Raw genomic sequence first — 142885 nt, forward strand, 5'->3', positions numbered from 1 at the left:
GAATGGTAAGGATCAAGCCATGGTTTGTTTAAATGCAGTTATTGAACAAGCCACCTTTGGCTGAACTCACATCTGTTATGTACAATTTTAGGGTTTCCTAAACTTCAAAAAGAGGTATGGATATCATGCTAAAATGCTAATATCACATTTATTAAAATGCTAATAAAAAAGCCTAAAATCTAGTTCAGCCAAAGGTGGTTTATTAAATATACCACACTTAAACAAACCATGGTTTGATCCTTACCATTCCACCATCGTGGTTTGTTCTAATAATATATCACCCGCCCCCTCCAACAGGCCCTTTTCCCGACATGCTCCTCTTTGAGAAGTTGCAACAACAACAACAATGGCTCCGCCTCCTTTCTCCCCTTATTTTCCTTTCCTTTCTTTGACCCGCCTTCCTTTCCGCCCCTAGCAACAGGCGCACCCGATTTCTATTGGCTGCCCATTCGTGGGCTCCGCCCTTCCATTGGCTGCCCGGGCAAAGAAGGCGGGGCGGCACTGTACGTGTTGCCCCTCCCTTGCTCTTTGGGGCTCAAAGTCGGGAATTGTCGGCCATTTTGTGCGAGAGTTTTGAGGCGGTGGAAATAGAAGGCAGCAGGAGCCGGAGGAGCGGAGCGGTTTCGGCTACAGCTGAAGGTGGGGTGAGCGAGGCTCGGAGCTGTCCTTAGTGCCGCGGAGGGGAACGGCAGAAGGGGCTGGGGGAATAGAACGGGGTTGGGGGGGGGGAAAGGGGTGTGCCGCCATGTTGTGCCCCATTGAAAAGCCCAAGATGGGTGCCCCCCCCCAGGGTTTCGAGGGTGGAGAGAAGAAAAGTGTTCCCCACCGGCACTTTTTATCGCTATTTGTGGAGATACAATTCCCCTTCATTCAGTATTTGTATGTGTGTGTGTGTGTTTGTGGTGGTAGGGGGAGGAAGGATTTATGTCTAGGGTCCCTTCCCCTAACTTGGCGCCCTTCAGAAGTTTCGAGCCGCTCGTATATCGGGCGAAGAGCCATATAGGCCTTTATAGAGGGAGGAGAGGCTGGATTGGGCCTGGTTGGATGGGGGGGGGGGGTCGAGAGAATCGGGGGCCGAACTTGCGATGACTTTGCTGAATAGTTCATTTGGAGCGGGGGGGGGGAGGGTTAAGCCTTAGGGGAAAAAAAAAACCCTCCGAAAATATCTGTGTAGTTTGTCGGGTGCTTTTTGCTTAATTATCCCTCTCCTTGCATTGAAGACTTTTCCGTGAGTACAACAGTCCTCCCCCTAGTTCGGGGGTAGGCATCCTTGGCTCTTTTATGACTCGTGGACTTCAACTCCCAGAATTCCTGAGCCAGCACAGCTGGCTCAGGAATTCTGGGAGTTGAAGTCCACGAGTCATAAAAGAGCCAAGGTTGCCTACCCCTGCCCTAGTTTAATAGATGCCCCTCCCCATTTGGAGATTAAACATCCCGTCTCTTTAACAGCTCGGCAAGTTGCTTATTGGGCGAGAAAGGAATGAAATTCACTTTTTTTGGGGGGGGGGATGGCGGCATGGAGAAGAGGAAGACCAGGGAACTGGTAAGGCTTTGCTTGGTTTCCTTCTCTGGAGGAGGTGGTTTGGGAAATTCCCTCACCCCTCCCACCGCCAGTTGTGCGGTGCTTGGAAATTCCGTGTGTGGGTTGTGTTGTGTTGTGTGGACGTGTCAGGATGAGTGGGCTGTGAGGAAAAGAATCCTGATGGCAGACTTCTTCCTTGTTGGCAATGAATGGTTTACTAATTGGGGTAGATGATTAACAATGCGAACTGATGAAACTGATGTGCAATGTTTACCTTGGATTGTTTGCAGTGCAGAGTTGTGCAAATCGATTCAAGGGGGTGGGTTCCTTTGTGTGAGGGCCCTCTTTCTTGCAATAGTTTCTTGGCTGTTGAGAAGATTTTTTTTTGGAGTAGTGGAATGATAGTGTTAACTAATGTAAATTGCCCTCTCCCAGCTTGTATCTTTCAGATATCTTGTAAAATAATGTTAGTGTTAACTAATGTAAATTGTCCTCTCCCAGCTTGTATCTTTCAAATATCTTGTAAAACAAGACTTAGTTTTGGCTGGTAGTGCTAATGGCAATTGTGGACCAGCTTATCTGGGCACTGAGCTGAAGAAGGCAGGAATGGCGTTACACTGTTTTAAATACTTAAAATGCTTCCTCAAAACTTTCCTTTGTTGTAAGGGGGACTCTCAAGAATTTTTTATAAAGATTTTGGTTAGCTGTTGTCTTTGCACAGGAATTAGTTGATATATACTTATGCAAAAATGCTTCTGGGTTGTACTAGGCAAAATTTACCACTCAGATGGAAACTTATATAGACAATGGAACACTCAATGGAACACTCCTGTGGTTGTGAAAAGATTGCTCTTTGGGTGTTTTAATAGAGATGAATTGGCTAACAGAGAACAGAAACAATGCATTGGGCTTTGCTCACTCCATTCCTCCCTCGTTGTTGTTGTTGCTGATGGAAGAATGCAATTCTGTACACACTTTGGCTTAGTGGTGATAAGAATCCAGATGTAATGCAGTAAGTGTGTTTAAGCAAACATTTTCTGAAGATAAGATCTATACAACAGTGGAAAAGCTTACTCTTGTTGGTTATGGGTTCTCCCATCTCTGAAAGTTTTAAGAGGCTGGACAGCCACTTCTTATTGGTTTCATTGATTGCTTATAGAGGGTTGGATTAGATGATTTTTGTGGTCTTCTCTGGTTGTTCTGAGTCTATGAATAGGCATGTGCAGAATTGGCCTTTTTGCACTTGTATTTTTGATATACCTTGGGTCAAACAGGTAATGCAATATATTATAGAAATATTGGATCAGGGTCTGGAGTCTCCAATTGAATCCTTCAAAATACAGTGGATTTGGGAGCCAAATGTTTCCAGAGTAATGCCGTCTCAGGTTCTGAATGGAATTGCGTTCCTTTGTTTGCTAGATGGTTCATGATCCTGTTTGAGCAACAAGTGGCAGCTCTGACTAGGAGGGGTTTTGTGCAATTACATCTTGTAAACTAGGTCTAGCCACTCCTGGATCAGGAGACTCTGCTTACATTCAGGCCTCAGTCACCTCCCACTTGGATTATGATAATATAGTCTGCACAGTCCTGCCCTTGGAAATCAGCTGCCCCATACTCCAACCAATCCTAGGCAGTGATGAGAATATCTCAGTATTCTTGGGTGACATTGTGTCAGGCCTGATTGCTCATTGGCTTTTGGATATAATTCATGATGCTAGTTGTCACCTTCTAGGCCCTACAGGACTCTGGCCTGCCTTCTGCCTCAGTCATTTTCCTGTCTTCAAGGTCCATCTGCATGAGAATGCCATCAGTCAGGGCATTGGCATTTTTGATCACTGCTCCCATACTTTGGAATTTTGCTCCTCCTTTCTGGGTTTTAGGAAGTGGTTACAACTGGTTATTCTATCAATTATATCCTGTTATTGACAATGTGAATTTGGTGGGTATGTTTTGGACATTTTCTTTTTGTATAATTTCAGTACTGTGTCTATTTGTAGGTTTAATTTCAATACTGTAAATATTTGTACGTTTATTATTTTTGAGGGATTTTTTTTCTTGATTTGGTTATTTTTCCGTTTGCTGTCCAAACCAGACTTTGAACTATGGACAGCATACAATAAATGAAACTAACTCAATATTTGATACAGGTAATAATGAATTTGTATTTGACATATCTAGACAGTTTCTAGATACACATTAAAGCCTTGTTGGTTATGGTACTCTGCTTTTAGAAATATTCTGAGTGCCGTTTCCCCCAGACATATAAATGTGTTGTATTTATATCATTTTCACACAAATTTATTTTAGTCCTTTATCAATTTAATAATCTGGACTGATTTAGTCTGTAAAAATAAATCACTTTTGATACCTTTTAAAATAGGGAGTAGTACACAAATATAACAAATTTTTGTATTCAGATAGTGGTTATATTTTGCCTCTGCCAACTTATTGTAAAATAAAAGTAACAAGATTTTTTTTTTTTAAAAAAATAAAACATTATTTGGAACGGGGAACTGTCTTTGACTTTCTACTTCAAATTTCATTTTAGAGCTGGGACTTCTACCCTTGAAGCCCACGTGCCGAGAATCTGATGTTGGGCTTGGCTTCGTGGCTGAAAACGGCAAATCAGCCCATGAGAACTACCATTCCTAGCCAAAAGAGATCCAATAAAAGTCAGCATCTTTTCTTTCAAGTCTGGCAGCAAGAAAGAGGACAGGAGGTGGACATTGTGGAATCTGAAAACAGAACTGAAAGGTAAATGGGAACCACATAAATTGTGTTTCTGGGAAAGACTGGAGTTCCGTTTATATACTGTTGTTTCTTTGGAAGACTTATTCCTTGTGTAGAAAGTAATGAAGTTAAAGAATCTGCCTTTTCCCTGGCAGCCCGGCCTGTGAAACACTCATGTGCTTTGAAGTTTGGCAGACCCTACTCTTCTAGCCTTCTGAAAAGCACTTAGACCTGGTTTTCCGCTGAGAGTTGAGAATAGGGTGAGGTGGATAAGAGGATTTATTGAGTATGTTAAGAAACTTCGCTTTGGTGCCAGGTTTTTAATGTTTGTGGTTTTAATAGACATATCTATTCTGCCCTTTAATGAGGTTGTTTTAATTACTGAGTAGGAGTTACCCAGAGCTGAATAGCAGATGGGTGGATATGTCAATGTTTTAAATCATAACTTTTGGACCAGTTTATTTTGTACCTTAAAATTCAGTAAGTAGTTAAATCTTTGTCTTTTATCAGCCATTAAAATATCTAATTGGCTGTTTCTTTTGGTTTTATACTGCATGGAAAATTGCCATGCAGTATTAATTTGATGACACTTGAGTTTTAGTTCCACCTTAGGCACAAAAGCCAGCTGGGTGACTTTGGGCAAAGTTCAACTCATCTTACAAGGCTGTTGTAGTGGGGAAAATGGGAGGAAAGAACATTATGTATGTCCACTGCCTTGAGTTACTTCTAAAGTAATAAAGGCGAGATTAAAAAAACCTAACAAATATTTAAAACGGGGCTGGTTTATTATCCAGTGAAGGTGCACCTTTACTGAAATAGGAAGAGGTTGATGGTGTTAAAAAAAAAATCAAACCTGATGGAATGTTGCCTCTAAGATTTTTGTTTCAGAAAAGCTCTTTTAAGTAGTTTATTGTGCTGTTTTCTAATTTGTTATGCTTTATTTAACAAACCATGGTTGGAAAAAAAACATAATTTACTGTGGTATGTGAAACAAGCCAATGTACTACGGAATTGAATTTCGTAGCAATTCTAAACCTCCAGAGGTATTTGTGTTGCATAAATTGTGCTATTACCTGAAATATTGACAAAATCGTTTTAAAGCATATTTTTGCTTATAAGTTAGTTAGATCAATATAGTAATTCAAAACCCAGGTTACATGCCAAATTTTGGAACCAGGATAATTTGAAGACTTAGCTATTTGATTCTAGCCTTTGCAATCTGAATATATTCTGGTATTGCCATTGAAGGTTTTGTTTTTTTTTTAACAAAAGAATATTATGGTTACATCATAATGCCATATTTTCTTAGGTTTCCCCTGACATGTTTTGTCTTTTCTTGTATCTTCCCAATCCCTGGATAGGTGACATTTAACTTGAAGATGGGAGGTGGAGAAAGATTCAGTGTTCCATCTGTCCAGTCCAGAAATGCTACCAAGAGCCATCAACAACTGAATAATAGAAAAAAGAGTAAAGATCAGAATTCCCATATGAAGAAAATTCACAAGAAAGAGAGAGGGCATGGCTGCAACCCATCATCTGTAGCATGGCAGGCCATGCACAATGAAGGAAAAACCACAGTGCATTTCCAAACCAACCAGACTTGGAAGCTTTATCCCACTCACTTTTCATGCCTCAAACCAACCAAAACTATGCTGGAGCAAAATTCAGTGAGCCCCCATCCCCAAGTGTTCTTCCTAAACCACCGAGCCACTGGGTAACTCTTTCATTTAACCCCGCGGATAAAGAAATCATGACTTTTCAACTTAAGACCTTACTGAAAGTACAGGCTTAAGTTCCACAGAAAATGACACTTCGTAGTTTCAGTATGAGTCCATGTTGGAGTCCATAATTCAAAAAAAAAGCACAGCATGCAGAACTAAGTCACCATGTTGGAAAGTAGTTGAATTGTGTAGGATGGTGAAAGGTAGCACTCCTTGGAAATACTCTTAATTAAATACTTCACTTTTGGGTGTTACTCTGTATCCATTTTTATGTGCTGCAGATGCATTGTTAAAATAATTTGATAGCCTCTAGACCAAATCTCAGTCATTGTTCTCTATATAAATCGTATTAGATAATTTTAGTTTTCTTTCTCAGAAAGTGTGCTCGACAGTATGTCTTTTGGGATGCAGTAATACAAGCCAAACAAATTTCTAATCACAATGGCAATGTAATTGCAAAATATGATTATTCCCTATACTGTGAAATTCTGTAAGTATTCAAAATCAGTTTTTGAGCTCTTAACCCAAATTGTTGTAAATTTCCTAATTTCTTCAAGTAATTCATTTTTCTATCATTGAACTGATGGGTTGGGCAAGCAAATACCCAAAACCTTGGGACTTGAAATCCAAAATTGTGGATTTGAAATGCCAATCTATATAAATGCTTGTTTAATTGCATGCCAATTATTTTCATTATTGATCTAGTTCTTGTACAATCCTTATAATGCATTGAAGATTGATACCCCTAAAATGTGCCAACTTGAATGTTCGTAATGACAGGTACTGCCAAAAGCTTCTAGTGTCTTTTTTTTCAGTGAATTTTATTAAGCTGTTTTTGATACGCATTCTGTATGTTTTGCATCATTTCCTGAAACTGAATTGCTAAGGCCAGTGTGTAATAGGGCAATCTATTATGTAAACGTGTTTAAAGAATTTGACAATTGTAAAAACATCTTCTATGGAGGGAAGGAAGAGCCATGTAAATAAATGTAAAACTTGTAGCATATGTAAATTTATTGTAGGCTTTCCTGCCAAAAAGAACTATTTTTAGTACAAAACTGCTGAATGTAAACAAGTCCATGTTAAATACATGGCATTTTTATAAAAAAAAATTGCTAAAAAAAAAACTTTAAAAGCACATATCGATGCCATTGCACTTGAGTATCAGTGAAAGAATGTGCTCAGCCTGCGTCTGTTTAGATGATAATTTGGATTTAACTTGGTAGAAAGTACCATTTTAAAAAGTTAGTTTTTTTGAAGGACGCAGTTCAGTTTGTTTAATGCAGACAAAAAAATCTTGATAATCCAGTAAATGATTATGCACTCTTTAGATTTCAGTCCTAATATACTTTATTGAAAACTGCTTTATTCAAGTGTGTTTGGGACTGGGCTGTAAGGTTGCATTTTCAGTGAAACCTCAACTGCATACTATAACTGTTGCATACAGTTGTAATGTACCCTCTGATGGTTGCTTTCATTTTGGATGTATAAAGTACTTTTAGCAGAAAAACAAAAGTATTAGAAGTTCCAGTGTCCAAAACGCCAAAACCCCATCTTGTATTTGTCAAAATATATAATAAAGTGTTTTTATAAGTGTTTGTTTTTAAACTATGTATTATATTGTAGCCCTTTTCTTAGCTGTTTTATATGCTGTCATTTGTTAAAGTATTTCATTATATACCATTAGAATTATTATTTGTCTTGTGTCTGAACTTTTCTTGGAATCAGCAACTTTAGAATTTGGTAGAATTTCAGATGTATTAGGCACTATGTATCTTGGTAAAAATAGATTATGTAAATAGATTATGTAAACAAACATTATACATAACAAAATGTTTAATGTTGCTAAATTTCCAACAATAGTAATGAAACATTTAGTTGCCATGAAATATATATATATATATATTTTAAAAAAGAGGGGTATTTGGCTGTACGTTGTTGCACATTTTAGCTACATATATATATTCAAAATGTTTTAGCAACCATCAAAACATTTAAAATATTCCCAAATAAAAACAGACTGGACAACTTGCTCAAAATGTAAACCTTACACCCAAAATGTATCCCAGACATTTGAAAATCGTTGTATCCCAGATGTAATTTTGATACTCTAAATTCTATGCTTGTTAGATATGAATTTGAAACAAATTTTAAATAAAAATCCTTAACCTTTTCTCCCCAGCAGTGTGTTGATTAATACTTTATTTATAGTATTTTTATTCTTTACAAACTAAAAAAGCAGATACAGCATTAAGGGACATCTTGTCCATAGATCTAAAGAAAGATACGAGAGGAAGTTGAAGAGAAAAAAGCAACCATGTGCATGAATTCCATTTTAATATGGACAGCTGCAGATAATTGGCAAGTAACCCAACGGTTTTGTTTCTTTCAATAGGAACCTTTAAATGGAAGAATTTTTATTTGTAAAGCAGAAGCTTTAACTTTGAGCTGTGAATCATGATAGATATTAAAAATGGAAAGTACAGATGGGCTAAATTATTTGCAGTTGGGCGTAAGGCGGTTATGATTAGCCCTATCTAACGACCATGAGAGCAAATTCAATTTGTTCTTCATATATTACTGGATTATAGTATGCTGGATATATTGAACCAAATAAGCTTAAGAGAAACTATTTGTGCTGCTTAATGGTACCTGTATTTTAATTTGATTGGATGTGCCAATTTTAATTCTGCTTTAAACTTATTACAGTATGAAATATATCTGATGCATAAGAATGATGCATATAAAAAAAAGGGTAAGCCACCATTTTTTTTCAAGTTAGAAAAATAGGCACTAGTTGGCTATACTGTCCTACCTAACTGAACAAGATGGTTTAAAAAATATTAACATTCATAAACAATTTTAGTTGTTTTGCAGCTCAGGTATCTTATACAATATGTCATAGCAATGTTTAGTTCAACGTTCAAAGCTGTATGGGCTTGTTCTGGGTGTCAAAAATTTGACATGGCTGTTAAGAAGAACATGATACATTTTCAACAGTTTCCTGTTTGAGGGAAACTTCCATTGGCCTATTATTTCACTTACGGATGAAATTTAATCTTTTTGTGAAAAAGCCAAATTTAGTAAAACAAACAGTGCACAATTTGTTCAAGTTCCCACTTTTTTATTATATTATTCTGGATCCGAGGTTTTATTTGTTTCTTAAGTTCATCACTCAGAATCACAACTGGCAAGATGAGCAGTTACACAAAATGTTTGTATCAATGCTTCAGATCTGAGGCAGAATTTGTTCTGGCACAACATAAAATATTTTAAACTTGTCTTTCTCATTAGCTAATGAAACTGAAATAATTACTGCTCCTGTACTGAACAAACAGCATTGGTATTCTCCTTTAAGTATGAACACATCCATCCTCAAACAATACTAGTTAAAACTACAGTAGAGAATTTACGTGTTTCTACTTTTTATTAGTTTGTATGCTAGATTTACAGCAAGCAAAATATAAATGGGTCCTCCTAATCAAAACAGTGATGTCTTAAAGTAGTACCTGGTATTTTAAAAAAACATATAAAAATACCTTTTTTGGAAGCCTCTATAAGAAAGGAAATATAAAGTTTATTTCCACAAGTTTCTTCTGGCCAGAGCTGCACAGTAACACTACAATTTTACACTTTGCTTTAAACTACATTAAGGAGAACTCTTAAAAAAAGCAATAAATGATTGCATAGCAGGACATTAACTTTTAGTACTAAACAAAAATTAGGCTATCAAATATACAAAGATTCTAGAATCACTCCTTCAGCTTACTGAAAAGCCAACATTTTAAAAGGCATCCTTACTCCTGAGCAGTTTACTGTATATGATGAATATACAGTATTAAATTTGAAATTAATTCTCTACAGAAACAGAGGTCCATTGATACTAAAATTTCCTGCTAAACAGAAGTAAAGGGCCTTTGAAGTTTGATGCTGACTTTCATTCTTCCAACAGAAAAGCTATGTTCTTGGTACAATATTATGGTCTTCCAGAGAATACTTTTATACCATGGCAACTTTCCACAGTCTAATTACCAAAAGCAAAAACAACATACCAAATAACCCTCATAATCTGAAGAGAAAGTTAATGTATAAACTCAAAATTGTCACTTCTATTTAGAAATACTGCTAATGAAACCCTGGGTACTAAACAGGTAAAGCCAACGACTGTACTTATAAAAACATTCATGTTGAGATTTAGTTTATACACGGTGCATTCTGAGATGTTTATTTTAATTTAATGCAGCAAAAAGCCTTGCGGAATTTGCTCACTAAACCTCAAAGCCCACTACATTGCATACAAATATTTACCTAATGATTTAACTGAGTATTTTATTTTTGGAGGTTAACATATTAGAAAAAAGCACCTGGATTTTGCCAATCCACAGCAAATCATTGTGAGCCATTTCTGCCTTTTCTAACTTATTCTCAGGACCATCGCTTCAGAGGTTATCAGTATTTCAATGTCTTTCAGATGCCCAAGGAACCAACCATTTTGGCACAAGTGTCCACAACAAGCCAACCTTTAACAACCTTTTGAGTGTTGACATTTTTTTTAGCTCATAGCAATCACTACAGCAAAACAACTGCTCAATCTGCTGGCTATGCAGCAGAAATTAAGCAACAGTGTAACCGTGATGATCAAGGTAACATTGATATTTGAAGCATAAGACCATACTTTTTTTTTTCTTTACAAAAATATACATAAAAACACAAGAATCTTAGTAGCTGCCCAAGACATTTAACAAAGTGGACTCTGTTGTGTAAGATTATCTGTATTGTATTTTTAATAGTAATAATTGCCTGCTCCAGGGATAACTAACAGAATTATTTTAAAGCAATGTTGCAACATCATAACTCAATTGTTTTATCGAGATGATACATGCCTAAAAACAAAATACACTGTTTAGTGGCCACTGGACTTGGGACTAGCCCATGATCTGGATCTGGATTTTGATCTAGATCTAGACTGCGATCTTGACTGAGATTTGGATCTAGCTGATTCTTTTTTCTTTGATTCTTTTTCATATCTTGAGCTGGACTTATAATGTGCCTTAGAATCCATTTTAGAGTTGTCTCTAGATTTAGTGCAAGATGTAGACCTAGACCGTGATTTAGCCTTCATTTCTTTTTTGGCTGGTGACTTAGATCCTGATCTTGAATTGGACTTTGACCTTGAAAAAGATGTGTTACGGTGTTTGAACCTATCAGAAAGAGGAAGATAATACATTTCAATATGGTCAATCTCATTAGGTGTTGTATTATCTCACATTAAAATGGCTTATTGTTGCAGGCACAGGCTTTTCTGATTTTGAATGTGTTATATAAAAGAATGTTTACCTATCATTATCTGAACGACTTCTGCTACGGCGATGTCTTCCAGCAGGTCTACTGCTAAAAAGGTACACGAGAAAAAGTAAACAGTGGCATATACCTTTAGAATTACTCACACACCCCCAACTAAAGATTCTTCAGTTGTACTATTTCTGTTTTCTTCAAGGATGCACTATTTCTGATCGTTCATGCAAGGTACAACAATTTCCATGCATGTTACTGCTAAGGTGACTTGGAATCTAGGTGTCAGACAGTCAATGAGTTTCCTCTTCATTACAGGCCAGCATAGGTCAAGGTAGTACAACACTTACTTTCTGGGACTATAAGATCTGCGATAGTTGTAATCAAAAGAACGGCTTCTTGACCTCCTTTCATAACTGCGACTTCTTGAACGCCGGTATCTGTCATAGTCATCATAACGAGATGAGCTGTACACATTCCTTCCTTCCTTCGCTTTCATTTGGTTTGGTGCTGTTGGGGAAAAATATTTTTTAATTAAATGTTAATATCTAATGCAGGGGTTCTCAACCTTGACAAATTTAAGACTTGTGGACTTCAATTCCCAGAATTCTGGGAGTTGAAGTCCACAAGTCTTAAAGTTGTCAAGGTTGAGAACCCCTGATCTAATGCAACAACTTCTATAAAGGTTGGATACTGAAAGTCCAACTGGGATTGGCTTTGAATACATTTAAATGTGTGTGATATTTAGGAAAAGCTCAGTAGTTTTTAACAGAGAAATCAATGGAGAGCTTGAATCATTTATACTAGCCCCTTTTCTTATTGATTTGTAAGCTAACTTGTGCTTAATGTTTAAGCTTAGTATTTCATATTAGAGCCCAATAACTGCACAGAGGGCAGAAGTGCTCATCTGTAACTTATTCTGCTCTTCTATTCTTTTGAAATGTCTTTTAAAAACTGCAAATCTATTCTTTTTGCATCTATCTCTCCCTTATCTTTGTCACAAAGTATCTATGAAATTTCTTACAAGCAGCAAGCACTGAGTTTTAACTATGAATTTCTCAAATCTTCTTGTATAGGCGATCAAACTGATGGGCATCATAGATTTGTCTTGCAAATTCTTATCTACGTGTATTACAATACAATTCAATCTTGCTGGATGAATCTGAATTTCAGACTGAGAATCTGTTCTGAATTTATCAATGTATTAATTCTGTTCCTTGTGCAGAAGTTTTCTGAGGAACTTCTCCTTTCTTCCTTGGATGAACCTTTTAACAATCATTCTTATATATTCTTAACTGCAGCAGGCCTCTGTAATCTGGTATTGATCACACAGCTGAAAAATTGGGAATGAAGCACCTAAATGTGAAAGTTATGTAGGCGGGGAAGAATGTTTCTTCTTTGTGTTGAAAAGTAGTTGCCAATAGAAAGCAGACAAATTCCAGTTAATTTTTTTTAAATAATATCCACTAATTGCTACTACTTGCAGCTAGGAAGGTTTTTATGACTTCCTTGTCTAGCCAAAACCCTGGTGTTTCCTTGTGGTCTCCAATGCAAGTAATAACCCAATTAGACATTGTTTTACTTTTTGAGAAGTAGCAAAGGTTGCTTAAGTGCTGCCACTATATCTTGTATTCTGGATTCAGACAGCTTGTGATCAAAGAGATGTTTACTGTAGGGAAATTTGTTGTACATACTTGCTTCATATCTTCCATGGTAGTTGAGTGACATGTCTACAATCACACTAAATGGATATAAAATGACTAATAATGCCAGGGGAGGACACTTTTTCTACTCTTATCTAACTAGTAGACTTTATATGATTTTTAAATATTGATTTGGAAAAGTCCATGTAGTCTTGTTGACTGCTTATAAGCATTTCCATTAATTATTTGTGCCCACGTAACCTCTCATTTTTAATATATATTCTTCTAAAATTACAGATATCGTACATTCTAATCAGAATATTGCACTATATTTTTTTCCAGAACCTTATAACAGTAAATAGCAAATATGACATTTCAATAATTTGTGTATGTATGTATTGTGGCTGTGGCAGAATAATTCAAACAGCTTTATGTGCTATGTTTCAGTATTAATTTTCTGACAAACCTCACTTAAATGTAAAGGCAGTACATACTTTTCCGATCTCCTTGAGCAAACTGGATTTCTATCTGACGGCCACAAATCCATTTCCGGTCCAAATTATGAAGGGCATCTTCAGCGTCCCGGACATCTTCAAATGTGCTAGATGTTAAGGTACTTGGAGGTTTTAAGTATTTGCAATTATATAATAAATTTTTACTTTCCCATATTGCCACTATAGCCTTGCAACTGTGTCCTCATTTTTGTATGTTCTACAGCATAACGAAGATTAGCTGATATCAGTAATGTCAATTTGCATTTGCCTCAAATTAAATTTTAATTTAAAAAAATTGGATTAATGTCTTGTTTCATCTACCGGTGTTTAAAAAAATCTCACCCTGAAGTATTATTTTTCTTAAGAGAGCTTTAATATAGTAACAGTGTAGCATTTTCCAGATGAAGCTAATACAGGCAATCCCAGGTCTAAGCACCTGCTCTGTTTCCTAAATGTCTTTAACCCAAAATTGTTTTCAGGTTGGGACAGACTATTGTACTTGTGCTTCTGCCTATTAGGGATGGGCATCAAGAACAAAGTTGCTTACAAAGTTTAAAATTATGACTTCAAAATTGAGTTATGGCGAAGACAGATTTCTAGCAAGGAGAACCCAATTTAAGGAGAATCCTCTGGAATTCAATCTCTCACTGTCCTGAAGGCCAAGTGATCCAACTCAAAATGGCAGGCAGTGTTGTCCTTCTACTAAAGTGGCACAAGGCATTCATGAACTGCTAAAAAAGGTATATATTGTATTAAAAATACACATACTACTTTGTGATGCTCATGAAATCTTTTTGTAGCTTCAGCGATTTGTCAACTCAAAGAACAACATCCGCCATTTTGAATGAGATCACATTGCCAGTCAGCCAATCTGCCGTTTTAAACACTGTAAAAAGTGATTTTGCAATACCTTTGCCATTTTTTAATAATCCTGTTCCTCTCTAGAGGTTGTCTTTAAGTTGGATGATCTTAGCCCAGGGACTGCCTGTATTAAAATTAATAGTTTTTGTTTTCAATGATTGATTTAAAAATCACTGCAAAACTATATAAGACTTTATGACAAAAACATGCTGGAAAGTTAAGCTCAAGTTGCACATTGCAAGCCCCTAAGTGAGCTTACTTGATTAACTGTCTCTTTGTGTCAAATTACAAATATCCTATGCAGCAAATTTCATCTTACTGCAGATATCCTCATTTCAAATCAGTAATGATTAGTTGAAATTGTACTTTTCTATAAAATGCACAGACATCATGGTTATTTAGCAAATTATTACAGGGCCATAGCTAAACTAAATTAAAACAAAAAGTATTCGTTAACCACTTACACAACCAGCAAGCTCTTATTCTGTAGGATACATCAGGTAAGGCTCCTTTTATCTTGGCCACCAGTCAACTTCATCTTGACCTTTAAGTCTTTAAGTGCTTTTCAGAAGGACTTGAGGTGCTTGGTCAAAAGTGACAGATGGCTTTATCTTTATACTTTGATAAACAACCTTTTCCCCCATTTGTAGATAAAGCGAAGCTTTTTCTCCCATTATGGCTTGTCCTTCTTCCAGCTTTTCTTTATATTTTCTTTTCCCAAACTTTCCCTTCTCTTCAAGCCTGATCCTTAAGAGGTCTTTGGCTTGTCTACTTGCCTTAATTCTTGAATTCTACTCTAAAGGTTCTTTCATGCTTTCTCTTTGGGGTCGCCATTACTGTACAGCTTTACACTCTGAGGCAACAACAGAGGACAGTAAATTAGGGGACAATAATCAGAGCAAGAATTTTCACCTCATTTTATACAAGTCTCTTCTTGATCAAATAAACAATAAAATATCAATCACATTTTGCTAAGCATTAAGAATAAATTTACTAGAAATGCCCAATATGCTGAACTGCAGTAATAAACTTTGGAGGCAGCAGCAAATGCCATTTCCAAACCAAAAGCACAAGTCTAAATATGAAGCCTGTGCTACAATAATGCAATATATTGTTTACTATAGTTAAAGTTTTCTAAGTATGAAAATTCATTAATGCATTAATTTTCTGGAGAATGGAACACACACAACAAATTACAAATAACACAAGAAAACAGCCTTGTCATTTAGGTTTGTTACCTCATACACAAACGTGAATTTCAAACTTCAACACCCTCTCACCAATCAGTCATCTGAAGAAAGGATATTGAACATAAGCAAATCCTCTTGGACGGCGGGTGTAGAAATCCAAGGGTACGTATACATCAACTATTGGACCATATCGACCAAATTCCCGACGTAAGTCTTCAGACCTGCAAATAAGACTTAATGTTTGTTTGTGTTCACAAATTAGAAAGTGGAGTAGAAATTAAAATACCTATGTGTATAAATACTTATCGACCTGGGAGTACAATCCTATGACTTTGGTAAGTACATCCCACTTATTTGTTACAGAGTATGAACTCCACTCTAAACTTTCCCTTGCCAGCTTGAAGTAAGAACCCAAATTTTAATAGAATATAATGTAGCAATACCTAACACAATGTATCATTCGTGCTAAATATTTATTAAGAATGTAACCTTTGGAGAGAATAAATTCAAACATGTAAATGACTACCAGCCAGAGATATACAAAAGTTCTTGCATCAGAACATCTGATTTCAGGTGGTTTGTTATCAAATTGAAACTTGCATGACTGGTCTGGAAATATTTGATTGGACTTCCAAACCCCATTTTGTGCACGGGGCATATTTTTTTTGTGTGCACGCTCCTACAAACCATAAGAAAGACTGTATGATTTCACGCACCAACTCTAATAACCAGAAATTTGACCGTTTACTAGATGCAAATAAACATCTCTGGAGAAAAACAGATTTGCTATAGATTTCAAATAAGTTCCCTAGTAGGGTTCGGAGAGAAGAATCTGGGAAAAATGTAACTTAATGTAAATCTCCAAATATAATCCAAGATTGAAGAAAAAAAAATGTAGGTTTAGAATGTGCTAAAACTGGAATTATACGTATTATCGAGGAGCTATTTTAATGAGGCTAAATTCGAATAAAGGAAGTAGTGGATATAGCAAACATGCAGCAGTGCCTTGCAGAAATGAAAAAAAAAAATAGCAAAAACTATTAAAAAACCAAAGGGAAGCCGGCAGAACTGCAGATAGGGGGAAAGAAAAAAAAAGGGGGTGAAAAAAATTAAATGCTTTCCCCACCCCACAATCTCTCAAACACAGAGGGGTCTCATCATTTTACTACTGTTAAGTGAGGCGATATTCCTGATTTCACGCGCTGCTCTTCGTAAGTCTCCTTTGGCGCCAAAAACGAGAAGTTGGCACACAAATGAAGCGAGCACCAAGTGGCTCCTTTCACGCGTCTCGCTTCGCAGGGCTCCTGGAGGGCTCACGAACCGTTCGCCCGCCCCGCATTTTCAACAACGAAGACCCCAGAAGTCCTGACAGTGAGAACAATTAACCAGTGGAACCACCTGCCTCCAGAAGCGGTAAATGCTCCAACACTGGAAGTTTTTAAGAGACTGGACGGCCATTTGTCCGAAATGGTGTAGGGTTTCCTGCCTGAGCAGGGGGTTGGACTAGATGACTTCCAAGGTCCCTTCCAACTTTATCATTATTATTATTAACGGGTGAGGAGGCCACAGAGCAGGAAAACGACCGAGAAGGCCTCCAGCAGGCCTGGCCGCAGCAAAGGAGCGCCTGGAGACATCCCTCCCCCGAAGCAAGACCGGGACGCGGGAAATACCGAGGCAACGCTGAGGCGATCGCGCCTCAGGCCTACCGCGCCCTTCCTTCCCCGCCTCCCTCGCTTAACACACACACACACACCTGGTATCGTCGGCCACGTTTCGCACAAATAGCGAGGTGTTCGGCGGCCGCAGGTAGCGAGACATGATTCTTCCGGGGGAAGGGAAGCGGCCCGCCGGCTAGAGGCGAAGGGCGAAGCCAAGAGAGTCGAAAGGGACCCAGGCGCTGAGGAGAAAGAGGCACAACAGAGAACGACTCGGGGCAACCGCCTTGTGGCGAACTCTCGCGAGAGTCGGGCCGCGCGCGCTAACGCGCGCGCGCACACACCCCAACGGCGGGCGGGAGGGCGTCTCGCGCTTTCTCTCTTTCTGCCGTCGAGCGAATGGCAACGCGCCTGCGCCTTAGCCCGCAACCGTCGTGCGGAGGCAGGTCTCGCGTTGTTTGACGAGCACTTTCCGGTCGTGGGCGCGCCTGCGCGGTCGGGTCCGACCGTGCTTTGCCGCCTTTGGGGCGCGGGCCAGGGTCGGGCCTGGTTGTGGAGAGAGATTTTTTTTTGGGGGGGAGGAAGGAAATGCAGAAAGAAGAGAATGTGAAAACGCGTCTTTGGGGAACGTTCTTGGCCGTTTGGTTTGTTGGGCTGCGTTTTGTAAAAAAAAAAAAAAAATAACATTCGCTTTCAGACGTGGTGATGTTGCCTGGGGTTTTAAGGCGTCGTCGTTAGCATTTTAAAAGGGGATATTGGCACTTTTAAGTATAGGTCTCTTTTAAAAAAAAAAAAAACTTAAGGAAAACACGTTTTTTGCTCTGGGCCGAGATTGCATTGCAGCCCCAGAGGATGCTGGAAGAAATGGATCACGGGTAGGCAACCTTGGTTCTTTTATGACTCATGGACTTCAACTCCCAGAATTCCTGAGCCAGCATAGCTGGCTCAGGAATTCTGGGAGTTGAAGTCCATGAGTCATAAAAGAGCCGAGGTTACCTATCCCTGAAATGGATAATGTGGATCCCTTTCGGTTGGGATTCTGGTTTGGATATAGGATGGAGATAGTGGGATTTGGGAAAAGGGCTTCTGTGTGATGGCTCCCTCTTTTTGGACCACCATTCCGGCAGAGAGAAGACTGGCTCCCATCTTGTTGTTTTTCCAGAAGGACTTGAAATCTCCCTCCCTTTCTCCCCCTCTCCTTCCCTCTCTCCCTATCTCTATCATCTACTTTATAAGGCACCCTCCTACTGCAAGGTAATAATAATAATGAAGTTGGAAGGGATCTTGGAGGTCATCTAGTCCAACCCCCTGCTCAGGCAGGAAACCCTACACCATTTCAGACAAATGGCTGTCCAGTCTCTTCTTAAAAACTTCCAGTGTTGGAGCATTCGCTGCTTCTGGAGGCAGGTTGTTCCACTGGTTAATTGTTCTAACTGTCAGGAAGTTTCTCCTTAATTGCTTCTCTCGTTGGTTAGTTTCCATCCATTATCACAAATCCCACAGTCACATGGCCACATTTTATAATGGTTTTGTTAGCAGGCTTGAGGAACCCATTCAGAGCCTATCAATTTGCTTGTTTGACTCTGTTGCCCCCACTATGAGATGGGGGTTAAATTGTGGATTTTTAACTGAAAATCCTTGTTTGGAGTCATTGTGTCTACTTAATAAACAGAGAAGTCAAATAAGTAACATCTTTAATCTAGTTAATCTGCAAAAAGTCTACACAAAGCTCAGGGATTTTAAGAATAATTAATATATATAATATTTGGCGTTCCACATCTCAACTCTTAATTGCAACAAAACCCCTTTCAAAAGCCTGAGAAGGTCCCAATATCCAAGTGTAAATAAAATAAAAGAAAACCCAAGTTTAATATGACCAAGAGATGCCATTTTTCCTTTACAAAAAGCAAGCTCCAATACATTTCAAATGCCAACGATTTTTTTTAAAAGCCACCCCTAACTATATAGTTTATAACAGAGAGTGTCAAATGCTTCTTTATTTAAGTGCTAGGAGCTTTATGTATGTATAATCATCCAATTGAAAGAAGAGACTTGTGAAATTTTATTCAGATTTGATCAGCAAATAAGCTTCTTAGTTCACAGATGTGTATTTAAGGTCTGCTCTTCTAAATGACGTCGTGAACTCCTTTGCAGATATTTCTTACACCAGAAGCCCCACCACTGCACCAGCGGCAGTTATCGCCGCTTTGGTAGCGACACCAAGGCCTGCCATCCCTAGGGTGAAAAACAAAAACAGGTAACAGAATTAGGAAGATGAAAAACAACTTATCAAATGTCCTACAAGTATCTGAAAACAATAATGTTATATCATGGAGACTTAAGTAAGATCTTATGCAAATTGAGTTAGGGAAAATAAGCCACACATACAGTATAGAAGTACTGTAAATGCAAATAGTATAATTACACATTGATCTTTTTATTATCTGCTTAAGTACATAGGTAAGTGCACCCTGTACATTTTTAGTTCTTACTGATTTTGAGTTTCTCTGTGTATATGCTCGTTAAGTCTTTATTTTCAAGGCACTCAAACTTCACATTCAGCAGGATAAAAACAGCTAAACTCAACATTGCTTAATTATTGTTACATTTTTTTTCAAAAGTTTGGCACTGATACCTTGGTTTTGGATAGCTCTTCGACTATCATTCAGTCTTAGTCTGTGTAAAGTTCATTCTCTTGTACTCTTGTTCAGAACACATTTTAAAATGCAAAATACTCTGTTCACCTGTTAAAATAGTCATATGGACATATCGTCTATTCATCCTTGAACACTGTTGATGCTTTATATATTTAACTTCAAAAGCTACTTTGCACTTGGTGATTTGACCTGTATATTCTGTGTTCTTCAAGAATGTATGTCCTATAATTACTTATTGGTTTTGCATACTATTAGTACTGTATACTGCATTGGAGGATTAAATGGGTAGCTGGGCAAAGAGAAATGTTTCATGTTTAAAAGGTGGGGCCTCTATTCTGAGTAGTTTTTTCTTGTCCTCTCACCTTCCTCCAAATGTTCATTTGGTCAAGTAGAAACTGCCATTTGTTTTGCTTCCAGGAAAAACAGAAAACGTAAATGCAGGCAGGTCTTTAAATATTGGAATGGAGAGAAACAATCCAATTAGGTTTAGAAGAAGAGAGAGGTGTATTTGAAAATATATTTTTTTAAAAAATAACCCTCTTGTCGAATCAATGTAATATTTTTTGCAAGGATGTTCATCTGGCCTCAAGAAACTAATTGTGTATCTGCAAAACCAGATACACAAAAAACCGTGCAGAGCTTCATTTGTACCATCGTAGCCACCATCTTGATCTTTTGGACTACACCCTTCAAAAACCCCTGGAAGTAATTGATTTTTGAAAGGGAAGTGTCTTGTGAGAAATCCGAAACACAACACCAACCTCCCTTTCATTGTGTCCTTTCAGTAAGAACGTATGTATGTTCTTCCAAAGAAAACGGGAATCCTGGTGCTAATGCTACAGTGATCAAAGGCGATCAAACCGGTCAGTCCTAGAGGAGATCAACCCTGACTGCTCTTTAGAAGGCCAGATCCTGAAGTTGAAACTCAAGTACTTTGGCCACCTAATGAGAAGGAAGGACTCACTGGAGAAGAGCCTGATGCTGGGAAAGATGGAGGGCAATAGAAGAAGGGGACGACAGAGAATGAGGTGGCTGGATGGAGTCACTGAAGCAGGAGGCGTGAGCTTAAAGGGACTCCAGAAGATGGTAGAGGACAGGAAGGCCTGGAGGAACGTTGTCCATGGGGTCGTGATGGGTCAGACATGACTTCGCAACTAACAACAACAACAACTGCTACAGTATAGGTAGTCCTCAACAACAATTCACTTAGTGACTGTTCAGAGTTACAATGCATCGAAAAAGTGATTTACGACCATTTTTCACACGGCCATTGCAGCATCCCCAGAGTCACCTTTTGCGACATTCTGACAAGTACAAGAATAGGGAAATCCGGTTCACTTAACAACTATGTTGCTACCTTAACAACGGCAGCGATTCAGTTAACTACTGTGGCAAGAAAGGTAAAATAGGACAAAACTCACTTAACAAATGTCTCATTTAGCAACAGAAATTTCGGGCTCAGATTTGGACAACCACCACTAGATGGCAGCAAAGGGTTAACAAGCAAAACTCAGAAGAAAAAGACTTAGCTGACAAAAACTAAAAATAAAATAATAAAAATGATATAAAAATAGTAAATAATAAATTCATTATTGCACTTTGAGTTTTTTCTTTTTAATTAATGAATTTATTATTTACTATTTTTATGTCATTTTTATTATTTTATTTTTAATTTTTGTCAGATGATATGTGTTTGTCCCAAGCCTTTTTTAAAACTCAGTTAATTGTCTTTTATATCTGGGTACTGCCATCTAGGATTCTGAATCTCAGTTTTTTTCCTTGGCCAAAACGCTCCAAACTATTTCTAGTGGTAATGTGGAACATCTTTATTTCTGCCCAATTATGGCTGGCATGGAGCAGCTTGACAGACCTTGCACAGTTCAGTCTTTGGATCTGAGTTCCAACAAAACATTTTCTCTATTTTGCACATCCCTTATTTGAAAGCTACATACTGTGGAAGGGTGAATCTACCAAGGTGGCTGGCTAGGAACCTGAGCGTCCTTGTACTTGAGCCGTTTAAAGAGCCAGTGGGGTATAATGGTTAAGAGACCAAGACAGAAATTGGGGGCCCTGAGTTCTAATCCTGATTTAGATCTTTGGGCCAGTCCCTCTATTAACCCTAAAAAGAAGGCAGCCTTTTCCAAAAAATTTATTTTATTTCTCACATTTTTAAAGTGGCCATTTCCCTCACAGAAGAATTCTGGGCAGTGTACAATAAAATATTAAAATATAAGAACAATATATAAAAATTAAAAATATAAAAGAGGCAATTTAAAACACTTAAAAATAAAAGTTGAAGGGAGGGCTGTCAAGGTGCCAACCAGCCCCATAGTTGTATACTCCTCTGGGCTACTGCGAGTCCCCTGGACTGCAAGGCAATCAAACCGGTCAGTCCTAGAGGAGATCAACCCCCATTGCTCTTTAGAAGGCCAGATCCTGAAGTTGAAACTCAAATACTTTGACCACCTAATGAGAAGGAAGGACTCACTGGAGAAGAGCCTGATGCTGGGAAAGATGGAGGGCAAGAGAAGAATGGGATGACAGAGAATGAGGTGGCTGGATGTGGTCACTGAAGCAGCAGGCGTGAGCTGAAATGGACTCCAGAAGATGGTAGAGGACAGGAAGGCCTGGAGGAACATTGTCCATGGGGTCGCGATGGGTTGGACACGACTTCGCAACTAACAACAACAACTGGGCTACTTGTGCAAGACTTCAGAATTGGACACCTGTCTCACTTCTGGTGGGAAAGTATTCCATAGGGCAGGGGCAATGACAGAGAAGGCTCTCTTCCTAAACGCTGTCAGTTGGAATTCTTTAACTGACAGGGTCTGCAACATAGGTTCCCTGCTTGATTGACAGGCAGACGTAATGGGACAAAGAGGGTTTTGTAGATAGCTTGGCCCCAGGCCATGGAGGGCTTTAAAGACCATAGCTGACATCTTGAATTGGACCTGGAGGGAAACTGGCATTCATTGCACCCACTGGCACCGTGGAGCAAAAGTGTTACGTGTCATCCCACGTGGTTGCATTCTGCACCAGCTGAAGCTTGCAGGTACTTTCAAAGGTAGCCCCTATAGAGCGCATTGCAATAGTCCAAACAGGAGATGACCAGGCAAGAGTGGAGAGCCTCCCTGTCCATTTTTGGTTCCTGTTGATAAATGTTGCCTAGAAAACTGCAGGGACTTGCCCAGGTAGTAACCAGGAGTCAGGACTGATTTGAAGGCACAGATCAACCCATCAATTGCCATTTTAGGACTTACATTAGGGTTTCCCACCATGGAGCAATAAGAAACTGTCGTCCACTGATACCAATTATGCAAAGTCAGCTGAGTCCCCACAAAGAGTATTGTGGGTCACACATGGTCCTGGGAAAGCAGGTTGCCCATCCATGAGAGAGAAAGGCATGTTGTAGCATACCAGGCTGACATTTCCTCTTATTAAAACGATATAAAGCAGACATGTCAAACATGAGGCCCGGGGGCCGGATGCGGCCCGCGAAGTGGTTTCATGTGGCCCGCGAAGCCATCCTGGAAACAGTGAGGGAACGGCCCCCACTGCCTTGGCCCTGGCCCAGGCCAGCTGGGAGCCAATATACAATTTTGTGGTGGCCATCTATGCTGAAACACATTCAGTCTTAGCTCCACAAGGCCGTCTGGAAACAGCGAGGAACCAGCCCCTGCCGCGTTGGCCCAGCCCCCTGGGTGCATGCTGGGGAGGTGTCACCCTTTGTGAGGAATGAAGAAATGGACCATTGCCTGGAAGTGGCCAGCAAATGGCCCTCGCCTACTTCACATATCCGGCTTGATGGGCTCCAGGGAAGGAATTTCAGCAAGCAGTGAGGCTCCTCCAGTGGATCATGCCTTGGCACTTGCCCCGGTCCCACCCCTTTCTGCCGGAGACCCTCAGATCTGTCCCACTCCTGCCCAGGCCCCCACGGGCACCCTTGATGCGAACGATGTAGAGCTGGCCACGCCCACCCAATAGGCTGCACCCACCCCATCCACCCCCCCAAGGGCAACCACAATGCTGATGCGGCCCTCAATGAAATTGAGTTTGACATCCCTGATCTAAAGCAATAACATTCAGCTTCTGTGTTCCCGTTGGCACCTTCCCACAAGCATATAGGCATCATTTTTTCAAAATCACAACAGGCTGGTAAAAGGCTATGGCATAATAAATGGCTGAGCCACTACAGGTTTTGCGGCAACAGGGCAAAAAACTGAAAAGTGATACTGACCAGCGGATTGCCCCAGGGCAACGAGGCTTCCAGCGGCCACACCACCCCCGCTGGCGATGGCTGCGGCTGACATCATCTTCGCTGCCAGTGATCCAGCAGCAATGCCGACAGCTGTGAACCCCACGGCACTCAGCATGAGCGGGGCACCGATAGCTGCAGCCCCTGAAAAGCATGCTGTTAGTTACTGCTGCACAGACATAACCCAGACCTGAGATAAATTCATATCACTGGTTTATTTACTGCATTTTCTGCCAATTTTTCTTTCCACACCTTATTTCTCACCAGCCATTCAATCAGTTGCATGGTCAAAGGGAATGCATGTCTCCTTAAAGCAGCGGTTCTCAACCTGTGGGTGGGACCCCATTTGGGGTCGAATGACCATTTTACGGGGGTCGCCGAACAACGCAGTCTGCCATTTTTTCCCCCTTTTCCTTAGCTGTGCTATTCCCTTTTATTCTATTGGCTTTTGAAAGCCAATAGAATAGACTCTCTTGAATAGAGTCTAATTCTATTAGCTTTCAAAAGCCAATAGGAATTGTCCAGGCTGTCTCTGCCTGCTGAGCCCGCCAAAAGTCCCATTCTGCAAACGGTGCTGCAAGTTGTCTGCAGCGAAGGCGAGCTGTCTGGAAGTTTCCACCCCTCCCTGCTGAGCAACTACTAAAAATGTAAGTAAAAGAGGGCCAGGGGTGGGAGGTGGGAGGCTGGTGGGCGCAGGGAGGGTTGCTGGCGCACGTGGGGCCCGGTGGGTGCCTTACCTCCCTTGGGCTGGGCCAGCTGGTGGCCCAGCCGGTAGTCAGCCTGCGCTGTCTCTGCCGCTTGCCAGCTACGCCTTGGCTGGCACAGGGGGCGGCACCGCGCATGCGCGGCGCTCCCAGGCAGGGAAAGTCCTCGACTTATGACCGGTTGGGTAGTCCTCGACTTACGACCAGTTGGGTAGTCCTCGACTTACGACCAGTTGGGGGTCGCGGCATTAAAAAGGTTGAGAACCACTGCCTTAAAGCAATCCGATGTTTTAATCACTTCATTGGCTTTCTAAATTACTTCACTTGCCTATATGTCCCTTAAGGTCTAACCCAGCTCTTTTATGACTCGTGGACTTCAACTCCCAGAATTCCTGAGCCAGCCATGCTGAGGGGAAAGGGAGAGGTTTCCAAGCTGAGCCATGCTGGCTTAGGAATTCTGGGAGTTGAAGTCCACAAGTCATGAAGGGGCCATGGTTGCCTACCCCTGGTCTAAACAGAAACAGGTACAACCTAGCCCAGTAGTGGTTTTACTCACAGAAGGTAGCTAACTAATCCTTCAACAAAAAACAAAGCTGTTTCTCAGTGTTGTGCTCTGTGAACATTAATGACACACTGACGATATGGCACTGTATAGAATATAGGAATCCATGTGGGAAAAAAGGAGCATATGCAGGCAGGCCTCCACTTACTACCACTTGTTAAAATGGCAATGAAAAAAGCGACATGACCGTTTTTCACACAAACTGTTGCAACCATTGCCCATCTCTGGTACAGATTGAAGACTGCCCTTATTGCTGAAGCTTCCAACCTCCCTATGGATCTTCAAATCATTTTTGTTAATAGTAACAATTACTTGGGTATTACAGGTTCTTGATGCGTGTGCTTCTTAAAAGCTAGAAAAAAAAAGGATGATCCTGCTCAAGTTCCATCAGCACTAGGAAGCGCCACCAAATCTAGAGTTCTCTTTTCCCAAATTAAACATCTTGTTTGTACTAAGAACTGCTCCGCTAATGCAAAATTCTCCCACCAATATGATGACAATCCATTAAGCGATATAGAGAAACAACTTACCAAGTCCAAGGGCAGCCCCTGTTAGCAAACCTAAGGGAATAGATATGTGCCGGTCAGATTTTTGACATATATACTAAGCTTCAAGTAAAAGATTTGCATTGCCAAGGAAAGTCAAATTTAACACTTCTCAATGTTGCAAAAGAAAGACCGGATTTTTTGGAAACCGCTTCTGGACTTTGTGCTTGAAGTAGAAAAAACGAATAAGTTTGTTGTTATAGAAATGGCAATTTTATTTTATTATGTAAAAGTAAAAAGTTGAGGTTTGATGTTATGCTATTGCATCAAAGGGAGTCAGAAGTCAACACCTTTTCTTTCTCTTTTCCCCTCTGCCCCACATTTTTCCTTTCCCTTTTCCCTCCCCTATTTTCCTACTATTTTCTTTTGTGTGTTTGCATTATATATTATAGAGCAATAAATAAATAGACTGTTGTAAAAGAAAGATTGAATTTTTCCATAACATCATGCGGGTAAAAAGAAGTTGGGCTCTGCTGACATGCACACACACACACACACACACTTCCCACACTCAGACACCCCCTACCAAGGTTGCCTCTGATGTGAAGTGTTAATTTTCCCTTTTACATGGCCAAGTGAACACAGCCATTGTAACTATATCATGCAAGGTTGACAACATCTTTATGACTAGAAAATCAATTGGACTTATTTCTTACCCATCCTCTTGTCGATGCCCCTGCAAGTAAAAAGCAGAAACTCTGGTAAGAAAATATATTCTATAGCTAACAACCTCTGACTGCTGACCCAATGCCTTGAAGTCCATTCAACCATTATCTCCAGAACTGAAGTTTCCAGCCATTACTATGTTCTAGGCAGCCTAGTCACCGAATCTGAACATATTTTCCCTAAGCCAGCCGAGAACTACTGATTTCCCACTCTATGCTCAAAACAGTCTGTAACCCAAAAGGAAACCCAAACTGCCTGGTACCTTGTAAATGAATAGTAGAGGAAAAAGAAGCAGGTTATTCTTACTAAAGCCAGCTGATACTCCTCTTATCAAAACCTACCCTGTACACTGGCTTAAAAACATTTCCACAGTGGGCATGGCTAATGACAGATATCCAATAGCATTGCAGATAATTCTGGTTTCGTTTCCATGATAGACCATCCAGCCATTAAATACTGACCCAGCCCTTATATCTTAGTTTTAGGTTTTGATTTCCCAAGTAGCATTTTAATTTCGATTTCCCAGTAGAGGAAAAGGATCAAGGACTTCTCTGTAAGTTCATGGCAACCGATGAGGAAGTGACAGCATCCTGACTGTTGTGTTTCCCATTCGTAGGCAATTGAAGAAGACACATGGTGAAACAACAAGCTCTTTATTACTCTTCTCCTACAACCAAGCAAACAGCAAAAGGCTCGCAGGCCTTTTATAGGGCCTGAGACCCAGACAGTGTGAACCAATAGGAACTGACCATTTTCCCGCCTTGCGCATGCGCACAATGCTGGCGTCACCCTGTCTGGTCCCGGGCAGCTTTTGGTTTGCCTGGGACCATTTGCAATAATTCTGAGCCTGCTTTCTCCTCTAGCAGGCTCAGGACACAACACTGACCACTTGCTAATGGATGGTAATCTTCATCTGGAAGTTTTTAAGAAGAAACTGGACAGCCATTTGTCCGAAATGGTGTAGGGTTACCTGCCTGAGCAGGGAGTTGGACTTGATGACCTCCAAGGTCCCTCCCAACTTTATTATTATTATTATTATTATTGATCATCGCACAGTCAGCCAGATGTTCAGACTGGATTTGGCATTTTGTCTACCTATCAAGTCCTTACCCAGGACCTGGGATAGGCAGATGTGGAGGTTTGATGGTATTACAGATATCGTCGCAGGATGGAAGCAGTTCCTAATAAGGCTGCCTTTTGCAATTGACTAATAGCGAATTTGTCAATGCCAATGGTGTTCAAGTGGTGCTCCAGTTGTTTTGGGATTGCACCCAAGGCGCCTATGACTATTGGTACTACCCTTGCTTGCTTTGGCCACAGTCTTTCTATTTCTATTTGTAGGTCTTTGTATTTTGTTATCTTCTCCAGTTCTTTCTCTTCTATTCTGCTCTCTCCAGGCACTGCCACATCCACTATCCAGACTTTTTTGTCTTTCTTATCGACAATTGTTAAGTCTGGGGTGTTATGTTGCAGGTGCTTGTCTGTTTGAATTCTTAAGTCCCAGAGCAGTTTAATTTTATAATTTTCTATGACTTTCTCTATTTTATGATCCCACCAGTTTTTGCTTACAGGCAAATGATATTTTTTGCAGATCTTCCAATGCACCATTGTTGCTACTTTGTTGTTGTTGTTGTTATTATTATTATTATATCTGTCACAGGGCTGTTGGATTTATATAATGCTGAACTGCAAAGTTCAGATAATAAACAGAAACCTTATGTAAAATGCCAATCACATGGGCACTATTCAGAAGGATATACACAGTGGTGTATGGATAATTGTTTAACAACTATCAGTGCCACACAACTGTTGACCTGGAATTAGGAGATAGCATAGGAAGTATCAATTGTGAATATGTGCAGATGGCCCTGCTGTCTTTTGGGCACTTGCAGAATCATGGATGCAGGATCATAAAAGGACAGCAAGGAAAACAGCCAATGTCCTAACCCACCCGGGAACGTATGATAGAAACATTCCAAAGGAAACATGTTTATTTACTTCTGCTTTCTCCCTTCTTATCTACAGCATGCCAGACATACTGGGTAAAATCTTTACCTTATATGTATCAGCTTTGCTGGGTGGATTGCTTATGTAATTGGAAAGAGTAAATATAAAGATTTCTTCTCATTCGTCTTTGTTCAGCTGAATAAAAACATAAAGCTTAAAGGGAAACTTCTGGTTTTCTGTATTTTTTTATCAAGCAAAACCTCAGAACTTGAACAGCATCACTAGCTGCAAAACGACCACAACTGACCCCAAAATTTATGCTGCTAAGTGAAACATTTGTTAAGTGAGTTTTGCCTCATTTTACAACATTTCTTGCCCCAGTTGTTAAGTGAATCTGGCTTCCCCATTGACTTTACTTATCAGAAGTTCACAAAAGCTGACCCCGGAACAATACAACCATCATTGCATTGCCAAATGTCCCCATTTTGATCACATGACCGTGGGGATGCTGCAATGGTTGTAAATGTGAAAAATGGTCATCAGCCACTTTTTTCAATGCTGCTCTGCAACTGAAGCAGGCAGTATAACAGACGTTTTTTAAAAAAGAGTGGGGCTTTGATTACACTGTTTTGCTGCCCAGGTAAATGAGTCTACCTAAGGAATGGGTCGAATAGAGGACCTCCTTTGGCCCATTCCCCAAAGGGGAACACATCTTCTGCTTCTGGACCCAGGCAGGTCTCAGTAGTACATTAAATCACAGATGGAGGCGGCCTTATGCAAGCCAATCTGGCATTTAGTAGCCCCGGTTGAATGCCAGGGCTTGTAAAAGTCTACTGACTAGACACATGGGTTGAGATCAGGGTGATGGAATGCAAAAGCAGAAAGACACCGGACAGATGTTCCTTCTGCAAGAACTTTCAGGGGTTTTCCACCTGCTTAGAAAGATTTGTAAAGGTCCAGGTGTGAATTTCCTAACACAACTGCCCCATTTGAAATTCCTTGTGTTAAATTAAGTTTGTCTTTAAGTATGCGCAGGCAGGGTCTTTCACATGGGAACAACATTCCCGTGTCCTTGTGGGTCTAACCAAGACCAAGATGCTGGAGACCTTTAATAAAATTCAGGAGACTCTTAACCTGTGTCCTAAATGAATAGAAGAATGGACCTGAACCTCATCACTCAGGTGGTAGAAAAATGGTGTGTGTGTGTGTGTGTGTGTGTGTGAGTTTCCGACAGGCCCCACCTGGAAATGAAGTCACCAGGACATGTTTATTCTACAAAAGGCTGAATGGAGATATCTTTGTTCCAGAAGGACCCTCAAAGTTTGGCCAAGAAGGTGAAGCTGCAATGATGCCATCAAAACTCCATCTTCTTACCTTTTTTAACAATAACCTTCCAGGTATACCTGGCTAGTTTTGTGTGAAATAATTTCTGGACCTTCTGCAGTGCAAAGGGAAAGGAGCAGATGGACACCCATGTGTGCTGCGATTTATGTATTAACATGTGATGCTGCAATGCAGGTACTTAATAGTGGTATTTGTATGATGATCTCACAGCATGTGGATTGTCCTTTTGGTGCCATTGTGGTTTGCTACAGATGTGTGGCTACCTCTCAACTGCACTCCCAGTTCTGAGATGGGGATGGCCGTATCAATTATTTAAATCAGGGCTTTTCAACCAGTGGTACGGGTACCACCTGTGGTACATTGGCACCTTGCAGGTGGTATGCGACCATCCTAGAAAAGTGGTAGTGGGGGAGGGGAATGAGCTGAACCGGCGGCAGCACCGCACAAGCCTGAGCGAGAGATGGCTGGAGCTGCAAGGCTGTCAGGGCTCAGCGGAAGCGCTAGGATCAGTGCCAAGCTCCATCTGGAGCTCGGCACTGATCCTGGTGCTTCTGGTGAGCCCAGAAGAAGCGCCGATCAGCTGGAATGTTGCAGCATCTCCAGGATCTTATGATTTACATTCAAATGCTTGGCAACTGATTCATATCTATGACGGTCACAGTGTCCCAGGGTCTTGTGAAGTGATCAAAACCTGCTGCAACCACCCAGCGGACGGGGGGAATAAAAACCAAACACCCCCCCCACCCCCGCCCACTGCCAATCCTCAACAGAAATGCTCACAACAATGAAAACCTCGGACAGGAGGAAGAGCGCCGCCGGGCAGGCAGGCAGGTGTCTTGCTCGGCTGTGGTTTGGGGGGCACTTTTTTCAGTGCTATTGTAACTTCGAACAGTCACCAAGCGAACTGTTGTAAGTCGAGGACTACCTGTACTTTATCATTTTTTTCCTTTTTTTTTGGTCATCGAGTTTTTGACACCTTGCTAGGCGACTGGTGGTACTCGGATGTTGCCATATCATAAAAGTGGTACAATGGGTGAAAAGGTTGAAAAGCCCTGATTTAAATATGTAAACAAATAAATTATTTAGTAAGATGATAAACGCATCAATAAATACACCTTTACTACTTTTTCTTCCATATTGTATCTAAACGAATAAGATAAAATAAAAATAATAAATACGTTTGCCCCAGCCTTTTACTACATTTTCTTCAATACTGCATCAAAATGAATGAATGGGCAAGCCCAGTCATCCTAAAATCTGTTGTTTTTGAATAAAAGGAAACACAAACTGATACGGACAGTGAATTTTTTTTTTTTATTTCTCATGTACAAAAGCACCTACAAAAAGATAATAAAGTCCTCTTCTTCTTCTTTTTTAAATCTTCTTGCTCCTTCGTGTGAATGTGGCGGAGCCGCAGGAGATAGTCTGTGGGAGAGAAATGAAAATAGAGGTCTTTGGAATTAAATTAGCCAATGGAAAGCTTCTGTAGGGATGTGAAAATATATTTCATCTCAAGCATAGCTCTTTCAAATTGGAGAACTGGGAGGAAAACGAATATTCCTTTGAATCAATGGCATTTGAAAAGGTACAGTAACCGCATTGCTGGATAAAACACAGGAATTGTATTTATTTAAGAATTCTACTCTTATTTCTGTTTCTTAATTTCAGTAACAAAATTTCTCCAGGGTCCTTCCTTTTACATCAAACAAACATAGATGCTAAAAATCTTTACTTTTGTTTTTTTCTCTTTTTAACAGAATAACAAGAGTTGGAAGGAACGTTGGAGGTCTTCTACCGTAGTCCAAACCCCTGTTTAAACGGGAGACCCTATCCCCGTGGTGGCGAACCTATGGTATGCGTGCCACAGGTGGCACGCGGCGCCGTCTCTGGTGGCACGTGAGCCATTGCTGGGCCGACCTGCTCCCTCCTCCTCTCTGTGCATGCACAGCTTTCTGTAGAGCTGCACATACGCAGTCTGGGAATAGGTGAGAGTCTATAAAGGGAGCAACTTTCGGCGGAAGCAGGCACAGAGGCAGCAGCCCTATGTGCGTCCCCATGCGCGAGCATGTCCCTGCCCTGCCAGGCAAGTGGAGCTGCGGCATTTTCAGCAGAAGAGTGCAGGCCGGAAGCGGAAGGCACGAGGAGCCCCAATCCCAGCACAGCCCCTCCTCCCCCCCTCGGAAGAACTGCGGGGCTCAGGAGCCTCCCCTCCATGTCCCCCCACTGCTGAGCAAGATGCCCTCCTGCCCACTGCCCCACCCGCCAGAGGAACATAGAGTTGGCCACGCCCACCCTGGCCACGCCCACCCAGCCTGCCATTTCCACCATAGCCACGCCTACCCAGCACCCGGCGAGATATAAGTGGGATTTGGGTTGCAGTTTGGGCACTCGGTCTCTAAAAGGTTCGCCACCACTGCCCTATCCCATTTCAGACAAATGCTGTCCAATCGCTTCTTAAAAGCCTCCAATGATGGTGCACCCACAACTTCTGAAGACAAGCTGTTCCACTGATTAATTGTCAGGAAATTTCTCCTTATTTCTAGGTTGGTTCTCTCCACGATTAGTTTCCACTATTTTTTTTTGTGCCCCACCCCTTTTACTTTTGAACACTATTTTTACCTATCTTAGAGGTCGTCTTGGATTAATTAAAAGAAAAAAAGAGAGAGGGTCACCTGTATAGGGGGAGGTTACAATTTACAAGTAATGGTGGTTGGTTGTTTTATAGCTAGTAAATCCCTTTAAGTTGACCTCAGCTCCTGATGCCTGTGTGAATACACCATGCAGTTTTCTTGCATGCTTAAGCGTAAAAAATAAGGAAGTTGACTTGGCTGGAAATCTGCAAGAATGCTTACCCAAACTATTCTAAAACCAGAATAACAGGATTATGTCTGCAAGTGACTGTGCAGATACTTCCCTGTTTCATTAAAATGAAAGAAGGCAGAGATAGAATGGACTTGCAAGATTCTGTTATTATAGCCAATGTCAATGCAGGTAATTTTAGCCTTCCTGATCTGGTCTGTTTGGGGACAGAGAGTATTTAGCCATTTTTTAAATTGCCTTTGCTTTTTCCAATTCACAACCACCAACAATTCTTTGACTTGTATTCTCTTCCTGGGCTCCAACATCAACACAGATGGGAACTGCAGCCAAGAAATTAAAAGATGCTTGCTCCCGGGGAGGAAAGCTATGGCAAATCTAGACAGCATGCTAAAAAGCAGAGACATCACCCTGCCAACAAAAGTGTGCATAGTCAAGGCCATGGTTTCCCCAGTTGCAATGTATGGTTTGAAAGTTGGAAGAAAGGCTGAGCACCAAAGAATTGAGGCCTTTGAACTCTGGTGCTGGAGAAGACTCCTGCGAGTCCCCTGGACTGCAAGGCGATCCAACCGGTCAGTCCTAGAGGAGATCAACCCTGACTGCTGTTTAGAAGGCCAGATCCTGGAGTTGAAACTCAAGTCCTTTGGCCACCTAATGAGAAGGAAGGACTCACTGGAGAAGAGCCTGATGCTGGGAAAGATGGAGGGCAAGAAGGGGATGAGAGAGAAGGAAGTGGCTGGATGGAGTCACTGAAGCAGTAGGCGTGAGCTTCAAATGGACTCCAGAAGATGGTAGAGGACAGGAAGGCCTGGAGGAACATTGTCCATGGGGTCGTGATGGGTCAGACACGACTTTGCAACTAACAACAACAACAACAAATCTGTAACATCTAAGCCAGAGTTTTCCAACCATGGCAAACTTTAAGAGCTGTGTACTTCAACTCCCGTAATTCTGGCAGTTGAAGTACATAGGTCTTAAAGTTGGCATGGTTGAGAAACGGTGATCTAAGTTTAAACTTTACAATTTGTGCTTCCAGTGAACTGTCTGGATTGGCTTCATTCTTCCTGCAGGCGCAAGAGAGTGTTACCATTGTTCTCCAGCACATTTCAGCCTAGTGTGTGGTAAAATCTCAGCTTGTATATCATGCAGACTGAGAGAACTGCGTTAATTGAAGAAACTGTGGTTCCCTATTCTCTATGGCTGTGCCAGCGAAACACAGGCATTTGAATCAACTGAACCTTACCTTCCTGGAGGAAATGAATTTTTTTGTTCTTCCTGTCTATTAAACTATAAACTATGAACATTGACTTACCTCCACCATTTCATTGCCTACAATTTGTTGCTCGTGGATGAATTTGTCTGACTTGGCTATTAATTTTCCATCAGTGAGATTTACTGTGCACTGTAAAACAATGAAACCATTACCGAACATGGATCAAACAGCAAGAAACAGAAAGAGAGTTTAAAAAAAGAGGGCAGCAAAACAACTAGGTCCAAGCCACCAAAAGCTGGAAAGATAATGTTATAAAAAAAAAAAAAATCAAGGGGAAAAAAAAAGAGAATTGTGCTGCAGTTACAATCTTGTTAATAAAATGCAGAGATATTTTGCCATGGATTTCAGCAGAAAAGACTTCCTGCAGTTGTTCCCAGAGTGCTTTTTCCAAAAAGCAACTGAACTTTCTTGATTTTGTTCCCTTTGAAAACATTTTGCTTCCCATCCAAGAAGTTTTTTCAGTTCTAACTTGGAAAAGAAGCAAAATATTTTCAAAGGAAAAAAGCAAGGAAGTCCAGGTGTGTTTTGGAAAAAGTACCTTTGACCATGACCTGGATGATTGAGAATCTCCATAGACATTTAATAATAATAATAATAATAATAATAATAATAATAATAATATTAATAGTAATAATAATAATAATAATAATAATAAGAGGTTGGAAGGGACCTTGGAGGTCATCTAGTCCAACCCCCTGCTCAGGCAGGAAACCCTATACCATTTCGGACAAATGGCTGTCTAGTCTCTTCTTGAAAACTCCCAGTGTTGGAGTATTCACCGCTTCTGGAGGCAGGTTGTTCCACTGATTAATTGTTCTAACTGTCAGGAAGTTTCTCCTTAATTCTAGGTTGCTTCTCGCCTTGATTAGTTTCCATCTGTTGTTTCTTGTCCTTTCCTCAGGGGCTTTGGAGAAGAGCTTGACTCCCTCTTCTTTGTGGCAATCCCTGAGATATTGAAACACTGCTATCATGTCCCCCCTCATCCTTCTCTTCATTAAACTAGACATACCCAATTCCAGCAACTGTTCCTTATATGTTTTAGCCTCCAGTCCCCTAATCATCTTTGTTGCTCTTCTCTGTACTCTTTCTAGACTAGAGTCTCAACATCTTTTTTACATCGTGGTGACCAAAACTGGATGCAATATTCCAAGTGTGACCTTACCAAGGCATTGTAAAGTGGTATTAATACTTCATGTGATTTCCTACAGTCTGTCCAAAAAATCATAAAAAAAAATCTAAGATGGCTGGTTTCAGGTTTGGAGTCTTCATAGTTAGCCTTAAGATTTTCAAGGCAAGGAGACATTTGTTCATCCATCCATCCATCCATCCATCCATCCATCCATCCATCCATCCATCCAACTTTCATATTTTTTAACTGACCATCTCTCTCAGAGAGAGACTCTGGGCAGTATACAACAAAAGGTCAAAGAGTTGAGTCTGGGCTCACCTTGACTTTTTTCCCATCCATGGTAGTCATGTCTGCTTCTTTTCCCAGCGTGAACGTGTTTGTAACAGACTTGTTGGGGGTTTTCGAGGTGATCACAAAAGTATTCCCGGTCTGACGGATTTCAGTAATGGGCTTGATGTCTTTGGCAGTTTTAATGATATCATCTGACAGGGCTGAGGAAGGTGGGAAAGAGGATGTAATTTCTGAAGCCAAAGGCACTGAAATTAATGATCATAGATGCAGAGGATTTAAAAAAAAAAGCTGTGTTGGATAAGACCAAGGGCTGAGAGATATGGAAAAGGCATGGAGGACAACAGGGTCAAATGACACATTTCAAGGTGAGTTCATGCCAAATAACTAGGCAGATAAAGATTTTTCATTCAATGAAGGGAAAATCATCGGTGAATACATAATTTCAAGAGCTTTTTCAGTATTTGGGGTTTCTTCCTACACCCTTTTGATATGGATTTCAGGTGTGGAGGAAAACCATCACATGGACACAGCATGCAGAGAGAGAAAATGTGTGGGTCTGTGCAGGAGATCATTGAGCCTTTGAGCATCTTAGAGCTTAAAAATAGATGCTGTAAATCAATATTTCTCAACCAGGGCAAAATGTCTGGAATTCAGCCCTGAGAATTCCCATTTTCCTTAATCAGTACGTCAAACGGGCCCTCAGCATTCTTCCGATACTTGAATAGGAGACCACCAGAAAATTCAACAACTGTAGACCAGACCGGTATGAAATGTCTGGATGGTAGTGGGAATCTCAGAGGAGAACAGTGCAACACTTCCATTTTATTGTCAATAATGTTGCAGGGATATCTTTAGAAGTCACCAGCTGACTGAAAGGAGACCGCTGTTGGCCAGAGAATACTTGAAGCTGGTCCACAAATTTGAAGATTGCCAAGGTTGAGAAACATTGCTCTAAATGACTCCTTCAAACTCCTGCTTTCCTTTGGTAGTTGTTCAAACCTTTAAAGACAAGTTACGGAGCTTATAGTCTTCTTCTGCTCATCTGGTAATGCCAATTAACCAGTGCTCTCCCTAGCACCTCCCTTAAGGACAGCTTCCATACCTGAATTGTGTGTCAGATGAAGAATCACGCTATCTTTGTTAAAAATAAAGATTCTGAGGTTTGCAGGAAAAGAGCAGTTGAAATGGTTGGAGAATTAAGTCCACAAGTCTTAAAGTTGCTAAGATTGGACACCTCTGCCCTATACAGCATAGCCAGGACAAATAGAGGCCATACATTGAAGCTTAGTTATTCTGTTAGAGTGTATGAGATGTTTACAAAGGAAAAAGGTAGAACAGTGTATGTGTGTACAGCCCTTTGACTCGTTTTGGGCAACATTTTGAAAGTAGTTAGCTGTTGCCATCTTTCTAGGGCTGAAAGAAGAAGACTGCCCCAAAGTCACTTAGTTGGTATCTATGACTCAGCTTAACTAGAACTTCAGTTTCCTGTTCCACATCCAGCCTCTTTACTGCTAAACGAAACTGACTGCCAGGGGGATGTTTACTGTACAAAATCCAAATACTCAGTGGTATTCTCAAGATGGAATTAAAAACACCTCCTATGATCACAAAGGAATGTAAGGGTTTTATTTGTGCAAAGCAGCTAAAACGTGGGCAAGGCTTTGATTGCATTGTCTTGATGCCATTTTACATGTCTGGACATTCTGTGAACACCACTGTAAATAACTGAAATTGTAGCCATGACTTCTTAGACTTTTCATCCCAGATTTAACAAAATTACACCCGTATTCATATCCTTCAGCCCAATGTTTCCCAATTTTGACCATTTTTAGACATGGTCTTCAACTCCCAGAATTTCCCAGCCAGTCAGGTCCACACATGTTAAAATTGCCAAGGATGAGAAACACTATCTAGCTACAGGTAAGGACCAGTCCTTCCTCCTTGAGTTTGAGTAACTGTACTGTAGGACTACCCTAAACCAGGGCTTTTCAACCAGTGGTACAGGTACCACCTGTGGTACATTGGCACCTGGCAGGTGGTACGTGACATTCTAGAAAAGTGGTAACGGTGGAGGGGAATGAACTGAACCAGTGGCAGCACCGCACAAGCCTGAGCGAGAGATGGCTGGAGCTGCAGGGCTGTCAGGGCTCAGCAGAAGCGCCAGGATCAGTGCCAGGCTCCAGCTGGAGCCTGGCGCTGATCCTGGCGCTTCTGCTGAGCCCAGAAGAAGTGCTGATCAGCTGAAATGTTGCAACATCTCCAGGGTCTTGTGATTTACATTCAGATGCTTGGCAACTGATTCATATTTATGATGGTCACAGTGTCCCAGGGTCATGTGAAGGGACCAAAACCTGCTGCAACCACCCAGCAGACAGGGGGGAATACAAACCAAACACCCCACCCCACCCCCCCTGCCAATCCTCAACAGAAATGCTCACAACAATGAAAACCTCGGACAGGAGGAAGAGCACCGCCGGGCAGGCAGGCAGGTGTCTTGCTCGGCTGTGGCTTGGGGGGCACTTTTTTCAGTGCCATTGTATCTTCGAACAGTCACTAAGTGAACTGTTGTAAGTTGAGGACTACCTGTACTTTATCACTTTTTTCCTTTCTTTTTTTTTAGTCATCGAGTTTTGGACACCTTGCTAGGCGACTGGTGGTACTCGGATGTTGTCATATCCTAAAAGTGGTACAATGGGTGAAAAGGTTGAAAAGCCCTGCCCTAAACAACTGTTTTGCTCCTCATTGTAGGTTGCTTAGCTTTTCAGTTTTCCTCTTACCCAGAGGACAAAATTAAATCAGGTCTCCACTAAAAACCTCAGATTCTGCTTCAGAGATCCTGTTCGTTTTGGAAAAAAAAAAAGGCTGTAGCTTACCAATTGCTTTCAGGAAGTCTTCGTACTTTTCTTGGGTGTAGACTTGCCAGGTACCATCAAATGCCATGTTGGCAATGCCGCTGGATGCTTCTGATTGGGAAAGGCCAATGGGGCATCTCCTGGTGCTGGTTGCCTTTATACAGAAGGGAAATTCTTTGCTCTGCCCAAATCTGAGCTGTGCACTCTTGAGCCATCAATCATTAATCTTCCATTTGTACTTTGTGAGAGTAACCTCTCGTTCATCATGCCAGAAAAAGCTTTGGCAGACTCCATAGAAGAATATTATTTGCTGAATTCCATGGTCAAGTTCAAGTTATCATCTGTAAGGAAAAAAACCCCTCTTATTTCTACTTCTAAATTTTATATCTGAAAACCACATCAGTCTATTTCTATTTCGAATTGAGGCTTCCCCATATTTCTGACCCTGAAAAAGCAGCTCTTTGGCTTGTTTATCTTGTGAATTAATTAATTAATGGTTGGTCACATTGGCTAAATCCCATAGAATCACATTTATCAAGAGTTGAACTAATTCAGAATATAAAGCATGTCAACAGGTGAAACCTGAATAAAATGTCAGTATCAGGTTAAATTAAACGGGCCATCAGGGCTGTGAAGAAAAATAGGGACTAAGTATCTGACTGGGTTTATTCATAATGCTGAATTTTTCAATAAGCCAAACTTATGCATTCATAATGCTTAAGTATGGCTTATTGGATAAACCCCAATTGACAGAGTAAAAAAAAAACATTCAGTTGAACCCAAGAACAAATTAAACAATAATGTGGTTAGATGGGTTCTGATTAATCATGCATGAACGCAGCCATGGCAGTTTGTAAAGTATATCACAACATTTGAACATAGCAATTGTGATTATGAAAGAAACCATGGCCATATCAACATAGTGTAGATGATGTGTGAACTTAGCTACTAGAGGGGAAAAAAAGGTTACTACCAAACAATATTTCCTGGATGGGATTATTTCACTCACACTTTTCTTAAAGTAGCTGTCAGTTTTCCTGTAGCCACACCACATACTCACACTGAACCCTTACTGGGCTGGCTGAGGAATTCTGGGAGTTGAAGTCCATAAGTCTTAAAGTTGCCAAGTTTGAAGACCCCTGTTCTAGTACTTGAAGAGTATTTGAAGAGACCACTAGAAAATCCAAGGACTGTAGTGTAGTGATGTAAAATGGGGAAAATAAATTATAGAGACGAGCAGTGCAACAGTTTCAATTTTTTTTTGCCACGAATGCAGTGTGGACATCTTTGAAGCTGGGTTCAATTCACAGGAGGTGGCAATACAACTGTCAAGTCTGCAATTATTGGTAGATTTGTGCAAGAAGAGAAGAGAGAAAGGCACAAAAGACCTGGCAGCTGATGCTTAAGCATTCTGGCTGAGAGACAAATCATAGTGATGACTCATCAGCTAGACACCAATGTTGGGTAACTTCAGCAGGATGAATATGCGGCAACCTTATTTGACAGGGCATTACTCAATTTGTACCTGGTCATAGCTGAGCCACTTCAGCCAACTTTCTAGATATCCATCCATGAAACTACTGTAAAATCAGCCAACATTCTTCTGACTTTCCATTTCTTTCCTGTGAGAATATTTAGAAAACAATGAGCAATTAACACCTTCTCTTATTCTGTATAGAAATAAAGAGTTTTGTCTTTCTTGAGTGCGGACATTGGGTTCTTAACACCGGGTATTCTTACCTAGCCAACAATTCCCTTAGCATAATGAATGAGACCATCATGCTGAGCTCCGAATCAGTTTATTTGGGCAAAGCCTCTGTCCTATTATATCTACCCGGCCCACCAGGATGGGAAGGCAGGGCATGTTACGGAGCCCATCGATTATAGATTATCATCTTCTGGGACCATGAAAAAGGGCCTTTACGGTGAAGGACCATTCTTTGTGGAACATCATTCCTCCTGAGATACAGTTGTTCCCATCCTCCTGTTGCTTCTCCTGGGCTTTTAGTGGGTCCAGGGACCATGAACAGAGATGGAGGCAATCGAGTGGCTGATTTGATTGTGTTGTTGCTGCCGTGGGAGGGAGGGAGGATATTTTTAAAAATGTTATAAGCTGCCTGGAGCCAGCTATGTAAGAGTTGGGCGGCTATATAAATTTGTGAGAGAAAGAAAGAAAGAAAGAAAGAAAGAAAGAAAGAAAGAAAGGAAAGAAATCCTGTTGCGCAAAAACAGTTGTAGTCTATTAATCCATATTTATAATAATAATAATAAAGTTGGAAGGGACCTTGAAGGTCATCGAGTCCAACCCCCTGCTCAGGCAGGACACCCTATACCATTTCAGACACATGGCTGCCCAGTCTCTTCTTAAAAACTTCCAGTGTTGGAGCATTCACTGCTTCTGGAGGCAGGTTGTTCCACTGGTTAATTGTTCTAACTGTCAGGAAGTTTCTCCTTAGTTCCAGGTTGCTTCTCTCCTTGATTAGTTTCCATCCGTTGCTTCTTGTCCTGCCTTCAGGCGCTTTGGAGAATAGCTTGACTCCCTCTTCTTTGGGGCAGCCCCTGAGATATTGGAACACTGCTATCATGCCCCCCCTCGTCCTTCTCTTCGTTAAACTAGACATACCCAATTTGCAACTCGATGTTTCTCCCCTGCTAGCAAATACTCTGACCTGCAATGGGGGCGCATTGAGCTAAAATGCCAAAGAGTTCAGTGACTTTCAGCACCTTTACTCAACACCATTGTTTCTTCCTGTCCTGACCTTGTGAAGCTAAAATTTAAGCTAATCTCTTCAAAGATCTGCTGGATGCACAGAATGGGGAGAGAGGGGGCATCAATGTGCACACTTTTTCTTGCAGGAAATCAGGGTCTTGGGAACCTCCATTCATCCAGCGGTCACACTTTGGAGTGTCTCACTGAAAAATGCAAGTGCCACTGCAAAATGCCATCATTATTTATTTCTGTTTTTTTTTTTGTAAGCTGCCCCAGTGCTGGAGCTGGGCAGCCATATATGTTTCTTAAATAAATACGATCGCAATCATACTGTCCAAATCCAACTATTTATTTAGCAAACGGTAGAGCAAGTCAGCAAAGATATAGTAGTGCCAGGAAATCATTGAATCTGAGTCTGAAAAAATATCTGTGAATATTTGCAGTCTCAAGCTAGGCCTGAGTGATTCCATTCACACATCATCCTAAGATACTGTATGGTTTATTTCCATTGTATTCTCAGAAATGAAAGCAAGTCTACGTCTCTCAGGATAATGTTGCAGGATCCAATCTGGATTGGTCACCGGGACCAAAGGTTTAGTCTTCTGAGCTTATGCTGGAGCCCATAATATTTAGTCCAAAGCCCACATTCCAGTAGAGAGAAGTTTCTTGAGGAAATGCATGCTAATGAGTTCAAAAGACTAAACCTCTGATCCCAGTGACCAACCCAGATTGGATCCTGCAAGATTATCCTGGGAGACGTATATTTGCCTTCATTCATAAGATTGGATCCAATAGAAGTAAAGGAAAGGTCTTCAAAATTTAATATTGAAAGAGAAATTTAAAATTGAATTTGCTGCAGTGGAAACTTACTGAGTGGAGAAACAAGCTTATAATAGACGGGAAACAGGAAAATGTAGCATCAACAGAGGAAATAAAGCAAACATGTAGGCAAAAAATTAGCTGAGTCTTAGAGAAAGGGAAGAGGACAAACTATATAAAAAAATAGCTGTAAGAGGAAATGGCTAGCCAGGAAAGGGATAGTGAATTGAAAAACAGGAAAACAAGCTGAATAAGATAAGAGCAGTAGTGGGATTCAGCTACTTCGCACCAGTTCAGCAGAACCGGTAGCTAATTTTTTGTTGCCCAGGCCCAGAATGGACTTCCAGAAGCGGCATCCACACAGAGAACCGGTTGTTCACATAATTGAATCCCACCACTCCTTCCTTCCTTCCTTCCTTCCTTCCTTCCTTCCTTCCTTCCTTCCTTCCTTCCTTCCTTCCTTCCTTCCTCCCTTCCTCCCTTCCCTTCCTTTCCTTCTTTCCTTCCTCCCTGTGGTGGGATTCAGTCACTTCGCACCAGTTCAGCAGAACCAGTAGCTAATTTTTTATTTCCCAGGCCCAGAAAGGACTTCCAGGAGCAGCATCCACACAGAGAACTGGTTGTTCACATATTCAAATCCCACCACTCCTTCCTTCCTTCCTTCCTTCCTTCCTTCCTTCCTTCCTTCCTTCCTTCCTTCCTTCCTTCCTTCCTTCCTTCCTTCCTTCCTTCCTTCCTTCCTTCCTTCGGTGGGATTCAACCAGTTCGCACCACTTCGGCAGAACCGATAGCTAATTTTTTTCTTGCCCAGGTCCAGAATGGACTTCTGGAAGTGGCATCCACCCAGAGAACCAGTTGTTCACATATTTGAATTCCACCACTGGATAAGAGGAAAGGCATACTGAACTGAAAAACAGAGAAGAACCTATTTTTCTAAGAAGTCATAAAAAGGGGGGCCATAAATAGCCACAGAATTCAAAATAACCATTTAAATCAGTCTGATTTTTCTTATTATTATTGTACATGTGAATATGATTTAATATGTTAGCAGGAAATGTGTAAGAAGCAGACAGAAAGAGTGTAACCTCATAGTACCTCAGCCAATGGGGAAAGAGGAGGGATGCGTCGGCCAGGACAGGGTTGTATAAAAAAGGGAATATTTTGGGTTGGAACAATGGAGAGAACCAAGCTTTGAAAGCTTCTCTCCCTGCTTATCGCAATAAACAAAACAAAAGGCCTTCACTGTGTCTTGGCTGGTTATTGGTCAGGCGAGCTTGCCTTGGGCCACGAAGGAAAGTAGCCAAGAGCACATAACAGATCCATTGTATTCTGTTTAATAATAATAATAATATAAATAAAAAATAAAAATAAATAAAAAAATAAAAAATAAAAATAATAATAAAGCTGGAAGGGACCTTGGAGGTTATCAAGTCCAATCCTCTGCTAAGGCAGGTAACCCTATATCATTTCGAACAAATGGCTGTCCAGTTTCTTCTTAAAAACTTCCAGTGTTGGAGCATTCACCGCTTCTGGAGGCAGGTTGTTCCACTGGTTAATTGTTCTAACTGTCAGGAAGTTTCTCCTTAGTTCTAGGTTGCTTCTCTCTTTGGTAAGCTACAATAGTTAGGTTTGCTCATAGTGCTAAGCCATAAACTATGGTTTACAAATCACAGTGTCTGATTTTATGATTTGAGCCCGTGGGCCACAGGCACCCCTTGGAAATCTTGGGGCGAATGACTTTCAGCGCTCTCCCACAGTAATTACCAGTTTGTATTTGTTTCTGCACGTGAAAGGAAATAGATTGAACATTACCTGGAAACTAATCATTTTGATTACAGTAAATTGAACTTTAATTCAATATTGTTCGATGTGAAATAGAGCCCAGCTTAACCATCACCTGATCCCACCCACTGGATTTAAGAATGTGAATCACACTCCAAAATATACACTTCATCCTGTTTAATAGCGTCACACTATACAGCATGTGAAGTCCTTCTGCTGTGGCTTGAATTGCAACCACAACCGGGATCAGAATTTTCATTGCTAAGCAAGGTGGTTGTGACGCGAGCCATGCCCAATTTTGTGAACTTTTTGCCACAGTTGTTAAGCAAATCACGCAGCTGTTAAGCGCATGGTGCGGTGGTTAAATGAATCCAGCTGCCCCCACTGACTTTTCTTCTCGGAAGCCAACTGGGAAGGTCACAAGTGAGGACCATATGATCCTGGGATGCTCTCAGGTGTGCCAACTTGGCGCCTTGCTGGCATCGTGCCATCAAAGGCCAGGAGGGAGGGGGGGCGTATGGGGGAGGGAAAAACGGGCAATACATGTGTATGAGTAAGTGATGGGAAATGATAGTTTGACCAAGACCAGAGAACCAATTTGTGCCAGCACTCGAGGCCGTGGACCCTGGGAAACATCTCCCTGTCCTAAGGTGACCAACCGTCCTCCTTTAGGGAGGACAATGCTCCTTTTGTAAGTTCTGTCCTCCCTCAAAAAGTGTCCTCCTTCATGTCCTCCTTTTCGATATTTGAAGACTAATCTGCAGGGCTTTTTTTTCCCCTCATAGAACGCTCAGAATGGCGTTCCAGCACCTCTTTTTTTTTTGATGGGTTTTGTTTTCAACTTTTGCATGAGCTGTGCTACTCCCGCTATTGGCTTTCAAAAGCCAATAGGAATTGCTGCTGAGTGCGCCAAAACACCCGGCCGACAAACTTGGCACATGCAAGTTGTCTGTATTATTGTTGCAATGAATAAAATGTTTCTTTTATTTATGATATTTTTTTCCCTTCAATTTATTTGTGTCCTCCTTTTCATTGTAAAAAAGTTGGTCACCTTACTAAGGGGCCTACCTGGGGCAGGTCAGACAGATGCTGTAACTGTTATAAATATATCTCAGTTGTCAAGGGCCTGAATTTCGATCACATGACTGTGGGGATGCTGCAATGGCCGTAAAGGTGAGTCTCTTTTTTCCAGTGGCCATTGTAACTCCAAAAACTTGCTGTAGGTTGAGCACTACATGTATTCAATAAAAGGGTGAAAACCCACCTGGCTTACGGAAATGTATGAACTCATCATACCGGGGTTTGTTGTTGTTTTTTTTTGAGCTAAAACCAGTAACAGCCATATCTTCACCGGCTCTTGATTTCCTTTCTGGATATATATGTTTTTGTTTTTTGGTTTTTTTTAAATAATTTTTTATTTTTCCAAACTCTCTCCCATACATATACCGTGATATTTATCAGATGTTAACATACATTCTTTTAACATTCATATATAAGATACTTTTAATAAAGTGAAATAAATACATACCCATGACTTTTGGTGTTGCTCGCCCATTTCCCCTTTCACTGTATCCACACGCCTTCTTCTCTACCTTCTTTCTCCCTTTCTTCTCTTCCCTACTTCCCTCTTCTTCCTCTCCTCTCCTCTTTCCTTCACCACTCCCCTTTCTCCCCACTTCTCCTCTTCTCCTCCAACCTTCCTACTTCCTTCTCCCCTCCTTTACTCTTTTCTCTCTCCTCTCCTTTCTTCCCTCTCACTGGATATACCGTATATTCCAGCATATAGGGCGACCCGACATATAAGACGACCCCCGAGTTCGACGCCAGGTTGCAAGACGATTGACATTGAGTTGCATGCCTAGAAAGTCATCTTATATGCCGGAAACTACCGGTATTTCCAGCGTATAAGACGATCGACGCCGAGTCGCATGCCTAGAAAGTCGTTTTATATGCCAGAAACTACATTATTTCTGGTGTATAAGATGACTCGGTGTATAAGACGACCCCCGAGTTCAGAGGCTGTTTCAACGCTCTCAAAAGTCGTCTTATACGCCGGAATACACGATATATGTTTGAAAGCATTGAAAAACACTGAGAGGCAGGCAAGAGACCTGATGCCAATCCTCTTATGGGGCTGGAGGCTGACTTTTATAAAATATCTATAAATATCATAAGCCTATGATCCTGCTCAGAGAGTGGCAATGGTAGGGTAGGAGATGGGGCGATGGGTCTTTCTTTGCAATGAAGAAGGACCACCCTCTTCTATTGGGTGATGCCCTCTGGACCTGGCCAAGCCCTTAGAACGGAACCTGGGCGGTTCAGACAGAAGGTGGCTCATCTTTCAGCTCCTGAGGCTCTTCCCCCTGCTTGTAGACGCTGACTGTCACCTTCCCAGTTTCAGAGCCCCACTTGTTCTTGACGAGGATGCTGAACCTCCCAGTGTCCTCGCTGTTGACATTCTCAATGGTTATTGTGATCACGGTACCCTTCACTTCCATCTTGTACCGATCTTTGAAGGCAATGACCTTCTCATTCCTGTACCAGGTGATTTCTGGGTAAGGATCTCCAGAGATGATGCAAGTCAAGCACAAAGTCTGTTTTAGAAATAAAGAAAGGGTTCATTGTAGGACTTCAGATTGGAGAGTGAAAGGCAAGGCAGATAGGCAAGGCAGTTATACCCAGGGGACAGGTAAGACTGTGTCCATCAGTACCAATGTATGGGGCAGACAGCCCCCTTTATGCCCTCTAGGATCCCTGTCCCTCTTGCCCCCATGTTAGGGTATTCTTATGAACCCCCAAAGGGAGCTACGATTCCCAGAAATTAAATTGAAAATAGATATTTCTTTCTAGAAAGTTTGCAATGCTACGAGATTGCTATGTCAGCATTCTTGCATGAGTTTTCATGGGTCTCACACCAGATCTTGTGGGAACCAGGAAGTGATGGTTGGAAACACTGAGGACCTTATATTTTGGGGAAGAAGAGGAGAGACAGTTGGAGTTGTGCAATGAATCTGGTGCCTGGAAGGATTGCACAAAGGCACACACGAAGAGAGATCGAATGTTGCAAGGCCTGCCTTATCAGTTGCCAATATTGTATAAATGGTAATGCAAGAGTCCCTTATATAATTCAGGGTTCCCACAGCAGTTAGTCCCCATTTGCACAGCTGGAGGCCATCCAAGACAATTCATTACCTTACTTTCCATGATGGTTGCAACATCTGGAAGGCCACGAACCACTTTGGCACGGTCTGTAGAGGGAGAATAGACATCATGATTGGCTATTCAGTTTTTGATCCCACTTTTTGGGGTCTCTCTCTCTCTCTCTCTCTCTCTCTCTCTCTCTCTGTCTCTGTCTGTCTCCTTACCTACCTACCTAGCTAGCTATTTAGCTATCTAGCTATCATCTATCTATCATCTTTATTATTTTTACAACTCAGGGCAGCGAACATATCCAACACACCTTCCTCCTATTTTCCTCACAACAGCCCTGTGAGGTGAGTTGGACTGAGAGACAGTGACTGTCCCAAGATCACTCAACTGACTTTGGACCTACGGTGGGATTAGAACTCATGGTCTCCCACTTTCTAGCCAGAGGATGTCTAAATACTTTAGAGCAGCGGTTCTCAACCTTTGTGTGTGTGGTGCCGCCCCCTGAGGGGGAAAAATTGGCGGATTGCGTTGTTTGGCGACCCCTGTAAAATGGTCGTTCGACCCCAAATGGGGTCGCGACCCATAGGTTGAGAACCGCTGCTTTAGAGGTTAATCATGTTACTGGTCCAGGCTGCCTTACATTGCTAAGATCAAGGTATGGAGCAGATTACCTTGGAAGCAAGTGAGTGTTATTAGAAGCTTTTAAGCAGAACCAGTGTACAATTCAATAACAGCAGATTTTTTTTTCAGAGGCCAAAGATTGGATCTATTAAATTCTATGACTCTTTCATGCAACGGCAAAACAAGAATCTGATAATAATCATAGGGCTGAAAGGGACCTTGGTGATCGTCTATCCCAGGGGTAGGCAACCTTGGCTCTTTTATGACTCGTGGACTTCAACTCCCAGAATTCCTGAGCCAGCATGGCTCAGCTTGGAAACCTCTCCTTTTCCCCTCAACATGGCTGGCTCAGGAATTCTGGGAGTTGAAGTCCACGCGCCATAAAAGAGCCAAGGTTGCCTACCCCTGCCTTATACTTATCCAGCACAAATGGTTGTCTAATCTTTTCTAGAAAAGTTCTTGCTTGTTTTTTTTTTTTTATGTACAAGGTACTTCAGTTACAAACTGAGTAACTGCATTCACACAACGCCTTGAGCTGGGTTGATGTTCATCTCAGTCTGCTTCTTTGCAACTTGGGATGTTGCATTAACCCAAGCCATCAGATTATTTTGCAATTTGCTGTTTTGTGTGAACCTAGGATGTTGGGTAATTCACTGACTGGCTGAAGGAATGTTGTGTATGGTAAATATATTTGTTCAGTTGAGGATCAGGTTAGATAGATGGGAAGGAATGGCTTGAAGTGTGAAATTCAAACCAGGAGTTTTTTCAGGTAACCCAAGCACCTCTGGAGGTGCATCTTTGTTGGAGAAGATCCCTTGCTGTTGAAGGAATATTTATTTCCTTTCGATTTGTGCTGCTTCCAACTTTGTAAAAGCAGCAGATTTGAAAAGACACCCTGGATTCAAAGTAAGCTGAGTCATACTGGTTGCCCTTTTATTTGTGTACTGTCTCCAGGGTATCCAGGGTGGACTTCTTGTTTTTTTTTTTTACTATTTTTATTTTTTTCTATTTTGTGTTTTTACTGTTTGTAAGCCACCTAGAGACGGCGAGTAGGTGGCTAGATAAAACAAACCCATCTCCCATGACTGCAACAGACAAAAAACAAAAAAACAAAAAACCAAACCAGCAAAAGTTGCATCTTTTTATACTCACATTCCTCCACAACAGCTGCTTGCCTACAAGGAAAACAAAACAAAAGGCATTTTTATGTCACACACAGTACCTAAATTTCACCAAAGAAACCACAGGATTAAATGCAAGACCCGTCTCCCAGCCCTGGAGTTACTACATTTTGGCTACACAACAATCCCAAGTACTGGATGTGTCAGGTTTCTTAGCTAAAGCATCCATCCACCAGATCTTACAGCAGGAGGTATCCAATCCCCATGCCATAGCTTCGGCACTAACATAGTTGAAGCCAAAAACTGGATTCCCCTCCCATAAGCACATAGTATCAAAGCACAATTCCCTCCTCCAATTAACAGTCATAAATCACATTCTCCAATTAATTTGAAATGCAGGCTTTCCCTCCTTTACTCCAACCCACCATTTCTTATCATCTCTTATTTCAAAAGCCCTGAGTTCACACACTATTACAATATTCTTATGTCTAACTAACTCCCATCACATTCATCTTCCCTCCCCCAGTATCATCTAATTCTAAGAGTAAAGCATAAGAAAGAAAAAGGCTGCATCTTCATATGTTGTCAAAGCAAGAACACCCAATGTTAGCAGCACTGACATCCCAGGCCATAGTTTGGTTCTGGCCTGTGGCCTGTTTGGAACTGCTTGTGCAAGTGGATCTGTGTGCATGAGCGTGCGTGCCCACTCTTGTGCAGAACCATCCCCTCTTCCCCCCCCCAAGCCACAACCTCACTCTACTTACTTCAGCCTTTGATGTTCGGCGAGGGCATCATCGAAAGCTATAGAAAGCAAGCAAGCAAGAAAAGGGTTGGCTTGAAGAAATGGCAACTATATGCACTGTGGAAAAAGAGCTAATAAAATGTTTCCATTTCAATATCTATTTTTATATATTAAGGCAGTTATAGGAATTGCCATTAGAACCCAGAATTATCATAGATAAATACAGTTTTTTTAATTATACTCTCAAACAGAAGCACTCAAGTCCTCACACAAGCTGTCAGGGGAATTTGCATTGAAAAGAAAAGAAAAGATATCATTAGAAATTAAAATCAAAATTAATTCAGGTATTCCTTGACTTGTTGGAATTAAGATTGCTGGGAGAAATATCAACAACCTAAGATATGCAGATGATACCACTCTAATGGCAGAAAGTGAAGAGGAACTAAAAAGCCTCTTGATGCGGGTGAAGAAGGAGAGTGCAAAAGTTGGCTTGAAAGTCAACATTAAGAAAACCAAGATCATGGCATTCGGCCCTCTCAATTCCTGGCAAACAGATGGGGAAGAAATGGAGATAGTGACAGATTTTATCTTCCTGGGCTCCAAGATCACCGCAGATGGGAACTGCAGCCAAGAAATTAAAAGATGCTTGCTCCTGGGGAGGAAAGCTATGGCAAATCTAGACAGTATACTAAAAAGCAGAGACATTACCCTGCCAACAAAAGTGTGTATGGTCAAGGCCATGGTTTTCCCAGTTGCAATATATGGCTGTGAAAGTTGGACCATAAGAAAGGCTGAGCGCCAAAGAACTGAGGCCTTTGAACTCTGGTACTGGAGAAGACTCCTGCGAGTCCCTTGGACTGCAAGGCGATCCAACAGGTCAGTCCTAGAGGAGATCAACCCCGACTGCTCTTTAGAAGGCCAGATCCTGAAGTTGAAACTCAAATACTTTGGCCACCTAATGAGAAGGAAGGACTCACTGGAGAAGAGCTTAATGCTGGGAAAGATGGAGGGCAATAGAAGAATGGGATGACAGAGAAGGAGATGGCTGGATGAAGTCACTGAAGCAGGAGGCGTGAGCTTCAATGGACTCCAGAAGATGGTAGAGGACAGGAAGGCCTGGAGGAACATTGTCCATGGGGTCACGATGGGTCGGACACGACTTCGCAACTAACAACAACAACAATTCCTTGAATTACAAGCACAATTGAGCTGAAAACTGCTGTTGCTAAGTGAGACATTTGATAACTGAATTTTGCCCCATTTTACCATCTTTCTTGCCACAGTTAAATGAATCACTACAGTTCTTAAGTTAGTAATACGGTTGTAAAGTGAGTCTGGCCTTCCCCATTGAGATTTCTTGTCAGAAAGTTGCAAAAGTGGGTCACCTGACCCTGGGATGCTGCAACCGTCTTAAATATGAGTCAGTTGTCAAGCGTTTGAATTTTGATCACGTGACCATAGGGATGCTGCAATGGTCCTAAGTGTAAAAAACAGTCCTAAGTCACTTCTTTCAGTGCTGTTGCAACTTCAAACGGTCACTAAATGAACCGTTGTAAGTCATCAACTTCCCATAAAAAAGAATGAAAGGGAAACATAGAAGGGTTCAGCTATAGCATAGGTAAAGGGCAATCTTCTAATAATCTGTAAAAATAAATTGCCATGCTGTGTAAGGAAAAGCTGGCTTTTGAAAGAGTATTGATGCTTTTGAAGCTTGCAAAAGATGCCTGAGAATATCACAGACAGCAAAGAAAACAAACAAATGAAACCTAGAACAAATCAATCCTAAACAGCACCAATATTTTAGATGGATTATGCAAAGACCTTGCTCTCACGAGAAGTCTATAATATGTGGTCCTTGTGCTCTCTCAGCTTTGTGATTTTCTTGAAGATGATTCATTACCCCACCGGGTAACACCATCAGTGCTAGAAGGTGATGGGATTTTTACCTTTCCCAGATAGGTCAGTTGTCAATCTGCGCATTTCTTTCCCATCCGTGAGGTCCAGGGTATATTTGCCTCGGTCGGACTCTTTGGGATCAAGGATGTGAAGCCAAACCTGGTCCATGGTTGTTCCTACTTTCAAATGATCTCCTCCTTCCAGACGCTTGTCACTGAAGGAACAGCAGGAGATTAGGTTGTCAATTAATATACAGCCTCTAAATCCTAATTGTATAACCTTGGCAACTTTAAGACCCGTGGACTTCGACTGGCTGTGGAATTTTGTGAGTTGAAGTCCACAAGTCTTAAACTTGCCAAGATTGGATATCCTTGCTCTAAACAATATCTCTTTTTCATTTGGGGTTTATTGCTATGCTATAAACATCTTAATGATGGTAGCCTTACAAAGCTGCCTACCAAGGTGCTTCTGGGTTGAAAGAATTAGCTGGTGTCATCAACCGTTGGCCAGGGGATGCTCGAGAGGGTTCCACTTCATTGAAGTGGTACCTATTTATCTACTTGCATTTGCATGCTTTCAAACTGCAAGGTGGGCAGGAGCTGGGGCAAATTGATGGGAGCTCGTTCCGTCACATCACTTGCACTCAGATTTTGAACTGCCAAGCTGTCAACCTCCAATGGTCTTTTGACTCAGCGTCCTAACCATCTGAGCTGCCGCTATCCCAAGGCAGGCCACCATGAGCTACAGGTAGACTGTGGTTATTTCACCTGTGCTCTAAACTTGTCAAGCTTCAAAAACCAAGAAAAACACACAGGGTTACTTCTAAGCAATTTCTTTTATTGTTCCTCACCTATAGGCAGAAACCTTGCCAAACTAAAGCAATCACTTGTGTCATTTAAGATGCTGAGAATTACTAGGAAGGAGCAATCTTGACTCTTTCCCTACCAACCGAGCTATCTAAACTTTTCTGTCTCTTGCTCCTCTGGAATGCAGCCCCTCCCTCCTGGGAATCCAGACTACATTCCACCACAAAATCATCTGTAGTTACTCTTAGCTCTGGAGCAAAGTAGTATTAAGAACCTGAATCAGATGAATCTTCATTGTCCTGCTCAGTTGGAGCAAATAACCTTGGCAAGGCTGAAGGTTTCCTGATGATTTACAGCAGTGGTTCTTAACCTTTTTGAACAAATCGCCCCCTTGAGCCAATGAGGAAGTTGTCATCGCCCCCCCTCCCCCAACATAACCTCTCAATCACAACATAGGAAATAATTCTTCAATTTATGCAAACACTTTTTTGTTTTCTTTAAAACTGTCATCAGGACATATCGATGCAAATAATTTATTTCCAATCTTTTTCCCATATCTCCCATATTCTGGCCAATGGCGCATCACTGTACGGGTAGAGGCTGCTGCACAATGCGCATGAAAATAAGCGATGCGTATTCACATATGTACGGCGTTCTGTACTGAAGCTAGCTGGAGGAACATTTGAAAACACAATTCAATCCACTAAGAGCGAGCGATCTGATGTTTTTGTACGACAGATATACAGCGATTCACTGTACGAAAAAGTCTCAAAAGTGTCCCCAAAACTTCTCGCTCCATCGCCCCCATATTGCCCCCTTTTCGTTCCATCGCCCCCCCGAAAAACAAAATCGCCCCCTGGGGGGCAATATCGCCCAGGTTAAGAACCACTGATCTACAGGATGTTGAGCAGGGAGGAGAAAAGAGATCCCACAAAAAGGAAGGGTCCTGGCTAAGTCTGGGTGGGCATCTGTCTCCTTAAGCTTAGCTTATATCTTTGCATCTTCTGTCTGTCCCATAGGAACACCTTACCCTACACATTTACAGTCACAAAATAAAAGCACATACTTGTGGTGCCAGGTGGTCTTCATGGCATCTGTGTAGTACTTTACTTCACTGTAGATCTTGATACCTTCTACAGTCGGCTGCACTTTCAAAGGAGATGCAGAAAGAACTAACCAAAAAAAAAAAAAAGAGAGAGAGAGAGAGAGAGAGAGAGAGAGAGAAATAGATAGTTAGAGAGAGAGAAAGAGAGAGAGAGAGAAATAGCGAGAGAGAGAGAGAGAGAGAAAGAGAGACAGAGAAATAGAGAGACAGATAGAGAGAGAAATAGATAGACAGAGAGAGAGAGAGAGATAGATAGTGAGAGTGAGAGAGAGAGAGAGAGAGACAGAGAAATAGAGAGAGAGACAGACAGAGAGAAATAGATAGATAGATAGAGATAGATAGATAGATAGATAGATAGTGAGAGTGAGAGAGAGAGAGAAAGAGAGACAGAGAGACAGAGAAATAGAGAGAGAGACAGACAGACAGAGAGAAATAGATAGATAGATAGAGAGAGATATAGATAGATAGTGAGAGTGAGAGAGAGAGAGAGAAAAAGAGAGACAGAGAGACAGAGAAATAGAGAGACAGATAGAGAGAGAAATAGATAGATAGAGAGAGAGATATAGATAGATAGATAGATAGATAGATAGATAGATAGAGAGAGAGAGAGAGAGAGAGAGAGATTTCAGAAAGAGAATGAGGCCTCCCCTGATAAATAAAACTAATTCTATTTTTTTACAGCAAGGACAGGAATCCAAGGGCCCTCCACATGCTTTGAATCTATTTCCCACAATCCTTGGCTGCCTGGGATTGATGAAACTGGAGGTCCAAATCCAAAGGGAAGTCCAAAGAAGGCCACTTTTTGGAAGGGGAATCCTATCTCTTGTGCCTTGGGTACAATAAATGCCACCAGAACAGGGTCTGAAGATCAGCAACTTACTACTGATTCTGGCCAGCTCCTTGAGGATATCGTCAAATGCTGTAAAACAGAATGCATCACATAATAGTAAAAAATAGCACCACATATCAAGCAAGCCATTGTAGATAATGTTTAGTTGTGCCCTGGCTAAAGTTGGATTTCCTTAGAAATTTATTACTGACTATTGAACGACAAGGAAAGATTTCATTTAGAGCAGGACCAACCTGAGGAATATTTGCGGTTCCTGACCCCAGAGGTCATCCCAATCAAAACTTCCAAAAATCAACATCATGGTTTTCTACTGTTTAGAGGCAGAAAATCCAGACAAGTGCAGATGAGACTTTAAATAAATGAATATAAAAAAAATATTTTCTTTCTACTCCACTATGGCAAACCTTTCTCAAATCCAGATTTAAAAAAGCCAGTTCTCCCATATTTTACATCATCACATTGTTAAGAGTGGGTGGTTCACATAGTAGGGATGCTGGGTTGGAAGTTAGCAAGCCCACGTTTGATACCCGAGTGCAGCTGTGTGGTGGGGTGAGCTCCTGTCATCAGCTCCAGCTCCCTCATGCGCATCCCCTAGGGCAGGGGTAGGCAACCTTGGTTCTTTTATGACTCGTGGACTTCAACTCCCAGAATTCCTGAGCCAGCATGGCTCAGCTTGGAAACCTCTCTTTTTCCCCTCAGCTTGGCTGGCTCAGGAATTCTGGGAGTTGAAGCCCACGAGTCATAAAAGAGCCAAGGTTGCCTACCCCTGCCCTGGGGAATAGTGATGTCACCAGCTAATCCTTTTAACCCGGAAGCGCCTTATGCAGTGCCTCCGACATGAACTGGACGGGGATCACATTGTCTGGACATTCACAACAATCAAATGACAATCTTTGAAGCAAGGTTAAGCCAAGAGATCATCATCCTTCATGGCTAAAGATTGTGTAGGTGCTAATATAAGATCCCAATTACAACACCCCACTGACTCTCAGAATCTCGCCAACAGACCAGCTTCTTTGAAAGACTGCTTACCCCCAGCATGGTTTAATGAAAATGTTACATCAGTAAAAGCTTGGATATGCCTCTGAATTCACATGGTGTCATTCTCAATCCTGGTTAGCTGACTGGTGGTGAACCGGAAAGATCTTAAATATTTTCCCCAGCCCTCTATGACAGATAGAGGTCCTCAGTGTGCAAAGCAAAGGAGCATTTGAAAATGTTTCGTCTGTCTTCACTTTCTCCTTTCTGATTGTCATGCTGAATTTAAATTCCCCTGCTTTCTTTTGGCCAAATTGGGTGGGACTCGCACAAAACATCATCAAAGCACCAGATTTGGGAAGTCTACTTTGAATGAACAATTAATAGTTCGACCAGTGAGGAAAAAAGGATCGTACCTTCTTTTGTAAGATCAAGTTGGGTTATGTCTTGCCCACGGTCATCAGAAACCACAGCTTTGTAGACTCCTTTGTCTGCTTTGGTAATCTAGCAAAATATAGAGATGATGTCTGGGTTCACACAACACATTAAAGGCTAAATCCAGGTTAGAAAAACTCAGTTGCAGCTGTGTACCCGTACATCTCAATGATCAAATGAATGAACTACGTAATGTTTTAATGGGGTGGTCTGGCTCACACTATGAGTCCCTACATTACACACACAAAGCACAAAGAGGCCCACCTATTTTTAATTAGTGTAGGACAGTGTTTCTCAACCTTGACAATTTTAAGGCATGTGGACTTCAACTCCCAGAATTCCATAGTGGTGTAGGATGTTGTGTGAATGCAAGTACAGGTTAGAAAATGAAGTATCTTGAAATTACACAGAAAATATCAATTGATGGATGACTGTATCAATTAATTTTTGTAAAAAATAAAGATTTTTCAATATCTATGGGTACAGATAGGTCAAGTGAGTGTCAGAGTCTCGTTTTGCCATTCCCTGTAACCGTATGACGAACAATTGTGAGAACTAGGTACATCTACTTTAACAAAGAGAAGGACTAGTGGGGATGATATTTGAGGAACTATCACAGAGGGGTTGGGGTTAATCTATTCTCTAAATCACCCAAGGGCTAGACAACAAGTAGCAGTTGGAACTTACCAAGAACAGATCCAACCCAGAACTAAGGAGAAATTTCCTGACAGTGAGAACACTTAATGAGTGGAACAACTTGCCTCCAGAAGTTGTGGGCACTCCAGTACTGGAGGTTTTTAAGAAGAGATTGGACAGCCATTTATTTGAAACGGTATAGGGTTTCCTGCCTGAGCAGGGAGTTGGACTAGATGACCTCCAAGGTCCCTTCCAACTTGATGATGATGATGATGATGTTAGGCTTAACAAGGTGCAAGCTGTGGACAAGTCTCATAGAACAAGGTCTTTTCATTCTTTCCAATGTTGTTAAGTTGTGAATAGCACCTTTCATGGACAACATGATTTTTGAAGTTATAGAAAGAATACAAAATCTGAAGGGAGCCAGGTATAAGTCTGTTATTCATTTAAAAAAAAAAAGAAACAGCCCTAATTTTGGGGTGTTCTTTGCTTCTTACTCATTTTTTATTTCTCTAACATTTCTCTTGATGAAGAATTCTGCAGAATTCAAAAGTCTCCACACTTTTACTGCTATTTTGTTTGGTCCTAACAAACATATTGTCCAGTTATGGATTGTTTACCTGGTAGGTTCTATGCAGGGGTAGTCAACCTTGGCTCTTTTATAAGTCGTGGACTTCAACTCCCAGAATTCCTGAGCCAGCACAGCTGGCTCAGGAATTTTGGGAGTTGAAGTCCACGACTCATAAAAGAACCAAGGTTGACTACCCCTGTTCTACAGTATGTTTTAAAACACCCATGATGGGGGAAGAAGCCATGCTTTCTCCCATTTGTGGGTAACAGTAATGGGGAAATAGTGTTGTCTGTGGAATATGAATGTCTAAAGTGGCATGAAACTGGAAAAAGCTATAGCGACAAACTCCAGCTCTGTTCTTTCATTTATGACATTCCATTTCTTTCCTGTTTTGGTATGTAATTTTATTAATTTAATCATTAACAGTTACTCAGGATAAACTTACCCTTTTAATCTGTAGGAGTCCAGCTCCTGTGTTTGAATTATATTGACCATCTGAGCGGGCTTTGTTATCAAAGAACCATTGAAAAGAAGTATCCTTCTTCATATTTGATGCCTAATGAAAGGGATGGAGGAAGGAAGGAAGGAAGGAAGGAAGGAAGAATAGTCCTCAACTTACGACTGGTTACTTAGCAACCATTCAAAGTTACGATGGACCTGGTATTTACCAGCTGGATTTGAAGTTCCAATGCTCAATACCCCCCCCCCCGCAGTCATGTGACCATACTTAGAGTGCTTGGTATTGTCACATGACTGCATTTTATGACAATTTTGCCAAAATCCAGCAATTACTTCCAGTTTTTGGCAAAACTGCACCCTTAGCAAACCATTGGTTGGTTTAATGACCCGGGTGATTCATTTAACGACTGCTGAAATTTGTCTCGGTCACATGCTTAAGACTGTTACAAGTTATGACCATGATGGACAGGCTCTATTAAGGAAGTAACGTGAGGACTACTGTAATATCAGTCATGTAATTAAACTCCTATCCATCATGGCTTTGATCAAATGCAGAAGACATCTAAAATTGTAAAACCTAGTTTTGTTTCGTGAAGTGCAACTATGGGAAAAGAAGTTCTTACTTTGCAAGTCAGCAGGACTTCACAGTCTTCAGTGACCTTCCATGCCAGTTGTTCAATAAAATGAGGACCTGTGAAAGGAGGAGGGAACAAAGTACAACGCTAAACATCTTTTGATGTCACCTAGGGATTAATCTGATCCAAGCACCTTTGGGATGGACTTGTAGTGGCCTGTTGCCCAGAAGACCTCAGACTTTTCACAACTTGACATCTACAATATGGTGGGTCTCCACACTTAGCTAGTACATCCTCTAACTCAGTGGTTCTCAACCTGTGGGTCGGGACCCCATTTGGGGTCGAACGACCATTTCACGGGGGTCGCCAAACAAGGCTGTCCGCCATTTTCCCCCCTTTTCTTTGGCCACACCCCTGGCACCCAGTGATGTATAAGTGGTTGGGGGTCACCATAACATGGGGAACTGTATTAGAAAAGTTGAGAACCACTGCTCTAACTCTTAATTTAGGGAAAGGTGTCTCATTCATATCAAAACAAGGTGGAAACTGGACTGAAACCATTTCTGCAGTTAGCTTTTATAGCATCTTCTAGAGCAGCGGTTCTCAACCTATGGGTCGCGACCCCATTTGGGGTCGATCGACCATTTTTCGGGGGTCGCCAAAGGCGGCGATCTGCCATTTTCTCCCCTCCAGGGGCGACGCCGCGCCTCCGGGGGTCGCACATGTGCGCCGCGCATGGGGGCACGCATGTGCGCCGTGCACGGGGGCGCCGCCGCGCATGTGCGCCGTGCACGGGGCGCCGCCGCGCATGTGCGCCGCACACGGGGCGCTTCCGCGCATGTGTGCCGCGCACAGGGGCGCCGCGCATGTGCGCCGCGCACGGGGCACCGCACATGCGCGGCATGCACAGGGGCGCCGCCGCGCATGGGGGCCGCCACCGCGCATAACGTTTGTGTGATGGGGGTCGCCGTCACATAAATGTTGAGAACCGCTGTTCTAGAGTCAATCAACTACGGTATAATTGTGCCAAAAAAACACCCAGTAATGTGGACAAGATTTGTATCTCTTCAACAATGCCTGGGTGTTGCAGTGACGAATATGGAAAGGGCTAAATTTTCTTGAATTACAGGTAGCCCTTGACTTACGACTGCAACTGAGCCCAAACTTTCTATTACTAAGCAAGACAATTGTTAAGTGAATTTTTGCCCCATTTTAGGACCTTTTGTTGCAAGTTGTTAAGTGAATTACTGCAGTTGTTAAGTTAGGGACACACTTATTAAGTGAATCTGGCTTCCCTAGTTTGATTTTGCTTGTCACCTTGCAAAAGGTGATCACACAACTCCAGGGCACTGCAACTGTCATAAATACATACCAGTTGCTAAGTGCCTGAATTTTGATCACCAAAGGTCGTGAGTGTGAAAAAGGGCCATAAGTCGCTGAATAAATGGTTGTAAGTCAAAGACTACCTGCACCTTTGAAACTAGCTTTCCCAACGCCATGTTTATATGATATATCAGCCTGCTACCCGGTAAAGATATAGACGTTTTTGCTAAGTATTTCATCAGTTCAGCAGGTAAAAGCCAGTCTTTCTTGTTATTGCAAAACTACTTTGCTTCCTGATTGAGCTTGTCTAAGAAATGAATGGAAAATTCCCCTATTTCCTCATAAGCAAAAGAGGGGAAATCCCCACATTGCTGTGTATCATTTAATGATTTCCTAATTGTTAGAAATATCTTGCTGGAATAAAAAGGTCACCCTGTTCCCCTGCTTTTAGGCTATGTCTGTGGTTCTGCATGTGGACTTTCCACACCCATAATCAAATATCACGATTAACCCCAAAATCCTGAGTATTTTGATTGGACTGCACTGGGCAAGTAAGAAGGATTTATTTATTTATTAAATTTATACACCACCCGTGTCATTCTAAAAAGGGATTCTGGGTGACTTGGAGTTTGAAAATCCTCTAATCTTGATCTGTAATAAATTGGCCAGATAATTCTCTTTTGTTCTTCTATTGCAAACAGCTAACATGGCTAATGAAACTCAAATACTTTGGCCACCTAATGAGAAGGAAGGACTCACTGGAGAAGGGCCTGATGCTGGGAAAGATGGAGGGCAATAGAAGGGGATGACAGAGAATGAGGTGGCTGGATGGAGTCACTGAAGCAGTAGGCGGGAGCTTAAAGGGACTCCAGAAGATGGTGGAGGACAGGAAGGCCTGGAGAAACGTTGTCCATGGGGTCGCGATGGGTCGGACACGACTTCGCAATTAACAACAACAATAAAACAACAACAACAACATGGCTAAACTTCTTGGGATCAGATTAGGAAAAAAACCTGGTTTAGACAAATTTAAAATGGAATGCTGCATTTTTCTTTGGTAACTTTTGACTCAGTTTAGGGAGGGGCTAAGCTTTCCCTAAAAACTGCTAAAGAGATCCGGCTGAATTAGTGACTGACTTGGTTAAATAGGATGTGCAAACACGGGCAACAAATGTAAAATTCTTTGAAATGGTTTTGTCTCATTTTTGAGACCCTTGTCACACTTCCTAAAAGAGCTGCCATTCCCTTCCACCATCTCAATTTTGGGGAGGTTTCACTGGTTCTTTCGCCTTTCGGTCTAATGTAGACGTGTGCTATTTTATATCCTTTGGGGAAAGATGTGGCTTTTTTTTAGGCTGACAGCATTTCTTACCATGTTTTCTTTTCCAGTCTTTCTTTTTGGCATCAGCCTCTGCTTTAAGTTTATCAAAATCTGGAAGGAGGAGGAAGAAGAGGGGGGGGGGGAAGGGTAAGGGTAAGGGAAGGAGGACACGGAGAAGAAATGGAAGGAGAAGGAAAAGGAGAAAGAAAAGAAGGGGAAGGGAAGGGGGAGAAGAAGCAGAAGGGGAAGGGAAAGGAGAAGGAGAAGAAAAAGAGAGAGAGAGAAAAAACATTGGATCAGCCATTACTGTGCATGGTTGAGTGGGGAGACAGTTGAAGAACATTTTACCTTCTAGCTAGAGATACAGCTTATTCAAAGGAGGGAATGGATTTCCTGGAAGTGACAGCCTCTTAGCTTCCTTTGAAGGGGCTGGAAAGACCCAGGAAATAGCTGCTTCCTGGTCTGCAATTATACAGTGACATTGGAATGTCCATTGCTCCAGGGGAGCAGATGACTCCGCCTGAACTGTCTGAGCATGCTTCCCTTAAAGCTTGCTTTACAGTTTCAGAACTGAAGATAGAATCAACCCCAAATATTTCATTGCCTAAGGCAGTGATGGCGAACCTTTTAGAGACAAGTCTGAGTGCCCAAACTGCAACCCAAAACCCACTTATGCATCGTTGGATGCCAGGTGGGTGTGGCCCATTGGGTGGGTGTGGCCCACTGGGTGGGTGTGGCCCATTGGGTGGGTGTGGCCCATTGGGTGGGCGTGGCTGTGGTGGTAACAGCAGACTGGGTTGGACTAAAAAGTTCAATCAATCAATTCCAACCTTGCAAGATCTTTTTTTTCCCACGAGAAGTTGAAATTGACTGATTGATTGAACCTTTTTTTTTGTACACGGCGGCGGAGGCCTAAAGCGAAAAGGTTTTATAAAACCCAACTGAAGGCCTAGGACTGGGGCGACGGCGTGTGTGCCCACAGAGAGGGCTCTGAGTGCCGCCTCTGGCACCCGTGCCATTGGTTCGCCACCACTGGCCTAAGGCAGAACAGAAAATACTTTCACGTAAGCCAGGGTTCACAACACCCAATTATTATACCAACTAAGGTAGAAAATGCTTGCAAGATCATATTATGGGCTTTCCTAGTAACAATATCAGGAAACTAAAAAAAACAACTATTTGCTCTTTTTGGTGATAGGCGATATTGGTGATATTGGTGATAATATTTTTGCAATAGTAGCAGCTTTGCCTAATGGTAGGGCTGGCCTTAAGAAGATTTTTGCATCTCAAAACAAAAACAACAACAAAAAAACCTAATCCAATTTTCCTTCTTCTCTGCATCTCCATCCAGATGATCATCATTACCATTTTAAATTTTTCATTATTCTGCTTTGCATGAAGAGTAATGCTAAATCAGATTATAATAAAAATGAATCAATAAAATTAATACAAGATAATGGAAGTTTAAAACCTCTCAGAATGATCAGACTGATGCAGGAATACAATAGAAAAATGCACTGAAGGGTTTCCACAGTAAAAGATTAGAAATCATGGCAAACAGGAAGATAGTAATAGCAAGAGCATTAAACTTATATTTACTGCTTCACAGTGCTTTACAGCCCCCCCCCCCTAAGCAGTTTAAAGAGTCAGTGTGTCGCCCCCAACAATCTGGGTCCTTGTTTTACTAACTTCAGAAGGATGGAAGGCTGAGTCAACCTTGAGCCGATGGGAATCGAACTAATAGCAGTCGGCAGAAGTAGTCTGCAATACTGCATTCTAACCACTCCACTACCATGGCTCTTTAGATCTTTAGTTAATTCTGAAAAATAACCTTAACTGGACACAGAAGAGATTCCTTAGCCAAGGTGTTGAGAATAGCCTTCACATACTGAATGTCTGGCATTTTCAAGAAGATGTCAAGATGTCCTCATCTAGTTAATTAGCTATAATTGTTAAGGAAGAATATTATAGGTAAGATGACAACGAGTATATAAACCATAAAAAGTCACACTGCTAAGGAACTAATGAAGATGTAGCTTTTGCCCTCCACATACCAGCTCCAACGAGAGCCAAAGTAAACTGATTTTCCGCTTTGCCATCTTTCAGATGGGCGGTGTAGGTCCCCTTGTCATCCTCGCAGAAGTCCTGGATGATCAGTTCCACAAGGCCTTTCGCTCTGTCAAAGCTGATCTTGTGTGTCTGGTGTAAAAAGCCAAATAGGAGTTAGTTATGAGTAAAGAAAAACAAGGCTGGGTCCACCAAGGCAGCATCTCTTCCCTCCGGCTTCCAAGGTCATTCTCACATTCCATTACAGTTTGTGAGTAGAAGGAGGGAGAATCTACGGAGAAGATGCCAGCTAATTTTCATCACACAGTCCTGATGTTTGCATTAAACCAAGTGAGGGGAACTCACCGGAGTGCTTGAGAGCTCTTTCTCGTTGAAGAACAAATGAAGCACAGCCTCTGGAGAGAGTTTCTCCACTTCTAGCCAAAGTCGCACCTCCCCTTTCTCCAGAACATCAATGTTCCATCCAGATATCAGCTCAATCACTGAAAAGAATGGAAAATGGACATTATGGAGATGCTAAATTGAGCAGCGAAGTTCAACTAAAGTTTCCCAAGGACTAAAGACATCTGATAAATTACAGGTAGTCCTTGACTTACTACCATTTGTTTAGTAGTCCTTGTGTCAGAACCCATATATTATTAAAGGAGACTCTTTTCTATTTCTATGTCTTCCATTACTCTGGGTTCTGCCATACTCCTGAAGGGGAGAGGGAAAGACGTTGTGGGCTGTCTCTTTGTTTCTCCCGATCACTATAATTTTTCCTTTCCGCTGTTCTGCATATTCACTCTTTCAACTGTCTCTCCCTTGATGTTACCTTGGGATGAGAAAGGAATGTACCTCCGGCCATCTGGCTTATCTCCCGTTTCGGAAAACTTGCGTAGTCCTTGATTTACTACCCTTTGTTCAAAGTTACAACGGCACTGAATAAAGTGACTTATGACCAGTCCTTATGCCTACAACTGTTGCAGAATTCCCACGGTCACATGATAAAAATTTGGGCACTTGGCAACTAGCACATATTTACGACAGTTGAAGTGTCTCAGGGATGCATGATCGCCATGTGGAACTTTCTAAGCCAGCTTCTGACAAGCAAAGCCAGATTTGCTTAACAACCACGTGATTCACTTAATAACTGCAATGGTTTATTTAGCCATGGCAAAAAAAGATCACAAAATTAGCCACAACTCACTTAATCACCTTGCTTAGCAATGGAAATTCTGGTCCCAGCTGTGGTAGTTAAGTCAAGGACTACCTGTATAGAAGATTGAATATGTCTTCTTATGTAGCTGTCCACCTGGGGAGGAGCCAAAACTCTGTGGCTAAGCATGTGCTTTGGGTGTAGGTCCCAGCTTTTATTAGAAGAATAAGGAAGCAAAGCCAGATAAGACCTCTGATGTAAATATGGAGAGCAAATTCAACTTGGGCAATTTACAGCCCCAGGACACAGTCTCAGTGGTGGGATTCAGCCAGTTCACACCAGTTTGGCAGAACTGGTAGCTAATTTTTTGTTGCCCAGGCCCAGAATGGACTTCCAGAAGTGGCATCCACACAGAGAACTGGTTGTTCACTTATTTGAATCCCACCACTGCCCAGTCTGATTCAACCACCTACCCAAGAGATCAGTTCAAATAGCAGAAACTGTTGTGTCCTGGGCCTGCTGAGGAAACTCAGCAGGCCCAGAAATGTTGCAAATGGTCCTGGGCAACCTAAAAGCTGCCTGGGACCAGACTGATTGGCGCCGGTTTTGTGCACAGGCGCAAGGCGCGAATAAAGGGGATTTATGATTGGATGTTGGGAAAACTATAAAAGGCCTGCGAGCCTGTTGGCTCATTGAGTGGTAACGTGGAACAAATAAAGAAGAATTTGGTTAACAACTTGTCTGTTGCTTCAATGCCACGAACCCCAATACATAAAAGGAACTATTTGTCTCATCCCTGCAAATTGTGGAAGAGAGAGAGAAAAAAATTCAAGTAGTGAAAAAAGGAAGATGTTCGTTAGATTAGGAAAAAGAAGGACTCTCCACTTATTTACGGGTCTTATTCCATTCCCAACCTGCTTCAGGTCTCACCCAACATGTAGACTTCTGCATGTATTCCAGAGGGAAGGCACCCCTCCCCTGAAAAAAGGTGGTTTGGGCTCGATGTAAGCAATGATAGTCTAATGTAAATGAACCAGTGGTCTACCTCTGCAGAAGGTGTTTTGATATCTTAAAAGATCTGGAGGACATTCCAGGTTACAAAAAGCTGGTTTGTAGCAACGACAGTACCTGTGCATTATGTCACTATTGTAATAATAATAATAATTTATTATTATCCATTGGCAACTTACAGGGGTTTCGAATCTCATGGCTGATCATTCGCAGTCGGTCCAGTTCTAAGAAATGAGAAGAGCAAGAACACAATTGAGAGACAGAATCAAAATTGTGTTTTACCATTCATGATGCCCCCCAAAAGTTCTTTCTTTCTGTTTCATAGCCTGTGTTTCTCTGTCTTGGCAACTTTAAGATATGTGGACTTCAACTCCCAGAATTGAACCCCATGGGAGTTAATATCTTAAAGTTGCCAAGGTGGAGAAACACTGCCATTAGCTACATAAATACTAGATTGAGGAAAAGGTTGACGGTTGTTATAACTATCATGATCTCACAGTAGGCTACAAAATAAGGTAGACTTTAAATTTTGCTTCCGAACAGAGGAGAGAAAAGGATTCCCCCGCAAAGTCCAATCCTGGTTCCAATAATTTCAGCAGAATTTCTCTCTGGTTCTTCAAATATGTGTAATAACTTGAAATGAATGCAGTTTTTTGTTTGTAATTTACCTTCCTGAGTTAAAACATGGCTGGCAGAAATGTCTTCATCAGTATCAGTTACTTCTACGGAATATGTTCCCAGGTCCCGTTCAGTAGCATATTTCAGAATAACTTTAGACCTGAAAGAAAGGAATATGCAAATATGCAATCTATGCATCAAATATGTTTGTATCCCGTAATTGTGCAAGGCACCCAGATTAATAGTCAGGTGGAGCATTGCAGTAATCTTGCTCCTTGAATGAATAACAGAATAAATTGTGCCAAAGTACAACAAAAATACAACAAAATACAGTAAACTCGGGAGAATAAATCTGGCAGAGTCTGCAAATATATCTGATCTCTGCGCATGAGATACGATTTGAACGGGACCTCTGTGCGTGAAATGCAAAGATAATAGGCTCAAAGTTGCATCAGGGATCTCAAAATTGGTCACACAAATGGGGCTATAGGTCAATATTGAAATGAGATGTTAAAACAGATGCATCTGAGTGCCAGAAACCATAATCCTGCCAGTCCTAGAAAGTCTGGGATGAATCAAAAGGCAAGTATTAAATGATCCATGCTGAAGGCAACCTTTTATTTGTTCTTTTGCTTTTAAGATTGCTTGCTATGAATTTGGCAGTGTGCTATTGGAAATCAAGAAAGCATCCCTGTAGGGGACGATAACAAACACTTTCATATTGCTGTTAAGAAAGTGACATGAATGCAGGAGATCACCAGGAGATAAAATTCAACCTGATGGTCATTGGTGTGGAAAAAAAATTCTCTTAAATTTCTACAAGTTCAGCTACTCCTAAGGGCACAGTTAAGGTCATCCCTAGTTTGCCTCCAAGTTCTCATGAGAATTTACTTGTTATCTTTGTCTACAATTTCAACTCTGTCAGGATTTGGAGGTCCTTCATAGTCTTTGGACCAAATAAATTCTGAAGTGTCAACCATGTCAGGAGCTTCATATGCCAAGTAGATGAACCCTTCCTCGTCTACCCCAACTTCAATTTCTTTGGTGTCTGCAAAAGAGAGAAAGAGAGAGAAAAATACTCAAAGCAGGAAATAAATTAAGAACATCATTATTTATCTCCTGCTAAGGCCATAGCAGTGTCAATACCCAAAAGATGGAGGCGTTTGTTGAGAAAGATGAGCAGAGAAAGAGGGGAAGACAAAAACCAGAAAAACAGAAAGAAGAGCAATGTTGAGAAGAAAAATAGATGATGATAGATAGGTAGGTAGATAGATAGATAGATAGATAGATAGATAGATAGATAGATAGATAGATAGAGACACAGACAAATAGAGATAGATAGATAGATAGATAGATAGATAGATAGATAGATAGATAGATAGATAGATAGATAAGATAGATCAGGGGTGTCAAACTGCCAGCTCACGGGCCAGATGAATCATGCCAAAACTGTGCCCATCCCAGCTCCAGCAATGGGGAAAAAATGGTGATACATTGCAACACGTTACGTGACATTGCGAGTTTGACATCCCTGAAATAGATAGATGATAGATAGATAGATAGATAGATAGATAGACAGACAGATAGATAGATTAGGTAGGTAGGTACAGAGAGACAGACAGACAAATAGAGATAGCTGATAGATAGATAGATAGATAGATAGATAGATAGATAGATAGATACAGAGAGACAGAGAGACAGACACAGACAAATAGAGATAGCTGATAGATAGATAGATAGATACAGAGAGACAGACACAGACAAATAGAGATAGCTGATAGATAGATAGATAGATAGATAGATAGATACAGAGAGACACAGAGAGACAGACACAGACAAATAGAGATAGCTGATAGATAGATAGATAGATACAGAGAGACAGACACAGACAAATAGAGATAGCTGATAGATAGATAGATAGATAGATAGATAGATAGATAGATAGATAGATAGATAGATAGATAGATAGAGATAGATAGAAGAAGAGTTAGTGTTATACCTGGTTTAGTTTTCACTATCACAGGATCTGATGGCAGTGATGGTGGGCCAACACCGGCCTTGTTCTCAGCTCGCACTCGGAAAGTATAACATTTCCCAGTTTCCAGGTCATTCAGCTGATGGGGAACATAATACAGAGAAGGAGAAGCTTCAAGAAGAGCTTCTTGTATGCTGCCTAGAGTCACTTTCAGTGAGTCTGGTGGCCATATATAAATTTAAATAGATAGATAGATAAATAGATAATGTTAAAATATACGAATGCCTATAGGGAAGGAGAGGCCCAGAAGTGATAGCAATAAATAATTTATAATAATTAATAATAATTAATAAATTAATTTGTCCAGTCTTCCCTGATTTAATACTCTCTGAATACTGATCAATATTATTTGATTTATAATTTTGTATACTGTTTTTATACTTTTAATATTTAATTTGAACACCAGCCAGAGTCCCTCTGTGAGGGAAATGGGCAGTTCCTAAATATGATAAATAAATAAATAAAAAATAGGAGTAATATTTATTATTGATCTAATTCTCCCAGTAACTTGCATTCTTTGAGTAGACTATAAAGATAATTTCTCTCTCCAATTCCAGCCACATATTCTGGCTGACCAAGGGTTTAAACACTGTTGCCATAAAATTTTATTAATATTACAAATAGAGCATGAATGTCAAATGCAGCCCAAACCTTCATGTGTGTGTTTGATATCGGCTGTTTATTCAGTTGTTCCCAGATGTTTGATCCTTCCTCGCAGGCCTCCACGTAATAACCACGGATTGGCCCTGCTCCAGTATACAAAGGTGGCTCCCAACGGAGCATCAGAGAGGTGTCTCTTACTTCTGTACATCTGACATCATAGGGAGGTCCTGTTTTGGAAGGAAGAGTGGATTTCAAAGTACCGTATATGCCGGCGTATTAGGCGACCCGGCGTATAAGACGACCCCCATCTTTATAGCCGGGCCGCATTCCTAGAACGTCGTCTTATATGCTGGAAACTACCAGTATTTCCGGTGTATAAGACGACTTGGCGTATAAGACGACCCCCGTCTTTGGCGCCGATTTCAGCGCTCGCAGAAGTCGTCTTATACGCCGGCATTTACGGTATGTATTCTTGGATGCCGCAACGATCCTTTAAACCAGCATTTCCCAACCTTAACCATTTTTAGAAGTGTGGACTTCAACTCTCAGAATACTCCAGTCAGCATTGGGAGTTGAAGTCCGCATATCTTAACATTGTTAAGGTTGGGAGATATTGCTTTAGACCAGTGGTTCTCAACCTTTTTAATGCCGCGACCCCCAACCGGTCGTAAGTCGAGGACTACTCAACCGGTCGTAAGTCGAGGACTACTCAACTGGTGCAGCACCGTTTGCAGAATGGGACTTTTGGCGGGCTCAGCAGGACAGAGACAGCCTGGACCATTCTTATTGGCTTTTGAAAGCCAATAGAATTAGACTCTATTCAAGAGAGTCTATTCTATTGGCTTTCAAAAGTCAATAGAATAAAAGGGAGTAGCACAGCTAAGGAAAAGTGGAAAAAAAATGGCGGACTGCGTTGTTTGGCGACCCCCGTGAAATGGTCGTTCAACCCTAAATGGGGTCCTGACCCACAGGCTGAGAACCACCGCTTTAGACCAATTCAGGAAACTGATTACATAGGAAATACTGGATCTCCGTTATGATAAGATATAATAAAATCTTGAAAGCTTGACACTATGCTTTCTTCCTTCCGTTTATACCAAATAGAGTCAAGGTGGAAATCATCTACATTCTGTTCTCTTCCTCAGCTTAAATCATGTTTTACTCTGGGAGATGCATTTCTTCCCCAAGGTCATCTCTGCGGTCCTCTACATCTTTATCCACAGTCAGAAGAAGTTTGGTGGACCACAAAAAGGATTAAAGAATCATAGATTCATAATGCTGGAAGTTCGTCATAGACTACTGAGTTCAACTCTTTCGATTTTGAAGGCTACACAGGACCAAAGCTATATTGGTTTATATGCTCAACATCCCATCTTAGTAGTACATATGGTTTGGATCTGGCCAAGGCCAAGATCCATTCTTTACCTGGTTCTGGCATTGTCCACTCCTCGCACTTGAAAATGTCGCTGGGCTCCGACACCTTCCCGACACCAACTATGTTCATTGCATAACCACGGAACTGATAAAAGTGTCCTTCATCCAGGTTGGTGACCTATAGAATCACCAGAGACGTTGAGCATTTCCCAAAGCCTTGCTTCGAAAGAAGGCATCGCATTAACAGAGACCTGTCTTGCTTTGCAAATTATTCCCACTAAGAACTGAAACCAGCTTTCCCAACTAAATGCCCACCCCTGCAGTAGATATATGAAATTCAACTCCCAAAATTCCCAGTCAACACGGCTAAAGAATTCTTGGAATGAAAGAGGGAACTCTGGAAGCTGAAGTATGAATTTCCTGAAATGCATTAGGATGTGGAAAGCTAGCTTAGTAAATAAGGTAAAAGTTCTACTGTTTTTTTCAGAACGCTTTTCAAATTGCTCCAGTTTTGTTGCCTGCAATGTCACCCTGACAATCAAGAACCCATTTTAACTTTGTTTTTGCTTTTTTGGCAAAAGAAAAAGATTCAGCCATATGGTTGAGAGGGACAGAGGTTGAAATCCCTGTCCAAGTTCAGACATGGCACTGACACCATACCGTATAAACCCGTTCAGCAATGGGCTTAATGTTGGTCTCATGCCAGTCAGTCTGGGAAGTATCATGCTGATCCAAGAAATAGCCCAGAATCTTTGAACCTCCTTTGCGTTTCGGAGGCTTCCAGCCTATGGTCATGGTGTCCTTCCCACAGTTCAGCAGGGCAAAACCTCGTGGAGCGGATGGAAGAGCTGAGAGGGAGGAAAAAGATGAAATTATCATGAAAGCTGAGCATCTGATCAGCATGGTGCTTCTCTACTTAAAATTTTGAGGCCAATGTAACCTCGGTATTTTGCTTTTGAAGTTTTCAAAATCCACCTTTGCCCACAATTGTTGAAAAATGGTAATGATTTTCTGCTGCTGTTAGGCTGGAAATGTCAAAACAAAGATTTCCCCCATCATTTCCAAAGCTGAAGAAAAACAGACAATCTTGGTTACATCCCAAAAGTTTGTCTCTCTCTCTCTCTCTCCCCTCCCTCCCTCCCTCCCTCCCTCCCTCCCTCCCTCTCTCTCTCTTTCCCTCTCTCTCTCTCTCTCCCTCTCTCCTCTCCTCTCCTCTCCTCTCCTCTCCTCTCTAACACAACTGGTACTTACAGATTGCTTGTCTCACAAGAATGGGATCAGATTCTGGGGAGCTTTCTCCTACACCAGCTTCATTGACACATTTGACACAGAAGACATATTGCTTGCCAGTTTTGAGCCCTGGAACAGTAAATCTAAGAAACAAAACAGAAAGCCACCCATCCATTCTTCAGTGTTACCTCTTAGCACTGGTTTGTCACACAGGAGCAGTGTTTCCCAATCTTGACAACTTTAAGGCCTGTGAACTTCAACTCCCAGAATTGGGAGTCAGGGAAGTCCACACTTAAAGTTGCCAAGTTTGAGAAACACACACTAGAGTCTCCAACTATAAAACAGTGGAAGCTTTCAGTCATCTTGGAACATATTGGCTATCTTCACACAAGACAGTGAACCTGGTTACTGAATTAGTTTATTTTATGGGTATATATCATACAGAACCAATATAGCTTGTATATTCTGTCAACAGCAGAATATTTTCAGCAATGACGGTGGTTTTGCAAATTGTCCTTCCAAAGGAGATTTTTCAGACTATGGCTGATATTTTTAGCTGCTTGGATGAACCATCTTAAACTAATTCATTTTAAAATTCTGTAATGTCCGTGCTGTTTCCTCCAAAATTAACACACTTTAGTTAATTTCATTTCATTCGTTTGGAACACCATTTTTTTATGTCTCAATTTACATTTGATTAGATGAGCTCCTTGCAAAGAGAGAATATTTGGACCACGTCTGAGCAAGTTCAGCATCCACATGATAACAACATCCGTCCTTTCCTTGTTTTGAAATCACAAACTGGTTACCATTTTCCCAACCCTCTCTCCAAGCAAATGTGGAAAATGCTAAAAGCTACAAAAATGGAAAGGATCATCAAATGAACTCACTCATGACAAGTGACGGGTTTATTGTTGACCGTTTGCCATTCATCTGTCCCAACCTCCTTGCAATAGATGTAATAACCCAGTGGTTCTTTTCTTGGCTTGTTCCACTGTACGAACACAGATGTCTTGGTATCTCTGAAAGCCAGGACCTGAGATGGGGGTGGAAGCGGAGCTAAAAAAAAAAAAAAGATGGGAAAAAATAGAAACTTAAAGCAGCAACTTTAAGAAAACCAAGATCATGGCATCCGTCCCTTTCAATTCCTGGCAAATAGATGGGGAAGAAATGGAGGTAGTGACAGATTTTATCTTCCTGGGCTCCAAGATCACCTCAGATGGGGACTGCAGCCAAGAAATTAAAAGACGCTTGCTTCTGGGGAGGAAAGCTATTGGCAAATCTAGACAGCATACTAAAAAGCAGAGACATCACCCTGCCAACAAAAGTGCATATAGTCAAGGCCATGGTTTTCCCAGTTGCAATGTATGGCTGTGAAAGTTGGACCATAAGAAAGGCTGAGCGCCAAAGAATGGAGGCCTTTGAACTCTGGTGCTGGAGAAGACTCCTGCGAGTCCCCTAGACTGCAAGGTGATCAAACGGGTCAGTCCTGGAGATCAACCCCGACTGCTCTTTAGAAGGCCAGATCCTGAAGTTGAAACTCAAATACTTTGGCCACCTAATGAGAAGGAAGGACTCACTGGAGAAGAGCCTGATGCTGGGAAAGATTGAGGGCAATAGAAGAAGGGGACGACAGAGAATGAGGTGGCTGGATGGAGTCACTGAAGCAATAGGCGTGAGCTTAAAGGGACTCCAGAAGATGGTAGAGGGCAGGAAAGCCTGGAGGAACGTTGTCCATGGTGTTGCGATGGGTCGCACATGACTTTGCAACTAACAACAACAACAACAAAGCAGCAACTTCTTGAAGACCATTATACTTTCTTTCAACTCTTCTCCAGTCCCTATCAGCTAAACCAGCAACTTTAAGATGCGTGGACTTCAACTCCCCAAATTCCCCAGCAAACAGCAGGATTTACAAGATTTTATCTAGTGACAACTTAGTCACTAAAAGAAAAAGAATTACCAATCTTTTCTCCCAGAGAGATGGGTTCACTGGGCAAAGAAGGATTGCTCACTCCGTACTTGTTCACTGACCGTACTCGGAAACAGTAGGACTTTGCCTTCTCCAGACCAAAGACAGGAAAAGTAGTGGAACTGACGGGAATATCCAGATTAACCATCTGCCACTTGCCACTGCCTGTGATGGACTGAAAAGACAGAAAGAAGACCACCATTATTTGTCATAAAATGGCTTTGTATCAGCCTGGGGCGTTCTCCCAGGGGAAAAGAATGACCAGCCCTGCATTTTCATGACCAGTGACCCAATGTGGAAATCTGGAAATCCATGGGAATTGACTTGGTAAGGCTCAAATTAGAGGTCTTGTTAGAAATTATGGAAAGTTGCATAACTTGTGATGTAGAAATTAGAATGTTGCCTACTGACTATGGTTCTCCTCCATTGGATGGTCTACTGTGAAATGTAAAACTAGCACTGAATATGTTATTATTTTTCCATCTTGCATCAATCTCCTGTATCCTCTTTTTTCTGCCATGTCCCCATGATGTTGTCTTCATCTCAACTCCAATGGAGGGCACCAGGATTCATGGACAATTATTTTTAAGTCCTCAAATTGGTTTGAGAAAGAACAATGTGTTTCACTTTGAGAGCGGGCAACTAAATTTCATTTTTGATGTGTGCCGTTGTGCCCACGGTAAAAAAATGACAATAAAGGTTATCTCATCTTATCTTATCTCATCTCATCTCATCTCATCTCATCTCATCTCATCTCATCTCATCTCATCTCATCTCACCTTACCTTACCTTACCTTATCTTATCTAGAAAGAACTTGGTTCAGAAAAACCTAAATGAAGTTTGGTCTGATCTGAAGGTGGCTTGGGGGGATTGATCTACTGTATCTGCTGTTTTCTTACCTTTTCTACATAGTAGCTCAGTGGCTCTTTACCTCTGGGATCTGGCTCATCCCAGGAGAGGATCACATAATCTTCTCTAGTCTCACTGGCATGAACATTAGTGGGAGGCAACGGGATCTTAATCTCAGCTATAGGAAGAGAGAGTTAAAATAGCCATCACACACTGGAGCTCTCATACAAGACCAGATTTACAATAAGAAAAGAATGGCTAGGCCTGTGGCATGGTATCTTCTAGTAAAGTTGGACTTCTCTTTCCATAGTTCCTCAGTCAAGTCCAAACTGTCTGGAGGGCACCAGATGGGGGATGACTGAAACAGTGGGATCAAGGGATGGGCCTATAAGGGAATAATAGAGCTGAACATCAAAATTTTGCCTCAGAAGCTCTTTACTTAATTCTTAACATCTCCAAGAGAATGTACTTCATAGACCCTGGAGAATCATTGGCAACTGGGTAGAAGATACTCAGCCAGAAGGATTAGGGCAGTGGTTCTCAACCTTTCTAATGCCGCGACCCCATAATACAGTTCCCCATGTTGTGGTGACCCCCAACCACTTATACATCACCGGGTGCCAGGGGCGTGGCCAAAGAAAAGGGGGAAAAATGGTGGACAGCCTTGTTTGGTGACCCCTGTGAAATGGTCATTCGACCCCAAATGGGGTCCCGACCCACAGGTTGAGAACCACTGGATTAGGGTCTGGTCCAACTTAAGGCAGCTTCCTGGATAATTCTTTGGTTATCAGAACTTCCACTTGTAGTGAAAGGGACAAATTGTAGAATTGCCACCCCTCAAAATGTATAAGTAGCAGTTCACTGTAACATGAAAACATCTTTGGGATAGAGTATTTATCAGAGGAATAATTAAGGAATGAGGTTCCTATGAACTTACGTTCCAGTTCGTCTTTTGAAATTATAATTGTCCTCATCCCATCGTCATAAGGAATATCTAATCAAAGAAAAAGAAAATTAATACTTTGGAAGCCATACATTATAATTTATAGGTATATAAATTATAGTTCAGTTGAATTATCAAACTGAATAGACCCAGTGGATTACTTTGGTTTGTTTAATTCAACCAAAGGGAATATTTGAAAGTCCTAGGACAAAAGTAACCACTTGATCAATCTAGCAAAATCTTTTGAAGGCAGTCTTCAAGACAATGTGGGCTACCAATAACTTCAAGTAAAAAAGTGATACAAAGAATGATTATCCTATGCTAGGGGTAGACACCTTGGCTCTTTTATGACTCATGGACTTCAACTCCCAGAATTCCTGAGCCAGACATGCTGGGAGTTGAAGTCCATGAGTCATAAAAGAGCCAAGGTTGCCTATCCCTGTCCTATGCCAACACTTGGATGTGTTGGCACAGAATAATTATTCTTCATACCACAATTCTTTTACTTGAGGCTATTGGTGGCCCACATTGTCTTGAAGATTGCCTCCAATTTTTGTGAACCTTCACGTGGTCTAAACCAAGAATGACGTACTTAGCAACCTCTTTGCTTCATTAGGATCAATCATTGTCACAGGACTGCTGGCCTTTGAAGGGTTACTGATTCCTGCACAATTGACAGCCTTCACTCGGAACTGGTAAGTCTTTCCTTCTGTGAGACCCAAAACTGGTGACCTGCAAGTTTTCACCAATTGCTCATTGTAAGGAACCCATTCATCTGTGTCCATTTCACACCTGGAAGGCAAAAATGACACTTTTGTACAATTGATTATGATCTTGAAAAAATAAAAAAAATGGAGGGAAGGAGAGAGGAAGATTGGAGTACTATAGAGTGTAGACCTTTCAATGTAATAACCAATGATGGGGCTTCCACCATTATCACTGGGAGGTACCCATGAAAGTATGAGGGTATTTTTGTTCACAGCATGACATTGTACAAGGAGAGGAGATCCAGGAGCACCAGCTGTTGCAGCTGCAGCATCTGGGAAGGACAGGAAGCTAGGGTGAGATTATTGAGTCAAGACAAAAGACATCTCACTTTTATCTACCACATCCTGAAATCATTGTTGGTGATGGGAAGTGTTCACTATCATAAGTACAGCATTTATGCTGTTGGCTACACAACAGAGACAAGTTTCATTTGAGTAACTTTGGGACAGTCACTTTCACAGCCTTGAGAAAGGACCATCTACTCCCAGTGTTTCTCAACCTTGACAATTTTAAGGCATGTGGACTTCAACTCCCAGAATTCCACAGCCAGCAATGCTGGCTGTGGAATTCTGGGAGTTGAAGTCCACATGCCTTAAAATTGTCAAGGTTGAGAAACACTGATTACTGTATATATGGTGTTTTGAGTTTATTAAGAAAATTAGAGATACAAAGCTAACTCCTAATCTGTTTTTCTCTCTCTCTCTGACTTTCTCTTGAACTTCAACCAGCCAGCCTTCTCCAACTGGACGTCTAGATTCTCTAGAAGTCTTGGTCTACAACCCTATCAATCTTAGCTAGTACCAATCATGATTGGGAGGACTTTATTCCCCATACAAATAATCCTCAACTTACAATAACAATTGGGATTGTAAGTCAAGAACTATAATGCACCAATACTGCAGTCTCCACATACTGCATCAGCTACATCTACATATCACCAGGCTGAAGGAAAGCCTAGGGCAGTGGCTCTCAACCTTTCTAATGCCGTGACCCCATAATACAGTTCCCCATGTTGTGGTGACCCCCAACCACTTATACATCACTGGGTGCCAGGGGCGTGGCCAAAGAAAAGGGGGGGGGGGAAATGGCGGACAGCCTTGTTTGGCGACCCCCCTGAAATGGTCGTTCGACCCCAAATGGGGTCCCGACCCACAGGTTGAGAACCACTGGCCTAGGGTTTCTCAAATGGTGCTCCATAGAACCTGGGGGCTGCATGAGAACTTGTGAGAGACTAAGGGCATCTTTCATAGCCAAGCTGAGTGCAAGTTGTAAGAATGACAGCCTGGCTCAACCGGAATCTATTAGTTGGAAAAAGCTCACAGAAATGTCTTAACATTAAACTGTCACATCAATAATGGTGAACATACCCCTAACAAACACGTAAGCTTTTTGTTCACTGTAGCCGTCTTGTGTCGGGATACGGATGCTGTAAAAGCCTTCATCCTCCTTGTAAGCACAGGATACTATCAAGGATGCCTCCCGATCCTCACATTTGATTTGCCGGTGGTCAGAATCTTTCAGCAACTCACCTGCCATACAGGACATAAGCATCGCCTTGTTTTATCCAGTCAATGCATTCATACTAGAGATGATACTTGGCACATCTTCAGAATCTGGAATCCTGAACATTTTCAGATTTCACTCGTGAAATGTGCTGCCTTTGACAAACAGTAGGATATTAGTTGAAATCATAAAAAAAGGCAACTCCTCATTCTCCTTTTCCACTGCCGGCAAAAGCAGTTTTGAGGGACAAGTTGAAAAAAAAAAGTCCTATTGGTGGATATATTTTAAGGCAAGTCTTCAACAATTGGCAGCAATTAGTAGACCCCAGTTGATCTCAGAAGCTAACAAGATCACCCTATAGTTGGGCAACAACAACAACAACAACAATAATAATAGTTGGAAGGGACCTTGGAGGTCATCTAGTCCAACCCCCTGCTCAGGCAGGAAACCCTATACCATTTTGGACAAATGGCTGTCCAGTCTCTTCTTAAAAACTTCCAGTGTTGGAGCATTCACCACTCCTGGAGGCAGGTTGTTCCACTGGTTAATTGTTCTCACTGTCAGGAAGTTTCTCCTTAGTTCTAGGTTGCTTCTCTCCTTGGTTAGTTTCCACCCGTTGCTTCTTGTCCTGCCTTCAGGCGCTTTGGAGAATAGCTTGACTCCCTCGTATTTGAGATATTGGAAGACTGCTATCATCTCCCCCCTCGTCCTTCTCTTCGTTAAACTAGACATACCCAATTCCAGCAACCGTTCCTTATATGCTTTAGCCTCCACTCCCCTAATCATCTTTGCTGCTCTCCTCTGTACTCTTTCTAGAGTCTCAACATATTTTTTACATCGCAGTGATCAAAACTGGATGCAGTATTCCAATTGTGGCCTTACCAAGGCATTGTAAAGTGGTATTAACAAATCATCTGGATATATCAGTAATGTTGGTTAGATTGGAAAAACAAAATTCATTCTAGCAGAAATTAGCGGCGAACTAGTTCCAAAATGCTACCAAGAATATTGGATGGATGCAGTCACTAGGAGTACAAATAAGCTTGACCTGAGCTAAGGGCACTTTTATCCATAATAAGGAGCAATTTGATTTTTCTTCCCACTGAAAATGTCTAATTCACGTGATAAATTGTATGGCTCACAGGGGCTCATTCGTTGCATTATGCAAACTACTGAAATGAGTTACTTCCCAGCCAAGTAAAGGGTGTTTTGTTTTGTGTAAAAGCACCATCACATAATTGGCATCCAAAGATGGGGAACAAAAAGCTGCTAAACCTGATGCAGCATATTTTGATGCTTTCTCAGGCAGCATTGTGGCTATAAATACAAACCGTCACGGAACCAGGAAATGTTTCGTTGGTATTCTTGAAGGTCTGAAGTGAAAGTGCAGGAGAGGATGAAGGCTTCCTTCTCTGTAGCAAAGATGGGCCTCAATGTGCTGGCGAAGTCAGCTTCTATGTCTCTGAGTCTCTCTAAGGAGCAAGCAGATGTTGAGTTAGAAAGAAGGTTGAACACTGATGGCCAAAATAGAATGAACGTCCTCTTCTGACTTGAGGAATTTCTACCCTATTCTTCTCACAATGTGCCCAGAGCTGTCTGAAGCTGGTCTTCAGCTGTACCAGTCTCACTTCACAGATCACCATGAATGAGAAAGAGAGACAACAGGAGAAAAGAGGTCCATGTTACCACTTTCCAAAATGTATCTGTTCTTGTGTCTACATATAATATACTTTGAGCCGAGGTGGCCCAGCAGTTAGAGTGCAGTACTGCAGGCCACTTTAGCTGACTGTGTTCAGCAGGTCAGCGGTTCAAATCTCACCGGCTCAAGGTTGACTCAGCCTTCCATCCTTCCGGGGTAGGTAAAATGAGGACCCAGATTGTTGGGGGCAATGTAAAAAAATATATATATATATACATACATTGCTTACTGGTGTACACCGCTTAGAGAGTGCTTGCACTTAAAGCGGTATATAAGTCTCATAAATAAATAAATAAATAAATGTGCATTATAGCTGTTAATTCCCCATCATCACTATTTGGGTGCCCCCAATTACTTCTTGGTCTTTCTTCCCACCTTTTACTAACCAAGAGAAGAAACCAGGATAAAGGACGAGCAACTTCTACTTACTTTTATAGATTTCTGAATCAAATCCAGATTCCATCCCATAATATTCTACAAGAGGGTAGAGGGGAGTTGGTGGGGGAGTGGGAAAGGAAGGGAGAAGGAGAAATACCGGCATAGGTGAAGGTGCATTTCACTGTTTCATTTGCAAATAATAATGTACACAAGTAGTTTTAAGTTGCAATGCAGAAAAACCCATATCGAAATCAGAAGAGGTGAGTCTCCGAAGAGCTGCAAGAACACCAAACTGGATGGAAATCCAGTTCTAGCCTCCATCAAGCTTTTTTGTTTGTTTGTTTGTTTCTTTTAGACTAGTGGTTCTCAACCTTTTTAATGCCGTGACCCCACAACCGGTCGTAAGTTGAGGACTTCTCAACCGGTCGTAAGTCGAGGACTACTCAACTGGTGCAGCACCGTTTGCAGAATGGGACTTTTGGCGGGCTCAGCAGGGCAGAGACAGCCTGGACAATTCCTATTGGCTTTTGAAAGCCAATAGAATTAGACTCTATTCAAGAGAGTCTATTCTATTGCCTTTCAAAAGCCAATAGAATAAAAGGGAGTAGCACAGCTAAGGAAAAGGGGGGGAAAAAATGGCGGACTGCGTTGTTTGGCGACCCCCGTGAAATGGTTGTTCGACCCCAAATGGGGTCCCGACCCACAGGTTGAGAACCACTGTTTTAGACAAAAACCAGATTGAGCACTCTTAGCCCGGAGAAACACCCTTTGCATAAAACTGTTGTAAAACAGCAAAGGATGATTAAATTGGCAACTGCCCTCAACCAGGTGTTTTCCAGTTGTTGGAATACCCTCCCTCCTATCACATCTAGCTAAGGGAGTGCTGGGAATCTTTTTCCAACATGCCTGGAAGAGGAAAAAAATGGCAATGTTTGGATTAATGGATGAGTAATGGAAATTGCTCAGAAAACAATTGGGAAAACGCCTCAGGTGCTGAAACCCACATCGCTTGTATTGCAACAGCGCATCTGGGGAAGGAATATGTTTCATGCAGAGAACATCTGGCTTCGCAGAATGTTTCTGCGCTTGTCCAAGTCAAGTCGAGACTTACTCCTGACAAATACGGTTGCAAATGAGTTGGCCTCGCCATACGAGTTCTTCACTTCCACACTGTATTCAGCAGAATCATCCAAAGAGCATCTGAAAATAACAGCAAATGACACTGTGGGATGCTCCAGTTGTTTCGTATTTAACCAAAAGCAAAGGGTTTCCCCAGCCAGTGTGTACTAGCTGGGGAATTCTGGGAGCTGAAGTCCACTCGTCTTAAACTTGATGAAGTTGGGAAAGCTAATGGTATGGTGACTTTCTATTTCAACTTCATTACATGATCTGTGAATTTTGGTTTCTCTTCACTTGTTTTCACATAACAGTCTCTTAATTTCTGCTCATATAATTCATTTTTTTTCCAGATTACATGGGGAAGACACAGGGAAACATCAATTGATTCAGATGATTTATGCAAAAAAGGAGTCAGGTTTTGAATTAACCAAGGTCAAAAGTAGCCAAGCTTACCAATTTGCAAACGTGCAGTTGTCTATTGGTTAGTGATCTGTGTTAATGTGGGATGGAATCACAACCCTTGTTTTTCATTGCTTTCTTAACTTTGTGACATCCCTTTGCTTCTGAGTTCTTACAACCAACCTAAAAATTAATCCTCTTTAGATTAATCAGTTACCTCCTGATATCCAAGGTAAGCATTCCAAATTCATTCTTCATTTTGTATTTCCCTGCTGGAGCAACACGAGGATCAATTCGAACTCCATTTTTAAACCTGGTCAGGTGCAAGAGAAGGAAAATGAAGATTGTTAAGGGAGGCTTCTGGAAATGTTGAAATCACATAGGGTTATGCATTTTGAATCATAAGCCAGGCAGAGTCATTGACTAAGGTGGACGGCTATAGAAATTGATTGATTGAATGAATGAATACAATGAAAACTATTTGAAAGAAGAGTTTCTGATTTCATTAAAGCAACCAAACTTTTCTCAGCCTTTGCAGGATGGTGCTGTTCTCACAAGAGATTCAAAGCATTTCTTTCAAATAATTTCCCCAATCTAGTGTCCTTCATATGTGAAGAGTTTCCAAGCACAACGGTGTTTGTAATGCAACACATTTGGAAGGCACCAGCTGGAAGAAGCATGTATATCAATCATAGTGAGCTGAAAAGATTATCAAAAATCAGTACAGAGCCCTTATTCATCTATGTACAACAACAACAACAACAACAATAATAATAATAAAGTTGGAAGGGACCTTGGAGGCCTTCGTGTTCAGGCATGAAACCCTATACCAGCGGTTCTCAACCTATGGGTTGCGACCCCATTTGGGGTCGATCGACCTCTTTTGTGGGGTCGCCAAAGGCGGCGATCCGCCATTTTGTCCCCTCCGGGGGCGCGCCGCGCCTCCGGGGGGCGGTGCCACGCACGCGCGCCGCGCGTGGGGGCGGCAGCACGCCTCCGGGGGCGCCGCCGCGCATGCGCACCGCACATGGGGGCGGTGCCACGCATGTGCGCCATGCGTGGGGGGCGCCGCCGCGCATGCGTGCCGCGCGTGGGGCCCCGCCCCCATGCGCGCCGCACCACGCATGCGCATAACGTTTGTGTGACGGGGGTCGCCGTCACATAAACGTTGAGAACCGCTGCCCTATACCATTTTGGACAAATGGCTGTCCAATCTCTTCTTAACAACTTCCAGTGTTGGAGCATTCACTGCTTCTGGAGGCAGATTATTCCACTGGTTAATTGTTCTAACTGTCAGGAAGTTTCTCCCTAGTTCTAGGTTGCTTCTCTCCTTGATTAGTTTCCATCTGTTGCTTCTTGTCCTGCCTTCAGGCGCCTTGGGAAATAGCTTAACTCCCTCTTCTTTGTGGCAGCCCCTGAGATATTGGAAGACTGCTATGATGTCCCCCCTTGTCCTTCTCTTCATTAAACTAGACATACCCAATTCCAGCAACCGCTCCTTATATGTTTTAGTCTCCAGTCCCCTGATCCTCTTTGTTGCTCTTCTCTGTACTCCTTCTAGAGTCTCAACATCTCTTTTACATCGTGGTGACCAAAACTGGATGAAGTATTCCAAGTGTGGCCTGTATGAGACCCTAGATGCTCTCTGTTTTTCTTGCAGGCATTTCATTACCAAACTAGGTATCATCATCAATCATCACCATCATCAATTTATTTATATTTTTTGCATTTGTGAAAGATCTTCCCCTATGATTAAAAAAAACAACAGCTGAAGGGGAATGCAATGATGTGAGGAAGCCCCATAGAAAGCGAGTGAACAAAGTTACAAAAAGGGAAGTGCTTCTAAGAGCAACCACAGATTTCCAGAGAAAATAAGTTTGGAGCTAAATCAAAACTTAATCAAAAGCTCCCCAGATGGGATGGTTTCTGAACAGATGCATTCTTTAAAACATCCTTCTGGAATTTGGGAAATGCATTTAACGTTTTCCAACTGTAAACTCTTTCACCTGCGGAGAAGGAAGCTATGTTAATTTCATTCTCATCATCGCTTTAAAAAGAAAAACATCCAAGCAAGTAAACAAAGCGAGGATTAGCTGGAATCAAATCAGTTCTTCCCATATCCTCAACAAGGCATAACATGTCCTACAATTATAGGGAATAAGCAATAGCCCTTGCACATTTAAATGCTCCATTGGGAAAAATAAATCCTCACCTGCATTTAAAGTTCTCCTTCTTGCTATTTATCTGTGAACAGGATCAAATATCCAACCACGTCCACCTTTCTAAGCTCAAAGGGTACAATCCTGAAAAGTCTGCAATCTGCTGATGAGATCAAGCGACTTTTTCAGAATATGAGAATAAAAGAGTTGGAAAGGACTGCTCAAGCAGGAGACACCATATCCTTTGAGACAAGTGGCTATTCAATAAAGGAGAATATTGGTAGCTCAATTGAAACTATGGTTAAATCTGTCTATATATTTTCACAACATACAGACAGATTTCAGTTGGGACCATTTCAGTTGGGAAAATGTAATCATTCTAGATCAGTGGTTCTCAACCTGTTGGGTCAGGACCCCATTTGGGGTCGAACGACCATTTCACAGGGGTCGCCAAACAACGCAGTCCGCCATTTCCCCCCCCCCCCTTTCCCTTAGCTGTGCTACTCCCTTTTATTCTATTGGCTTTTGAAAGCCAATAGAATAGACTCTCTTGAATAGAGTCTAATTCTATTGGCTTTCAAAAGCCAATAGGAATTGTCCAGGCTGTCTCTGCCCTGCTGAGCCCGCCAAAAGTCCCATTCTGCAAACGGTGCTGCACCAGTTGAGTAGTCCTCGACTTACGACCGGTTGGGGGTCGCGGCATTAAAAAGGTTGAGAACCACTGTCCTAGATCAAACCAAGTCCAAAAATGCCAGGGAATTTTTAGAAGCCTGGCAGTCTGACAAATTAGTCATCAATAGACATGTAGACATGAAAACATCTATAGACTATACAAAAGAGACAATCAACCAGCCAAAAGGGGAACAAAAAAGCCCAAACACCTCCCCACCAGCAATCAGCACCCAGACCAGCATATATGAACTTCAAGGTTAACATCAGACCAACAATCAAGTAAACAACACCCCAACCAAGAAACTTCCAAAGAACCCAACAGTAAATAGCCCAGCCAAAGAATCTCAACACTGACAGGCAAACTACGATAATATAAACTGACAGCCACCAGCACTTCTTACCAGCACTGAAGATGTTACCTAGTGTGAGTAATAAAACAGATGCAAGAAGCAAGCAAGTTCAGAGAGCACCAAGGACCCCTGTCAAATAGCTATTCAATTTCTTCTTTAAAACCTCCAGCAATGGAGGACCCATCTTTCAGAGGGACAATGAGTTCTTCTTTCATAGTTTCAGAGAGGCAACGCCAACGTTTTCTTCCTGGCCCACTTACCAGGTGACCTTCGGCTGAGGGTTAGCCAGAACAGTGCACTCCAGCGTGACACTCATCCTCTCCCAGACTGTGTGAGCTCTCAGGGGGATCCAAAACATGGGTGCCCGGCAGGACAACAGCTCCATCACCTCCTTTTCCAGTAGCGCCTTCGCTTCAGCCTTGGACGAGAATGCAGAAGGTTTTATAGCTTTTTATCTTACTGTTCTATAAATACATCCGCAGATATGGGACAGGGAACTATTAGCACCCTCTGGGTGTTAATGTTAAAACAACACTTCCCTTTAGAAGAGCTAAATTCCTGGTCATCACTTGGACAGTTGCATTTATTTTTCAGGTAACAATGCTTTACCATTGCCATCTTTGCAGGCCATAAATCTGAGATTTCTTGGGTGTTTCCCATCTAAATAACAACAGCGTCCCACTGCTTAGTTTTTCCCAGATCAGCCAGGTTAGTCTAGGTACTACAGTAACAATTGCCTAAAAGTTTCTCCACGGCTTTTGGATTGCCTACTCTTTACAGTGGCACAAAGGCTGCCATCGAAACAAGTAAACTGTTGCTTTGTTTCCCTCATGCAACTTTTGCAAAGAAAGAAAAATGAAGAAAGGGATGCTATTGAATGTCACACATCATGATAGCCGTATTCCAATACTTGAAAAGTTGCCACAAGGAAGAGGAGGCCAATTTATTTACCAAAGCACCTGAAGGCAGGAGAAGAAACAACGGATGGAAGCTAACCAAAGAGAGAAGCAACCTAGAACTAAGGAGAAATTTCCTAACAGTGAGAACAATTAACCAGTGGAACAACCTGCCTCCAGAAGCTGTGAATGCTCCAACACTGGAGGTTTTTAAGAAGAGACCGGACAGCCATTTATCAGAAATAGTACAGGTCTCCTGCAAGAGCAGGAGATTGGACTAGATGACCTCCAAGGTCCCTTCCAATTCGGTTCCAATGCTGGTTACATTAAAAAAAAGAGCTTATATGCTGGGTGTTTACACTTGCAAAGCTTCCTCTGGAGAAATGTATGTATAAAGGAAGAACATCATGGTAAATGCCCCAAAGATGCTGTTTCCCCAAAAGGCAACTGGATTTTCTTGGTTTTTTTTTTTCTTTGAAAATGTTTTGCTTCTCATCCAAGAATGTCCAGAACTGAAAAGCTTGTCAGTAAATGAACAGTCATTAGGTTGAGGACTATTTGTACTCAAACAGTTTCATAGTTGGGGTCCTTGGTGCTCTCTGAGCTTGGCTGTTTTCTTGTAGACATTTCACTATGTCAGTGATGGCGAACCTTTTAGAGACCGAATGCACAAACTGCAACCCAAAACCCACTTATGCATCGTCGGGTGCCGGGTGGGTGGGGCCCATTGGCTGGGCGTGGCCCATTGGGTAGGCGTGGCTGCAGTGGTAACGGCAGACTGGGTGGGACTAAAACGTTCAATCAATCAATTCCAACTTTACAAGATTATTTTTTCCCGCGAGAAGTTGAAATTGATTGATTGATTAAACTTTTTATTTTTGCACATGGCGGTGGAGGCCTAAAGCAAAACGATTTTATAAAATCCAGCTGAAGGCCTAGGACTGGGGCGATGGTGCGCGTGCCCACAGAGAGGGCTCTGAGTGCCGCCTCTGGTACCCGTGCCATAGGTTAGCCACCACTGAATTAGATAACAACATCAGTGCTCTAATGATGATACCTAGTTGGGTAATGAAACATCTGCAAGGAAAGCCACCAAGTTAGGAGTGCATCAACTCACCCCACAAGTCAACCCTGAGCTACAAATATTCTCTTCTATTAGTTACGTAGTTCCTTGGACCCCAAAGCTAAATTATACTCTGCGGATCATATTTCAAGCCATCTCCTCCCAAGTGCCTTCAAAAACCCCATTGCTTACCTTCCTCCGAAGGGCCATCCTGTCAGCCTTCACCCGCAAGAACCGGCAGTTTCTGATGACATCCTTCTCTAGTTTTTCCATGTCATTCCCAAAACGAATTCTCTTCTTTCCCCTCTCCTCCAGGTTTAGTATAGTGGCCTTCCGTCTCATCCTGGTTTCCCTGAGGAAGATGAAAATGTGTTGGAAAGTCCAGTTTTTCAAATTCAGAAATAGGCCTCATGCTAACGCTAAATCTTCGCTTTTTGATTCCTTTTTATTCTAGCTCCAGAGAAAGGTGAATAATCAAGTCTCACCCATGCATTACTGGGCATTTCTCTACTAGTAATTTATAGTTATTCAGTTACTATAATTTCACCGTATGACATATGACAGTGATGGCAAACCTTTTAGAGACTGAGTGCCCAAACCACAACCCAAAACCCACTTATTTATTGCAAAGTGCCAGGGCCGCATCAGCATTGTGGTGGCCTCGGGGGGGGGGGGGGAGAGGCGCCTCTGAGTGCCGTCTCTGGCACGCAAAAACAGGGACATAAAAATGGGCCACCCTGCTGCAAGGGGCAAAATCGGCTGCCGCCGTGCCACAGGGTGCAGATACAAGGTGCTGCACCATAAGAACAGGGCAGGGCTAGTGAGTATCATGCAGGCACTAGCCCCACCCCATTTGTAGTGTGTGCATGCTCATGGCCCCGTGCGCACATGCACACATGTAAAATGCTTCCCTCTCCCTTTTCTTCCAGACCACCAATCGACAGTGGTTGGTGACCTCTGCTCTACCACCCCTACTAGAGTTTGCTAGTTGGCCGCTTCGCCTCCTTTGTGCTGGGTGGGGCTCCAGCGCCGGGTGGCAGTGGCAGCCTGATGGACCTGCTGCTGGTGGTGGTGGTGCGCGTGCCAACAGAGAGGGCTCCGAGTGCCACCTCTGGCACGCGTGCCATAGGTTCACCACCACTGACATATGAAGTTAAATGGAAATTGCTAATATGGAAATATACGTGCTAGTTTCACCTATGTCAGGGAGTATTTGTACAAAAAATGCTAAGGCAATTGGATTGTTAGATGTCTATTTATTACTGTTTTAAAAAATAAGAATGTTTATATTGTGGATATAGGTATCCTCGATTTACGACCACAACTTGAGCTAAGCAAAGCAGTAAGTGAATTTTGCCCCATTTTACGACCTTTCTTGCCACCGTTGTTACGCGAACCATTGCAGTTAGTAACTCAGTTGATGTGAATCTGGCTTCCCCATTGACTTGGTTTGTCAGAAGGCCAGAAAAGTTGATCACGTGACTCTGTCATAAATACATGCCAGTTGCCAAGCAACCAAACTTTGATCACGTGACCCTGGGGATGCTGCAATGGTCGTAAGTATGAAGAGTGGTCATAGGTCGCTTTTTTAAATTAAATTTTATTAGATTTTATAAGGGTAAAGAAGGGATAGGGTCGGTATGGGTATTGAATAGGGTTGAGGAATAGGGTTAGGATAGGTACAGTAATGGGGTTGCCCCCAACAATCATTCCAACGCTTTAGCAAGCGGACTATCATCCGGGTACAGATATTAAATAACAATAATTAATATAATATTAAATAATTATAATCACTAAAGATAGCAATAATCATGAGAGTGATAGTTAATCAGTAAATATCATTCAGCCTATTAAATTTCACATTCCTTTCTCGCTAGATCGTATTGTTAACCACTGATAAAAATTTTTCCCATGTTTTAAAATAAACGGAGTCTTCTTTCTCTTTAATCTCTAATGTTAGTCTATCCATTTCTGCACATTCTAAAATTTTCGTAATTGTAATCTGGTCAGATGGTAAATTTTCATTTTTCCAAAATTGGGCAAATGCTATTCTCGCGGCTGTCAGTACACGTAACATTAAGTATTTGTTCTCCTTTCCATAATTATAGGTCACTTTTTTTCATGCCGTTGTAACTTTGAACGGTCACTAAATGAATAGTTGTAAGTTGAGGGCTGTCTATTTAAAGTTTTCCTCTGGATGTGGCCTTCAGAGAAATCCGGAGGCGGTCATCAAAATATTTAAGGTGACAGAAGGTGAAAAGAAGTCCATCACTGCAGAATGTAATGTTAACTATATTTATCAAGTGGGCCTGGCGCAGAAAAAAATGTCCTTCCAGTAAATCATTGGACATACCAAGATTCTTCAGTTGTCAGCGCAAGAGCAGATGCAATGGTCCTATCCAGAGATGTGAAACTTTCTTCTTCTTCGCTGTTCCAAGAAAGTTGAGATGGCAGACAAAAAAAAAAAATAATAAGTGAATATTTGGAGACATAAATATTTGGATGAAAGAACGGGCAATGATAAAAATGTTTCGTAAATAAAGTATTCTGTCTGGAGAGCTTGTGCATAAATAGTGGAGACTATTATTATGCTTGTCTGTGCAATAAACCGAGAAAAATACAGTGTAATAAAATCAAACTCATTTTGAGCCTGAATTGTTTCCATGACATGCTTACCATTCCAATTAAATGTAAAACAATTGATTGCATTTAAAAGGTTGGTTTAAAACAGAGGTCCCCAACCCCCAGGCTGAGGGCCAGTACTGGTCCTTAATCAGTGGTGGGATTCAAATATGTGAACAACCGGTTCTCTGTTTGGATGCCGCTTCCAGAAGTCCATTCTGGGCCTGGGCAACAAAAAATTAGCTACTGGTTCTGCCAAACTGGTGTGAACCGGTTGAATCCCACCACTGTTCTTAATGCAAAGACTGACTGTATTAAGTATTGAGGGTGCCAAAGAAAGAGTGAATGGACATTAATTTTCCAAGCAGCACTGTTGAATTTTCTTTTATATTATTATTTTAATGGCTTTAACTATTATTTGGAGCTCTGCTTAATGGAGTTCTTTCAGAACTGAAGACAAGATTAAAAGACCCTGAAATGAATGAATAATGCAGCTACCAAATATGTATTCGTAGAATTGCAATGTAAGTGAGCCATCAGGCTGTGGCGTTCTTCTCTGTTATTCAGCGTTCTAATCCCATTGAAAGCAGACTATGGAGCTGAGACTGAAATAGCAGTGGTGTTACCTTCCAATTCTCTTCATAGCTTTCTGTACTTAGTGTCCTACAAATGTATTAGGCTGAGACCTATAGTTCCCAGCCAATGTTGCTAGCGAACATGTGGCTAGAAATAAAGTCTAGATCTAAACATCTGGAGAACATCAAATTGAGAAAGGTGCTTGACACATTTACTTGGGACTTAGTGAGGGGAGTTCAGTGGCTGTATTCACACAAGACATATAGCCAGGTTAAAGATTATTAAACATTATTAAGATATGCTAGATACATTTGCATAATATGTTGAGTTGGATTATGGTTAGGTTTTGATAGCTTCCTGTGCTATGGAAACTCAACCCAGTGAATATATTCATTTTCAAGGTATTGTACATTAAAGCCTGTCCAAATTAGCTGAGTTTACACAACAGGCAAGCTTTCACAGAAACTAACCAAAGAAGTTGAGCAGGTTATGAGAATACAACCACTAGCTTTTAAATGGATCATACGAGATATATCTCAGATCCCTTCTCTCAACCCGGACTCTGTTATTTTCTTAATTCCTAAACTCACCTGGTCCTGAACTTGGACTTTCTTGTCTGTGAAGTCATTTGCAAATCGCGGTGTCTCTCTGCCTTCTGCTCCTCTTCTCTGTGGTGGTAAAAGGTGTGGGTTGTCATGATGGAGATCAGAGGATTCCTGTCTGCCAAAAAACATCAAGAGTCCAGAGTCACAGAGATGGGCGGGGAGATGGGTGGCATAGATATTAAAAACAAACAAACAAGCAAATCATTCAATAAAAGTGAAAAAGAAGACGAGAGGAGGAAGAAGAGAAGGAACTGAATTCTTTCCCCTCCTTCTTTTTACAACCCTGTAAAGCCTTTTCTAAAAAGCAGAGACATCACCCTGCCAACCAAAGTGCGTATAGTCAGGGCCATGGTTTTCCCAGTTGCAATATATTTTTCCTGGGCTCCAAGATCACCGCAGATGGGGACTGCAGCCAAGAAATTAAAAGATGCTTGCTCCTGGGGTGGAAAGCTATGGCAAATCTAGACAGCATACTAAAAAGCAGAGACATCACCCTGCCAACAAAAGTACGTACAGTCAAGGCCATGGTTTCCCCAGTTGCAATGTATGGCTGTGAAAGTTGGACCATAAGAAAGGCTGAGCTCCAAAGAATTGAGGCCCTTCAACTATGGTGCTGGAGAAGACTCCTGCGAGTCCCCTGGACTGCAAGGCGATCCAACCGGTCAGTCCTGGAGGAGATCAACCCCGACTGCTCTTTAGAAGGCCAGATCCTGAAGTTGAAACTCAAGTCCTTTGGCCACCTAATGAGAAGGAAGGACTCACTGGAGAAGAGCCTGATGCTGGGAAAGATGGAGGGCAAGAGAAGAAGGGGACGATAGAGAATGAAGGGGCTGGATGGAGTCACTGAAGCAGTAGGCGTGAGCTTAAATGGACTCCAGAAGATGGTAGAGGACAGGAAGGCCTGGAGGAACGTTGTCCATGGGGTCGCGATGGGTCGGACACGACTTCGCAGCTAACAACAACAACAAAGTCTTTTATCAGGGCAGAGTCGGAGTGACTGAATGCTCACATTTACTGGTGGGATGCCCTTCCAGATGCCTATGTGGAGTTTGCAGCAGTTATTTTCTCTTTCTGCCCTGACAGAGAAACATCTGTCATCACCTAGAATTGAACAACAGATGTTTCTCTCTCAGGGGGCAAAGAGAAAATATCTGCTGTGAACTCCACGTAGGCATCAGGAAGGGCATCCCACCAGTAAATGCCCAGCTCCGTCATTCATCTAGAGAAGAGACGGAATCAAATAAAGTGTATTAAACCGTTCATAGGTTAACATATAGAGTACATTTCTTTCCATCCTTCAAAAAAAAAAAAAAAATGAAGCCCAGCTGAAAATTCCCCTAAGCATGAAGGCTCAACCTCTGCATTCCTTTGAAGCCTAAGAAAATAATTTTCAAAAAGTGCAAAAAGCTGGTCATTTCCTTGGTATTGTCACACATCTGGGCAGGGGAAAAGTCTGTTTTTATTCACAAGAATATTTTTTTTTAGTTTTCTTCATCTCTGAACACAAGGTCCAAATCAGTAGAACATCATCATCATCATCATCAACAACAACAATAATAGGAAAGAAATGGTTAACAACTGCAACAAGTGCTTATTTGTGGTCCTGTCGATATTTGAAAACTCTCAGAAGCCTAACTGGGAGGTGAACGAAAATGGGATTAGGTCAGTTGCTTTCTTAAAGATAGAAAGAGGGAGAGAAACAATGCAGCTCCTCTTGGCTGATGTCCATTTCATGCTGTTGGTTGCCAAAGACAAGCTACAATATCTCCCCCCCCCCCGGCCGGGATCAGGCTCCATTTAGACACAGCTGAAATGCTTGTGGGATTCAATGCATGCAGCCTTCCAAAGACACATTCATCCACCCTGCCAAACAATTTTAGGAACCAGCTCACTATGGCTGGGAACAAATGCAGGATTCAAACATAGGGCAGAGCAAGGTGACCATCTCAGGTGGCAAATGCCAGGACAGGGGAAGAGAAGGGCAGTGCCCTGACAGTTCTTCAAGAACATCCTGGCCGTTGGGAGACAGCTGGAGAGGTCACACCATCTGCCCTGGTCTCCATTCAGCCTGGTGTTTGAGAACTGGACAGGAGGCCCTTCACACCTCCCTTGGACCCCACCCCACACTCTCTCTCTAGAACAGTGGTTCTCAACCTGTGGGTCGGGACCCCATTTGGGGTCGAACGACCATTTCATGGGGTCGCCAAACAACGCAGTCCGCCATTTTCCCCCCCTTTTCCTTAGCTGTGCTACTCCCTTTTATTCTATTGGCTTTCGAAAGCCAATAGGAATTGTCCAGGCTGTCTCTGCCCTGCTGAGCCCGCCAAAAGTCCCATTCTGCAAACGGTGCTGCACCAGTTGACTTACGACCGGTTGAGTAGTCCTCGACTTACAACCGGTTGGGGATCGCGGCATTAAAAAGTTGAGAACCACTGCTCTGGAACTAAGGAGAAATTTCCTGATAGTTAGAACAATTAATCAGTGGAATGACTTGCCTTCAGAAGTTGTGGCCGCTCCATCACTGGAGGATTTTAAGAAGAATTTGGACAGCCATTTGTCTGAAATGGTATGGGGCTCTCCTGCCTGAGCAGGGGGTTGGACTAGATGACCTCCAAGGTCCCTTCCGATTCTGTTATTCTCTGCACCTCTCCAAAGGAGGTCACGGCCCTATATGTTTTATTAAAAACTGTAACCGACAGCGCAGGGTTTCCTAAATTGCGAGGTGTACAGCAATGTTTAAATCCACCTTTTCCAAAGTTTCGTTCCACTGTTTTCATAGTTCATTTACTGTATGTTCATTGCAATGATTGTTTTTTTTATGGAGATGCCTGTATATTAAGATTACACTAAAGGAAGGTGTGAGGGCAAAAATTTTAGGAATCTCTGATTTGGGGGAAGTCACTCCTCTCAGCTGTTGGCCGTTTTGGAATTTACAATCTGGCAACAACAGATTTGGAGGAGACAAAAAAAAATCCAGCTGTTCAACAGACATCAGAAGTTATTTTTCTGAACTCTGCCATTCCTTTGCTTGAAAGAGCATGTGTTGGTACAGTTGTATACTTTGTTCGCGTGCGAATGATGAAGACACATGGCGATGCTGAACAAACACTTTATTTTCCTTCTACAACAATCAAACAAAAGCAAAAGACACGCAGGCCTTTTTATATGGCCAGAAGCCCAGACAGTGTCAACCAATAGGAACAGAGCATTTTTGCGCCTTGCGCATGCGCACAAGGCCAGCGCCGCTCTGTCTGGTCCCGGGCAGCTTTTGGAATGCCCACGACCAATGCAAAGTCTTGAGCCTGCTTTTGCGGGCTCAGGACACAACAAGCTTGATTTTCTTTTGAAAACTCTGGCAGGCTTTGAAGATGGATATCAGCCTTTCAATGTAGGCCAGGTAAAGAAACAGGCATGATAGAGGCTGCACAAATGCTACTTGATTGTTGTAGCATCTAGCAACAAAATCTTGAAAACCAGTGGCAAAGTGATGTGGAGAGCAAGCCAACTTGGCTGTTTGGGATAGCTTGCACACTCAATGAGTGTGACTGAGGCATTAATGAAGCCATCTTTTGTAGCTTCCAATGATCAGGATTGACTCTGGCATCTGACAAGGTGAAGCAACCACTTCGGGAAGCTGGAAGGAAGAGTACCAAATTGTGAAACATCTGGATGGGAACAGGAGGTGCAGGAACAGGGATGCTGACAGAGCCAGATGCTGACAGAGTAAGGCGGTAGGAATAGGCACTGAGGCTGGAGATCTTCTGGACCACCCAGGGCAGTCAGCATCCCTGTATCCCAGAAACAGCACAATCTTGGCTTTTGCCTGAAAAGTAGCAAAATATTTTGGACCATCCCATAGGTAGCCAGATCTTCAGAAAGCCAGGAATAGAAATAGAACAACATCTTGAGAACAGATGACTGGTTTAGTAGACGGAAAGAATCTGGTCAAATGTGTAACCTTTTTTTTTTTTAATTTGAAAGCTCTCTTTTAATGTCATGTTTTATACATACGTGAACTTTTGATGTATCCAACAGTCTGATTTTTTTTCTCTGTCTACAATATTTGGTAAAAGATATGAATCAAAACTTAGGAACTTCAAAATGTTTTCTGAATCTTACCGATCTGATTTGGGTTCATATATAAAAAACATTTTGGCTTCATAGGCACGAGGGATTTTGCCTCGCTACCTATCAAGAAACCTTGGTTGGATTCACACATTATGCAAAGCCATCACACACTTTTTTGGCTCCACTTTGGCATGTTGTGTGAATCCAGCTAATGCAGTATATAAATCAGCAGAACATGTAAACCTATCTAAGGACTTCCTTAAGAAAATCATGGTGGAATTATTTTCTCTTTCTCTCTTTAACTGATTAGCTAGCAAAGCAAGAATGATAATGAAAGAGGTGATATGAAAACTTAGGATAATTATGACAGACAGTACAGTCTGGTCCCTGAACAAGATTTTGAAAAGAAGCAGGAGAAGAGAGAACATGATAACACTGATAATTTCAAAAATCTATTAAAAAACCTTCCCTATATTTTATATATTCCTTTTATTGAAGGAGATTTGATTTTACGGTATGCCTCATATTGGACCTGAAGACATTTTGTAAATTTTCATAGGAACATATCAGGCTAAGACTTTTAATAAACTGTTTACGCCTGAACACAACTGACAGATTTTAAAATAGCCCATGTGTTACAGTGAAGAAACAAAAAAATACTCAGCACACATGTCTCTATCACTCTTACATTGGTGAAGCTCAGGACAAGAAGACCAGCTTCAGGAATCCAACAGAGAGATGAACAACTGTTTTCTTAAATTCAAAATTCAGAGCGTTGTTGACAGGTTGAGGAAGAGCTAAGAAAAGAGAACTATTGCAAAGTGAAGTGAGGGTCAGGCTGGATGAAGCAATAAACATCTGTGTCAAGAATTTCTGAGGAACCTTGTCCAGACTAGGAGCGTCAGGGACAGGCAGAGACATGGACATCTCAGGAACCTTTGGGTTAGGTTAGGTGAATGCAGTGCCCTCTACTTGGAGAAAATGGTTTGCCAACTTCAGTTAACATGGACTGGAACAACCATGATGTAATGTGCACAACAGGAGCCACACCATACTTATTCTCAGGTCAGTTGTGCAGGTTGCCCAATGACTTATAAGACTATCTCAAGGTATAGATGTGTTGACATCAGGATCATAATGGCTTGGATGGTCAGATTTTATTGGTAGACCCTGGCATATCCACTGAATCCACAAAGATGATCTAATTTGTGGTGCAACCAATGAATGATGGCTGAGTTACAAATAATAATAATAATAGTAATAATAATCAGCAGAATAGATGAGAAAGAACTGGAGAAGATAACAAAATACAAAGACCTACAAATAGAAATAGAAAGACTGTGGCAAAGGCAAGCAAGGGTAGTACCAATAGTAATAGGCTCCTTGGGTGCAATCCCAAAACAACTGGAGCACCACTTGAGCACCATCGGCATTGACAAATTTGCCATTAGTCAATTGCAAAAGGCAGCCTTACAGGCTTCCATCCTATGACAATATATGTAATACCATCAAACATCCACATCTGCCTATCCCAGGTCCTTGGGAAGGACTCGATAGGTAGACAAAAATGCCAAATCCAGTCTGAACATCTAGCTGACTGTGCGATGATCCATAATAATGATAATAATGATAATAATGATAATGATGTTGATGATGATGATGATGATAATAATAATAATAATAATAATAATAATAATAATAATAATAATAATAATATAAAGTTGGAAGGGACCTTGGAGGTCATCGAGTCCAACCCCCTGCTCAGGCAGGAAACCCTACACCATTTCGGACAGATGGCTGTCCAGTCTCTTCTTAAAAACTTCCAGTGTTGGAGCATTCACAGCTTCTGGAGGCAGGCAGTTCCACTGATTAATTGTTCTAACTGTCAGGAAGTTTCTCCTTAGTTCTAGGTTGCTTCTTTCCTTGATCAGTTTCCATCCATTGCTTCTTGTCCTGCCTTCAGGTGCTTTGGAGAATAGTTTGACTCCCTCTTCTTTGTGGCAGCCCCTGAGATATTGGAAGACTGCTATCATGTTGCCCCAGGTCCTTCTCTTCATTACTCAAGCAAGTTGTTCTTTATGTGGCCGGCCTCGTTGGTGAGCTTTTTGCCATTAGACCTATATCAGAATACATTTTTCTCCTGAGTTTAATGTGTTTGCTTCTGGGTGAAGAAGAGAATTTGATCCTATTATTTTAATGCTTTGTTGGTTGCATGGTGATTGCATTGTGGCAAACTCTTTTACGAAAATTAAATGAAGAGCAGTATGCAAATGAATATTATTAAGATGTTCTGGTTCTTGTGAGCTGCAAGAGAAAGGCCATAATGGATCAGAGGGCATCTGAGAAGAGTTTTTTCCTTTGCAAAATGCCATGAACAAGATGTTCTTGAACTCCTAATCCTTACACTTCTTCCACAACAATCTTGTCTGTGTAAGGTAGCTTGGCTGTATTTCACCTAGGATTTTTTTTGCTGCAAAAGTGACGTAATTCTTTTCATGGGGCAAAACAGAAAAAGGAAAAGCAATGGGTTTGGCCTTGAAGGAAGCCCTGCTTATCTCTCTGCCTGCCTGAACTGATACTTGCCAAAGCTGAGAAAAGATTCTGCACGGGATGCTCAGCAGGTACAAACACATCCTTTGAACAGGTGGCTGATCTGAGTGGGTGGAAGACAGATGCTCCAGGATTTTGCAAACACCAGTTGAAACAGAAAGGATGAAAAGAATTATTTTCATTGCTCCCAAACGGGCATTGAAGGGGTGCCCAGAATGGTTGTGCTGGGGTTTTGAGAGAGGGGAATCAGAAAAGTTTAAGATGGCAGCTATGTCTCATCCTATTTTATGAGTACGGTTCCTCTGAGGCCAATTTACAAAAGGATCGCCCATCCCAATCGCAAAACATCTCAAAATTGCAAAAAGAGTTTGCAATGCAAAAACAAGTTCCCTTCTTGATAATCTGCACACCTCTATTTCCCAGGAAATTTTTGTGTTTGTAAATCATACTTTATATACAGTAATAAATAAGCATATATTTGGCAGATTCTTATCAGGATTATGGTAGTAATTTTAAATCAAAGATTTCTGTTGATCAGTTGCTGCAGAAATACTCTTTTCTCTCTCATACAAGATTAGTTCAATAAAGCTAAGCTATGGGGAAATTTAGGACAGCTAAGAGGAATTTGACCTGTGGAATTCATCACCACAAGATGTTATGGTGGCCACCAGCTTGGATGGCTTTACAGCAAAGACAATGAAACACATTTATAGAGGAGAGGATTGTCAATAGCTACTTTACACAGTTTTGCCTCCTAAGAAGTATAAAAACAAAATAGGAAGAGGCCATATCCTGCTTATTGTCTTTTTTTCAGATTTGGGGAAGTAGGAAATATAATACCTATTTATACAGGTAGTCTTTGACTTACAACCACAATTGGAACTAAATTCCCGATCTTAAGTCATTATAGTCAAGGCATCTGTATGATCGAACCTAATTTTACAACATTTGTGCAGCGGTTGTTAAATGAATCTTCATGGTCATTAAGAAAATGCTGCAGTCGTAAGTTCAAATCCATTCTTTTGAATGGATGTGTTTTGCCAGAAACCGGCAAAAATTGCCAGAAAATGGCAAAAACCATCACAGAATGGGAAGCTACCAGTTCTAAATTCAGTCTGGGTGCCAGGCATCCAAAATGCAGTCACATGCATTTTGCATAAGTGTGTGTGTGTGTATGTGTCTATGTTTGTGTGTGTGTGTGTGTAATGACATTTTACGATGGCCAGAAGTGGCTTGTGGGCTGTAAAGCAGCTGTTCTGGTGTGTCAAAATTTCAAAGGGTTGTTAAGCGATAATTGTAAGTTGAGGAATACAGTTGCCTTTATCTTACCTTTATGGATTAAAATGAGAGGGAAAAACTGCCCCTTAAATTGTATTCCGGAGATCATATGATACCATTATGGAGACCAGGATATTAGACTGGTATGTAGACAACCTGCGGTGTTAGAAAAATGAGTACTTGGCCCATTTATATTCATCATGCTTGCATGTGGGAATTAGAATACCCAGTCCCTGTTTATGGGAAACCACAGTTTGCTGTTGCATCAGAACCTATAAGCTATACTTTGCATTTACCTAAAACAGGAAGGTTTAGTCATGAATTCAGCTAGATGTGGCCATGATTTGATATGATGTAATGCAAATATCTCACTGTCACCCAGGCTACCTTTATTGATAAATAAAGGAATGCAACATATTTTAGAAATAATAAACAGAAGTAAATTTAAAACGGATAAGCTCTTTGGGGCCTAATGTAAAAGAATGGATCTTTTATTTTTAATAGTATTCCTCTTCATAATAACTTGAGGCAGAGGAAAAAAACAGAACAAAATGTTTTTGTAAAATAAGCTGGTGGGATAGTTATCAAACTATTATTTCACACAAAGTAAAACTGAAGGATCCCAAACAACCTTTCAAAGCAAGTTACATATTTGAGAAGGGAGAAGATCACATACCTTGATTTAACAATCTGAGGATGAAAAATATTTCCCCAGTGCTTAGGATCCCAGTGTATTAGAGGAAAATCTGAGCAGGGTTGATGAAGTTCTGAGTTCTGAAGAAGAACAGAACTCACTGGAGCGATGTCCGTCCCTTTCTTGAGGGCATTAAGCATGACTATCTCCACAAGAATGTGTCTAAGGATAAACTGCCCACCCCTTCCGCCTTAAATATAGAATTATCTCATGTCACTTCAATGACAATGGAGCAAACCATCCAGGATTTATGATCGCTCTGCATTGAGACAGCCAGATTATTTTTCTGGCATCGGGAGTAGCCATATCCATTGTCAGACCAGAGCTAGCAAGAATAGCTGGCGTGTGGACTCGCGCATAATGCTGCTTTGAACAGATGTCCATTGGGTGCATGACAAACTTGTTGCCTCTTTTGAAGACCATTCATGTGGAGCTGTCCTGGGAAACTGCCCCCTCTGCCATTCTCTCTGAGAATTGGTAAGGTCTTTCTCCTGGAGACAAGTTCTATTTATTTGTCAGCTTTGTTTTATTTTTCTGAGATGGGGTTAAGGGGAAAAATTCTACAGTTAGCCAAGAAAAACCAAATGTACAGGTATAGTATAGGGGGTACCTTGCTCAATAGTAGTAACTGTGAGAGGGATCTCGGAGTCCTAGTGGACAATCCCTTAGATATGAGCCAGCAGTGTGCTGCAGCTGCCAAAAAAGCCAACACAGTTCTAGGTTGCATTAACATAGGGATAGAATCAAGATCACGTGAAGTATTAATACCACTTTACAATGCCTTGGTAAGGCCACACTTGGAATACTGCATCCAGTTTTGGTCACCACGATGTAAAAAAGATGTTGAGATTCTAGAAAGAGTACAGAGAAGAGCAACAAAGATGATTAGGGGACTGGAGGCTAAAACATACAAGGAACTGTTGCTGGAATTGGGTATGTCTAGTTTAATGAAGAGAAGGACGAGGGGGGACATCATAGCAGTCTTCCAATATCTCAGGGGCTGCCACAAAGAAAAGGGAGTCAAGCTATTCTCCAAAGCACCTGAAGGCAGGACAAGAAGCAACGGATGAAAACTAATCAAGGAGAGAAGCAACCTAGAACTAAGGAGAAACTTCCTGACAGTTAGAACAATTAACCAGTGGAACAACCTGCCTCCAGAAGCAGTGAATGCTCCAACACTGGAAGTTTTTAAGAAGAGACTGGACAGCCATTTGTCCAGAATGGTATAGGGTTTCCTGCCTGAGCAGGGGGTTGGACTAGTTGACCTCCAAGGTCTCTTTCAACATCATCATCATCATCATTATTATTATTGTTATTATTATTATTATTATTATTATTATTATTATTATTATTATTATTATTATTTACATTGAACAATCAAGGAACTTCATTTGCCTGTTTTGCTTCTGTAGCAGCCCAGCTTTGAAACAAGTTCAGCCAAACGCAGAAAACCTAACTGTCCCAAGGACCAATCACAGAGACCCTCAAGGAAGAAATACAGGGAGTCCTCGACTTGAGACAAAAATTGGAACCAGAATTTTTGTTGCTAAGAAAGTGAATCCAGCTTCCCCCATTGACTTTGCTTGCCGGAGGCCAGCTGGGAAGGACACAAATGGAGGCCACGTGACTCCAGGAGGCTGCAACTGTCATAAATAGAGGCTGGTTGCCAAGCGCTTGAATTTTGATCATGTGACCATGGGAATGCTGCAATGGTCATAAGTGTGAGGATCAGTTTTAAGTCATTTTTTTTTCCCTAGTGATGTTGTAACTAAGTTATTTATGATGGCTGCAGTGTCCCGTGTTCACCTTCCCACTCAGCTTCCGACAAAAAAAGCTAATGGGAGAATCCGGATTCACACAACAACTGTGTGATTCACTTAGCAGTTGCCGTGAGGCACTTAATAACCATAGAGAGAAAGATTGTAAAACTGGGCACAACCCACGTAACAACCCCTTGCTTAACAACAAAAATCCTGGCCTCCGTTGTGGTTGTAAGTAAAGGAGCACCTGCATATAACTGAATCTTTGTATGGACGGTATACGAGATTACAAATAACTGCTCAATTAAAAATCACCGTTTCTTGGTGATTATTCCGATTGCTGAGATCTTCTGAGACTGCCCGAAATTTGATTTAATAAATGTGAGTTCACGAATTTCTTGTGGAGAAAGAGTGGCTTTAAATACCTGGTTTTTTCCCCCCTCAAATGAGTGCTTTGAGGTAAGTCAGTGTCTATACCAGGGGTCTTCAAACTTAGCCCTTCTATGACTTGTGGACATCAACTCCCAGAAGTCCACAAGTCATAAAAGGGCCAAGTTTGAAGACCCCTCAACCCTTCCTGTCTCCTGTCCCGATTTAAATCTGAAATAATCAAACCACTCTTGATTTTAAAAGTGAGCTACAGTTCCCAAAAGCTTATGCCTTTTAATAACATTTGTTCGTTGGAAAGGGATTGCCTGGCTCCTTCTGGTTTTTGATCAAAATAATGAAAGTACGATTGAAAACAAAGAAAATGTCCATGGGCTGGATTCATTAGCTTAAGGTTGTATAAAACACACCCACCCACACACACACAAATGCCCCAAAGCATACAAGAACATTATAACTGGAGGGCAGAAGGCACACTTAATAATAGTAATAATAATGATAAAGTTGGAAGGGACCTTGGAGGTCATCTAGTCCAATCCCCTGCTCAGACAGGAAACCCTACACCATTTCGGACAAATGTCTCTTCTTAAAAACTTCCAGTGTTAGAGCATTCACTGCTTCTGGAGGCAGGTTGTTCCACTGGTTAATTGTTCTAACTGTCAGGAAGTTTCTCCTTAGTTCTAGGTTGCTTCTCTCTTTGGTGAGTTTCCAACTTAGGCTAAACCCAGTGGCTGACTTCTGACAACAGAATGAATGACAGTCCTGTTTTAGCCTAGTATGTTATACAATCCTAGCCTCTCTGTGTTGCTGTGTTTAGTGTACTTATGAAATGTAATTATGCAATTACCTCAATTTGCTACGGCGATTAGTGACATTCAAGTAGGATAAAATCTAAGCAGTCCTTGTGCGCATCAGAAACAAGCAATCTCTGACCCACCACATGCTTTTCAGCAAGTGACAAACCGGAGTTATTGGTGAGGGATTTCACTCTTTTTGATCTGTCGTGATCCCTGTTTGAAATTTCCTTTGGAATAAACAATGGGCCCACAACAGTTTCTGCAAGTGCCCCCCCCCCAATATACTGTATTGCTAACATGGAATCCCTGGGCATTTGCTCCGGAAAGCCTGCCCTGTGAATCTCTTGGCAGATGAAGAGGCACACAGTCAATCAATCAGAATAGAGCTGGAAGGCACCTTGGAAGGTCATTTAGTCCAACCCCCTGCTCAGGCAGGAAACCCTCTACCATTTCAGACAAATGACTGTCCAGTCTCTTCTTGAAAACCTCCAGTGTTGGAGCATTCACAGCTTCTGGAGGCAGGTTGTTCCACTGATTAATTGTTCTAACTAGCAGGAAGTTTCTCCTTAGTTCCAGGTTGCTTCTCTCCTTGATTAATTTCCATCCGTTGCTTCTTGTCCTGCCTTCAGGCGCTTTGGAGAATAGCTTGACTCCCTCTTCTTTGGGGCAGCCCCTGAGATACTGGAACACTGCTATCCTGTCCCCCCTCGTCCTTCTCTTCATTAAACTAGACATCCCCAATTCCAACAACCGTTCCTTGTATGTTTTAGCCTCCAGTCCCCTAATCATCTTTGTTGCTCTTCTCTGTATTCTTTCTAGAATCTCAACATCTTTTTTACATTGTGGTGACCAAAACTGTTCCTCTGTGTAATTGTCCTCACTGTTAGGAAGTTTCTCCTTAATTCCAGGTTGTTTCTCTCCTTGATTAGTTTCCACCCATTGTTTCTTGTCTTGCCTTCTGGTACTTTGGAAAATAAGTTGACCCCCCCCTCCGCCCCTTGTTGCAAGCCCCCCAAAAAGGGGGGGGGAGGAAGGCAGATAGGCAGGCTACTGGTAATTTTCTGCAATTGCTGAATCGAAAGGGGGAAATGCTTGGCACTTTATTACTATTCAGAGAACACTGCAGTCCAATTCACTCTGCCACTCATTTCTCCCCCCCCTAAATTATTTTGTTGCATGCACAGGTCAGAACCTAGACTATGTCAGAATCCAATTATATTTCATCTCTAGTTATCGACTATGGAAAACCCCATTTCTGCCCTCTCTGGATGCTGTCATACGATGAAGGGGAAGGGGGGTGAACAAAGGGGTTTTATGGCCCTCACTTCCTTTGGTACAACTTCAAAGGGATTGAATGTGGATACCACCAAAAGGATTAAATCATAACAATGGGGCATCAGCTTTCATCTACTCCTCTCTGAAGTCTCCCTTCCACCGGCAGCAAGGAAAAAGGGGGTGGAAATGTAACGCCTGGGATTGTGGCTGGAAGGATGGTGGGGTGGGGTGGGGCTGCTGGGGACCCCTTAAAACCTTGAACCGTAGGGCTTGGGCCCCAGGTCCTGTCTAGAACGCCTGCAACCATTTTCTCTTAATAAAGGATGCCTGTTGGAAGAAATATTCCAAGAGTTCTGTCTTCTTAAGATGCAAAGTGGGGTGGGTCCTTATCCTGTCTCTCTCTCTCTCCTAATCTCAAAGGATAAATCACATGTGAATTATTTAGCCCATTTTTGTGGCCTATTGCTACTAGGAAGTGGTGCTGTGGGGATAAATGTCAGAGAAAGAAAAGAAAAGAAAGGCTGTGTTTACATTCTAGGCTTAACTAGGTCAGGTGTAAACCTAGTTGCTGCTTTTAAACATGCTATTTACCTGTTAGACTTGGTTATTTCTAACCCTGGTTAGATTTTTTTGGGTGGGGGCGAATTTCACTGTGTTGCATGCATCCTACTTGGTTTTCCCTTTTTATTTTTCAACCTTGCCAACTTTTTAAGATTGGTTGGGAAATTCTCAGAGTTGAAGTCCACCCCTCTTCAAATTGTCAAGATTGAAAAAAAATACCTCGTTGAAGTTTTTAATGCAAAGCACAACCCCAGGAAAAAGGGACAATTCTGTGCAATGACATGTGAAAAATGAATTTGAAGGGGAAGGGGAAGAGATGCTGCTTAGGAAACAATTGGATAAGAGAGGGAGGAGCCCCCAGTGACTTAACGGTCAAAGGAAGAAACTTAGGATAGATTTGCCTTAGAGTTGCCCTAACAAACCAAGCAGTTAAAGGCGATGATGGGAAGTTTCTATTCTGTCCATGTAGCCTTATAAAAAAGTAGAAGAGAGAGAGAGAGAGAGATTGTTATTTCCTTCACTCAAAGAGCCATACCGATTTCCGGGTCAATTCTCCATCAGATCACAATTTTGCCAAAGTTGGTAAACAAGAAGGAAAAGAATGCCAAAGAATGCCAAGTTGCTTCTCCAGTTGTTCTAGATCTGTTGGATCCTCCTTAGATTTTTTGAAGCTGGAGAGAGACATCCAATCCTTTGATATGTATATATTTTTTAAAAGCAAGTTTTTAAAAAGTGGGGAGGAATCCAGAAACTTGAATAAGAAAAGGGAAAAAAACAAAATTGGAATAGGTTGTCCTACTACAGCTGGTAAGAAGCTAGGGGGAGCTATTATTTTAATAGAAAGCAGCAACACTGAGCAAAGATTAATCTAGTTGCATGTTTGCTGTCCTTAGCCCTGAATTTGGAGCAAAGTGCATTTGATTTCACAAACCGGCTGTAAGTTCAGTGATAAACATATACCTCCCCCCCGGGTGAGATTCCATGATTTACAGAAGCGATACCTCAAGGCAGGCGGAAGATTGTGAAGGTAAAGCACAGACTTGTCAGATTCAGCCCTTCACGTCATTTGAATAAGCAGGGCCTGTTTTAGGACATCGCTTAATTTCCTAATCTCCAAATTTATCTTATCATTAAAATATACATTCCAGGAAGGGTGGTCCCACTGTTTTCTGCAACTACTTTTTCCATGCTTGCTTTTTCTTGGAAAAGAAGAAAACGTAAAAGAAATCTAGATATCTTTTGACACGAGTTTAGTTTTTGTCAAACCGATAGCTCGCTTCCCATGACTAAACAGTAGTCAAGTTAGCTAACAGTAATATGATATGAAATAACATAAAAACAGAGCAGGAAATAAAACCAAATCAACCTAATAACGAAAGATGACCTTTGGCTGAAATAAAAGCAACAGTTGGTTTTGGGAGATAGGAGGAAGAGCTGCAGATTTGGCAATGATCAGATAAGAGATGGCTGAGCCCCTAGAACAGGGATGTCAAACTCAATTTCATTGAGGGCCGCATCAGCATTGCGGTTGCCCTCGGGGTGTGTGTGGCCAGGGTGGGTGCGGCCTACTGGGTGGGTGTGGATGGAGTGGGTGTGACCTACTGGATGGGCATGGCCAGCTCTGCATCATTCACATCAAGGGTGCCTGTGGGGGCCTGGGCAGGAGTGGGACAGATCTGAGGGTCTCTGGCAGAAAAGGGTGGGACCAGGGCAGAGCCCATATGTGAAGTAGGCGAGTGCCATTTACTGGCCACTTCCAGGTGATGGTGCATTTCTTCATTCCTCACAAAGGGTGATACCTCTCCAGCAAGTTCTTCCACTGGTTAATTGTTCTCACTGTCAGGAAGTTTCTCCTTAGTTCTAGGTTGCTTCTCTCCTTGATTAGTTTCCATCTGTTGCTTCTTGTCCTGCCTTCAGGTGCTTTGAAGAATAGCTTGACTCCCTCTTCTTTGTGGCAGCCCCTGAGATACTGGAACACTGCTATCATGTCCCCCCTTGTCCTTCTCTTCATTAAATTAGATATATCCAATTCCATCAACCTTTCCTTATATGTTTTAGCCTCCAGTCCCCTGATCATCTTTGTTGCTCTTCTCTGCTCTCTGCACATCTAGTCAAAAGGGTTTGAATTCAGAAGGGTTGGAAGTTTGAAAAGCAGACCATCTGGATGAGCCCAAGGCATCCAGCATCGTCTATATTTGAGCATCATTGTCACTGGTACTGTGTATCTCAGTACCTCATTAGCTACCCACCCACACCACTTCTTTTGCGGCCGTGGAGCTCCCAAGATTTAGCATTGCTAAAATCAGATGCTGTAATTTCTTAAAAGATGGAGTAATAAAAACAAAATAAAGCTAAACCAAAACTTATAGACAGTCCTCTCCAGCAACGCCAACTTATTGCTGACATATTTCCTGCAGTGTTTAGAGCAGGGGTCCCCAACCCCTGGTCCAGTGGTGGCGAACCTATGGCACGGGTGCCAGAGGCGGCACTCAGAGCCCTCTCTGTGGCCACGTGCGCCGTCGCCCCAGTCCTAGGCCTTCAGCTGGGTTTTATAAAACCTTTTCGCTTTAGGCCTCCGTCGCCGTGTGCAAAAAAAAAAAGGTTCAATCAATCAGTCAATTTCAACTTCTCGCAGGAAAGAAAAAGATCTTGCAAAGTTGGAATTGATTGATTGAACTTTTTAGTCCCACCCAGTCTGCTATTACCACCGCAGCCACGCCCACCCGATGGGCCACACCCACCCGATGGGCCACAACCACCCAGCACCCGACGATGCATAAGTGGGTTTTGGGTTGCAGTTTGGGCACTCGGTCTCTAAAAGGTTCGCCATCACTGCTCTGGTCTGTGGACTGTGCACTGGTCTGCAGCATGCCAGCAACTGGTCCATGCAAACAATCGAAGCCCCATCTGTGGGATGCAGGAAGCAAATGAAACCAGGCCCCCCTCTGGCCGGCAGAAAAATGTCTCTCCACGGAACTGATCCCTGGTGCCCAAAAGGTTGGGGGGCGCTGCTTTAGACGATTTATATATATATTTTCCCTCAAAAGTGTATTCCACAGCTGTAAAAGGATGCTATCTGATTACACGTCAAACACCGAATAATATTTATTTCATTCTATTTTCACATTTCCACCTAGCCAGTATAAATATAAATGTGGAATGCAGTTTTCAAAAATGTTCCTCTTTTTAAAGACAGAGACGTGCACCCACGGAGAGCAGTCAGGGTGCATTTGAAAAAAAAAGTATCAGCTTCCCACTTCGTTTCGTAGAAAGAGATTCCCAAAACTTTTGCACGTCTTAAGAAGTTGCCGCCTCTTCCTCTGGGCTGCCATCCCACTGGAGCTTCAGCTCCAAGCCACTGAACAAACTGGGGAAAGGTCCATTGAGTTGATGAGTGTCCAGGATATTTGGGGGAATATCTGAAGTCTGAGGCTCATTTTTTAATCCCCAGCTTTCTTGAGCTAGGCAGTCTGTAATTTGGAATCCCAGTGAATTGGAATGCAAAAAATTATCAATCCAGGCTGAGAGACCGAAGGCTGGCGGTTGCCCTGCGCTGTGATCTTGAGGGAGGTTGTTGCATGAAGAGTGTGCAAATAAGGGTGGTGGGGAGACGGTTAACAGTAGAGAATCAGCTCCCTCCAAGATAGCATTTTGGCCAACTTCTGAGCTGGAAGGTAGGGCCTCTGCCTGCTTTCTGTAGCTTCCTCCGCTTCTGTCCACAGTGATAGGTTTCCATTCTCCCAGAAGTCTCGGAGATTCTTGTGGTGGACCTTTTGAGTCTTCCTGAAGTGGGAGATGTTGAATCTGGGGGCTGGTTTCTACTCCCAACCCTTCCTCCTGTGGAATTGTGGTCTCCGGCAACTCTTTGTTAGTCCTTTCTGGTTTCTGGGCTTTATAGCGTCCATTGCTTATTAAACAATGGTTTGTCTTGTGGCTGGCCCCTTCAACGCATAATCCATACGTTAATGTGGAAGGATTGTCCCCTAGGATACGCAACCGGCTGTTCTTGATCACTTGTGGGGCATATCCAACTGGAAGACCATTCAAGGGTTGGGCAAGAGGCTGGAATGGTGGCGTTTTGGATTGTTGCTGGTAAGCTGTCACTGTTGGTCTGAATAATTTTTGGTTCTCTGGCATACCCTGGATGTAATGGCTAATCTCACTGGAACACACCCCTGGTTGGATAATCTTGGATAAATCATAAGGGCTCAGGGCATGGTCCACATTTAATATGAGAGGCTGGAAACGGGAAATGCTTTTGAAATCCTATCAAGGAAGAAAATTCAGTATTAGTTGCTAGTTCAGAGCCTTATTAAAAATATGCAATTTAAAATTTAGATTATTGATTAAAAGTTAACTTATCCCTCTTCAATTTGATTGTTATATATTGATAAATTCAAAACTAAGTTCCAGTTACATACACTTTCTCCAGGGACACTAATAATATTAGAGCAGTGTTTTTCAATCTTGGCAGCTTGATAATATGTGGACTTCAAGTCCACAGGTTTACAAGCTGCCAAGGCTGAGAAACACTGCATTAGAAGGTGCCAGAATCACAGATCACTAATTAACTAGATCACCAGATTACTTTAATTTGAATATAATTAATAATTCACTGAATCTGGTGGTAATCCATTCAATACAATACAATTCTGGTTTAACCATTTTTAACAGACAATGGACAATTTTTATCATTCAGACTTTAGCTACATTTAACAGACTTATGTCCATTAAATCAAGAGCTTGTCCATTAAATCTTACTTTAAATTTCTCTACACTTTTTACATCAATTATCTCGCTATACAAATGATGTAAATTAATGCAAATGATATAAGTGTGGATTTAGTGGACATTTGGATTTAACAGACATCCCCTCTCCCCAAGTATCTGATATTAAATTCAGACTTTATCATACAACAACTGCTAATTACAGAACAGCATTCATACTGGCAAGCCATGTTTAAGGCAGCGGTATTCAGAATCAAAGAAAAATTCCATATTGTAAAGGACTGTGTCACTGTGACTCTATCAAAGTTGAGGTAAGGGAATGTCCTCTTAAGGTCTGCATTCACTAAGGATACACAATGCTCTGTCATTGCCCTCATTTTACACTCCTCTCAGACTTCTCCCAGACCAATTACATAGGAACATAGAACGCCAAGAACTTTGGCGTTTTATTACAGTGACTGCTGTATATGAAATGTGACTTGAATATGTTGAACCTGTTCTTCTGAACCAAATGAAGCTTATCTGTCTCCAAATGGAGACACTTATGCTCAAGATAGAGGATTTGTTTCATTGTAATGGAGCAGAGAAGAAATAGAATTCCTGTTTTGATCTTTTCCAAAGCATATTGATAAATGAGATATATATTGAGATCATAAATCATAATTTATGAGCCAGCTTGGTCTAATGTTTAAGGCACCAAGTTAGAAACCAGAAGCCTGTTCTAGTCCTGCCTTAGGCATGAAAATCACTTGGGTGACTTTGGGTCATGACTCTCTCTCTCTCTCTCTCTCTCTCTCTCTCTCTCTTTCTCTCTCTCTTTCTCTCTCTCTGTCTCTCTGTCTCTCTCTCTCTCTGTCTCTCTCTCTCTCATACACACACCACCTTGAATTATTTATAAAGATAATGTAGATGAAAAAAGGCAGATGAAAAAATAATGAAGACTTTTATGGTAATTGAAAATTACATACCAGAGATGTGGGTTGCTGAATGGTGTATTGTTTAACATACTTATACATCAAGTAAAATACAGTTCCAAAGGTAAATATGATTATAAATATAAACATTCCAAATAAATATGGCAGCCAGGTGTTATCTATGGACAGAAGACAACAAATTAATTAATTAATTTGGAGACATGCAGAAGTTAAAAAAAAAATCCTGAATTGTCCAAAACGTCTAGGGCAGGACTGATAATAACCATCTTTCTATGTGTATTTAAAAGAACCAATAATTTCATTCTTTGAATTATCAAAACATGCTTAATTGTATGGGAAAGAGAACAAAAATAAAAATCAACCAAAGATTGGCAAAAAAAAAAAGGCTACTTGCAGGTATAACCTCTAATCTAGATTTATATAAATAAGAGTCGCTCTTACAGGGAAATCAAATAATTCTAGTTTGTTCACCTCATTCCTATTTGTTTCATTTTTTATCCTGTAATACCTCCTAAAAATGGATGGGGACAAACAAAAACAACAACAAAAAAGAATTGCTAGAAATAAACCATGATTTTTATTCAGATATAATGACAGATCATGATTAGAAAATAGGATTATAACTATATTGCTGCAAATGGTCGCTTGTTGAAAAAAATGAGCCATGGTTTCATTTTGAGGGTGGGTCTAGCATGGCAAGCAAAAACAAACCAGGTTAGGGCTGTGTATACACAACAGAAAAAATCTGTTTGCTAATCCAGATTTAAATATTAGCATGTTACATGAACAGCCACATTTCAGTCCTCGAAAAACATCTTGATAGCTGGTGCCGCTGATTTTTTCAAAAGTGTTAGTTTGTAGTCCTGGTTAAATGTTCTGCAATTCTGTCTGATGAAATTAAATTAAAACGACCCAGCTTAAAACTATGACATCTATAAAGGGCTTAATTTGTATTGTATTCAATACAATACTGCACTCAAGATGGACAGTGATTAATATTTATATGTTACTTATATGTAAGGGTGTAGGTCTATGCACATATTGTATATAGTATGTTTAAATGTGTGTTATGTATGTTTACACTTTAAGAGCAAGCAACTAAATTTCATTTTTAATGTGTGCCATTGTGCCCACAGTAAAAAATGACAATAAAGGTTGTGTGTCTGTCTATCTGTCTGTCTGTCTGTCTGTCTGTCTGTCTGTCTGTCTATCTATCTATCTATCTATCTATCTATCTATCTATCTATCTATCTATCTATCCATAAGTCAAGATATGGAAACCAAACAAAGGAGTCAATAAAAAGGCAGAAAGTAAAACTTTAAAGTTTTCTCCTAGTTGCAAAGAGGATAGAGATAAGAAGAGAAAACAGGTAACCCTTATGAATTTTAAAAGTTTGTTGTTTGGGTTTTTATTTTTATATATTTATTAGGTTTTTAGATCACTGCAATCTTATGATTCTCAACGGTTTACATGAATAAATTGTCCACAATAATATACCAAAAATATAATAAAACCCCAAAGCATCATAATCATGAATTTAGTATCCCAACAATAGAGCAATAATTACCTATAATGTTCTCAGAATTAAGTTAAAAAGCCCCCTGAGCAGTAGTGGGGTTCAAATATGTGAAGAACTGGTTCTCTGTGTGGATGCCACTTCCGGAAGTCCATTCTGGGCCTGGGCAACAAAAAATTAGCTACCAGTTCTGCTGAAATGGTGCAAACTGGCTGAATCCCACCACTGCCCCAGAGAGCCCCATTTATCCTTTTTTGTTATGCTAAAGATAAAGGCAGAACTATATGAGGACATCACCTGCTTGAACTGTTTTATTTATTTATTTCATACGGCGTAATAGAATACAGGATTAATGCACAAAACCTCACAAAAACAGCAAATAAAATGTGTATCAGAATAGAAAACATCAAAGCAGTGAACCATTTTAAAAACATGCCACATACGTGATGAGTAATATTATGAATAAAATTCTATTATGTGTGCATAGTTACTGGGATGGGTAAACCTATCGCCGGATATCTAGATCATTTAGCCACTGGGCAGCACTGCCCTTGAGACGACGTATTTCATGCAGAGAGCCAGGGAATTTTTCTGAGAGGGCATTTCTTTGCAGTAGGATGCAGAGTGCTTGAACTTTTAAAGAAATATTTCTAGTTCACAAAAAGAAAACAACTGTGTGAAGAATCAGATTGGGCATCACAACCACACCTGATAATGTCCGTACTCGAAACGTGCAGGACTTGCTGATTTTGTCAGAATATCGGATGTGTATCGTTCCATTATATTCTGTGTCAGGATCCAAGTCATTGATGTTAAATTCTTCATTATTTACATTTTTTTCCCACTAAATCGAGAGGCGAGAGAGAGATAGAGAGAAAGAGAGAGAGAAAATCAGTTTCCAAAGTCAGCTGAAAGTCCACACAACAGAGAATTTATGGAGAGTGTGTATGTGGTAGTGGATTACTTTGGATAATTTGGGGGGCCCTTATTCTAGTGCAGTATTTCCCAAACTTGACAATTTTAAGGCATGAGGACTTCAACTCCCAGAATTCCACAGCATGCCTTAAAATTGTCAAGTTTGGGAAACACTGTTCTAGTGGTAGAGCTCCCTGATCCAGCCTATAACCTCAAATCCCATCTTCTTTGATCTCTCCCCTTCCTCTGATCTTGTTTTTTCTAAGCCAAGCTGCCAATTTTCCCCTGCATAGATTCCATACATCTGGTATATGCATTGTAAAAAAGGGTGGGGCTTCAATGATAATATTATTTTTATAATTTTAAAATTTTCATCTTGAACTAGCCTGATTTTAATGTTAATTTTATTGATTATACTGTTCACCACCCAGAGGCTCTCCCTGAGGGAGATGGGTGGTTAAGAAACACGACAAACAAACAAACAAACAATAAGGGGGATCAGGGGGCTGGAGGCTGAAACATATAAGGAACAGTTGCTGGAATTGGGTACGTCTAGTTTAATGAAGAGAAGGACAAGGGGGGACAGGATAGCAGTCTTCCAATATCTCAGGGGCTACCCCAAAGAAGAGGGAGTCAAGCTATTCTCCGAAGCGCCTGAAGGCAGGACAAGAAGCAATGGATGGAAACTCATCAAGGAGAGAAGCAACCTAGAACTAAGGAGAAACTTCCTGACAGAACAATTAACCAGTGGAACCACCTGCCTCCAGAAGCGGTGAATGCTCCAACTCTGGAAGTTTTTAAGCAGAGACTGGACAGACATTTGTCCGAAATGGTATAGGGTTTCCTGCCTGAGCAGGGGGTTGGGCTAGATGACCTCCAAGGTCCCTTCCAACTTTATTATTACTATTATTATTATTATTATTATTATTATTATTACTATTATGGTTCATCGCACAGTCAGCCAGATGTTCAGACTGGATTTGGCATTTTGTCTACCTATCGAGTCCTTACCCAGGACCTGGGATAGGCAGATGTGGATGTCTGATGGTATTACAGGTATCATCGCAGGATGGAAGCAGTTCCTAGTAAGGCCGCCTTTTGCAATTGAATTATTATTATTATTATTATTATTATTATAGCTGTGGTCCCCATCTTGACATTTTTACCCTCTGAGGACATCCATACAGGATCCAATTCCTTTTTAGGCTCATTGTACATGCTAGTCTTTGACTGTAATAATTTACGCTTATTGTATCGATTGCATGTGCCATTAAGGTAAGCCCATGATCATTCATGGGTCCCCTTTCTTACTTACCTTCAGCTGGGTCTTTGCGCAGAACATTGTTATTTCGTAGTGGAACTCAATATCAAGTTGGTTGAAAATGTCCGCTACAGTCAGAAGGGAGTCATTATCATCCTTGAAAGGTGTGTAAGGAGGACGAATAACAAACTTGATGGACTGAACGCTGGGTGTACATTTTACATCAATATTCTCAATATTAGCTAAAAAAAGAAAGAAAAAAAAGAAAGAAGAAAAAAGAAGAAAGAAGAAGGAAAGAAAGAAAGAAAGAAAGAGAGAGAGAAAGAAAGAAAGAGAGAAAGAAAGAAAGAAAGAAAGAAAGAAAAAAGAAAAAGAAAGAAAGAAAGAAAGAAAGAAAGAAAGAAAGAAAGAAAGAAAAAGAGAGGAGAGGAGAGAGAGGAGAGGAGAGAGAGGGAGAGAGAGAGAGAGGGAGGGAGGGAGAGAGAGGAGAGAGGAGAGGAGAGGAGAGGAGAGGAGAGAGGGGGAGAGAGGAGAGGAGAGAGAGAGAGGGAGAGAGAGGGAGGAGGAGAGAGGAAAGGAGAGAGGAGAGGAGAGGAGAGAGAGGGAGAGAGAGAGGGAGGGAGGGAGAGAGCGAGAGGAGAGAGGAGAGGAGACAGGGAGAGAGAGAGGGAGAGAGGAGAGAGAGAGAGGGAGAGAGAGGGAGGAAGAGAGAGGAGAGAGGAGAGGAGAGGGAGAGAGAGAGAGAGGGAGAGAGAGAGGGGGGGGGATTAGTTTCAGACTAATGATAAATAGTCAAGTGTTTTAGTTGTTTTCTTGCAGACGTTTTATGGCCCATCTAGGTAACCTCTTCAGTGCTAGAAGGAAGTAGGGTTAACAGAGAGCAAACCCCACTCCTTTCTAGCACTGAAGAGGTAACTTAGTTGGGTCATGAAACATCTGCAAGAAAAAAACAACATCAAAGAACAGTAAATAGCCCACAATTCAACTGTGAGCTACAAATGTTGTTTACAGAGTATCCTTCACAAGATTAGTTCTACTGGTAATCAGTAGCATCCACGGGGAGCGATAAAAAGAAGTCAAGGAGTGGTTGCAACACAAAAGTGAAGCCTTGCCCCTTTGTATGTGTGTGTGAAGTCAGCACATACACAAAAAGAGGAGATTTCATTGCGTGATCACCATCTTGACTTTTTTGGTAACCCCCTCCTGTACATCACTGGAGGTAACATTCATGTACTGTATTCTAAACTTAATTTAAATGTCAAACATCCAGTGAACCACATCTACCTGTCTATCTGTCTGCCTGCTTGTCTGCCTGCTCATCCTTCTGTCTGTCTATCAATCTTTTCCATTTTTGAGATTGGAAGCCATCTCTTCTGTGTTTTCACAATGGTTCCATCTACTCAAAACAATGCTGATCCCCCCCCCCCGTCACTTCAGCCTTTACATTTAGGGTTCATCGTGGTTATTTTATCTCCATAGTTTAGTAGGTTGTGCAAACCCAGCCCATTTGCCAAGTGAGTGGTTCATTGGGCAAACCCAGAAGATGGCTCCATTCACACAACCCACTAAACCAGCCATCACACTCAATGTATTGAAGTATAACTGAGTTAAATGACCTGAGTTCACTCAGCAGGATAGGCTAAGCAAAAACTCGACTTAGCCTGTTGTGAGAATGCAGCTGCTGGGTTTATAACTGATTATGTTAAGTGTTACTGCAATGTGTTTCTCTTTTATCCATTGAGGCCAAAGAAGGTCTACTTTATGGCAGACAGTAAAGAAAATTAGTGAAGGATTAGCACAGCTTCAAAACATTTCAGAAGTCCTCAGCAAGTCTCTGGGAGCCTAATTTCCTGTAATTCCTATCTGGATTTTTTTTTTGAAATTATTTTTCCTCAATAAAGACAAAATGCAAGAGGATCACAACATGTAATGAAACAAATCCCCTTTTCATACCCATGAATTACTTCAGTTAAATACCAAGAGCCAATGGACAGTCCTGCCCTTGTTTACACGAACTTCCATTTCTGCTTCTTGTATTGTTCATTACATTTATTGATACCTTCGCTTATCCAACTGGTGCCCCGCCTTTCGGAGGAAATTCAAATCAGCTGGCAATTTCCAGCATTAAAATCCACCCTAGCTGGCCAATAAAACAAAGGTATCACGAGGGGTAATAAAAAAAAAGTTAAAACGAAAGCAATAAACAACTACTTGACAGATGGAAACTGACTCAGAAAAAATGCCGATGTCATGAACAAACAGGCTGGAGATCCAGCATTCACCCTGTTTACAACACAGTTCACGAGAAGCACTTACTGTCTTCACGAGGACAGAATCTCGAGGATACGACCCAGTCGGAGATGCAACAATTGGGAACCACAGCTCTCACTTGAGCATGATAGCGTTCGGTCAAATTCTCCGTCTCGTGAGTGAGATTGCAGATGTTCTGGGTGGTATTTTGGCACTCGGGTTTACTCTGCCAGGTCAGGTCGCCATACCTGTGACCACACCAGACAGATGATTACTCACAACAGGCTTCGCATCTGACATACAGGTGTAGACCAGGAACCAAGAGAGATGGCATCCAAGAGGATTAAAAGACAAAGTAAATATGGGTCAATCTGCATTTACCAAAACTGAACCGTGGGCCAGAAGGTGCAACCCCTTGGTGGCTTGACCCATAAATGTCACCATCACCTCACCACATCTTGTGGAAGGTATAACTATTTTTAGGTTTGTACGGATATAACCAATTTAATAGGTTACAAGATTTATTTTCTGGATGAAAATACACGTACGTTCATAATAACTAATTTCTTGGTTAGTTTTGTGCGTGCATGTGTCTGTCTCTCTTTCTGTAGCTAGCCATTTTGGATGAACGGGTAAATATGCTTCTTCTCCCATCCTTTGGGTATAATGAATTAACATTTTTGTTAATTTTGGCCGTGGCAGTGTTTCACAACCTTGGCAACTTTGAGATATGTGGACTTCAACTCTCCGAATTCCACAGCCAGCATTCTGGGAATTGAAGTCCACATATCTTAAAATTGCCAAGTTTGGAGAACATTGGACTATGGTTTTATTGCAGGATGAGGGAGGCTTATAATCTGGGAATGTCCCAGTGAGTCATAGATTTCTGACCTATACTGTTTCTCTGTGCAAGACAAGTTGTAGCCTTTCCTAAAAGGCAAGATAGAAATCTTCCAATGCTATCATGCTTTCTGGTTCAGAATTCCAAAAGTTTAAATGTTACAATAATGTTGATGACACTGAACCTGTCCAGTGATAGCACCCAGATAAGCAGGGATTAACACCGGACAAACAAACAAACAGAAAACAATTCCCTAGTCAAGGAACCACCAAGGGTAAAACCACACACCCCCATTAACAGGCAGGGCAAGCTACTGTATATAAGCAAGGTATAAATCCACACTCACACTGATATCACCTAATCGAGTATTAAAACAGCTGCAAACAAAGAAACAAGCTCAGACAGCACCAAGGGCTCCACATATATACCTCCCTTTCCCTCAGATAATGTATCCTCATCCTCATCAATTAAAAATTATAGTAACCATGCAACTCTAAAGGACTTTGGGCAGTGTTTAATTGGCGAACTGCACTGTGCCATTTAGAGAGTAGTAATTTTTGAATAACTGAGGTTCAAATTATTCCCCCCCCTTTTGGGGGGTTAATAATGTGGGGTGATGATGTTAGCACATATAATGTTACCCAGTTTGAGTAATGAAACACCTGCAAGAAAACAACCAAGCTCAGAGAACGCCCCCTCAGTTCAACCCAGATCTACAAATATTCTCCTTTATGGCGGTTAATAAAGAATGTATATCTAGAGGAGAGTTCCAACAGGGCAAACAAAATCTGAACTTTTTATCATAATGCAGAACTAACTGTTCTTACCCAAAAGGTCAGTGGTTGCTATGAAAGGAATCAGTTACAATATTTGCTTTGGAATTCAAATAAAGTATATACACTTAGAGTATTAGGTATACTCATGAATAAGGGAAGCCCATGGATGGCAGAGGTTACTTTTACACCACACTGTTGTCCCCTTATAGTAGCAGTTCCCAATCTTTTTGGCAACAGGGATAGGTTTCATGGAAGACAATTTTTCCACGGATTGTGGGTGGGGTGGGGAAGGAGAAGCGTGCAACCTAGATCCCTCGCATGCAGTTTTGTTCACCTGTTGCTCACCTCCAGCTGGGCAGCTCGGTTCCTAACAGGCCACGGACCGGTATTGGTCCATGGCCCAGGTGTTGGGGACCTCTGCCATATAGATTCTCGAGAATACAAGCCAGAGTTCAAATCACAGAATTCGAAGCCAAAGAAAAGTATAACTTCAGCTGCTTTCAGCAGAAGTAGAAGTTATTTATGATCTGTACTTCTAAGCAAGAGGCCTGGGACTAGGGCAATGGTGCGCATGCCCACAGAGAGGGCTCTGCATGCCACCTGTGGCACGCGTGCCATAGGTTCGCCACCACGGGTTTGGGATTTAGTGAATTGTTAAGTCAGAGCAGGACACAATAGGGGTAATTGGCATAATTCAAGAACCGAATGTGTTGCAAGGGCACAGTGCCTAAGAAAAGAGGAAAGTTAATCATTAGAAAGATTTTAAGGTCATTGTCTACTGATTTTTAGCAATGGATTGTTTGGGGAAATTTTGATCTTTCATTTTCAACAATGAGATAATGAAAGGGGTTTTGTAATATGTTTAAATTTCCTGAGTGTCCTATCAGATTATATATGTTAATACATTTTATTTCTTTTAAAAATCCACTTAACAATGCAATATTGTATGTTTATCGGTAACTATTAACATGTGAGTTTACATTTCATAATACTGTGTGATGCATTGATACTTAGGGGTAAGGATTGAGTTTCATTTTAAAAAGTTCCTCTTGGAGTTGCACATAACCTAATGTTTCTTCATCTGGTGACACAACAGATACCACTGTTTACAATACCCTATTTGAAATATCCATGGATTCAGCTCATACAATACAGGACACCAATTTTTATGAAAAAGCAGAGCATCCTTACGTCTTATACTGAACATCGTATAGGGTGCCTGGGGGTGTCTCCCCTTTAATCTTCCACGTGAAGATATTTTCAAAGTTTGTGGACCAAAATGTTGCTTCTTGAATGACTGGTGGTCTTTTCCCCAGTAAATTTCCTGCAAGGAAGCATGAACAAGAATTCAAGATTAGCTTTGGTGGAAAATTCTGTTACAATTCTTTGCTTCCGTGAAAGCCACCGCTTTCTCTTATCTGAACTCTACCACCATGGGTCTCAGAGTTTGTAACAAGAAACACAGAAGAAAAGAGGCATATCTTAGAATATCCCACAAGAATTATAACTGACTTGTAAATCTTCATGCTGGTGTTTTCGGCTTTGTGCTCCTAGAAGCACGAAGCCGAAAACACCAGCCTGAAGATGATGAATGAGACTTCGTTGAAACGTCGCCAAGACAATTCCAATTTGATGCGGAAGAAAACCCGAATAACCAAAGACCTACATACAAACACCTGCGAAAACCTCAGAAAACAAATAAATATATATACCGTATATGCTGGTGTATAAGATGACTTCTGGAAGCGCTAAACTCGATGCCAAAGACAGGGGTCGTCTTATATGCCGAGTCGTCTTATACGCCGGAAATACTGGTAGTTTCCGGCGTATAAGACGACGTTCTAGGAATGCGGCTCGGCGATAAAGATGGGGGTCGTCTTATACGCCGGGTCGCCTAATACGCCGGCATATACGGTATTTCCTTATGAAGGAAGGATTTCAGGCTATATCCAGGATTTCCAACTATATTTGCAAAAACGCTCAGGAAAAGATGAAGCTAGTGGCTCCAATATGTGACGTTTGTGTCATTTTAACTACGTTTAGAAGTTTGTGGGCTATGTTGGACCCATTTGGCAAGGTTAAAGTTCAACGTGTAGCACAAATACCTCCAAAAGGTCCAAGCCATTAGCCCCGTTAAGCAGGCTGCGTGAAGGGAGACTCTGTGTTAGAAGATGCCTTTTCTAATGTTAGGGAACTCCAAGAAAGGAAAATTGCTCAGTCCCCCAGGTCTAATCCTTAACCATAGCAGATGAGAAGCAAACCAATCATTTTTCTAGTTGTGCCATGGGGCTTTAGCTGGAAGGAGAGATGGCCTAATCTGAGATTGGGTGTCTGAGCCTGTCGTAATTGGGCATCTGCTAAGACTCGCTCCAGGAGGGGTTTCAGATCCCCTAAAATCTCCTCCTTCTCATCTAGTCTCCATAGTCATGGTTCTCCAAAGGTGCTTTTCAAAAGGCAATTGGACTGGGGGTGGTGGTTATTTCACCTTTGAAAATGTTTCACTTCTCATCCAAGAAGCTTCTTCAGAACTGTTTTCATGGAGGGGGGGAACCCAAGAAAGTTGAGTACCTTTTGAAAAGCACCTTTGGGATGTCTGTTCTTTCTCCTTTTTGTATTTCTTAAGATAGATTTTCCATTTGTGAGCAGCCATTAGATAATAGTAATAATAATAAAGTTGGAAGGGACCTTGGAAGTCATCTAGTCCAACCCCCTGCTCAGGCAGGAAACCCTATACCATTTTGGACAAATGGCTGTCCAGTCTCTTCTTAAAAACTTCCAGTGTTGGGGCATTCACTGCTTCTGGAGGCAGGTGGTTCCACGGGTTAATTGTTTTAACTGCCAGGAAATTTCTCCTTAGTTCTAGGTTGCTTCTCTCCTTGATGAGTTTCCATCCGTTGCTTCTTGTCCTGCCTTCAGGCACTTTGGAGAATAGCTTGACTCCCTCTTCTTTGGGGCAGCCCCTGAGATACTGGAACACCACTATCATGTCTCCCCTCATCCTTCTCTTCCTTAAACTAGGTTAAGAAGGAAGTTAAGAAACTCCATCCCTTGACCTTTCTTACTAGGAGGCAGTTTCACAAAACAAACACCCAACAAGGACAATTAGAAGACAAACTGTTAGTCAGCAAAATTTGTTAGCCTGGTGTGCATTGCCCAATTAGAACCTGACCCTCTTTATTTATGTGTAAGTGAGGAGTGGCACCCCATGGATGCAAGGTGAGGGGCCCCTTAGAAAGGTAGGGAATCCCTTTATATACGGTTCAAACATATTGGGTTTGGAATGCATTCTTTGGTTGTTTAGCATCATTTGACTCATCTACTGTATGGTCTAGCAAGATCAGTTATTTTATATGTACCATGTAACATTTCATAGCATCCCATAATTTCTTAGCATGATCTTGTTAATGATCATCCTCTCATTAAGTGGGCATAGTTTTTGGATTACAATGAGTTTTGCAAGTTACTAAAGTTCAATTCTTTGCACAATCCCTTTGAACCAGTTCTTATCAGAATCCACATTCCACATAGAGAATCTCCTATGTTACTTCAAGAAAAGAAAAAGAAAAAAGAAAAAAAAAGAAAAAAAGAAAAAACTTTTTAATTCCATACTTTTTCTGAATATAATCTATCCATCTTCTCCATACAGTGATATATCTTTCTTGTGTATGATCCTTTAAATAGGCAGAAATTTTTGCCATCTCTGCAAAACTAGATACTTTAAATACCCATTCTTCTAAAGTAGGCAAAGAATCTTTCTTCCAATATAAACCTATTAATAACCTTGCGGCAGTTAATAAATTCAACATCAAAATAGTTTCTTTATCATTTAAATCCACAAAGATACCCAATAAAATAGTTGAGGAGTAAACTTTATCTTCCTTCTAAAAATCTTTTGAATGTTCCACTAAATCATAATCCAAAATGCCTTTACCTTTTTACAATTCCACCAAATATGAAAATATGTCGCATCTTTATTGCCACATCTCCAACATTTGGGCTGTATGTTAGGATACATACAAGATAATTTTTTAGGATCTAAATGCCATCTGTAAAACATTTTATAAAAATTTTCTCTCAAATTTTGAGCTTGTGTAAATTTAACATTTCTAGTCCAAATTGTCTCCCATAAATCCAATGAAATCGGTTCCTGTATATTTTGAGCCCATTTAATCATACAGTCTTTAACCAATTCTGTTTCCGAGTCTAACTCTAATAAAACATTGTAAATTCTTTTTATATGGGCCTGACTCTGATTTTACAAGCTTGCTAGTCGGCCGCTTCACCTCCTTTGTGCTGGACGGGGCTGCCACTCCGGGTGGTGGTGGCGGCCTGATGGACCTGCTGTTGGTGGCAGTGGCACGCGTGCCAACAGAGAGGGCTCCGAGTGCCACCTCTGGCACCCGTGCCATAGGTTCGCCACCACTGTCCTAGTTACTGAAATCATTACTCAAAACCTCCCTCCCCAACACAAAGTTTCTTTAAGGTTAACCCAATTGGCACCATTGGAGCTTAGCATGTAGGGAAAACACAGATCCTTGGGTTAGCATATGACCAGAACATAAATAACTAGGTTAAGTGTGTGTTTGTTTGATTCCTATTTCTAAAACTCTTTGCATGGCTTTTAGCCTCTACCGTTTCCTAAGTGTCAAGAAGAAAACGTCTACCAGGATAGAGGTTCCCAATTTGTGACTTTTGAAGATAATTTGAGGTCCTCTTGATAAAATGGCTTAGTTAGTTACATTTAAGATAGGATATTTCGGTAGAAGTTTGATACAGCCAGCTTAGCAGAAAGATAGTGAGAGGGGAGCAGAGCTATCTCAGGGAAACAACAACAAATAGTTATAAAAGGGGATAGGTAGAAAAAAAAATACATGAAAACAAAAATTGCAAGGCAAGTATTAAACCGATAGGACACAAAACATGAGAAAACTGTCGGGATAATGGGACAATTTCCATGGGATAGAGGTAAACAGCAAACAAGCTGATTGCAACTCCCTGTCAATTCCTATGGTGGGGTGGAAAGACAATAAAAGATCAGTCTTTTACAGTCACCAAGATAGTGATCAACAAACAAAGAAATGCATTGCTTAGAAATTGGATCACTACCCTCTGAATTGTAAAACGGAACAAACAAGGCTGGGATTTGTGCACTGCCTAGAATGGAATGCAGGAACTGGACTGTATCCCAGACTCAATGCTTACATTATCTGAGAAGTATAGTGACCTTATATCCTTCATCCCAACCCATATGGGGAGAGCCCTTGTGTGTTATTTTTCCATACAAGGATTAAATTATACTCATACTGCACGAGGACTGAAGAGAAGATACGGTAGTCCTTGATCACAAGGGAGCTCAACATTTATGCTGTTAAGCAAGACAGTTGTCCTATTTTGTGACCTTTTTTACCACATTTTTTAAGTGACTCACTGCAATTGTTAAGTGAATCACGAGGTTGTTAAGTGAATCTGGTTTCCCCCATTGACTTTGCTTGTTAGCTAGGAAGATTACATGTGACCCTGCAATAGTACAACTTTTATCAATGCCACTGCAGTTTTGTGCAATGTCAGTGCCATCACTTATGGCCATTTATCACACAACTATTTGCAGCCTCCCGGTCACTTGATTCAAAATGCAGATGCTTGGCAACCGGCATGTATTTATGGCGGTTGCAGTGTCCTGGAGTCATGTGATCCTTTTTTTTGCGACCTTCTAGCAAGCAAAGTCGATGGTGTTCCTAATTTAACAACTGCAGTGATTCACTTAACCATAAAGTCATAAAATGAGGCAAAACTCACTTAACAACTATCTTGCTAAGCAGTGGGAATTTTAGGCTCAATTGTAGTCATAAGTTGAGGACTATCTGTACTTAAATACTGTTTCCCTCTACATGGAAACTCAGCCATAGATCCTCACTAGGTGAGTTGGGCAATCCCCGTTTCGCAATCGGTGGCTGTTCTGCGTATAAACACGGAGAAGAAATGATTGGGTATTTGAGCACTTGGGGGAACTCTAACAATGATTAACTCCCATTAAATATTTCCTGGGTCAGGGTCACCTTGTGAGTTTCATAACTGGATGAAAATATGAACACGGGTCTTCTTTGAGTATAATTGTCCTTCGTTTGCTTTGGTAGACAATGAAAACACTTAACCAAGGGGAAAAACAAGAAAATAAAAAAGAGATTCCCAAGCTGTATACAATTGACTCACCAAGGCTTAGCAATTTATTCTGTGATTCTGGAAGCTAACCTTTATCTCTGGAATGAATTCATTGCTGATCTGAAATTCATTGCATTTCCTGCAATCTCGTGCTTGCTCTCTACATCAAGAAAACCCACTCAACCTTCTGGATTTCAGCATCACAGTTCTCAGCTAGTATGGCCAACACACCACTGAGAACACCAAATGATGGGAAGTTATTTTATATCTTTCCATATAGATATTCTAGTAACCTTTAGAAGCCACTGAAACTGAGATTACTATTCATGTAAAGCTAAAACAATGGGTGAGGCGTTTACCCAAAGAATATTGATGTCATACTGAGATTCAAATCAAAAGCTTCCAAAATAAAATTGCGGGCTTCAGGACAGTCTACATCTGTAACCTTAACTTTATGATGTGGTCTGCCAAGAAATATTTATTTCCCATTGCATTTTTTCCTCCAAACCAGTTGGACATCCCTTAAGTTCAGGCCAAGGACAATTCCTCCTTAAGACTGTGATGTTTTGGTACTTCACAGAATTTAGGCACTGTCTGCTTCACAAGGGCAGGAAATAAATCCAATTACATCCAAGATCAAAACAAACATGATACGGTTCAGATCCTATCCAAGAGACGCTTGATTTTATCTGTTAAAAATATTATACCGCCATCCACAGTATGTAACACAACTCTAGGTGGCTAACCAATACAGTAGATATACAAATAGTAAAATACACCAGATTATAAAGCAATATACTTATTGTACTTATATTCCATCTCTTCGTGGGATGCATAAGGGAAGGCATTTGATTTCCCATCACTGCTTTTATTTTCACGTTTAACAGAATAACAGAAAGAAGGAACCTTGGAGGTCTTCTAGTCCAACCTATACCACTTTTATATTGAAAGACATTCAGCTTGCCCACTAGTTTATTTCCACAAGGTTGTGCTGCTCTGCTCTGCAGTTCTTCAAAAACCCGGAGGCAAAAAACCCAGGATCTTTTTTTTAAAAACGTATTTATGAAAAAACAAACTCAAGCGGATTGCTTACCTGCTAGAGAGCACAAGACCCAGTAAATGAAAAGCTCCTTCATTAATAGTGTAATGAGATTAACCAGACACAAGCAATTTCCCGTGAGATGGGCTAGGTGACTCTCCAGAAGTTTTCAAATCTCCCTGGCCGGCAATGCTGGACAATTCCTTTCCACCAGGTAGAGAAATTAACCTGGCATCTCCGTTCCCATGTAGCCCACGGGGAGAATAACACTTTTGGATGTGATTAATTCTCAGAGGAGCGCCTGCTGCCAGATCAATGAGCTAAGCAGCTGGAACCCGTCCATCCTTCTGAAACAAGCATTTCTTCTGATAAAGAAGAACTTCCTGCAACCATTCCTTGGTGTCGGAGCAGTTTTTCTGGTCTGGCGGCTTATTTATTTATTTTCAGCTGCACCTTCAACAGGCAGAAGCAAAACGCTCACCACGCCCCAGTCTCTGAGACTTCTGCCGTACTGCTTATGTGCCTGCTGGAATCAAGAACATTTGAGATAATCCAGAGTCAGTGGAAGAATGTCTGGAGTATCATTCTAAAGCTAGATTTTTTTTCCATTTTTTTTTTTTTTTTGAGCACCGGCATTCTCAGGCCCAAGGTGGGAAAATCTTTACAAGAAAAGGAATTGATGCCAATAAATCATAGTTGAGCATTTTGAATTTCAGGACCGCTGAATTTATAAAGGATAATAATAATAATAATAATAATAATAATAATAATAATAATAATAATAACCCCCAGTGAGGCACTACCTTGACGTGGTTGTGGGGCTTGTGTACTCTGAGGAAGATGAGAGCTATGCCAGAGGTTCAACCATACTGGACAGGTCTCATCAGAGGAGTCAGACAAAGAGTGTCTCTCCCATAAAAAATATGGTGAGACGTAAATTTCAGAATGCCATACCGGCTCGGACGTCGCCCGGGTTAACAAGGTCCGCACTAGATATTGGAGTTCCTGGATATCTGGTGAAAAATGGGTTACAGGACTCAGGACTGTTGGCTGAACAACCAGGGCCAGCAGCTGCAGAACTACTGGAAGAAAAGGTGTTTCCACTTGAACACCATTGGCATTGACAAATTCGCTATTAGTCAATTGCAAAAGGCAGCCTTATTAGGAGCTGCTTCCATCCTGCGACGATATCTGTAATACCATCAAACATCCACATCTGCCTATCCCAGGTCCTGGGTAAGGACTCGATAGGTAGACAAAATGCCAAATCCAGTCTGAACATCTGGCTGACTGTGCAATGATTGATAATAATAATAATAGTAAAGATAACAAAATACAAAGACCTACAAATAGAAATAGAAAGACTGTGGCAAAAGCAAGCAAGGGTAGTACCAATAGTAATAGGCTCCTTGGGTGCAATCTCAAAACAACTGGAGCACCACTTGAACACCATTGGCATTGACAAATTCGCTATTAGTCAATTGCAAAAGGTGGCCTTACTAGGAACTGCTTCCATTCTGCAACGATATCTGTAATACCATCAAACATCCACATCTGCCTATCCCAGGTCCTGGGTAAGGACTCAATAGGTAGACAAAATGCCAAATCCAGTCTGAACATCTGGCTGACTGTGTGATGATCCATCATCATCATCATCATCATCATCATCATAGTAAAGTTGGAAGGGGCCTTGGAGGTCATCTAGTCCAACCCCTTGCTCAAGCAGGAAACTCTATACCATTTCGGACAAATGGCTGTCTAGTCTCTTCTTAAAAACTTCCAGTGTTGGAGCATTCACCGCTTCTGGAGGCAGGTTGTTCCACTGATTAATTGTTCTAACTGTCAGGAAGTTTCTCCTTAGTTCTAGGTTGCTTCTCTCCTTGATTAGTTTCCATCCGTTGCTTCTTGTCCTGCCTTCAGGTGCTATGGAGAATAGCTTGACTCCCTCTTCTTTGGGGCAGCCCCTGAGATATTGGAACTGGAATTGGAACTGGAGGATGGAATTGTCTAAATTGCTGTTCCAAGAGGTTTTTATAAAAGGGTCGTTCTGTGGGATACGTCAAACCCTGTCACCAAATGCATGGGGGAGAATAGAGGATGGATCACCTGACGTCTTACTTTTCATCTCTATTCTGGGACCACAGTGGCTCGTGGGGTTAGAACAGTGATGACGAACCTTTTAGAGACCGAGTGCCAAAACCACAATCCAAAACCCATTTATTTATCACAAAATGCCAGGGCCGCATCAGCATTGTGGTACCCTTGGTGGGGCAGGGAGGCGCTTCTGAGTGCTGCCTCTCGCATGCAAAAACCGGGGGTGCAAAAATGGCCACCGCCACACCGCGGGGTACAGATACAAGGTGCTGCACCACACAAAAACGGGGCAGGGCTAGTGAGTATCATGCAGGCACTAGCCCCACGCACACGTGCATGCATGTAAAAGGCTTCCCCCTCCCTTTTCTTCCAGTCCACCAATCGACAATGGTTGGTGGCCTCTGTTCTACCACCCCTACTAGAGCTTGCTAGTTGGACGCTTCGCCTCCTTTGTGCTGGGTGGGGCTCCTGCTCCGGACGGTGGTGGCGGCCTGATGGACCTGCTGCTGCAGCGGTGGCGCATGTGCCAACAGAGAGGGCTCTGAGTGCCACTTCTGGCACGCGTGCCATAGGTTCGCCACCACTGGGTTGGAACTTTGGGTTGGAGGTTAGCAAGCCCTTGTTCAAGACCCGAGGGTTGCCATGGGGTAGGGTTGAGCTCCCATCCTTCATGCCAGCTCCTTGATGGACATCCAACTGGGAACCCCCCAGGGAACGGTGATGTCACTGACTAATCCTTTCAACCCAGAAGTGTCTCAGTGCTTCTGACAGGTGCAAAAATAAAAATAAATAAAAAATCTCTATTCCAATGCTGTTATGCACTTAAAAAGTTTAAGGCTGGAATAACCAAGGATCCTCTCCTGGGATCTCTTAATTGCTCACTGGATTGTTTCCAGCAGTTCTATATCTCTTTGGATATAGAGATATTACGATTGTGGATTGTTATAGTTAAGCCTTTTTATTTCTTGCCTATTATTTGCATCTTTCTCTTTTCTTGCTTTCGCCTGCCTTTTATCCCAGTTTTGTCACTTAACTACTTTTTTTCCCCATGTTTGCTAACATTTAATAAGTAAAGCATTGAACTATGGTATATTTTTGCTGAGTTGGCTCAAGAGTTTGTTCTGATCTGATATACAGGTATTCCTCAACTTATGAACTGCTAAGCAAGGAATTTGTCAAGCTGATTCTGCCATGGTTGTTAAGCAAATACTGCAGGTGTTAAGTAATTGATGTGGTGGTTAAGCAATTCCAGCTTCCCACATTGACTTTGCTTGTTGGAAGTCAGTTTGGAAGGTTGCAAATGGCGATCACGTGATCCCAGGACAGTGCCACCATTATAAATACATGCCAGGTGCCAAGCTCCTGAATTTTGATCATGTAACTGTGGGGATGCTGCAACGGCCGTAAATGCGAGGATGAGTTGTAATTCACTGTTTTCAGCACTGTTGTACCTTCAAATGGTTCTGACTTGAGGGCTACCCGAGGTGGCGCAGCAGTTAGAGTGCAGTACTGCAGGCCACTTTAGCTGACTGTGTTCAGCAGGTCAGCGGTTCAAATCTCACCGGCTCAAGTTTGACTCAGCCTTCCATCCTTCTGAGGTAGGTAAAATGAGGACCCAGATTGTTGGGGGCAATGTAAATATATATATACATTGCTTACTGGTGTACACCGCTTAAAGAGTGCTCGCACTTAAAGCGGTATATAAGTCTCATAAATAAATAAATAAGGACTTCCCATCTGACTGATAAACAAAGCATATATTTGATTTTACATGTTACAACAGTGGCAAGAATTATATTTGCACACTATTGGAGAAAAGGAAGAAATACCATCAGATGAAGAAATCATTAAAAAAAAATATTAGAATGCGCGGAGATGCATAGACTGACTGAGGTAGAAAGAAAAAGAAGAAACGGAATATTATCAAACTTGGGACTTATTTTATCGATGGCTAGAGGAAGGAATAAAAGATTGGGAACTAAACATGTATTAGTGAATGTAAACTCAGACAGCACATTTGTTGAATAAATACTATTGAATGTATGGGAAAAAAAATCAACAAAAATAAATAAATTAATAAATAAATAGGACTTCCCATCAGACTTGAAGACAAGGAAATTAGTTGGATGATTTCACTGAAATTCTTCAGGAAATGGAGAAATTTTCCAACAAATTTTTGAAGAAAAATTTCCCCTCATGCGGAAGCACAACGTTTCCAGAGCTGCTGGAAACAATCCAGTGAGCAGTTGAGAGATCCCAACTTGGTTAGTCCAGCCTTAAACTTTTTAAATGCATCAGAAGAGGCAGTCTGCTTGGTGCGACCAAGCCAGAAATTATGTATAGTAATTTCCCCACACATTCCAGGTCTTTGCAAAGAACAATCAAGGCCTCCTGCCGTGGATGATGGTAGTGGTGGTGGTGAAGGAAGATTCCATTTCATCTGACGGGACATCAGGAGAGAAGGCCTTGGAATGGAGTTTTGCTTCCTCGTGAGGGGAAAATTCTCCTCAAAAAATTGTTGGAAAATTTCTCCATTTCCTGGAAAATTTCAGCGAAATCACCCAACTAATTTTCTTGTCTTCACGTATGATGGAAAATTTCAAGAAAGCATTTAATTGTGCCCCTAGGCTCCTAATGTTTTTAAAGGTGCTGGGTTTAGAATTTCCTACCAGGGGCGGAAAAGTCTGAATTATTAGCTTATTGCCAAGAAATTAAAAGACGCTTGCTCCTGGGGAGGAAAGCTATGGCAAATCTAGACAGCATACTAAAAAGCAGAGACATCACCCTGCCAACAAAAGTGCGTATAGTCCAGGCCATGGTTTTCCCAGTTGCAATGTATGGCTGTGAAAGTTGGACCATAAGAAAGGCTGAGCGCCAAAGAACTGAGGCCTTTGAACTATGGTGCTGGAGAAGACTCCTGCGAGTCCACTGGACTGCAAGGCGATCCAACCGGTCAGTCCTAGAGGAGATGAACCCCGACTGCTCTTTAGAAGGCCAGATCCTGAAGTTGAAACTCAAGTACTTTGGGCACCTAATGAGAAGGAAGGACTCACTGGAGAAGAGCCTAATGCTGGGAAAGATGGAGAGCAAGAGAAGAAGGGGACGACAGAGAATGAGGTGGCTGGATGGAGTCACTGAAGCAGGAGGCGTGAACAAGAAAACTGGGGGGGGACACGATCCTTGGGATTCTAACCATGTGTGAAACGTGGTAGGATGAGGTAATATATCTCTTTTTTTTACTTTATATTTGTGCTTTGCACTGAAGGTAGCGTTGACATTTTTAGAGAAAACATCTCTGTCCACCTCAAGTTTTGCTCTACAACTTCAAACTGTTTGTAGTACCAATCCAAATACAGGCTGTCCTTGACTCGTGATCACAACGGAGCCCAAAATTTCTCTTGCTAAGCAAGACAGTTGTTAAATGAATTTTGCTTCGATTCACAACCTTTCTTGTCACAGCTGTTAAGTGAATCACTGCAGAGGTTGTTAGTAACAGGTTCATTAAAGAAATCTGACTTCTCAGAAGGTCGCCAAAGGTGATCACACGACGCCTGGTCACTGCGTCTGAATTTTGATCACATGACCCTGGGGATGCTGCAACGGTCGTTAAGTGTGAAAAACAGTCATAAATCACTTTTTCCAGTGTTGTTGTAACTTCAAATGGTTGTAAGTCAACCATTTGACTTACTATCTTACTATCTGTATTAGCAAACATTTTCCCAGTCGTAGCCAAGCAGAATAATTCAGTTTCTGTGGGTTTTGTGGCATGAGATCTAGTAAGAATTCTATGCCGGCTCCATTAGGAAATACTATCTATTTTGAATGTGAAAGAACTCCAGATCCATTCTTAAGAAGTGAATTTCAGCATTTGGCTTCCATTAGATTTCAGCAGAAAAGTTCACTTAAAGGAAAAAACGAAAACCTCAATGCCTGTATGGTATGGAAAGTTTATTTAAAAGAGCATGCAGTGGGGGAATTTGCATTTTAAAGCCAGTAGCGTGTGCTTTTTAATTACATTCATGGGCAATTTGTACTGTTGCATATATTAGTGAGAGACGCCCAGAAAATGTTTCTGTGTTCTGAAACTCTTTTTTTAAAAAAATCAAAGCAGGAAAAAGAAGCAGGAAAAAACTGCGTCATTCTTTTATAATCTGGGGTTTTTTTTTTCTTTACGAAGGCTTAGATTTCAGATCTTTCTATGCTCAGTCTAAGATGGTAGATAACCTGACAGAATGCTTTTTCTACAAACAGCAGTGTTTTTTTTCTTTTCAAATAAGTAAACTCAAGATATGTACAGGTACTGATGACTAATGACCAACATTGGGACAAATCAACGATTTGGATGAGGGGATAGATGGGGAACTCATCAAATTTGCGGATGACACCAAGCTGGCAGGAATAGCCAACACTCCAGAAGACAGGCTTAAGATAGAGTAGTATCTGGACAGACTTGAACACTGGGCGCTATCTAACAAAATGAAATTCGATAGTGAAAAAAGTAAGGTTCTACATTTAGGCAAGAAAAAACAAATGTACAGGTGTAGTATAGGGGGTACCTTGCTCAATAGTAGTAACTTTGAGAGGGATCTCAGAGTCCTAGTGGACAATCACTAGGTGTGTGCTGCAGCTGCCAAAAAAGCCAACACAGTGCCAGGCTGCATTAACAGAGGGAGAGAATCAAGATCATGTGAAGTATTAATACCACTTTACAACACCTTGGTAAGGCCACATTTGGAATACTGCATCCAGTTTTGGTCACCACAATGCAAAAAAGATGTTGAGACTCTAGAAATAGTACAGAGAAGAGCAACAAAGATGATTAAGGGACTGGAGGCTAAAACATATGAGGAACAGTTGCTGGAATTGGGAATGTCTAATTTAATGAAGAGAAGGACAAGGGGTGACAGGATAGCAGTGCTCTAGTATCTCAGGGGCTGCCCCAAAGAAGAGGGAGTCAAGCTATTTTCCAAAGTGCCCGAAGGCAGGACAAGAAACAACGGATGGAAACTAAACAAGGGGAGAAGCAACCTAGGAGAAACTTCCTGACAGTTAGAACATTTAATCAGTGGAACAACCTCCCTCCAAAAGCGGTGAATGCTCCAACTCTGGAAGTTTTTAAGAAGAGACTGGACAGCCATTTGTCCAAAATGGTGTAGGGTTTCCTGCCTGAGCAGGGGGTTGGACTTGATGACCTCCCAAGGTCCCTTCCAACTTTATATTATTATTATTATTATTATTATTATTATTATTATTATTATTATTATTTCCCTTCCTAAACAACAGTGGGTGTTTAGGTGACTCATGCCCAATTTTATGTCCTTTTTGGCCATGGTTTTTCAGCCAATAGTTGTTAAGTGAATCACTTAACTACAGTTGTTGAGCGAATCACATAGCTGATAAGTGAATCTGGCTTCTCTCATTGGTTCTGCTTGTCAGAAGCCAGCTGGGAAGGTTGCAAACGGTGATCACCTGAATCCAGGATGCTGCAACCATCATAAATATATGCCAAGCTCCCAAATTTTGATCACATAACTTTGGGGGTGCTTAAACTGTGGTAAGTGCAAGGACCAGTCATAGGTTACTTTTTTCAGTTCTGTTGCAACTTTGAAAGGAGAATAGAATAGAATAGAATAGAATAGAATAGAATAGAATAGAATAGAATAGAATAGAAGAGCTGGAAGAGACATTGGAGGTCATCTAGTCCAACCCCCTGCTCAGGCAGGAAACCCTATACCATTTCAGACAAATGGCTGTCCACTCTCTTCTTAAAAACTTCCAGTGTTGGAGTATTCACCGCTTCTGGAGGCAGGTAGTTCCACTGGTTAATTGTTCCAACTGTCAGGAAGTTTCTCCTTAGTTCTAGGTTGCTTCTCTCTTTGGTTAGGTGCTTTGGAGAATAGCTTGACTCCCCTCTTCTTTGGGGCAGCCCCTGAGATATTGGAACACTGCTATGATGTCCCCCCTCGTCCTTCTCTTCATTAAACTGGACATACCCAATTCCAGCAACCGTTCCTTCTATGTTTTAGCCTCCAGTTCCCTAATAATCTTTGTTGCTCTTCTCTGCACTCTTTCCAGAGTCTCAAAATCTTTTTTACATCATGATGACCAAAACTGGATGCAGTATTCCAAGCGTGGCCTTACCAAGGCATTATAATGTGACATTCACACTTCACATTAAACAAATCATTGCCAGTCAAGGACTACCTATATCACAAAACTCCATCTTGTGCAAATCGGATTCCACCATGCTGATATTTTCTCTGCTGCAATCCTACCACATTGATATTACATCATGGAAAGTCAGGTGCTTTTTGTCTTTTTGTATACATGTAATTTACAGAGCCTGCCCTGTTCATAGGTAAAGAGCTCACCTGACCTGTTGGGCCTCCTTTCGGCCGGGTGCATTGAGAGTGTGACACACCAAGGACACCACAACCTCATTGAACCCCTGGGAACCAGTGTGTGGGATGCTTGTTCTGTCTTATTCCAATCGTTCTCAGGAATAACAACAATAACAATAATAGTAAAGTTGGAAGGGACCTTGGAGGTCATCTAGTCCAACCCCCTGCTCAGCCAAGAAACCTTATACCATTTCGGACAAATGGCTGTCCAGTCTCTTCTTAAAAACTTCCAGTGTTGGAGCATTTACTGCTTCTGGAGGCAGGTTGTTCCACTGGTTAATTGTTCTCACTGTCAGGAAGTTTCTCCTTAGTTCTAGGTTGCTTCTCTCCTTGATTAGTTTCCATCCGTTGCTTCTTGTCCTGCCTTCAGGCACTTTGGAGAATAGCTTGACTCCCTCTTCTTTGGGGCAGCCCCAGAGATACTGGAATACTGTTTTCCTGTCCCCCCTCATCCTTCTTTTCATTAAATTAGACATATCCACTTCCAGTAACCGTTCCTTATGTTTTAGCCTCCAATCCCCTAATTATCTTTGTTGCTCTTCTCTGTACTCTTTCTAGAGTTCAACATCTTTTTTACATCGTGGTGACCAAAACTGGATGCAGTATTCCAAGTGTGGCCTTACCAAGGCCTTGTAAAGTGGTATTAATACTTCACGTGATCTTGATTCTCTCCCTCTGTTAATGCAGCCTAGCACTGTGTTGGCCTTTTTGGCAGCTGTAGCACACGACTGGCTCATATCTAAGGGATTGTCCATTAGGATTCCAAGGTAACATGGTTATTTAATTAATCTGGCTCCCCCATTGGCTTTGCTTGTTACGAGGTTGCAAAAGAGGATCACATGATCCTGGTACACTGCAACTGTCATAAATACAAGTCAGTTGCCAAGCATAACATGGTTATGGGCATGCTGCAATGGTCATAAGTGAAAAACTGTCATAAGTGGCTTTTTTCAGTGCCATTGTAACTTCGAACATAAATGAACTGCTGTAAGTCAAGGACCACATAAAAATAAAAGAAAACCCCCTTTCCCCCAGCAGGCTAGCAAAAAGAACTGGGAAAGAGAAGGAAGGAGGAACGACTCCCAAATACAGGACAGAAGCGAATTACGGAGAAGTAACTCAATAATTTCCCACTTCTGACTCATCGTCTCATTTCAAGTCAGTTCTCAGCATAACCTTTGGCTCTTCCTGTCTGATCTGAAATTATTACACACCCCGGAGAGGTGTAGTAATGAAGGTGTGGAATAAGGGAGAGGAGACTCAGGTTCAAATCGTCACTCAGCTACAGACAGTGGGGGTGGGGAAAAACTGCCCGGGTCTTTCTTTTCTGCCCCACAGCCTGCACTGGAAGTTGGTTAAGGTGTTGAGCAGAGAGACCTGGTTGTTCTCTCCTAGAGCTAGGTTAGGAACTGGAAAAATACACATCTACTATAGGTAATTGTTAGACCACTGCAGAAAAGGTGATAAAATCAGGCAGAGTCATGTGATGACCCACTTAATGTCTGCCATGACTTATGACTGTAAATCAAGGACTACCTGTAATCTATTCTGGACCCAGCATGGACTATAGGCGTCAATGAAAGGGATTTCGTCCTATTCTGACCTGCTTTGGGATAATCACAACAATAAACACATTCACACATGTACACGTACACACACCCAGGCACACAGACACACACAAATACAAAGACGCCAATGCATTGTAAAATTTTAACATTAATATTTATAAATAATAAAATTAACCACAGTCTTTTTAGTGCATTTTAGAAAAGTAATTTGGGCAGTTTGTTCACCAATTTATATTCATGAGCACAAAATATGAAATTATGGAATTTACAGAAGCACCTAGGTAAAAAGGGTAAGGCTAACGCAACTAATTATGGATACTATATTGATTTTTTTTACATTTTCCCCCATGGAAGCCTCTCCTTCTGAATACTTATTCAAAATCACTAGGTAAGGCCACTCTAATGTCTCCCAACACTTCCCTTTAGACCTGTGTTTCTCAACCTTGGCCATTTTAAAATATGTGGACTTCAGCTCCCAGCATCCCCCAGCCAGCCTTGCTGTGGGAGTTGAAGTCTTAATAGAATAACAGAAATAACAGAATAACAGAGTTGGAAGAGATCTTGGAGGTCTTCTAGTCCAACCCCCTGCTTAAGTGGAAAACCCTATACCAGTGGTTCTCAACCTGTGGGTCGGGACCCCATTTGGGGTCAAACAACCATTTCACGGGGTCCAACGACCATTTCATCCTGTTGAAATGCCATAAGTGCATATGGGCCATGTCTCCAACTTGGCATCCTCCGACTCTCCTAAACAGGTTAGCTGGGAACTTTTGAGAGATCAAAACTTCTAGAAGACACCCAATAGAGCAGTGGTTCTCAACCTGTGGGTCAGGACCCCATTTGGGGTCGAGCGACCATTTCATGGGGGTCGCCAAACAACGCAGTCCGCCATTTTTTTCCCCTTTTCCTTAGCTGTGCTACTCCCTTTTATTCTATTGGCTTTTGAAAGCCAATAGAATAGACTCTCTTGAATAGAGTCTAATTCTATTGGCTTTCAAAAGCCAATAGGAATTGTCCAGGCTGTCTCTGCCCTGCTGAGCCCGCCAAAAGTCCCATTCTGCAAACGGTGCTGCACCAGTTGAGTAGTCCTCGACTTACGACCGGCTGAGTAGTCCTCGACTTACAACCGGTTGGGGGTCGCGGCATTAAAAAGGTTGAGAACCACTGCAATAGAGGAACACAGGTAAGGATGGTGATTCCCCATGCCCTCAGCTTGGTGAGGAAGAACTACAAGAGAAACTGAAAAGCAGCTTTAGGTAAGTAGTGGGTCCTCTCTTAAGACATGACCAAGAGAAATCAGAAATCTCCGAGTGGCAAGGAAGTCGAGCAGCAATCTGAGGCATTAGGTTTGGTTTCCGCTGGAATGATACAAGCTGAAAGGCAACGCCAGATGGAGGTTAAAGAGCAGAGGATGACTCGTGCAGCTTATAAGCGTAAAGAGAAGGAGCAACGTAAAAAAGAGCCTAAAGAGAATTCTTCTGGAAATGCATCACCGCCGGTGGGAGGAGCAAGACCCAAGAGTTATGCAACACATGCAGCTCTTTCAGATTTTGATGGTGTCTTCTCCAGGCTGCGTGCCAAGGGAGATGGCAAAGTTTTTGACCTGGAATGTTAATGGATTGAATTCTCCTCAGAAACGGAAAAAATCTTTTATTATTTGAAGCAACATACCAATGATGTTATTTGCTTACAGGAAACTCATATTTTACTTAAAGATCAGAAATATTTAGTCAATGCTCGTTTGGGATCTCATTTTATATCTTCTGCTCCTGGGAAGAAAGGGGGAGTTGTTATATATGTTAAACAAAACCTACCAGCTTGTCTGGTAGAATCAGATCCCCAGGGGAGATATGTGATGATTGAACTTGGTATATATGGTAAGAAAGTACTTATAGTGGGACTTTATGCTCCAAATCAACAACAGGAACAATTTTATAAGCAGTTACATCAAAAAATAACATTGCTTGACTATAGATCAGTGGTATTAATGGGTGATTGGAATGGTGTCTTAGATATACAAAGGGACAAGAAAGGTTCCTCTCCTTTTCTTAAACAAGCAAGGTTACCTAAAGCTTTTTTTGATATGAAGGAAGACTGGGAATTAAGGGATTATTGGCGGGAATGTAATCAAGAGGAGAGAGATTTCACTTTTTTTTCTGATAGACACCAATCTTTTTCAAGAATTGACTTTTTTTTGATTACTACGGATTTGTATAATAAAGTAAAGAATGTAAAGATTTTTCCTAGATCACTGACGGACCATAGCCCAGTTTGGATGGAACTGACTCAAGAGAAAGAGGAAAGGAGATCCTGGAGAGCTAATGAAAATTTGTTTAGACAAGAGAAGAATGTTCAAAAGTTAAAGGAGTGTTTAAAGGACTATTTTGTTTTGAATATGTATAAGGGGACTTCAATGTCAATGGTATGGGATGCAGGTAAAGCATTTATGCGTGGTGTCTTGATAAAAATGAATAATTGTCATAAGCGGAAGCAGATTCAGAAACGTAGAGAACTTGAAGACGAAATTAAATCAAAAGAAAGGGCCTTGATTCTAAATCCTTCTGATGAAAGTATTAAAGAATCTGTAAAGTTATTAAGGTCACAATTTAATATGTTGATAGCAGATCAAGCTGCAACTAATTTATTGTTTATGAAACAAAATACATTTTGTAATGCTAATAAGCCTGGGAGATGGTTGGCTTATCAATTAAGAAAGAAACAGAGACAGAGAATAATAGAGAAAATAAATTACAAGGGTAAATTAGTTTCTCAGAAGGAATTGATTAAAAAATCTTTTTTGGATTATTATCAAAAGTTATACAAATCTACTAACGTGCAACTGCTAGATATAAATAAATATCTAGCTGAGGCAAGTTTTCCCAAACTGACTGAGGATCAGAAACATGAAATTAATGGCTTAATTACTAAGGAGGAAATTGCCTCAGCAATTCAACAATTGAAACTAGGGAAAGCACCGGGTACGGATGGGTTAACAGCTGTTTATTATAAAGCTTTAATGGAGGAGATGATCCAACCATTAAATGATCTTTTTAATGGTATCTTACAGGGTTTAGAGATTCCTCCTTCATGGCGTAGTGCTTTTATATCATTGATTCCAAAGGAGGATCAAGATCTTACTTTACCAAAAAATTATAGGCCTATATCTCTTTTAAATGTGGATTATAAGATATTTGTAAAAATTTTGGTAAATAGGCTTATGAGGGTGGTGCATCATCTTGTGCATAAAGATCAATCAGGGTTTATAACTGGAAGGTATATGAAAAATAATGTTAGACAAATTATTAATCTATTAGAATATTTAGACAAGAACAACCAAGTTCCTGCAGGGCTCATATTTTTAGATGCTGAAAAAGCATTTGATCAATTGAATTGGCATTTTATGCTAAGAGTAATGGAAGAAATGAATTTTGGCGAAAAGATATTACAAGCTCTTACGGTAATATATCAAAAACAAATGGCACAACTTATTGTTAATGGAGGTTTGTCGGAGGTTTTTACAATAGAGAAAGGTACTAGACAGGGGTGTCCTTTATCGCCATTGTTGTTTGTTTTAACATTGGAAATATTATTGATTAAAATTAGAGAGTCTCAGGAAATTAAAGGAATAGAAGTTAACAAAAAAGAATATAAGTTGAGAGCTTTTGCGGATGACTTGGTTGTTACTTTGTCGCAACCTGATTGCTCTGTAGTAAACTTATTACAGTTGATTCATTATTATGGTTTGGTTTCGGGTTTCAAGATTAATGTAAATAAGACTAAAATTTTACCTAAAAATATGTCTAGTCAGGAGAAGCAGATTTTGGCTAACTTGACGGGTTTTGAGATTGTTAATAAGGTAAAATATTTGGGGGTGATGTTGTCTGTTTCTAATGTAAAATTATTTAAAAATAACTATGAAAGGTTGTGGGTCAGGGTACAGAAGGACTTGAAGAATTGGGAGAAGTTGCAATTATCCCTCATGGGAAGAATTGCAGTGATAAAAATGAATATTCTACCCAAGTTTCTTTTTTTGTTTCAAATGTTACCGATTTTGAAAAATGAGATTAATTTAAGTGAGTGGCAGAAGGGTCTTAATAAATTTATTTGGGCAGGGAAAAAGCCAAGGGTTAAGTTTAAAATTATGCAAGACTTCCGTGAGAGGGGTGGACTCAAGGTACCAAATTTGAAATTATATTACGATGCGGTGGTTTTAACACTAATTAGTGATTGGGTAAATTTGACAAATCCTGAGATACTTCATATAGAGGGATGGGATTTACTTTATGGGTGGCATGCCTATTTAATATTTAATAAAAAAATGGACTGGGTCTTTAAATCTCATATTTTAAGAATCTCTTTACTTAGGACTTGGAGAAAATATTATAAAAGTGATTTTAAAGTTTCATTATGGGCCATACCTTGGCATGCGATAGAAGGAATAAAAAGAGGTATAAAAATGGATATGGTGTCTTATAGTCAGTTACTTAGATGGGATGGGCAAAACTGGCAGTTAAGATTACGGGAAGATTTAGCGCAAGAAAATATTATTTATTCTTGGTTTCAATATAGGCAACTAGTAGATAAATGGAAGGTGGATTGTAAATTGGGTTTTCTTAGAGAAGATGGAAATCTTATTAAGCAAGTCAAGGATCAAAGACAAACCCATATCAAGAGAATTTATGGGGTATTAGTTGAAATGGACTCAGAAACGGAATTAATTAAAGACTGCATGATTAGATGGGCGCAGAATTTTGGTGTCCCAGTCTCATTGGATATCTGGAAACCATTTGGGTGAGAAATGTCAAATTTACACAAGCACAGAACCTTAGGGAGAATTTTTATAAAATGTTTTATAGATGGCACCTTGATCCACAAAAAATGTCTCTTATGTACCCTGACGTACAACCCAAATGTTGGAGATGTGGTTATACGGATGCTTCCTATTATCATATTTGGTGGTCATGCAGAGAGATAAAAGCATTTTGGATCAAAATATGGTGGAATATCCAGAGAATTTTTAGAAGGAGGGTAAAATTTACTCCGCAATTATTTTTGTTGGGTATTGTTACAGATTGTGATACAAAGGAGGTTGTATTGATGTTAAATTTGATTACAGCCGCTAGGCTGTTAGTAGGACAATATTGGAAGAAGGAATCTTTGCCTACATTGCAGGAATGGTTTCTTAAAGTAGCTTATCTGGCGGAAATGGCAAAGATTTCGGCTTTCTTAAAGCAACAAACGCAAGAGAAGTTTCTTGCCGTTTGGGACAAATGGATAAAATTTATACAATTTAGATTGGGTATTAAAAAATATTACATAGCTTTTTCATAAGTTTTATTTTCATATATAGAGAATGTTATATATAGATACTTTTTTTTATATATATAAATATAAAATTTTTTTAATTTAATTTTTTATTTTTATTTGCTAATTTTTAACTAAGCCTATATTCTGCTCTGGGAAGCTCAGGGGGGGGGGAAGGGAGGGTGTTTGTGAGGGGTGGGGGATGGGGGGGGTTTATATGTGATGTTTAGTTTTTTTTTGTATATGTTGTTTTTTGTTTTGTATTATTTTTGTCTTTTTGTAAAATTTATAAAACTTTCAATTAAAAAAAAAAAAAAAAAGACATGACCAAGAGAAGCATCCAGTGTACCCTAAACTGATCAAAGGAACCACCCTGGTTAAAAACAGGAATTAATGTCGTCAATTGGATGAAATCACCTCCTGACATCCCCTGACAAAGCTTGAGAGCCCTGAAGGAAGGAGGACAGGAAGATGTCTACAAACAAGGAGAAAAATGGAGCATTCTCTTAACGAGCTTGACTTTGTTTTTTTCTTATGCCACTCTTTCTCAACTCCCCAAACTGTTTATTTCAGAGCTTGGCAACTTTAAGACTTGTAGATTTCATTTCTCAGAATTCCCAGTCTATGAATTTTGCTGCCCCAACCAATGAGGGACACAACATGGCAATCTCAATATGAGGTATAAATGAAGGTATATAACACAAAAACACACATTCTAGAAAAGTATTTAGAACCTGACAGTGGCTCTTGGTTTGAAATACTTCACAGTTAGGGGTCCTTGGTGCTCCCTTAGTTGCTTGTTTTCTTGCAAGCATTTCATGGCCCAAACCAGGTAACATCAGTGATAGCATCAGTAGCATCTATCAGCACTAGCATTGACAATGTTACCTAGTTGGGCAGGGACACCTCATTTCAACCCTGAGCTACAGAGATTCTCCTTTGTTGGTACTTCAGTTCAATATAAACTTAGATCCAAGTTTGTGTGGAGACAATTGCACAATAAAAAGCATATCTGATATTTCTTTCTTCTCTTTGCAATGAGTTGATGAAAAAAAGTCATCAGGGGCATAGTGCAAGGTTGAAAAAACTTTCTCCGAAAAGAATTATCTTTATCCCTTCCTTAATTCTAGAAAGTGCACCTTTCAGTTTTAAAAGAATAGCACCAGTCTGGATTGGCTTAACACAGGGGTCTTCAAACTTGGCAACTTTAAGACTTGTGGACTTCAATTCCCAAAATTCCTCAGCCAGCCACACTGGCTGAGGAATTCTGGGAGTTGAAGTCCACAAGTCTTAAAAATGGCCAAGTTTGAAGACCCCTGGCTTAACACTTCCACAAGAATCTTCTGTATTTTCTGTTCTCAGTTCTTGATCCCAGACTGAACTGTTATTTGTTCACATATTGGGGTCAGCAAGATAAATCCAATTTGTGAACACTGAAACAGACTTGTGAATGCTTGCTACGATTCTGATTGGAATTTACTGTTCAAAAAGACTAAAACAGGCAGAGAAAACATACCCCAACTATTCACAAATGGAGAAAAGGACACGGATATCCAAAATATGGATAGATATTTTCAAGCTGAACATTACTCAGTTGGGAAAGAATGCTCACTTGTCCAGGACAAAATCCCTTTTCCATAGCAAAATTCCAATTTCCATGACAAAATCAACAATGAAAACTGCTGTTCCAGTTTTGAATCTCAGTGGAATTTCGCTTAGGAATGTTCAGCTTTGCTTTGTTTTGTTTTTAAAATAAGAGGCAATGTAAGACTATGGCAACCTAGAAATACACTGTTAACTATACCACCTGTCCTCTTTGGTTCATTCTGATTCCAAAGAGCTAGAGGGAAGGGGATTTTTAAGTGAAATATATGTATTAATATATACATATGCAGTCTTCTTGGATTTTTAAAGTGCAACTCTCACCAAAGGATCTTTTAGAAAAATCATGGTAAGATCCTCTCTAGTCTTAGAATATATACCAGTAACCAGCATCAGTTTGTTGAAATGTAATGTCTCTGTCTAGGTCAGTGGTTCTCAACCTGTGGGTCGGGACCCCATTTGGGGTCGAATGACCATTTCACGGGGGTCGCCAAACAACGCAGTCCGCCATTTTTCCCCCCCTTTTCTTTAGCTGTGCTACTCCCTTTTATTCTATTGGCTTTTGAAAGCCAATAGAATAGACTCTCATGAATAGAGTCTAATTCTATTGGCTTTCAAAAGCCAATAGGAATTGTCCAGACTGTCTCTGCCCTGCTGAGCCCTCCAAAAGTCCCATTCTGCAAACGGTGCTGCACCAGTTGAGTAGTCCTCGACTTACGACCGGTTGGGGGTCGTGGCATTAAAAAGGTTGAGAACCACTGGTCTGGGTTGATAATTGTGGCGCGTAGATTTCACAGTATTGTTTTCAACCCCTTCTCCATTTTCAACCCTGTCTTTACAAGACACATCAAGCAGAGGTTTTTCTAGCTGGAGATCCTCACAATTGTTCGACTCATTTTCACCTCCTTTTTCTTCTGTAACCTGTTGTCCTTCGGGCTCACTACAAAGAGAGGTCTTTGAGTTTTGTAGACTGGCAAAAATGCTTCTGCATTGGACTCCTGCAGTCCTGATTTTCAAGTCTGCAGGAAAGTCCAAGCCATGGCTTTCTAAGAACATTAATTTGTTCAAAAAGTCAATGTCTCTGTTTGTGACTTCTTCACCTTCTTGACTAGCAGCTGAGAAATCGCCTGCAAGGCTAACTGATTCATTCATAACAGACTCCTCAGAAAGGAACGTCTTCTCGAAGACTCCAGAAGAAGCCTCCATGGTCATCCATTCTGCTGTAAAAAAGGGCTCTGATGTCGTTGCAGGCGGCCAGCCTTCTCCGCTTAGCTGAGAATCGCCAGATCCAAAAGAAGAGTCAGAACATTTTGGAAACATCTCAACTGTTGAGCAGTTCTCATCTTTCTTCTGGAATCGAAGAGTTTCCGTGTAAGGAATGAGGCTACTATTATCCTCTTCATCATCCTCATCGCTGTCCTCACCTTCTTCGAATAAAGAATGCGCTGAAAGAGTTAGCAGGTGGGCAGGTGTGTTTTTCTGTCCCAGAATAAAGAGGTCACTTATGGTCAAATTCTCTTCATCAAATTCCAGCAGGTTCTTTGGGTGCTGATACTTAGAGAAATCCTAATTTGGAAAGGGAGATGGGAGAGAGGGATAAAAGAAAGACAACATATTTTCATTTTTTTAAAATTGAGAAACGGGAAGTAAGAAGAACAGCCAACAAGAATAAGTGGAGAACAACAAGGTTCTGCTTTGTTTGCTTACTGTATAGACACGGATTTATTGTAAAGGGACATCTGCATTAGCTACACCAACATCTTGACTTGAAATTTAAAAATGTGGAAGAAAGTAAAATTAAGCTTATTCAACAAGAACAAGATCTGGAAGTTAAACTGAATTAATTTAAGATGGCAACTAAAACCAGTAATTTATTGCCCCTAATAGTTCACAGAGAATATTGTAGGTGGGAACGTAGAGTCCTTAGTTGGGCAGGTATAAAACAATAAATAACTCAGCTTAGAAGAACTGCCAGGTGTCAGAAAAAGGGAAAAGTGCCTACTTTTTCCTGATCCACGATGTAAAAAAGATGTTGAGACTCTAGAAAGAGCACAGAGAAGAGCAACAAAGATGATTAGGGGATTGGAAGCTAAAACATATAAGAAACAGCTGCTGGAATTGGGTTTGTCTAGTTTAATGAAGAGAAGGACGAGGGGGGACATGATAGCAGTGTTCCAGTATCTCAGGGGCTGCCCCAAAGAAGAGGGAGTCAAGCTATTCTCCAAAGCACCTGAAGGTAGGACGAGAAGCAATGGATGGAAACTGATCAAGGAGAGAAGCAACCTAGAACTAAGGAGAAACTTCCTGACAGTTAGAACAATTAACCAGTGGAACAACCTACCTCCAGAAGCGGTGTATGCTCCAGCACTGGAGGTTTTTAAGAAGAGACTGGACAGCCATTTGTCCGAAATGGGATAGGGTTTCCTGCCTGAGCAGGAGGTTGGACTAGATGACCTCCAAGGTCCCTTCCAACTTTATTATTATTATTATTAGCTTTTGATAATTTGGAATTCTATCATCGTAATCTTGAAGAAGATGAATCATGCCGAGATTTTCTTTCAAGAGTGCAGAGAGTTTGCAATGGACACAAAACTAAGATAACTGTAAAGATATTCTATCACAAACTGCATTATTACAAAAAGAGAAGGTTTGCTCCCCCTTCTCTGTTTTTTATTGGCATTACAGTCCCCGGCCAGGAAGATAAGGCAAGAGAATAAAAAAATTCAGGAATTCTTCTCACTGGTTTCAATATCTTTGAGTAAGTAACACAGAAAAAAGATGTCCTATTTAGAGATCCAAATAAAAGAAACGCTCATGAAACAAAACTCGGAACATCTGTTAAAGAATATATATATAAGTTGCTACTGAAACATGCTTAAGAAAAGGAACAAGTCTAAGATGACAGGATTAAATGGGTGCACAGTTTAAACAGAACAACTGGTACTGCCCCACGAGAATGCAGTTAATCATTTAAAGTTCATAGCTGGGTATTTTTTTTAAATGACCCATTTTAGTTTCAAACTGATATTTGCGCTTATTAATACACCATGCTAAATCTGAATTCTCCATAAATTTGATTCCTATATAGGCTAAACCCACTGGGGTCCTTATGATGGGCGATTCTGGATGAATTTAACTGGTATAGAAACCAGATACTTTAAAGGGTGGAATAATTGCCATCAGACATCATTACTCCTAGACCATCAGCTGCTAAATACCAATTATAAATCCCATTTATATGAGCAAAGGTCACACTGCTCAATGACAGAGCATCTGTTTAAAATGAAGAAAATCTCTAGGTCCACATTAGCCTCCTCAGTTAAAAAAAGTGTCAGGGCACAAGGGTGGAAACAAGATATCTCCCAAAGGATTGCACACTGATAACATTAAATATCTGTCCACAATGCTGGGCAATATTTATCATG

General features: G+C 41.3%; 7 protein-coding genes across 17 annotated transcripts in view; 1 reads left to right on the plus strand and 6 right to left on the minus strand.

Moving 5' to 3' along the window:
* Positions 1-484: 484 nt before the first annotated feature.
* PNRC2 (proline rich nuclear receptor coactivator 2) lies at positions 485-8146 on the plus strand. The gene is given in 4 exon segments (XM_039363033.1): positions 485-639; positions 4071-4276; positions 5614-5854; positions 5857-8146. Coding segments are annotated over 2 exon segments (411 nt in total). The 5' UTR covers positions 485-639; positions 4071-4276; positions 5614-5631; the 3' UTR covers positions 6045-8146.
* SRSF10 (serine and arginine rich splicing factor 10) lies at positions 5166-17437 on the minus strand. Of its 7 annotated transcripts, none has more exons than XM_039363031.1 (6): positions 17207-17434; positions 15570-15674; positions 13403-13506; positions 11616-11775; positions 11311-11361; positions 5166-5700 (listed from the first exon to the last, which is right to left on the minus strand). In XM_039363031.1, the coding sequence occupies exons 1-6, from the start codon at positions 17269-17271 to the stop codon at positions 5694-5696; spliced, it is 492 nt and encodes a 163-aa protein (XP_039218965.1). In that variant the 5' UTR covers positions 17272-17434; the 3' UTR covers positions 5166-5693. The 7 variants fall into 7 exon arrangements, with proteins under 7 accessions (XP_039218965.1, XP_039218963.1, XP_039218966.1 ...); XM_039363029.1 differs by having other exon boundaries at positions 11311-11364; XM_039363026.1 differs by lacking the exon at positions 5166-5700 and adding an exon at positions 9081-11174 and having other exon boundaries at positions 17207-17437.
* A 1348-nt stretch (positions 17438-18785) lies between these two features.
* On the minus strand, positions 18786-26866 carry LOC120316890 (interferon alpha-inducible protein 27-like protein 2A). Of its 2 annotated transcripts, none has more exons than XM_039363035.1 (5): positions 26760-26866; positions 26488-26507; positions 25817-25846; positions 24003-24164; positions 18786-19343 (listed from the first exon to the last, which is right to left on the minus strand). In XM_039363035.1, the coding sequence occupies exons 2-5, from the start codon at positions 26489-26491 to the stop codon at positions 19270-19272; spliced, it is 270 nt and encodes an 89-aa protein (XP_039218969.1). In that variant the 5' UTR covers positions 26492-26507; positions 26760-26866; the 3' UTR covers positions 18786-19269. The 2 variants fall into 2 exon arrangements, with proteins under 2 accessions (XP_039218969.1, XP_039218970.1); XM_039363036.1 differs by having other exon boundaries at positions 26804-26839.
* A 4217-nt stretch (positions 26867-31083) lies between these two features.
* On the minus strand, positions 31084-40318 carry LOC120316889 (fatty acid-binding protein, liver). The gene is made up of 4 exons (XM_039363034.1): positions 38172-40318; positions 35326-35498; positions 33918-34007; positions 31084-31213 (listed from the first exon to the last, which is right to left on the minus strand). The coding sequence occupies exons 1-4, from the start codon at positions 38236-38238 to the stop codon at positions 31163-31165; spliced, it is 381 nt and encodes a 126-aa protein (XP_039218968.1). The 5' UTR covers positions 38239-40318; the 3' UTR covers positions 31084-31162.
* Positions 40319-45160: 4842 nt separating this feature from the next.
* On the minus strand, positions 45161-97422 carry MYOM3 (myomesin 3). Of its 2 annotated transcripts, XM_039363019.1 has the most exons (37): positions 97273-97422; positions 88686-88815; positions 87251-87325; positions 85090-85249; positions 83199-83356; positions 79975-80070; positions 79351-79439; positions 78291-78335; positions 77494-77634; positions 76027-76188; positions 74789-74930; positions 74484-74683; positions 73886-73942; positions 72999-73126; positions 72090-72273; positions 71017-71185; positions 70148-70269; positions 69557-69744; positions 68948-69074; positions 67571-67749; positions 66884-66998; positions 65776-65932; positions 64935-65044; positions 64446-64490; positions 62463-62599; positions 62105-62249; positions 60102-60161; positions 57455-57522; positions 56818-56928; positions 55147-55234; positions 53783-53821; positions 52864-52969; positions 51042-51205; positions 49118-49154; positions 48385-48407; positions 46654-46709; positions 45161-46055 (listed from the first exon to the last, which is right to left on the minus strand). In XM_039363019.1, exons 2-37 carry the CDS (start codon positions 88790-88792, stop codon positions 45780-45782), a joined length of 4266 nt encoding a protein of 1421 aa, XP_039218953.1. In that variant the 5' UTR covers positions 88793-88815; positions 97273-97422; the 3' UTR covers positions 45161-45779. The 2 variants fall into 2 exon arrangements, with proteins under 2 accessions (XP_039218953.1, XP_039218954.1); XM_039363020.1 differs by lacking the exons at positions 83199-83356; positions 85090-85249; positions 87251-87325; positions 88686-88815; positions 97273-97422 and adding an exon at positions 81237-81258.
* A 7728-nt stretch (positions 97423-105150) lies between these two features.
* Positions 105151-122939, minus strand: IL22RA1 (interleukin 22 receptor subunit alpha 1). 2 transcript variants are annotated; one of them, XM_039363021.1, is made up of 7 exons: positions 122546-122933; positions 116485-116617; positions 113743-113924; positions 111481-111668; positions 109959-110094; positions 107767-107891; positions 105151-106336 (listed from the first exon to the last, which is right to left on the minus strand). In XM_039363021.1, exons 1-7 carry the CDS (start codon positions 122586-122588, stop codon positions 105368-105370), a joined length of 1776 nt encoding a protein of 591 aa, XP_039218955.1. In that variant the 5' UTR covers positions 122589-122933; the 3' UTR covers positions 105151-105367. The 2 variants fall into 2 exon arrangements, with proteins under 2 accessions (XP_039218955.1, XP_039218956.1); XM_039363022.1 differs by lacking the exon at positions 105151-106336 and adding an exon at positions 109302-109412 and having other exon boundaries at positions 107766-107891; positions 122546-122939.
* Positions 122940-140100: 17161 nt separating this feature from the next.
* The window catches only part of IFNLR1 (interferon lambda receptor 1), a 13484-nt gene continuing 10699 nt past the window's right edge, over positions 140101-142885 (minus strand). For both annotated transcript variants that reach the window (XM_039363023.1, XM_039363024.1), the window contains one exon: positions 140101-141026. In XM_039363023.1, coding sequence (XP_039218957.1) covers positions 140175-141026 — 852 coding nt within the window. In that variant the 3' untranslated portion in view covers positions 140101-140174. The remainder of the gene's footprint in view (positions 141027-142885) is intronic.

This window comes from Crotalus tigris, unplaced genomic scaffold, assembly GCF_016545835.1.
Source record: "Crotalus tigris isolate CLP2741 ecotype Arizona unplaced genomic scaffold, ASM1654583v1 scf7180000019504.1669754, whole genome shotgun sequence".
In the NCBI taxonomy this organism is placed as follows: Eukaryota; Metazoa; Chordata; class Lepidosauria; order Squamata; family Viperidae; genus Crotalus; species Crotalus tigris.

Excerpts from the sequence above, each read along its gene's own strand:
- SRSF10 (XM_039363025.1), bottom strand. The coding sequence starts at position 17,271 with ATGTCTCGCTACCTGCGGCCGCCGAACACCTCGCTATTTGTGCGAAAC. Across the intron at positions 15,675-17,206 it reads AACGTGGCCGACGATACCAG|GTCTGAAGACTTACGTCGGG; the intron begins GTGTGTGTGTGT and ends TCTTATTTGCAG. Across the intron at positions 13,507-15,569 it reads AGAGGATTTGCTTATGTTCA|ATTTGAAGATGTCCGGGACG; the intron begins ATATCCTTTCTT and ends AACATCTAGCAC.
- LOC120316890 (XM_039363035.1), bottom strand. Across the intron at positions 24,165-25,816 it reads AGGGGCTGCCCTTGGACTTG|GGGCTGCAGCTATCGGTGCC; the intron begins GTAAGTTGTTTC and ends CATGCTTTTCAG. Across the intron at positions 19,344-24,002 it reads TGCCCTGGGGCAATCCGCTG|GGATGGCAGGCCTTGGTGTC; the intron begins GTCAGTATCACT and ends TTTTCACCCTAG.
- LOC120316889 (XM_039363034.1), bottom strand. The coding sequence starts at position 38,238 with ATGGCATTTGATGGTACCTGGCAAGTCTACACCCAAGAAAAGTACGAA. Across the intron at positions 34,008-35,325 it reads TGGATGGGAAAAAAGTCAAG|TGCACAGTAAATCTCACTGA; the intron begins GTGAGCCCAGAC and ends ATTGTTTTACAG. Across the intron at positions 31,214-33,917 it reads TAGGCAATGAAATGGTGGAG|ACTATCTCCTGCGGCTCCGC; the intron begins GTAAGTCAATGT and ends TCTCTCCCACAG.
- MYOM3 (XM_039363019.1), bottom strand. The coding sequence starts at position 88,792 with ATGACAACCCACACCTTTTACCACCACAGAGAAGAGGAGCAGAAGGCA. Across the intron at positions 73,943-74,483 it reads TGAAGCAAAGAGGTTGCTAA|ATATTCCTTATGACGATGGG; the intron begins GTACGTCATTCT and ends TTCTTTGATTAG. Across the intron at positions 72,274-72,998 it reads TGAGCTACTATGTAGAAAAG|TCCATCACAGGCAGTGGCAA; the intron begins GTAAGAAAACAG and ends CTGTCTTTTCAG.
- IL22RA1 (XM_039363021.1), bottom strand. The coding sequence starts at position 122,588 with ATGAAGGAGCTTTTCATTTACTGGGTCTTGTGCTCTCTAGCAG. Across the intron at positions 113,925-116,484 it reads TACGATGTTCAGTATAAGAC|GTATGGCGACCTGACCTGGC; the intron begins GTAAGGATGCTC and ends GTGTGGTCACAG. Across the intron at positions 107,892-109,958 it reads TCGAGTACGGACATTATCAG|ATAACACCTGGCTGCCATAT; the intron begins GTGTGGTTGTGA and ends TTCTGTCCATAG.